We start from the raw sequence: 133,202 nt of genomic DNA, 5'->3' as shown, positions 1-133,202 counted from the left end.
CGCACATGCATTAAACCCCCTTTTCACAGAGCATGGTTCATATATATTACGTACATGCATTAAACCCCCTTTTCACAGAGCATGGCTCATATATATTACGTACATGCATTAAACCCCCTTTTCACAGAGCATGGCTCATATATATAACGCACATGCATTAAACCCCCTTTTCACAGAGAATGGCTCATATATATTACGCACATGCATTAAACCCCCTTTTCACAGAGCATGGCTCATATATATTACGCACATGCATTAAACCCCCTTTTCACAGAGCATGGCTCATATATATTACGCACATGCATTAAACCCCCTTTTCACAAAGCATGGCTCATATATATAACATACATGCATTAAACCCCCTTTTCACAAAGCATGGCTCATATATATTACGTACATGCATTAAACCCCCTTTTCACAGAGCATGGCTCATTTATATTACGTACATGCATTAAACTCCCTTTTCACAGAGCATGGCTCATACATATTACATACATGCATTAAACCCCCTTTTTACAGAGCATGGCTCATATGTATTACGTACATGCATTAAACCCCCTTTCCACAGAACATTGCTCATATATATTACGCACATGCATTAAACCCCCTTTTCACAGAGCATGGCTCATATATATTACGCACATGCATTTAACCCCCTTTTCACAGAGCATGACTCATATATATTACGCACATGCATTAAACCCCTTTTCACAGAACATGACTCATATATATCACGCACATGCATTAAACCCCTTTTCACAGAGCATGGCTCATATATATTACGCACATGCACTAAACCCCCTTTTCACAGAGCATGACTCATATATATTACGCACATGCATTAAACCCCTTTTCACAGAGCATGGCTCATATATGTTACGCACATGCATTAAACCCCCTTTTCACAGAGCATGGCTCATATATATTACGCACATGCATTAAACCCCCTTTTCACAGAGCATGGTTCATATATATTACGCACATGAATTAAACCCCCTTTTCACAGAGCAAGGCTCATATATATTACGTACATGCATTTAACCCCTTTTCACAGAGCATGGCTCATATATATTACGCACATGCATTAAATCCCCTTTTCACAGAGCACGGCTCATATATATTACGCACATGCATTAAACCCCCTTTTCACAGAACATGACTCATATATATTACGCACATGCATTAAACCCCCTTTTCACAGAGCATGGCTCATATATGTTACGCACATGCATTAAACCCCCTTTTCACAGAGCATGGCTCATATATATTACGCACATGCATTAAACCCCCTTTTCACAGAGCATGGTTCATATATATTACGCACATGAATTAAACCCCCTTTTCACAGAGCAAGGCTCATATATATTACGTACATGCATTTAACCCCTTTTCACAGAGCATGGCTCATATATATTACACACATGCATTAAACCCCCTTTTCACAGAGCATGGCTCATATATATTACGCACATGCATTAAACCCCCTTTTCACAGAGCATGGCTCATATATATTACGCACATGCATTAAACCCCCTTTTCACAGAGCATGGCTCATATATATTACGCACATGCATTAAACCCCCTTTTCACAGAGCATGGCTCATTTATATTACGCACATGCATTAAACCCCCTTTTCACAGAGCATGGCTCATATATATTTCGCACATGCATTAAACCCCCTTTTCACAGAGCATGGCTCATATATATTACGCACATGCATTAAACCCCCTTTTCACAGAGCATGGCTCATATATATTACGCACATGCATTAAACCCCCTTTTCACAGAGCTCGGCTCATATATATTACGTACATGCATTAAACCCCCTTTTCACAGAGCATGGCTCATATATATTACATACATGCATTAAACCCCCTTTTCACTGAGCATGGCTCATATATATAACGTACATGCATTAAACCCCCTTTTCACAGAGCATTGATCATATATATTACGTACATGCATTAAACTCCCTTTTCACAGAGCATGGCTCATTTATATTACATACATGCATTAAACCCCCTTTTCACAGAGCATGGCTCATATATATTACGTACATGCATTAAAAACCCTTTTCACAGAACATTGCTCATATATATTACGTACATGCATTAAACCCCCTTTTCACAGAGCATGGCTCATATATATTACGTACATGCATATAACTCCCTTTTCACAGAGCATGGTTCATATATATTACATACATGCATTAAACCCCCTTTCCACAGAGCATGACTCATATATATTACGCACATGCATTAAACCCCCTTTTCACAGAGCATGGCTCATATGTATTACGTACATGCATTAAACCCCCTTTCCACAGAACATTGCTCATATATATTACGCACATGCATTAAACCCCCTTTTCACAGAGCATGGCTCATATATATTACATACATGCATTAAACCCCCTTTTCACAAAGCATGGCTCATATATATTACATACATGCATTAAACTCCCTTTTCACAGAGCATGGCTCATATATATTACGTACATGCATTAAACCCCCTTTTCACAGAACATTGCTCATATATATTACATACATGCATTAAACCCCCTTTTCACAGAGCATGGCTCATGTATATATATATATATATGCTTCGCCGCTGTCCAATTAATGTTACGTATTGTCTTGTAAAATAATCCAATATAATTATATGACGTTGTTGAGAAAAACGTGATTTTAAATTGTCAATTAAATAAGGGCCAATAACACGCTTTTTAAGGTGCGGATCCAATAAAATCAGCGATTTTACCACTAAATAAGTGATTTTAAGACAACACGTGCACACGTAATAGTTTTCTAAAGAAATTTGATTAAATGTATAAACTAGGACTGCGATATATGGGATGATTTTAAATGATTATACGTTAAATTAATTGGATAGCGACGAAGCATTAAACATTCTTCTTATTCAATTTCACCGGAAGCTATGATTAAGATCTCTTCAGAATTTGTGTTCATTCAGTCATCAGTGATAATTTGAGCTGTTAGAACTTTGTTTTGTGAATTGTTTGCGATGTTTGTGTATACACAATTGATTACAGTATGATGTAGAACAGAACATTCGTCAATATCATGTATTATTTATATACTAACTTCATGTTATCGTTAATTTGAATCGAATTGTTGCGTATCGTGCAAGATCTAACGTACACATGTTATGCGCGGACAATTTACGTCATAGACTCAGAGTTACTGTTGTTAATATGCGCTGTGGTACTGGCGAGATAAAAAATACCATACAATAATATTTATCAATTTATGTACCAAAATAATAATTTTTAAAGAGAATATGAATTAAAAAAGTCTCGGTTCATTTTATTGAAAGTTGAAAAGTACCAAGCGAACATGTCTCAGAAACGGCTCGTTTTTATCGTATTCAATAAATGCCAAAGATACTAAATCGACGGTCTACAAAACGGCTCGTTATAAGTGTATTCAATGCAAGTAAAATACACTAAAATGTTGATGTCTACAAAACGGCTCGTTTATCTGGAAGAATTACAAGTCAAAGATATGTGTCTTGTTCTGAGAAAACTGGGCTTAATTCATGTGCGTAAAGTGTTGTCCAAGATTAGCCTGTGCAATCCGCACAGGCTAATCAGGGACGACACTTTTCGCTCAAACTAGATTTTCGGTAAAAAGGGACTTCCTTTAAACGAAAAATACCATTAAAGCGGAAAGTGTCGTCCCTGATTAGCCTGTGCGGACTGCACAGGCTAATCTGGGACGACACTTTACGCACATGAATTAAGCCCAGTTTTCTCAGAACAAGACACATATAAAGTAATGAGGTCCGCAAATCTCGGTTTAATGCTGAGTATAATGCATTTTTAATGTTAATCGAAAACAAAGAAGTGTGAATACCATTACATTTAGAAATGTCAACGTGCCATCGCATTAATTTCTAAACAAGTCGTAGTGTTATACATGTCATATTCACATGTAACGAGGACTACTTTATTCTATTCCGTACAACTGACGCGTTCAAACCATTGTTATGCAAATATATTTAAATGTTTAATCAGGAGCCGCATGCTTAGGTTTATTTTTGCAAATATAGCAAAACCGACCACACTCCTTCGAGCTATTTGGTGAATTTAGCAATGATCAAACACCCCACCTGGAATTCCTAAAAATTGTTGGCGCGAAAATTTACGGTCGATTCAGTGGAAACAAACAGTTTTCTTTTGCACCTAAGTTAATCAGGTAAACTTAGTAAACTCGCAGAATCCATTATTTTTATTCCCAAACCGATGTTTCTTATATGTGAAGACGTAGTATACTTAACCAGTAATTATGTTAACGAGTACATGTGTATATGGTTTACACTAAAATCCCGGCTGCAAATGATTGTAGTCCAATGACTTTTGCTATGCACCATCTGTAAACAATTATAGAATATATAGAGCCCTGGCTATGTTAACTTATACACACGCATGTACTGTGCTTAGTTTAAACACGCGTATTTTCGCAAGTGACCATTCACAGTTTCTGAAATGTGTTATTATGCTTACTTCATAAATTAGTCACTGTTTACAAAAACACCCGATTCTGAAGTATATAAGACATTAACATCTCAGTAAGTGAGATATAGAAAATTGTAGTTCCATTTAAGCTCGCAGCAAGCAATATATTAGAGTTCTTAAAATAGACTTTGTAATTTATTTCATGGTTTCGTGTTAAACATCTGTATACTGGTATTTTGATTAACATCCCTTAATAAATACACCCATAAATCATTGCATGGGATTCTTCATCCATTTATGCTTAGCGTCTAGAAAAAAGGCCTTTGCAAACAGCGTAGACCCAGATGAGACGCCGCATGATGCGGCGTCTCATCAGGGTCTGCGCTGTTTGCTTACAGAAATTCCTGTAAAAAATATTATAAATATAGAAATAAATAAACTAGACATCCCTAATTTTGGAAATAAATTGATCCAATTTAGAAGGATGGGATAGTCTACTAGGCATAATGGGTTAAACAGTGACAGTTAATGCATTTCAGTTTACTGTATCATCAACGTTTACTTAATCGATACACAATTCAAGGAGCTACGTCAGTAACATCGTGTTGCTAAGCAAGTTGAATAATTTTACATTTTATGTCTTTTTCTCCTGGAGCCTCAGAAAGGTGATATTTAGAATGATTATTCTGCTTTGAAAAACCACGACTGTTTTGTACATCTAAAGGAGATGTTCTATACGCGGATGAAACTTAAGCGCCTGTGTTAGCTCATGCTGGTATTTCCCGCCAGTATGAGCTATATACGGTGGTCCCTATTTGCATACATAACGCGCGCCTCATTTGATTTTTCTCGGTTTTCTTCGTGCACATGTTTAAAAAATTAAAACTGTGCCATTACTGAAATCAAGCTTAAAGGGTCTTTTTCACAGATTTGGGCATGTTTCGAAGTTTGTCATTAAATGCTTTATATTGATAAATGTAAACATTGGATCTAAAAAGCTCCAGTAAAAAAATCAAGAATAAAATCAAAAACAGAAAAAAAGGTAACCCTCAGCAGTGATCAAACCACTGCCCCCTGTGGTACTGGAGTAAAATTTCTCCCACTCATAACACTCGGCCATGATCCTTCCTGATACAATGACGGATGTATTTTATACTTTATATAAGCAATCCTCGTAGTTTCACAAAATATAACCACAACAACAGAAATCTCCAAATTATCAATTCGTTTCGCGTTGCAACGCTTTATAATTTTCAGGTTTTTAAATCGTCAGGAGACGCATATAATGGCTATTTTAGAGCATGGTAAATGTTCAGTATTACTGTTTCCTCACAAATATCATAACTAAAACGAAAATTTGTGTATCTTAAACAACGTTTTTCAATTTTGTCAATTTACCCAAACGTGAAATAGCCCCTTTAACATTCTTTGATCTAACTAACTTGGTTCTGTTCTTGTTTTCTAGTGCTTAGGGCGTTCGCTATCAGTTCCTGCTGGCAGTTAATTTAAATAGACCTAATAAATAACCGTCAGCCTTTGTTGAACGTCAGGAGTAAACGTGTTATCACTACAGGAAGCCGTCGATAAATGTTCAATAGATATTATTTGCATTTCATGTTTACCGTTTTAAGCAGGCCTCGTAAATTAGTCTACACATTTTAACAATGTAATGTTTCTTGTTATACTTATAGTTTTGGAGCAAAGTTTAGCATACTTAATCTCCGGGGGTTCGTGTTTCACTTCAAAGTATTGTTCAAAATATTAGTTAAACGCGAAATTTGTTTCATCATTATGTAGTTGAGCCAACATTTTATTTTTATTTTATATGTTAAAAGTGTATGAAAAGTGAATACTAATGTGCAATTGCAACCCGATACATATTATGCATTTCTTTAGCTTTTTTCAAACTATTTACGGCTACGGATTAATATGTAAAAAACATATTTTATGCGGACTCGTTTAAAGTAGAAAGGAACGGTTTTATAAAACATAAATAGTTCTGTGATAACAAATCTTCGAAAAAAAAAATAGAGCAATTTATGGACAAAATAATTCGTGCACAAAATTATCGCGTATCCGTTTACTGAGAACAGTAAATGCCCAGTTGGGTATTAGTGATGCTATGTTTAAGCACTGCTTAGTTTGGATTACCGATGCAATAGATCATTGGCATAAAGTACAAGCAAGCCTTATAAGTTATAATTGAGCTGCGTCTTGCGAAAGTGGGTCACATCCGCGCAGTCTGGTACCCTGTCCGTTATTCTGTTCTATTCTTTGAAAACAAGTGCATCGAACTATCCGAAGCGGCTGGTGCAATTTCAAGAGTTTGCTTTCCTTATTAGTTTGCCCCAAAGATAAAAAGCTAATATGAGCGTTAGTGCGTATTAAGGCATTGGTTATGTCACTGTCCTCGACATGACACTGATGTGTTTGCATCATTTTCGTTCTTGAAATAACTTAAAGAAAACCGCTTGCGAACACCGTTTGGCGGATCTAACGTTTGCATTATATTCGATTCTACAGCTCGATTTCCTAAAATAAAATGCTGGAACCGGTTTTTATTTGGTCTAGACAAATGTAATTTAGGATATAGTTTTAACTCATAAAAACATCAATATTATCTTGAAATATAGGACGCATGAAAGATTAAAAGAACATAAGAAGATGATGTAAAATAAGTCGATGCTTAGAGATTAAACTTCTAAAAAATATTAAGATAATTTTGAATTACAACGTTTGATACGATGTGCTAGTTTATCTATATTGACGCTCTCAGTATTCATGTTCATTTCCATAAGTAAATACAGAACATATGTTAATTTTGGTTCGAAAGTTACATTATATTTGATGCAAATATTGTGACAACACCTGAGCATATAGTTCACAAAAAATATTTCACAAAACAAAGTTTGAATTAAAAAACAATGAAGTAATTATTTGGGGAAGATGATCAGGAAATTTTCTAATTGATTTCTTTTACAGTATCAATCAGTATATATTGTTTTAATTATGGAATATATAAATAAAAAAGGAGACATCAGATATGAGTAGCTGTAATTTCGTCGATTATTAGGAAAAGGGAATCCAACATTTATCAAAGCCACATTTTAAAGGTCATAAGATAACCATTGTATGGTCAGGGATTGCGTGTATTGAAAGTAACAAAAATATTCGAGAATCAAATAAAACAAATAAATATCGCAAAGTTCAACGTGCGATAATAGGAGTCTATTAAGTTTAAATAAGGGGTTACAATTTAGTAGTATATTTTATTTGTTTGTTTTATAATCCATTACACAATCCAAGACTAGCAATGGTTACAAATGGGTGCAAACATTATTATGAAATGGAATTTATTAATTAATAAAAGTCATTCCTTATTGGCACATCCGTTTCAATGTTACAACTGCCACAATAGTATCTCATTTGTAACGCCCCGAAGATCAGGGAGCGTTCATTATATTATCAGGAGTTTAATTTATGGATATAATGAAGATGTCATAAATACTTTACAACACAGATAAACGTAAAAAAGAAAAGAAATCAACGCGCTGTAGTCGCTGAAGGCCTGGGGCTAGGTTTAGTGTGACGTAAAATGCATTTTCGATGTTTTGTCCGAATTTCTCCCTTTGTCGGAATTTATACGGATGGACCCTAGCGCCTAGCGGTTGAGTGCAGCAGCTCAGAGAGTGTAAGACAAGACAATAGTTGTGTATATACTACAGTGCACATAGACGGTGGAGGACAACACGATACTGGTTGTGGGAACGATAACATTTTGTTCAACTCTACAGACCTGGTAGAGGTTCGTCTACATAGGCGGTGAAGATATACAACAACAACAACATGGCCGCAAAATAACTGTTATTGTTGGCGTCAAATAAATCACTTTCAATCGCCTAAAATAGCTTTCTATTACATAATTAACAGATCAGGAAAACACTCATACTTCCTTTGTAATGTGTATACAAAAGAAAATCCACTTAAGCCCAAGTCTCACTTTTGCCGGTAGAGCTCCGGTCCATCCCGGTTTGCTAACGCCGGTCGACCGGCGAGGACCGGGATGATTCGTAGAAATTTTTTAACACAGTCACACTATTTCCCGGTGCCGCCCCGGTTGAAGCCGGTCAACAGCCCGGCAGAGTCCCGGTCAACCCGGACTGGCTACGGTTTATCCCGTTGAAGCCCCGGCAGAGCCCCGGTTGTCGCCGGTAGTGCCCCGATGAAAGCCGGCAGCGTCCCGGCATAGCCCCTGTTGTCGCCGGTAGTGCCCCGGTTGAGCCCCGGTGAAAGCCGGCAGAGCCCCGGTATACCGTAACACCACCGGCACTCACCGTGTCTATACCGGAATCAGACCCCGGCAGAGCTATGGCAACGACCCGGCTTTACCCCGGTAGTCACCGGTAATGCCCCTGCGGATAGTCACCGGTAATGCCCCGGCGGAGCCCCGGTGAATGCCGGTGGCGTTCCGGCAGAGCGCCTGTTTTCTTATATACCGTAGCTATACAGGGACTCTAACGGCATTCACCGGGGCGTTGCCGTAGCTCTGCCGGGGTCTGTAAAGGCCCCGGTGGAGCTACGGTGCCGTCCCGATTGTTCCCGTCGCCGTCCCGGTTGTTCCCGGTGCCGCGCCGGTCGTTGCCGGTCCTTCCCGGTGACTCCCGGTTCATCCCGGAGGTATTAAACATTTAAATACTTTCCCGGAGCCCCGGTTTTCCCCGGTTCATCCCGGTCGTCCCCGATGGAGCCCCGGTTCATCCCGGTAGAGCCCCGGTTCATCCCGGTAGATCCCGGATCACGCAAAGGGGCTCTGCCGGCATCATAGTGAGATTGGGCCTTTACCGTGATAAAGAACGGTGTACAGATTGTGAACGTTGTCTCACGTAGAACTTTTCGCGCTCGATTTTCGCGCTCGATCTGCGCAGTCAAATATCATATCCGGTAACTTCGTATATTTCCGAGAATTATCATGAATATTTGTTTGTTTTTTTATTTCCTTTTTTCTTGAAAGTCTCGTTAACGCAAAATAAAATAACAATATCTTAAAATATGTTTATAAATACCAAATGTAATGTCTTCAAAAAATGTATCGGACAAAAATTCTTCTTACTGTCTCCGTAGACACTCGTATCTTTTCGGACTAGACCGTCAAGTGAGGAACTTATTCTCGCATGAATATGCAATCAATAATAAAAACGTAGCCAATGCTTAGCAATTTTGCGTCAATGATATTTTTTTAAAACGTTTTATGACACTGTCATGTTATATAGTGATGTTCTGTATTTACAAGGCGGGTTATTGAGATCTGCGAAGAACTTCTTTGATTGCACATGAATTACCGCCAAGTGGTAAAGCGGACTTATGTGAATTCATTCATTCGTGGGTTTTGGCAGCCAGCCAATTCTGACTGTCTCAGAAATTTGTATCATTGCTATGGCCTTAGGACTACGCCCCAGGCCAAAAACGAGGTTCAATTGGCATTTCATGTACGTTGAAATAGTTCAAACTTTTCTGTTTTCCATTTAAAATCTATAACACAATATCAGAACTTTTAAAACATAACTTACAGAACAGTATAACATTTCCTAGCGAAAAACAATACAAAAGTATTGTCTAAAAACCAGAAACACGAAGTACTGAATCATTAACAAACACTGTTTAACTTGTTTAACGTAGGCCTTTATTGACATTCCTGCTAGTCAGATCGACGACTTGTAACTGTTAGAACTACTTAAGATTAAGACTACGATTCTCGAGAGTATATTATCTCCTGAATAAGTAATCAAGTCTCAGTCCGATATGGGTCTATGAAAATGTTTGTCACTTTAATAGAGTTTTGAGAAAGTGCATTTATTATACAAAGACGAAGCTAAAAAATGCACAAAGTCGTGTGGCCAGGTTCCTTTAAAATATTCAGTATTCAGGTGATTTATTAAAATGACATTTGTACGTGATTCACTAACGTTTACCATACATTATAAAAAAAACTTAAGGTGCACAATGAAAAGCCTAAATTCGTTATGTGACGGTGTGTGTGTTTGTTCAGAGATCCAAATAATAGTGTGAGTAGTTATTGTTCGTCTTCATATGGAAACAAATATCAACAACATGTCACGGAAATAAAGTTAAAGAACAAAAACGGAGTTTAATATCGTAATAATGTGGCTGGATAGTATTTTAAGCATAATTTTGAGGACGTCTTGTTGCCTTATGTTTGCTATTGTATGTTTTTGTACGTTTTTCTTATCGTTGTAGTACATAACCCTTTAAACGACAACATTTTATTCCAAATACTCACTAGCCATAGCCAATTATCTAAATGTGTACATTTGTGCGCGATTTTTATCCCATAGATGAAGATATAAAATAAAAAAAATAACAATATTAAGCATATGCGTAGTTGTTGTTGTTCTTTGTATATAATATCCAGAATGCATGTTTTTAATTTTGTGCAGCCTATTACGAGTGAAAAAAAACTCTTTTATTTCCAAATGATTGTATATAATATGATTAAATGAAGTTTCCATCGAATGATATACGTAATCAAAGGATACTTCATTTTTGTTTATTTTTAATATTATAAGATTTGTTAAACTTCGCCTGCTGTTCGCTGCATGATTAATATAGATGTATCTTATTAAGAGTTCAACAAACTAGTTTTGTTATATCGTTATGTTTAGTTGTATGGCAAAAAAAGTTTGTATAAAAGTATGTTCATTGTGAATCTTAGTATGTATTAAGTATGTGTGACGCTTGGGACGACGATTTCAAAAACCTCAGGGACCTACGAAAACTGAAACATCAGCAGTACGTACTCAAAACGAGCAAAATGGCGCTTCCAAGAGACAGTCAAAAAATGAAACATCAACAGTACATACACACGAACAAAATCGGAGTATACAGCGCGCTTTCCTAATAAAACAGAAGATGATAACATTCAAGGTGGTGGAAGCAATGAACTAGAAGAAATATGCACAAATGAGATCGTTGAAATGAAATATGCAGTGGGTGATCATGTTGCTTCTGTATATGAATATAACTGGTTTATTGGTGAAATAGTTGATGAAGATGATGACGAGTATGAAGTGAAATTTATGGAATAAAAAAACCCTGTTATTTCAATGGTCTAGGCATGAAGACATTGTTTGGAGGAAACCTGGTAAAATACTAACGAGAATAGATGCATCGCAAGCTACTGGAAAATCAAAGAGAATGTATAAACTTGGTGAAAATGATCGAGAGCGTGTTTTGAACCTGTATGCGGTATATGTTCGAAAGTAGAACTGTTACCAAACCTTCGTTATCGGCCAGACTGTTCATGTTTAAGTTCTAAAAGGGTTTGATACTATGGTGTTGTATAGTGACTATTTCACATATGCTAAAGTAATGATTATCAGTAAACGTACATAACAACTATCAATTACTAAATTGTTTTCTCATGTGATGGTTGAAAGATGTTTTGTAATTTAGACGAAACCTTCGTTATCACCATTTTGTATCCATATTATGTGTTTGTATTATTTTCAAGCGCATAATAATGATTTTATTTTGTGTTACGTGATCACACTCGAGAGAAAATATTATCAGAAACTTTTTGGTTCATTATATAAATATGTTTATTTGACTGTTAGTGTCTGTTTTTATTAATTACTGACATTTCACAGATAAATTTGAAACATAATTTCTTCAACTATAGACTATTACACCACTCTATATAGGTTTTATGTTAAAATGATCTGTATCTGGTCAATCTTGTTTTGAAAATTAAAACGTTAGTCAGATTTGAGACATTCTCCTACTTTTGATTTTACTCTTGATAACACAAAACCTTCGCAATTTATATTCATTGATCCACGATGTATTACCAAAATAATATGTAGCGGTGGCGGAAAAAAATGTTCATTTTATTCTCAAATCGTATTCATAAGGTGCATGTCGTTTGGCTTACGATTACGTCTTCCACCCTTTTCAGGTAAAGAATTATTAGAAGCCTTATTTCTGCTTCCATTAATCTTTTAAAAATTATATATAATTGCGCATATATATGTGTAATTATTGCCAGTTATCCGATCAAATGGGTCATACTTTTACCGATTTCAACATAGCCATGCATTATCTTAACGATTTTTCGAAAATGAATTTACAATTTTAGCATCATTGCATGTTTAACTTGTACATTTTACATACTAGGGTTGTAATAATGGAGGTTTCTTACGTAGACATTGGTTTTTACCTACCAGTGTTCTTGTGACCATCAAATCAAAACTACGAAAATGTTGCATTCAAAATTTTCTGACATGGTTACTGGATTATACATCTTCAATTTTTATGTATGACATGAATTAAAATAAATATGATGTATTTTGTGTATCTCTTTTCGGGTATATAATTGAGAAAATTGGTCCAGTTGAACTGACATTGTATTTAGAAGTGTTAAACATACATAAGTAATGTTAACGCGTATCGCGGTATGCCGTCAACGTGGTTACCATAGTTATTATGTTGCATGAAGAAGAATATGCTGGAATGTCTTTTGTATGATCTATTAAATCGATTATCTACCCTATCTCGTTTATCTGTTTTTATTCCCCGTGTGTGGGGCGGATTGAGAATCTGAATAAATTACCCACATATTTTATGATGATCTTTATCTTTACTTAACAATCCTTCTCAGATTACTTCCAAAATGCATTTTTGATCTAAATTCTCGTATATTATTGTAACTTGTTCGATTTGAACACAGTTGTATTTATATGTCTCGTATGTTTGCCATGTTACATTTTAGTTTGACTTTTGGTTTAGTGTCCTTAGTTCTGCTTACGTAACCCGACGATATTTGTTGAATTTCTTATCATTAATGGCCTTTGTCCAATTTTTGGAAATGTTGGGCATTGATAACAAGACCAAATTAATTAAACTTTCTATTTTTCTTAAATACGCATTAAATAAAAGAAACACATTGTTAAATGTAAGTTCATCCTCTTAAATAATGAAACTTAAAAATTCTGAACTAGCACAATTTATTTGATTAAAATATTCAAATGTTATATTTTTATAAAGACCAGGTATACCGTATGTACTTTGCTACACACCGTATGTGCTGAAATAATATATTATATGAAGTAATGTTCTTTATTGTATACCGTATGTACTAAAACTATGTATTACATGAGTAACGTGACATGAATCTAAATCATGATTTGTTTTTTGTTATACTGACGATGTACATTGTGCAAGTCAAAATAAAACATATGTTCTGTTCTGTTCTGTTCTGTTAAACAATAGCATCAACTGTTATCATATACATATTTTGTGAGTTGTTTTATCCTATGGCAGGCGAACATGATTGATTTCCATGTGAACAAATGTGATACAAATGATATTGCAATGGGAATCTAATATGGAGTTGTATGATTCCCATAAATTTGAAACGTTAACTTTTATTATATTGTTACGTTTTTTTCTGTTATTCAGTTCAAGTTTGTTGCTGAAATATCATTGATGTAAAAAAATGATAATTGAAACAGTGAAAAATAACAGGGAACATCGTTGGAAATGCTCCCGGTATTACTTTAAACAGTTGTCGACTTTAAACGTCATGTCGTTATTCTGCCCTCAAAATTCTTCATCTCCACAAAAGTGAAAACCATTTAAAAAATAAATGTGTCGTTTTCTTTATATTTTCAATTTTAACCCACTCGTTGTCATAAAAATTTTTTTTAGCTTATTCTCTCGTGAAAATATTAATTTCTCCTATCAGTGATCACTCTTAAATAAAAACCAATACTCTACCGAAACCAACCAATATCCTTTATATTTTAGTTTAATGTAGCATAAAATGCTAAATTTTCTGCGTAATGATTATATAACCAGATCAAATATGTAACCAAGTCACTGCATGCTCAGTTTAAAGATGCACTATTTTGAATGCGTGCAAAATAAATTATTCAAAATTTGGGGTTTGGAATAAATCATAAGATTCTTACGCTGAGTGTATGTAGTTTACTGAGCATAACTTTGTGCAATCGTCACCTTTATTGTGCGCCCGTGTCATCTGGTCCCCAACTATATGCACAAAGCCTAATATGGAACGGTCCAAGTATGATGTAAACATGATGTCGTCTATTTTTCTTTTAAGAAAATAAATGTCGTGCGTGGCATTCTGAAAAAAAGGTTTTCATTAAAAGTGTAATCTGGGCTACTATATTGTTTTTCACGGTTTTTGATTTGTGTAGTATATAGTTTTCCTCTGAAATAAGAGAATGCTAAAAATTGCTTAATATGTGGTAATCCAAATATTTTCTTATATCTGGAATTAATTATTTCTATAGTCAGTATAGTACTAATGAAACTGGGAGGAAAACTTATGGTTATACTCCGCAACTCTGTTGTGGCAAGTGACTAATTGCCCACAATACTGGACAATACATACTACACCACATAAAAAAGATTAGATACAGTCGCTTCAAGCATTGCCAAGTTAGAAATAACAAGACATTCAACTTATAATAAACATAAATGTCACATTGCAATTCAAATAAAAAAAAGCAATAAAGAATATCTGTATGCCCCCGGATCGAATGATCGAGGGTATATTGTTTTTGTCATGTCTGTCATTGAATGTGTGTTTCTGTTTGTCTGTGGGTCTGTCCCAAAACTTTAACCTTGGTCATAACTTTTGCAATATTAAAGATAGCAATTTGATATTTGGCATGCATGTACGTCTCATGGAGCTGCACATTTTGAGTGGTGACAGGTCAATATCAAGGTCATACTCTAAGGTCAAAAGTCAAATATATGGCTTCAAGGCGGTGCATTAGGGGGCATTGTGTTTCACGAACACAGCTCTTGTTTCAATTAGATTTCAATTTAATTACAAAATTGTTTAATATTCACCTAGCAACAGATTTCAAACTATCTGCGGCTCGATGACATGAAGAACAATTAATGAATTATCAGAGTAATCGATTTTGATTTAGAAGCTGTAAAGTCCAAGCATCATACATTCATTGAAATGCATTTCAGTATATGGCGTAACACAAAATCCCGATGTCATGGCTATGATGTATACGACCAATATTAACGTCCATAGTAAAAGTATATTCTGGTGGAAGAAAAAAAAAGTTGAATAAGTTCCTGAACATGATTTCGTATTATAGTATTAATAAGCTCGAACTGTAAATTTAAATCACTAAATCAACAAGCTTTTTTGATATTATATTTCAATTTGTTCAATATATATATATATATATATATATATATATATATATATATATATATATATATATATATATATATATATATATATATATATATATATATATATATATATATATATATATATATTTATTTATGTATCGCGGCTCTTATTTCTTAAACTTTCCATAGCACACTGAACATGATGTTCGCATGCTATCAAACTATCTTTATAAACTGTTCATGGCCAATTTTGTAATAGGCTGCCTTGTTTGCGCAGTGGTTGGTGCATTCTCACTTAGACAACGGAGATTTGTTGTTTATCACCATAACGGACAATTTGAGTTTTCACCGCGTACTCCGGCTTCCCCTCACAGAACAACACCAAATTCAATTGGTATATCTTTCAGTTAAAACTTAATAGCTGGAAATTGAAGCAATAATTTAGCATTCGTCCCAACTTGTGTGAGTGTAGTAAGAACACAAGCCAGAAGTGCACACTCCTGGTCCGAACATAATGCACTTCAGACGTGGGAGGATCACATACACTTCAAAATACGCACATTTTCTGTTCGCATGTGACATGTTTTCACTTTAACGCAGCATTGAGAACTACTTTTGCATAAACATATTGTAAAATGACCACATTGTTTGACCCGAACTTTAATTACGTTAAATTTTATTTAGTGAAAAGACGAACGACGTCATAGTAATGCGCAAACGTAAAAGGCATGCCGTTCTACGGAGGTGACACCGAAACTGCAACTTAAGATTCATACGCCAGCGTTAAGAAGTACATTGTGACCTTTACAGTTTAAAAGTATGATCAGTATCCATGTTTTGTTGTAATCATAAGAGTATTCTTTTATTATTAAATCGTTTTTAACTGTCTAAAAAATAAGGCTTAATTGGAGTATTGTTTAATGTTAATGCACCGATACAATTCACAAAACACAAAACCCATTTAATTTATTCAATTTGAAAATTAAAATATTTAATTGGATCAAACTTCATCTTATATTAACTGAGTGAATGTTATTGGAAAGTGTCTTATTTTATTAAACAAATCATAACTACAAGTCACTTAATATCGTTTTAGATAGAAAATGAAATATCTTATATATTGCAATAAATGAAACTATGCAAGCATTTTTATTACATTTTATCGCTTATCTTGTTATTTATTGAAATAATATATCATGTTCCTTTGTTTTTCTTCATAAATTGTTGTCACTTTCTCAGAGTTATGTACTAAATGTCATATTAGAAGAATAAAAAGTTATTGAATAATATAAATTTATTTGTAAAATGCGTTGTATTCTCCATTTAATTTGCATCATGGTATACATTAGAATAAACAATGTAAATCCTGCGCGGTCCTTTTTTATAAAGTACCAAGTTAAATATCCATGAAGAATACAGAGTTAACATATCTATTTATTTTATCCTCATCCCATTAACCCTTAACTGGAAGCGGTGTAAATTTAAATCTCATATTAACACTCATATATTCACCGGATTGTTTACGTCATTATTTTTTAACAAGAGATTTGCACTCTTGAAATATTATTATGTATGCTCCTAGAAAATTCATGAGTTTACATTATTGTGTAGGCCTAACACTGTTCTTCTTTGTTAAAACCGGCGCTTCTTTGGTTTTTTATTGAAATTTTGCCGAAATAAATTTTTATGCAACTCAATACAGATCGATTAAAATAAAATTTCAAACGTGACATATCTCTAGTTCGTTTGTTGAATAGCAAATACATATTGGTTAAAAACTACAATTTGTAGCGAGAATTTAGCATTATGTTTTTCATCTAACTTATTTTTTTATTTACTAGTGTTTACTCGTATAATGTATAATATGCATGCAAAGTATAATGTGCAAAGGATTGAAAGGTAACCGTTGATAACAGTATTTCTTCATTCATGTAAGGTAGGTCGAGTTTTGTCAAAATGCTTCAATATAATTTTGTGGAAAATCTGCTCTCTACACTATTATTTTCAACTGTGGTTCAATAATTTACAAATACGACGATTAAAGCTTTAATCATGTTTATATGTAAAGTGCAGTATGAATTGTCCTGTATTAGGCATTGTCCAAGCGTGTGCCTTAAATAGCGGCTACATTCCAAGAACATCTGCAATAGCAACCTAAAGCGGTACCGTAATATGTATTTAAGTTTATGATCATAACAATGCGAGACATTCGTGATTGTTAGTTTTATTAATTTCTTACCAAACTGATATGCACGCACACAACAATACAGCAATCAACACAATGTAGCATTAAGTTTTGAATATGATAAAATATACCAAATCGTAACAATTGTGAATTTTGTCTACGGTTTCAGTTATGATTTGTCAATGTGTGACCGCAAAAAGGCGTGTCTTACCTCATTTAGAGATTTTATAATATTTCTTATTCTTCAAAAGTTATAGTCATAAAATAAAAGATAGAGCATTACTTTGTGAAATTATAACATGAGGTTCGTTTAACACAATATGAAGCAAAGTTACTATTCTTAATGCTACATATTCAATAAACTTGTACATGAATAGGATTACAATTATTACATAGTATAACAATAAATACATAAAGTAGTATAATATGTACCTGTATATATATACCATTTTTTGAAAAATAAAAATTTTACCACATGTTCCCATCATCATGCGTCCATTAACAAAACAACAATTATATTCGTTTAATCGTTCTCATTGTTGTCTGTTTTTAAAAATAAAGACAATGCAATATAGGTGAGATACTTAGGATACAAGGACTGGTATTCCCAAAGCTCTCAAGAGAACTCTTACAATAATATGTACACACAAGAGCAAATCGCAAAATAGTTTTCATTTTTATATAAAAGTAATTATATTAGAAATATTTAGTTGTTTAAAACATGTTATGCTATGCAAATTGCAAGGAATTATGGAAATTTTATTCAATTAAGGAATGCCTGAAATTTTATCTTCAAGTCTCGTGAATACGTGCTCAGATAAGTGTCGAATACAAATATCTGCATAATAGCTATACCATTCGACGCAGTGAATGATTTCTAAGCATTTCTTTTTATCCGATTTCAACCCTAACCTACATATGTACTAGTTTTATTATCTTTATTTCAAATATCATACTTATATTTCAAATACTGTGTTTTATTGTACAGAGTTTATAGACATTTTACTTTATTTAAACATCTCTTTAATATTGCATAGTCATATATGCGGTACATAGGAACGGGTGCATTGATAATTTACATTATCGCACACTAAAATGTTTTGATCTCTCAAGAAAAGCTGTTAACAGGCATCCACATCATCATACATTGCCATTGCCCAACAAACAGAATTTTTACAACTAACAAACCATTAGTTTGCCGAGTTAACCTTGACTCAGAAGCAAAATTGATTATACTCTTTACCAGCAACATGCGTTCTCAGCTTTTTCATGATGCTTAATAGCTTGTTCATATGCACAAATTACCACTATTTTAACATTTTATTTCGGCAACCAATATATTCCCATTCAGATGTCCAACAATCAGCCTGCCAGTACTCGCACTGTAGTATACAGACTCTGGTCTATCCAGACCATCCTCCTTGGAAGCCAGCGTCACCACTCCCCCATCATCATCCACCTGGACTACGTTGTTTGATTCATGGCCACATATCAGCAGCAGTCCTGTCTCTGACACGTGTATACCTGTAGGCCCACGAAGTGCGGGATCGTCCAAAGATGACAGGACAGTCCCATCCATAGACAGGGTTAGGAGCTTATCGTACGTATAATTGGTTACATACAGCCGTGATCCATCGGGACTTACTGCGCACTTGTACACTGCAAATAAATATAAAATAGTATGTTTTATTACCATCATATTCCGAAGAGTGCACAATTATAACCATGGCAAAAAAATAATTAATATTAATTAACAACACACTAATTTGCAAACGATATAAATATATATGCGTTTATGAATGCTGCATAGATCACAGAAACTGACTTAGAAATAAAACACTGCCTACACTTGATCAAAATGAATTAATATGAACATATGCATCCATTTGAACGATACTTTAACTATGACATGTCAGGCTGTTGTTTTATTTTAGAAAACTACTCGGATGTCGTTTTACAACCTTAAATGATGTTTGGTAATCGTCGTTATTTAATTGTATAAACGAGTATCCAAAGATCCTTCACATAGATGATCGCTTTCTGCACGCACATAAATTTCCCTGTTTACCCAACCAACATAAACAATAGACACAATATTTACAAATATTATTATTTATCCGAACCGTTTTAATTGCTGATTGCATATGGTTTATATTAAATAAATTACACGGACGGTACAATTTAAATAATTCAATTCAGACCGTTGTGCTTTAAGACTTAAAGTGTTATACGAAAGTCAATATGCAATATGAAACCCTCGTTTCGCAAAAACGATTGCACGTACCAAGGTTGAGATAAATGTATATGAATACATTAAAGTAGTGTTTTAATCAAGACATAATCTTCACGTGTCGGTGTTAATGTTATTATGTGCACCGCGTTCCTGAATTCAGTCTCATAATGCCGTGATGACAGTCTGTTCATATCGGGTTGAGATTCAGTCAATTAATACCGTGGTGAGATTCAGTCTGTTCATACCATGATAATATAGGTTGTTAACTACCGTGATGAGATTCAGTCAAGTTTATGTCTTTGTAATATTTATTCTCAACGACATAAACGTTTATTTTTGGCCTTTGTATTAATTTAAATATTATTTATTTATATACAGTAGGTAGATTCAGTTTTTACATTCCGTGTTGTGATTATATTGGTACCTACCGTATTGAGTTTCAGTCAGTGTATGATGTGGTATGAATTGGTCTCTGATGAGATGAAGTGGGTCTATACATTGCAGAAATCCATTCATTAAACATCAGGAGAGATTCAGCCTGGTATGACTTAAGATGTGCTTACTGTGTTGATAGTGAGACAGTATATACCGGAGTAAGATTCATTTTGTACACGTCACGGTAAAATAAAGTGTGTACATACTTTGGTGAGATTAAGGATGTAAATACCATCGTTAGATTCCGACAGTTTATAACATGATGAGATTCTTTTTGTACAAACCATGATGACATTCAGACAGTGTATAACATGGTAAGATTTAGACAGTGCAAACAGTTGTGAGAGTCCGACAGTACATACCATAATGAGATAGAGACAGTACATACCGTGGTGAGATTCAGACAGTACATACCTTGGTGAGATTCAGAAAGTACATACCGTGGTGGGATTCAGTCAGTACATACCGTGGTGAGATTCAGAAGTTCATACCATGGTGAGATTTACACAGCACATACCGTGGTGAGATTCAGACAGTACATAACGTGGTGAGATTCAGTCAGTACATACCATGGTGAGATTCAGACAGTACATACCATGGTGAGATTCAGACAGTACATACTATGGTGGGATTCAGTCAGTACAGACCGTGGTGAGATTCAGTAAGTACATACCATGGTGAGATTCAGTCAGTACATACCATGGTGAGATTCAGAAAGTACATACCGTGGTGGGATTCAGTCAGTACATACCGTGGTGAGATTCAGAAGTTCATACCATGGTGAGATTTACACAGCACATACCGTGGCGAGATTCAGACAGTACATAACATAGTGAGATTCAGACAGTACATAACGTGGTGATATTCAGTCAGTACATACCATGGTGAGATTCAGACAGTACATACTATGGTAAGATTCAGTCAGTACATACCGTGGTGAGATTAAGACAGGACATACCGGGTGTGATTCAGACAGTACATACCATGGTGAGATTCAGAAAGTGCATAACGTGGTGAGATTCGGTCAGTACATACCGTGGTGAGATTCAGACAGTTCATACCATGGTGAGATTTAATCAGTACACACCATGGTGAGATTCAGACTGTACATACTGTGGTGAGATTCAGACTGTACATACTGTGGTGAGATTCAGTCAGTACATACCGTGGTGTGATTCAGACAGTACATACAGTGGTGAGATTCCGACAGTACATACCGTGGTGGTATTCAGTCAGTACATACTGTGGTGACATTCAGACTGTATATAACGTGGTGACATTCAGACTGTACATACCGTGGTGAAATTCAGACTGTACATACCATGGTGACATTTAGACTGTACATACCGTGGTGACATTCAGACTGTACATACCGAGGTTACATTCAGAATGCACATACCGTGGTGACATTCAGACTGTACATACCGTGATGAAATTCATACTGTACAGACCACGGTGGCGTTCATACTGTACATACCATGGTGGAATTCAGACTGTTCATACCGTGGTGACATTCAGACTGTAGAGTCAGTACATACCGTGTTGACATTCAGACTGTACATACCGTGGTGACATTCAGACTGTACATACCGTGGTGACATTCAGACTGTACATACCGTGGTGACATTCAGACTGTACATACCGTGGTGACATTCAGACTGTAGAGTCAGTACATACCGTGTTGACATTCAGACTGTACATACCGTGGTTACATTCAGACTGTACATACCTTGGTTACATTCAGACCGTACATACCGTGGTTACATTCAGACTGTGCATACCTTGGTTACATTCAGACTGTACATACCTTGGTTACATTCAGACTGTGCATACCTTGGTTACATTCAGACTGTACATACCGTGGTTACATTCAGACTGTACATACCTTGGTTACATTCAGACCGTACATACCGTGGTGACATTTAGACTGTACATACCATGGTGACATTCAGACTGTACATACCATGGTGACATTCAGACTGTACATACCATGGTGTCATCCAGACTGTACATACCATGGTGACATTCAGACTGTACATACCGTGGTGACATTCAGACTGTACATACCATGGTGTCATCCAGACTGTACATACCATGGTGACATTCAGACTGTACATACCATGGTGACATTCAGACTGTACATACCGTGGTGACATTCTGAGTGTACATACCGTGGTGACATTCAGACTGTACATACCATGGTGACATTCAGACTGTACATACCGTGGTGACATTCAGACTGTACATACCGTGGTGACATTCAGACTGTACATACCATGGTGACATTCAGACTGTACATACCGTGGTGACATACACACTATACATACGGTGGTTACATTCAGACTGTACAAACCGTGGTGACATTCAGACTGTACATACCGTGGTGACATTCAGTCGGTCCTCACCGTGGTGACATTCAGACCGTACATACCATGGTGACATTCAGAATGCACATACCATGGTGACATTCAGACTGTACATACCGTGGTGAAATTCATACTGTACAAACCACGGTGACTTTCATACTGTACATACCATGGTGACATTCAGACTGTACATACCGTGGTGACATTCAGACTGTAGAGTCAGTACATACCGTGTTGACATTCAGACTGTACATACCTTGGTGACATTCAGACTGTTCATACCGTGTTGACATTCAGACTGTACATACGGTGTTGACTTTCAGACTATACATACCGTGGTGACATTCAGACTGTACATACCGTGTTGACATTCAGACTGTACATACCGTGATGATATTCAGACTGTTCATACCGTGGTGACATTCAGACTGTACATACCATGGTGACATTCAGACTGTACTAACCGTGGTGACATTCAGACTGTACATACCGTGGTGACATTCAGTCGGTCCTCACCGTGGTGACATTCAGACCGTACATACCATGGTGACATTCAGAATGCACATACCATGGTGACATTCAGACTGTACATACCGTGGTGAAATTCATACTGTACAAACCACGGTGACTTTCATACTGTACATACCATGGTGACATTCAGACTGTACATACCGTGGTGACATTCAGACTGTAGAGTCAGTACATACCGTGTTGACATTCAGACTGTACATACCTTGGTGACATTCAGACTGTTCATACCGTGTTGACATTCAGACTGTACATACGGTGTTGACTTTCAGACTATACATACCGTGGTGACATTCAGACTGTACATACCGTGTTGACATTCAGACTGTACATACCGTGATGATATTCAGACTGTGCATACCGTGGTGACATTCAGACTGTACATACCATGGTGACATTCAGTCTGTACATACCATGGTGACATTCAGTCAGTACATACCGCGGTGACATTCAGACTGTACATACATTGGTAACATTCAGACCGGTCATACCGTGTTGACATTCAGACTGTACATACCGTGGTTACATTTCGACCGTACACGCCGGGGTGACTTTCAGACTGTACATACCGTGGTGACATTCAGTCGGTTCATACCGTGGTGCCATTCAGACTGTACATAACGTGGTGACATTAGGTCTGTACAAACCATGGTGAGATTCGGTCTGAGCAAATCATGGTGAGATTTAGAGAGTACATGACCATGGTGTAACTCAGACATATTTTACCGCGTTTAGAAACAATGCGTTTACACTATGGTTCTTGCAGAATTAGGCTGACATCATGAAATAAAAAATATTGCCTGAAATATTTTGTAGATTTCCAAAGTTTATTGTTGCCGCAAAATCAAATCTGAAGACACTTAGTAAATTTTAATTTATTTGACGTGAACTTTTTGTGAACATCAAAATTTATCAAAGATAATGTATAGCCTGCATGATTACTTGATTAAACGCAACAAGTGCATACAGTAACATAAAATCCAATCATTAGGGATAAAGTGTCCACTGTTGCGATGGTGTTAAGACACAACTAAAACAATATTTTTATGTTTTATGGCTATTTAAGCCACTGTGATCTTGACCTTAGATATGCTGACCTCCAAAGTGATAGGCGTTTACCTTACCTACTTGGCAAACAGCCGTCAAATTTGGATAATTGTAGATCTAAGCGGTCTCGGGATATCGTTCGGAAATCAAATGGACTATGGACCAATTGTCCTCCTAACCAACTAACGTGCAGTTGCATAGCAATGTACCCCGCTTTTTATCATAACAACATCAAGAAAATAAACAAATTTAGTTGATAATCACCCTTGTTTTATGTATATCATATTAAATACGTTCGATATTATCGTGCTGAAATTTATGTATTATTCTGATTTTTGATTCTTTACATCAATGCGACACATTTTTGTTATTTTTTTGTAATGAAAGTTAATTTAAGTGATTAAAGTATGATACGAACTGTATCCCTCTAAACATTCATTTTGGATTGATAATTAGGGATAAACAATTGCTTCATGTAGATGTGTATTAGTCTATAGAAGGTTTATATATTTATAAATATACGCTACCTTTATAAAGTATTGGTTTTAATAACTATATTTCAGGTTTTTATTATAAATGTCGAACATACCAGAGTAACCATCTGAAGTGTCTTCATAGATCTTCTTCACAAGCTGACCGTCCATTGTGTACTTATATAAGGCAGTGAATGAAGAAATAAACAGATGCTCTTTATAACGAGAAATACCATAACATTTATGTGGGAACTTAAGTACTCTTTGTTTAACTATCTGCCTGTTGTTGACCTTGAGGAACTGGACAGTGTTGGTGTTAGGCCAGTTTGAAACTGTAACAGCGACCTCAGTAGGACTGATACTATAAATGTCCCAAGGCGAAGTAGGCATGTCAAGGTGAGCGACAACTTTGTACTTAGCATCAATCAACTTCACCCTCATGTGCATTTGGTCAGCGATTAGAATGTCTCCACCAGGTAGCTCACATATGCCTCTGATGTCACATTGATATAAGTCAGATGCTATTAGAATATTGTAAAGTGATTTAGTCGTAAACTCGAGTGTCCTGTGTTTGCTCTTTTCCGGCTGAATTTCAGCGCATTCAATATTTCCAAGAGATGAGAAACCTGATAGTGTTCCATAAATACTCGGGTTGCTATTGAACGTTACGACAGAGCGCCTGTGAACAATCAATGTCTTTAACAGATTCTCAGCTTGTGAAACCATTTCCAATGCTTTCTGGTACGCTATAAATGACAGATCCTTTGGATCCTTTTTAATTTTATTAATTGCATCGCTTATTTTCTTGAAACCGTCCATAGCCTTTAAACACTTCTCCTCATTTGATTGTAAAGAATGTTTCAATTTTTGCAGCATGTTATCTAACGAATGCACTGTTTTTCTCTCCAATTCATCTAGTATGTCGTTTATTTTCTGACGAAGCCCTTTTATTTCTTCAGAAGCTTTCTCATACGAATCCTGAAGTTGCTTTAGAAATTCCTGTGTATCATCAATTGCAGTTTCAAGCTTTTGCTGGGCATCGTTGATACTTGCAGAAATTTGATGAAAGTCCCCCGCATCATAAACAGCTTGTGTTTTTTCTGTTATCAGCACCAGCTTGACACAGGGCCTGTAATACAATACGTATTCGTTAAAGGATGAATTTGCGGCTATACTATAAGTTGCAAAAACGTCGGTCACTGGTAGAACAGCGTGTTACTGATTGGGTATATTTAATATAATTGTTCACAGACTGTCTACCTTTTTAAAACTTTGATTTAATGTATTGAGTAAATGCTACCAATAGAGTTAATATTCGAAACAAATAATATAAGCATTATAAAATATTTGAATTGACATTGTTGCCTTCACTGGGTATTGAACTAAGAAATTGTAATAGCAGTGTCTTGTGCGCGTATACTTCCGTCACACCGGACTTGCGTTCTAACTGCGTAATAATGGCGCCTAATGACTCGGTAGGATCGCCAAAGACGCTGTGGGGTCCTCGTGAAAACTAGAAGACGGCGTTCAAACGCAAAGAACCATAAGGTGGTGAAAATACGGCGACTGTTTGGACATGCTTTACGGCGTTCTTGTTAGATCGCCATGAGGACAGCATAAACACAGCAGTAACGCGATAGAAACGTGAACTTGCATGGGACGTATAACAGTCATACTAGAGTCGCCATGGAAACGCAGAAGTTGTTCGTAGACACATTGATACTCTTCTGCGTTCGTATTTTGTATGTTTTACTCGTATTATAATTATTATTATTATTATTATAACACTGTAGTGCAAACTTAAAGACAGAAGAGTTTCACAGGCTTCGAAATTTCCATGAGCCTTATTTCCTAAAAGCATATTCTTATCGTTTTTGGATACTGTATGAGTTTTTCGAAAAATGTCAAGCCAAATAGATTTGCTAATTTTGCGACGTTAAGAATGTTATGCGAACGCGGCTGATAATCGGTATTCTTGCTACCACCGTCGGGCGGTTTGCAAAAGCTTATATGTTTTATCGTAATAAGGTCTCCCTTCCGTTGAGACAGGTTCATTAACATTATACTTTTTTTCCAAAATATCGATGAAAAACGTTACAAACGCTTTATTAATTTACTGATTTCCATGAAAGATTATATTTAAATGAGCCGATATTTGAATATTTTAATTAGTCCTGGTTGTTATTACGCTTGTTTTAATATACGTTTAACATTATTTTGTTCAATTTATACCATTTTTGTGAAAATTATTATTTTGCTAGACTACGAATACACCCCTTAAATACCTTAAATACGTAATTAACCTGTGTGTTACTTCATTGAACGAAATGGGCAAAAGATACGTGTTTATACAGTGCAACCGACTGTATAGATTTGAACACAAGTAAACATAGATCTCCCATATTAATCTGGCGCTGACCATTATGCATGAAGTATATTAAAGTACCGCAACAGCATCACATGGAAGCTATTATAACCGATTCAAGCGTAAATCACTCAGCAGACTGTTATGAACTCATTACACTCGTGCAAGACGTGCACGAACATTGCAAGCGTATAATTTATGCTAATAAAGTTTAAGAGTTCCGAGTCAATATTGTTGAGCTATGCCAAGGTTTGGAATGATATTATTATTATTTTACAATACAAATTGAGAGTGATGCAAAAAGTTTTCTGCAAAAAAATATGAACTAAGAATGTGCATGTTCTGAAATGTTCTGTTCCATAATTTGTAAATGTCTCTCAAGCTCCAGCTAGGTCTAAATGGAAGGGCGCTCCGCCATGTTTTCCCTTTCCGAGGCCCCGCCCTGTCCGGTTTTTAGACATATTATACTTTATAAATCTCTTATTACATTTTAATTAACGTATTCATTATTGCAGACAAATTATTTGCATGGTTTTAAATAATAATGGAAATAATATATTCTACAATTATTAATAACATACAAATTAATATGCAACAGGGTGCATTCCAGATACGACCGCTCGCTCGAAAGTGCCGTTTTGTAAAATACTGCAAGTCGAAAGTGCTCTTTTGAGAAAATAGCCCCCACCCCCACCCCCTGCCGTTTTCATATACTAGCTACATAATGTGTATGCCTCCTTCAAAGATGCATGGTATATTGCTTTGCACCTGTGCATCGGTCGGTCGCTAGGTCGGTTGGTCGCTAGGTCGGTATCTCGGTACGAAGACCTTTTGTTTTCGCGCTGTTTATAGATGTCGCATTTACAAAAATGTACCTATAACCATGTACATCGGTTAAATAGTTTCTTGAAATAGAAGAAAGATGACTATCGATTTGTAGTCAATAGGTCAAAGATCAAGGTCAGGTCAAGGGGCTCGTCACAGTAAATGGAAAAACGACGACAGCTTTTCATTTTAGGGTTACTCGGTCAAAGGTTAGGATCACATTGTCATGTACCAGGAAATTGGTTTTGGCACTATTTTGTCAGAACGCTTAAACCTACGACTTCGCAAATAAGTAAAATGGCTGAAAAAAGACGTATTTTGATTTTAGGTAACCAAGTCAAAGTCAATGTATTTTCATTATATAAAGAGAGCGTTTGAACTAAGGTCATCTTAATAGGTTTGCTATTTTAATTTTGAGGTAAATAGGTTAAAGAACAAGGTCGCAAAAGAATGTTGCAGCAAATTCGTTTCCGCTTACTGTCGTTGGAAAGCTTTGACTTACGATCATTAAAACTGGTGTATAAGTAAGTTTTGACGAAGGCTGGCCCCTTATGATTTACAAATCAAGAGGTTTTATGTCGAAGTCTCATAGACGACTTGGCAGACAGTCGGGGTAGGGTCATACATGGTTTACAAATATCTCTTGCTTATTTAATCGAGTTATAAATTCGGTTAGTTGCGACCAAAATTAGTTGAAATGGTCAGGATAGATTAACAATGATAGTTAACAATTAGAGATATCTACTTAGCATAGATACCGTTATAGAGTAGTGCAAACTTGACGAAGGGAGATACAAATATTTGGGCTTTTACTTACAGGAAAGTGAAATTTGTTTTATTTTCTTTTGTAAAAAATATCCATTGTTCAATTATATATTTTATTCTGTTATCACTAGTTTTGATTTTTTTACGAATCTAAATTGTTGCTGTTTGGTATTTGGCGTCGTAACCCACCACAATTGCATTGTAAAGTAACCAGAACGGTGACACAATAATATGATGTGCTCTTTGTTTAATAAAAATAGAAGTATAGATAATCTTAATCACATTGAAAAAATAAAATCTTCAAATACGGTTGTTTCTTTTAAATCTTTCTTTAGCATAAAAATACCAAACCTCTTTTGGTATGTATTTTATATTTACGACAAATGATTTCATTATATTTCGACATTATAACTGCATAACGTGTTAACGTGTTAATTACAAATTTTGATAATCTGATTACTGCTATTATCAACTTACCGATATGTGTGTATGCAATTAGAAATGTAATTAAACAGTTAATGTAAATCGATTTCAAAGTATCTTAATTGAACACGAGCTTCCAATTTCGACATCATTAACAAAGTGGAACATACACATACAATACGTGCGACAATGCTACTCGATATTTAAATAAATAAGTTTTTTCTTTATCTTCGATATTCATGATAAAGTACTAATCATGGTTAAGTGGTTTTATTTTACAGGAACGAGCTGGTCTTACAAAATGTTTGAACCATTTAAGTGCATGTTATAAAGAAATGATATAGCCTACCTGTGTTCATGGAAGAGACACATGGCGCAACATAATTTGCCGTGATCTTCACAAAACATCTCTATCAGACGATCAGAATGATGTTGACAAAATTGCAAATCATCAAATGATTTTGTTGTAGCAGGCCATTTATCAATCTCTCCTTTCTCATAAGCGATGTGCAATGAATAAAACATTTTGTGGAGCCCTTCACAGTCTTCACAAAGGCCTTTTGAACACTTCTGACAGTAAAACATGGCTTCCTTGTTGACATTTTTCTCTTCACACACATTGCAGCAAAAGTCATATAATAAATCTGATCCTTTCTCCGCCATTGTCACACAATCAACAAATGTAAAACGAAACTAGAAATGTAAATATTGTGTTTAATATTTCAAGAATATATGAATCCGTTCATTTACAGATTCTAAGAGTTGTAAGAAATTCACGAGTGTATTTTATTTTATATCACACGTTCCAATTGCCTAATCTCTAAAAACAGTATTTGAAACAACTTGACTCGATTTATGCTCAATATATTGAACAATCGATATTAGTTACTGAATGTCATTATTTAGAACGGTATAACCTTGGCACATCTCGATCATTTTGACGCTTTACGACAAAGGTCGATGTTATCGCCATGCCGTTGCGTTAAATATCATAGAGGTTTAATATCCAAATTATTGTGAATATTAAGTTGAATGCACGCAAAGTCCTGGCAGTTGTTACCCAATACGGGTTAAGGGTAACTACAGCATTCGCAATCAATGAACAATCCTTTCAGATCGGAAAGGGATTCTAGTTTCAACAGTTTATTTTTTAATTTTATTAAACTATTTTCTATTTTCCGCATAATTTAATTTTTTTTTAATTAAAACAGTCATAATGTAACATTATTCCAAAGAACATAATTAAAATCATTTATCACATCAATAGTATTTGAAAAGACGGGATGTGAAATGGCTGCATAGATTTGATGCCAGCTTAGCTCGAAACTAATCAAATCTCAGCGCAGAGGGTGGAATGTATGTGTTTGCTTCCAGTATGTAAAACAAACACATTTGCGTTCAAAAATCAGCCCAATGAAAAAGCAGGGATTGCCACTTTAAAGGTATTAACTATCCGACTGTTCACTACCTTAACCATCCTTTATCACAAACCAATACACCAAATAGCATACATCTTCTGCAACGTTCGTTTTTCCACACAAAAACAACATTATTTTATGTGCAATTATAAAAATTAAAATATTAGGCAAGACCACCAGAGGATATAAAATATATGCATAAACATAATAAATATATCAAATATTTATATAAAACTGTTTCTATACATATATAACACTTACACAAATCATTTGAATGATATATGGGATCATATTACAAATTGATACGTCTTACAGCGTGTGTTGTAATTAGCGAATCTTTATCTAATATGTAAATGCTCTTAAAATGCAACTCTTGCATGCATTTACAAACCGTAAAATATTCTAGGGTTACCGGTACTTTCTTTTCATTCTTCTTGTCGATAACTCAGACGGACACGCCAGCTCTTGGAAAAAAGTTAGCCATGCACTGCAGGTCCCCCATAAAAAATAGTACACAGTATAACCCTCTTGCGCCAAAGTCGCATATATGTTACTATTGTGCACACCGCAAAAGACGCATATTTGCGACATGTAAGAACGATGTTACCTGTTGCAATTACAACAATATAAATTTGACTGAACCCCGGCTTGTCCGTATTATTTTGAATGAGTCTTTTTTTATTTACGCGTTCGTATGCCTTAGGTTAAAGTAGTCTTTCATTTATTGTCGCCCATCAGTTTAAATGGTCCGTCACGAAAAACGACGAAACACGAGGACATGAACAATGAAAACATTTCCTTTCTTCTTTGCCATAAACAGCATCACGTTAGAAATCTCATACGATGATGATACAGTGGGTAAGTATAAAAACATCGAATATCACGTGTCCGACTTTTGTTATATTCTGTTTTGTGTTTTTTTCCATTGCTGTGTTGTTTGAAAAAGTTGAATTGTTTGCAAGTCGACTTTTCCAATTCTATAAACAAAATATAGAATAGCTATGTTGTTATCAAGATAAGAGTTTTTTTTACAAATAAAAGCTTCACTTTCTTGATATAAAATGTTACAATATATATTTCTCACAATATGATTTAATATTAATAATTTTAGCAATATTAAGTTGTTTTAAAATTTGAATGCGACAATATCTCAAAATTGATCATTTATTTTATGTGATTTAAGGGATTGAGGGAAGTTCATGTATTTAAGGAATTGCTTAAATTTTACCTTAAGAGATTTGAGAATACGGACCCAGCTTAGAGTCGATTACAGATTTGTTTATTTGATCGCAGTGTCGAGTTTTCATAAGCACACTTAAAAAGACTTGTCCGATGTCAACCGAAACCCAGTCTTAGTATGCTCTATATTTAACCTGGCATACGTTTTGTCAAATACTTTGTTTTGTTTTATAGATCTTAAAGACATCCATTTATTGATCTATCGTAATATTATGTCAAAACGTGTACATGTATTTGTAACCATGTTTGACTGCATATTCTAAATATTACATAGTTAAATTTAAGGTACAGTGCAATTGATGCATCGGTATGTTACATTTTCATATGCTTACATATACCGACCAGCGGTTGTTCTTCTTAAAAATAGCTTAAAACCTGCCCTTCTTACCATGACATGTCCACTAAAAGATTTTTTTTAATGATGAAATTTCCCCAAATTTGAAGCTATCTTGAAACTTTCGTTGCTTTTCTGAGTTTTGTTGATATCTTAACTCCCCTACCCCCAACGAAAAGTAGGTTCTTTTCCAAAATCAAGAAAACAAACAAAGGAATGCATGTTAAAAATGTCTTTATAGTTGTTATGTCTTAGAGCAAACGCGATTGAAACAGAAATAAGAAAAAATATTCTTGGACAGTTGAATGATAGTCTTTACCATCGACATGTGTTTCAATCATGTACATGTTACTTAACCGCTGGTGAATATGTATATATTGCCACTATTTAACATTTGGTATAGGCAACACATATATTATTTTTCTGATTTCCAACAATCAGCCTGCTTGTCCGTGCACTGTAGTAAACAGACTCTGGATAATTCAAACTATCCTCTTTGGAAGCCAGCGTTACTACTCTTTTTCCCGTTTCATCCACCTGGACTACGTTGTGTGATCTATACCCAACGACCAACAGCTGCCCTGTCTCTGACACGTGTACACCTGTAGGACCTCGAAGTGCAGGATTTCGTAGGGACGACAGGACAGTTTCATCCATAGACAGGGTAAGAAGCTTGTCGTCATTTACTTCGCACTGGAAATATATTTGACATGCTTAGCATTATGTTCCTAACGGTGCCAGTTAAGTACCATTTTATGTCGAAATATTAAAAAATAATTATTGCAATTTATTTAAGTAAACCATATTTTGCAGTTGATGGAAAAAAATCAGTTTTAACGTGCTTCATAGATTAAAGAAACTGAATTTGAATCTCACTGATTATAAATAAGGTATTTAATAAATTTACATCACTTTGAAAGATAATTTAATTATGCCATATATGGCCATTTTTGAAATATGCATAACTAACATGAATTTTACGTTGACGTTGTTTTTACAAACGTGTTAGTTGTTCTTATTATCGTCGATATTTTATAGACTAAACACGTGTTTAAAGATACAAATTTAGACGACCGCATTCTGCACTCACAACATTATCTCAATATATCAAAACAGCAGACAGTAAATACAACAATAATAAAAAAATATTAATAATTACCTGACCGTGTTAATTGCTGTTTTTCTCTCAAAATAACATTATTTACACGACTGAACTAAAAATACAATTTATGTGATAGGTTTCACGCCGTTGGGTTTAACGACTTTCAGCGTTATTAAAAACAATACAAATTATATGCATAGTTCATAATGCCTGCATTTAAGCGAGAACTTAAACTGATATCGACATATACGAACATAAAAACAGCATAAAGAAAGATATTTTATCAATGCGTTTTATGTAGTTCCCACTATAAAATCGGAAAAAACATTGTTTCTAATTATGAGCGCTCGCAGGGACACATAGTATTGTATCGCGAAACTTTAAGAAGAACAAAATCTAGGCACAATTTGACACCGCCTTCCTATTTCAGCTGTAACGGTACCCCGTGTGCTTCACAGCGTAAAGAACTGCAATGTATAGCGTAAAAGATTACAAATGCAAATGTTGGTAGAATCGCTGGGAAGCTTATAAGTATGTGAAGCTTTTATCCACTAGAATAATTTGGTGTCCGTTACAGTTTGGGTCAAATATATTTTTTATGAAAATTTATGTTTACTTTGTGGTATAGAGGTGTGATTAAATCAAATTATAACGTGGTGAGAATTAACGTGTTTATAATGTGACCTTTGTAAAAAACATGCATGCCTTGACGTCCGAAAAGTTGTAATACTTAAAATAAGAAGGCTTCATGCCAACTTCTGAAAGAAAATATCATAATGAAACAAAACAATTATCAACAGCAAATTGAATGTACATGTATTTGAATATATCTGACCTGATAATATATTGTATTACCTTTAAACAACAATAAGCAATGCTGCTTTTGTAGCAGCGTATTATACATTTACCCATGACAAGAAAAATCTTACCATCAATACATCAATATTGCGTGTATCCCAGAATGCAAAATCCAAGCTGAGAAATTTAAAGCTTCGAAAATAAATCTGGGAAGAACGTTGTTTTTTCAACATCAACAGCTGCGAAAAAGGATTAATAGCCTTGATGATTATTTGCTTGAACGGATTCAGGGCATGCACTATCGTTCAGTCCGATAATTAAGAAATACATTGTCCACTGTTGCAATGGTGTTTATTAACAATGGAAAGTATTCTTAATGGATTTGTTAATGGCTATTTATTAAGCTTACTGTGACCCTGACCGTTGACCTGTTTACCTCACAAGGATAGGGTTTTCCTTAACTACTGGGTCATTTTTCGATGATGGTAGGTCTAAGGATCCTTAGGAGATCGTGCGAAAATAAAATGTTCTACGGCCTAACCGTCATCACGACCGACGGACAGTCGCAAAGCAATGTACGCCGCTTCTTCGAAGGGTTCATACCAACATCAAGAATGGAGATATAGTTTATCGTCACTCTAGTTTTTATCTATAACACTTTAAATAAATTCGCTACTATTTCGCAGAAATTGACGCATGAATCGTAAGAATACATCTGTGTTATATTTGTGTAAATAATAATTACTTTATTGCTTGAACTAACTATACACGATACAAGAATTGTATCACATTAAACATGCTCTTTGGGTTGGCAATTTGGAATATTTATATATAAACCTCGTTCTGGGGAAATCTGGCCTAAATACATGTGCGCAATGTGTCCCAGATTAGCTCTTGACGACAATTAACGCCTAAACTGGATTTACGTTTAGAAGAGACTTCCTTAAAACGATAAAAACACGTAAAGTGTAGTCCCTGATTAGCCTGTGCTGTTGTGCACTGTACAGGCAAGTCTGTTACGACACTTAACGGACATGCATTAAGCCCAGTTTCGCCAGAACGAGGCTCATATAAATGTTTATAATTCTATAGAACCCGAATCGTTTGTACATGTATAGAGTTGGTATTAAACAACTTACAGTGTATGTATTGATAAGATGATAAACGTACACTAAGTACATTAAGTGTTGAACGGGTGTCTATTATAATGTCCGACATACGTGTACGGTCACTTAAGTCATCGTCATAGATCTTCTTTACCATCTGACCGCCCATTGTGTACTTATATAAGGCAGTGCATGATGAAATAAACAGATGTTCTTTAAAACGAGAAATACCATTACAGTAATGTGTGAACATAAGTACTCTGTGTTTCACTATCCACCTGTTTTTGCCAACGAAGAGCTGGACGTTGTAGGTCTTCACGTGTTCGATTAAATATTTCACAAATATTTGACTCCTTTCATGTACTGGAAATAAGCGTTTGATTAACCTCACGAGTTCAAACTAATATTTCACTTTTCAAGTGCATATTTATTTCTCAAAGCAATATTAAAAACAGCTAGTCTCAAAAAAGGCTGTAAATATTGATAAAGAGATATAAAGCTAATAAAAGTCATGCTTTAGAACGGTTTCATCATACGGCATATCTCAAACATTTCACCGCTTTCCGAAAAAGACCGATGTTATCACCTTGTTGATGTGTTGTTTACGGGACAATCGAACTGAGTTGTTATTATCCACATTATTGTAAACAAAAACTTGAATGTAAGCAAAGTCCTCACAGTGGTTACCTGCCCATACCGGCCAATGGTAACGACCGCATATACAAGTGAACATCTATTCAGATCTGGAAGAACTTATGGTTTTCTTCTTGTATTTATTATCCATACCACCTTTAATACGTTCAATACTATCGTGCAGCAATTAACGCATGCACTATCTTAAAATCAATACAGTTATGTTACGTTTGTGCAATGAAAGCTTACTTCAGTGATTGAACTTCAATCCGTGCGAACATACTTTTGAGATTGATAATTAAGTCAAACAAACGCTACATGTAGATGTGTATTATTCTACGAAGCGTCATCCGTGTATGAATAACTGAACTAACATTTACAAGGCTGACACATTCCATTGTTTGTATTAATATGGCTACCTATATGATGATGAAGATAAACTACATTTATAAAGTATTAGACAGTATGATAATGTTACAGGTTTATAATATAAATGTCGAACATAACAGTGTGGATACTTGAAGTACATCCATAGTTCATAATCACCAGCTACCCATTCATTGTGTACTGATATATCGCAGTTCTTGTTGAAATAAAAAGATTTTCTTTAGTTCTTAAACACAATTCTCGTTGCTTTGGCCATAAATGCTTTTTAAAAAGTGGGTTGTCTTTATTTTGCATTATTCAATGAAGTTATAAATCGGTGTGAGGTCGTTATGAAACGCCGTTAAATATCCCAGCAAAAGAAATGCAATGTGTCACACTTTTGTCCTTAAGAATTATGGCATGTTTGATTGAACCGCCTCATATGTCGACACTATAATTTAAAAATGATGTTTGAAATTAAATACTATTGACTAATGATTGATTATATATGGGATTTTGAAAACGTTATAAAATGGGACAGAAATTAATTTGTCGTTGTCACTTACCATCGGTTTTATTTAAATTTTTGGGGAACAAAATCACGGTCGGGAATTACAGATTTGGGTCTGACTCGTAACTAGAGATATTACTATTTGTTAAGCCTTATACAAATCTTCGAAAAACTGGAATATTGTTTCAATGTTAAAGCATTTGCTTTACTTGATATTATAACCCATAAAGATCATTGTGTAAAAAGGGTATTGGTCTTCTCACTATCGTCGACATAAAACAGATGTGTTCGCGTGGTTTGCTCAGCGAATGTTTCTTTAAAAAATACTTTCGAACGGTGCCTGGAGAAACTCAAGTTTGAAATAAATATGATTATACAGCTGAATTTATTTAATGCAAAGCCAGCGCCGGTCTTTGAACATGTCGTTCGTCGATTTTAATTTACGAAAAAGTTTTTTGCTCAAAATTTTAATATTCATTTTGCTCTTGAAATAAGAGACATACGAAAAATGAGCGCTTATACTTATTGAAAAAACTGTATCGTAAGTTTAATTTGTCGGACGGTGGGCTCATGTATCTTTATTACTTCGAAAATCTCATGCTTCATGTTGATTTCCATAAATGTAAGAACAACTTAAGAATAGGACAAAGATTCTCCAGAGTTTCCTGTCTCCTGAATGAGTTTCTTATTCTCAGTTTAAGATATTGATCTATGATAATCTTTATAACATTAATTGAGTTTTTATTTCCTTTTAGGAAGAGCATTCATACTTAAACAAAGACTATGCTTAAGAATGCATTGGTTACCCAAAAAGAGTATTATTTAATCTAAGCTTGTGGGGTTAAACATATGGCATAATGCAATGGCAAAAAACAATTACTGTTTACACTTATTGGCTATAAAAGAATCCCTTTCAAATTTAAATTGCATACTTGTTTTAGTTTAGTTAAGACCTATAAATGAAGCTCAAATGCTCTTATTCTATGCTGACACTCCAGAGTATGTTTCGTGGTTAGAACCATCATTAGAGTCTTTGATGCGATCATAATGGTGTACGTCCGCGGGACCTCGAGACATCAAGCACCATATCCACCCCGCCACCGCGACATATGTGTTATCATTTTATCGATTCAAGTACGAAATTATTATTTTGATCCAGAAAAAACATAATGGAAAGTGGAATGATGGTTAGAGGCGGCCTAATCGCAAAGTACGGTAAAAATGCCACACATTGACCCTGTAGACCACCTCTTTTTTGTCGCTATCACTAGTGACAAATGTGAAAAGTAGGTTATACAATAGTTTTTTTAATTGTCTTACACTTTTTGTGTCTTGTGTGTAGCTTAGACATGGGAACATCATTAATTTCCGTCTTGGTCGATATTATACACAACTGATGTTGATATAAGATTATGTTATCGAGTTATATCATTCTTACTAATTACAACCTAACATGTTTAATAGTGTTACGATTCTAATGCTTTTTATTCTGTCATTGAATGTATAGAATTAGTTCAGTTAACTCAATAACAAATAAACCATTATGCATAGTTGATATTTTATCGTGCAAAAATGCCTAAAGTAGCATGTACACGACGACTCTCATTGGTTATGCAAGTAACAGCTTTTTCAGTTAGTGATGAAATATTTTTGAAAAAAAGGCATACGCGTTTTGAATTATTCATTCGATTGTAACGAGTACATTTAGAAGGCTTAGCACAATTACGTTGACTTTACTCTCGATATGCGACAGAGTCCTCCAAGGCTTAGCACAATTTCGTTGACTTTACTCTCGATATGCGACAGAGTCCTCTAGAAGGCTTAGCACAATTTCGTTGACTTTACTCTCGATATGCGACAGAGTCCTCCAATCACGCACACTGACTTTGAAGACGGATTTGACACCGTTTAAATATTACAAATCATGTAATGTATTGGTTTTCACGATTTTTTATTTGTTTAGTAAATAAGACTCCTCCGAAATAAGAAAATGCTAAAACATTCCTTAATATGTGTAATCTAAATTGATATTATTATTTTTTAATCTGGAATTGCATGCTTCTATAGTAAGTATAGAACTAATGAAACTCGGAAGAAACGTTATGGTTCATGTTCATACTACGTTACTCTTTTTAAGTCAAATGACTAATTTCCCATACAAAACTGGACAATTCATACAACACCACATAACAAAGATGTGATACAGTCTTCAAGCATTGCCAAGTTAGAAATAATAAGACATTCAGCTTAGAATAAACATTAACGTCACATTGTAATTCAAATGAAAAAGCAATCGAGAATATTTGTATGCCTCCGGATCGAATGATCGGGGGTATATTGTTTTTGGCCTGTCTATCATTGTATGTGTGTGTCTTTGTGTCTGTGCCAAAACTTTAACCTTGGTCATAACTTTTGCAATATTGAAGATAGCAACTTGATATTTGGAATGCATGTGCGTCTCATGGAGCTGCATATTTTAAGTGATGAAAGGTCAAGGTCATCCTTCAAAGTCAAAGGTCAAATATATGGCTTCAAAGCGGTGTAATGCGGGGCATTGTGTTTCACGAATACAGCTCTTGTTTCAATGAGATTTCAATTTATTTACAAAATGGTTTAATATTCACCTAGCAACAGATTTCAAACTATCTGCGGCTCGAAAAAATGATGAACAATTAATAAATTATCAGAGTAATCCATTTTGATTTGCAAGCTATAAGATTCAAACATCATAAATTCATTGAAATGCATTTCAGTATATGGCGTATTACAAAATCCCTATGTCATGGCTACGATGTATACGAACAATATTAACATCTCTAGTAAAAGTATATTCTGGTAGAAGAAAAAAAGTTGAATAGATTCCTGAACATGATTTCGTATTATAGTATTAATAAGCTCGAACTGTAAATTTAAATCACTAAATCAATAAGCTTTATATGATATTATATTTCACTTTGTTCAAATTCTAAATGCATTATGTTCCGATTATATATATATATATATTATATATATATATATATATATATATATATATATATATATATATATATATATATATATATATATATATATATATTATATATATATGTATATATGTATATATATATATATATATATATATATATATATATATATATATATATATATATATATATATATATATATATATATATATATATATATATATATATATATATATATATATATATATTAATATATATATATATATATATATATGTATCGCGGCTCTTATTTCTTAACTTTTCCATAGCACACTGAACATGATGTTCGCATGGTATCAAACTATCTTATAATCTGTCCATGGACCATGTTGTTAATAGGCTGCCTTGTTTGCGTATTGGTTGGTGCATTCTCACTTAGACAACGGAGATTTGTTGTTTACCACCATAACGGACAATTTGAGTTTACACCGCGTACTCCGGCTTCTCCTCACACAACAACACCAAATTCAACTGGTATATCTTTCAGTTAAAACTTAATAGCTGGAAATTGAAGCAATAATTTAGCATTCGTCCCAACTTGTGTGAGTGTAGTAAGAACACAAGCCAGAAGTGCATACTCCTGGTCCGAACATAATGCACTTCAGACGTGGGAGGATCACATACACTTCAAAATACGCACATTTTCTGTTCGCATGTGACATGTTTTCACTTTAACGCAGCATTGCGAACTACTTTTGCATAAACATATTGTAAAATTACCACATTGTTTGACCCGAACTTTAATTACGTTAAATTTTATTTAGTGAAAAGACAAACAACGTCATAGTAATGCGCAAACGTAAAAGGCATGCCGTTCTACGGATGTGACACTGAAACTGAAACTTAAGATTCATACGCCAGCGTTAAGAAGTACATTGTGGCCTTTACAGTTTAAAAGTATGGTCAGTATCCATGTTTTGTTGTAATCATAAGAATATTTTTTTATTATTAAATCGTTTTTTAACTGTCTAAAAAATAAGGCTTAATTGGAGTATTGTTTAATGCTCATGCACCGATACAATTAACAAAACACAAAACCCATTTAATTTATTCAATTTGAAAATTAAAATATGTAATTGGATCAAACTTCATCTAATATCAACTGAGTGAATGTTTTTTGAAAGTGTCTTATTTTATTAAACAAATCATAACTACAAGTCACTTTATATCGTTTTAGATAGAAAATGAAATATCTTAAATATTGCAATAAATGAAACTATGCAAGCATTTTAATTACATTTTATCGCTTATCTTGTTTTTTTAATGGAAATAATATATCATGTTCCTTTGTTTTTCTTCATAAATTGTTGTCACTTTCTCAGAGTTATGTACTCAAAGCAATATTAGAAGAATAAAAGGTTATTGAATAATATAAATTTATTTGTAAAATGCGTTGTATTCTCCATTTAATTTGCATCATGGTATTCATTAGAATAAACAATGTAAATCCTGCGCGGTCCTTTTTATAAAGTACCAAGTTAAATATCCATGAAGGATACAGAGTTAATATATCTATTTATTTTATCATCATCATCATCCCATGGAAGCGGTGTAAATTTGAATCTCATATTTACACTCATATGTGACTTGTTCTGACAAAACTGGGCATAATGCATGTGCGTAAAGTGCCGTCCCAGATTAGCCTGTGCAGTCCGCACAGGCTAATCAGGGATGAAACTTTCCGCTTAAACTTGATTTTCGGTAAGGAGGGACTTCCTTGAAACTAAAAATACAATTAAAGCGGAAAGTGTCGTCCCTGATTAGCCAGTGCGGACTGCACAGGCTAATCTGGGACGACACTTTACGCACATGAATTAAGCCCAGTTTTCTCAGAACAAGACACATATATTACCCGAGTGTTTACGTCATTATTTTTTAACAAGAGATTTGCACTCTTGAAATATTATTATGTATGCTCCTAGTAAATACATGAGTTAACATTATTGTGTCGGCCTAACACTGTTCTTCTTTGTTAAAACCGGCGCTTCTTTGGTATTTGATTGAAATTTTGCCGAAATAAATTTTTATGCAACTCAATACAGATCGATTAAAATAAAATTTCAAACGTGACATATCTCTAATTCGTTTGTTGAATAGCAAATACATATTTGTTAAAAACTGTATATTTGTAGCGAGAATTTAGCATTATGTTTTTCATCAAACTTATTTTTTTATTTACTATAAACATTCGTATAATTTATAATATGCATACACAGTATAATGTGCAAAGGATTAAAAGATAACCGTTGATAACAGTATTTCTTCATTCATGTAAGGTAGGTCGAGTTTTGTCAAATGCTTCAAAATAATTTTGTGGAAAATCTGCTCTCACCACTATTATTTTCAACTGTGGTTCAATAATTTACATGTACGACGATTAAAGCTTTAATCATGTTTATATGCAAAGTGCAGTATGAATTGTCCTGTATAAGGCATTGTCCAAGCGTGTGCCTTAAAGGGATCTTTTCACGCTTTGGTAAATTGACAAAATTGAAAAAAGTTGTTTCAGATTCGCAAATTTTCGTTCTAGTTATGATATTTGTGAGGAAACAGTAATACTGAACATTTACCATGGTCTAATATAGCCATTATATGCATCTTTTGACGATTTTAAAACCTAAAAATTATAAAGCGTTGCAACGCGAAACGATTGAATAATTTGGGGAGTTCTGTTTTTGTCGTTAAATTTTGTGAAACTACGAAGATTGCTTATATAAGGTATAAAATACGTCTAGTATGAGTACTTGGCGGAATAGCTCAGTAGGCTAGAGCGTTTTTACTTCAGGACTCTGGCAGGACTCCAGGGGTCACTGGTTCGAAACCTGATCCGGGCAATGTTCTTTTCCTTTTTTAAATTTTATTCTTGATTTTTTACTGGAGCTTTTACGATCCAATGTTTACATTTATCGATATAAAGCATTTAATGAATAAGTTAAAAAAATGCCAAAATCTGTGAAAAGGCCCCTTTAAATAGCGGCTACATTCCAAGAACAGCTGCAATAGCAACCTAAAGCGGTACCGTGAAATGTATTTAAGTTTATGATCATAACAATGCGCGACATTCGTGATTGTTAGTTTAATTAATTTCTTACCAAACTAATATGCACGCACACAACAATACAGCAATCAACACAATGTAGCATTAGGTTTTGAATATGATAAAATATACCAAATCGTAACAATTGTGAATTTTTTCTACGGTTTCATTTATGATTTGTCAATGTGTGACCGCCAAAAGGCGTGTCTTACCTCATTTAGAGATTTTATAATATTTCTTATTCTTCTAAAGTAATTAGTCCATAAAATAAAAGTAAGAGCATTACTTTGTGAAATTATAACATGCTGTTTGTTAAACACAATATGAAGCAAAGTAACGTGTCAATATCATAAATCAATGTTAAGTCTTTATTATAAAGACTTTAAATTACATGAATTTATGTTTCTTTATAGGTCGGATGAAGGTATGCATATTATTCTCTGTAAATTCATTAATTCATGTGATTCTGTCCAACGTAACACAGATAGCACAGCCGCACGCTTACGGGTTGAATTTGTGTCATGCATCTGTTACTATTCTGAATGCTACATATTCAATAAACTTGTGCATGAATAGGATTACAATTATTACACAGTATAACAATAAATACATAAAGTGGTATAATATGTACCTGTATATAAATAAATAAATAAATATATATATATATATATATATATATATATATATATATATATATATATATATATATATATATATATATATATATATACCATTTTTTGAAAAATAACAATTTTACCACATGTTCCCATCATCATGCTTCCATTAACAAAACAGCAATTGAATTCGTTTAATCGTTCTCATTGTTGTCTGTTTTTAAAAATAAAGACAATGCAATATAGGTGAGATATTTAGGATACAAGGACTGGTATTCCCATAGCTCTCAAGAGAACACTTACAATAATATGTACACACAAGAGGAAATCGAAAAATAGTTTTTTTTTATATAAAAGTAATTATATTAGAAACATTAAGTTGTTAAAAACATGGTATGCTATAAAAATTGCTAGGAATTGAGGAAATTTTATTCAATTAAGGAATGCCTGAAATTTTATCATCAAGTCTCGTGAATACGTGCCCAGATAAGTGTCGAATACAAATATCTGCATAATAGCTATACCATTCGACGCAGTGAATGTTTTCTAAGCATCTCTTTTTATCCGATTTCAACCCTAACCTACATATGTACTAGTTTTATTATCTTTATTTCAAATATCATACTTATATTTCAAATACTGTGTTTGATTGTACAGAGTTTATATACATTTTACTTTATTTAAACATCTCTTTAATATTGCATAGTCAAATATGCGGTACATAGGAACGGATGCATTGATAATTTACATTCTCGCACACTAAAATTTGTTGATCTCTCAAGAAAAGGCATCCACATCATCATACATTGCGATTGCCTCACAAACAGAATTTTAATAACTAACAAACCGTTAGTTTGCCGAGTTAACCTTGACTCGGAAGCAAAATTAATTAATTAAACTCTTTACCAGCAACATGCGTTCTCAGCTTTTTCATGATGCTTAATTGCTTGTTAATATGCACACATTACCACTATTTTAACATTTTATTTCGGCAACCAATATATTCCCATCATGATATCCAACAATCAGCCTGCCAGTACTCGCACTGTAGTATACAGACCCTGGTCTATCCAGACAATCCTCCTTGGAAGCCAGCGTCACCACTCCCCCATCATCATCCATCTGGACTACGTTGTCTGATTTATAGCCACATATCAGCATCAGCCCTGTCTCTGACACGTGTATACCTGCAGGCCCACGAAGTGCGGGATCGTCCAAAGATGACAGGACAGTCCCATCCATAGACAGGGTTAGGAGCTTATCGTACTTATAATTGGTTACATACAGCCGTGATCCATCGGGACTTACTGCGAACTTGTACACTGCAAATAAATATAAAATAGTATGTTTTATTACCATAATATTCCGAAGAGTGCACAATTATAACCATGGCAAAGAAATAATTAATATTAATAAACAACACACTAATTTGCAAACGATATAAATATATATGCGTTTATAAATGCTGCATAGATCACAGAAACTGACTTTGAAATAAAACACTTCCTACACTTGATCAAAATTAATTAATATAAATATATCCATCCATTTGAACGATACTTTAACTATGACATGTGAGGCTGTTGTTTTATTTTAGAAAACTACTCGGATGTTGTTTTACAACCTTAAATGATGTTTGGTAATCGTCGATATTTAATTGTATAAACGAGTATCCAAAGATCCTTCACAGAGATGATTGCTTTCTGCACGCACATAATTTTCCCTGTTTACCCAACCAACAGAAACAATTGACACAATATTCACAATTATTAATATTATTCCGAACCGTTTTAATTGCTGATTGCATATGGTTTATATTAAATAAAATACACGGACGGTACAATTTAAATAATTCAATTCAGACCGTTGTGCTTTAAGACTTAAAGTGTTATACGAAAGTCAATATGCAATGTCCATATGAATTGCATTTAAACGAAAAACTTTCATTGATATACACAATCACGTTAAGAACGACATTAATGAACGATTCGTGTGCATGGTGGCCCGGAAAAATATTGTGGACATGTTTTAAAATTGGCTTTGTTATTGAGAGCTCGTACTTAACATGCTATTTTAAGAGAAACCCTCGTTTCGCAAAAACGATTGCACGTACCAAGGTTGAGATAAATGTATATGAAAACATTAAAGTAGTGTTTTAATCAAGACATAATCTTAACGTATCGGTGTTAATGTTATTATGTGCACCGCGTTCCTGGATTCAGTCTCATAATACCGTGATGACAGTCTGTTCATATCGGGTTGAGATTCAGTCAATTAATACCGTGGTGAGATGCAGTCTGTTCATACCATGATAATATAAGTTGTTCAATACCGTGATGAGATTCAGTCAAGTTTATGTCTTTGTGATATTTATTCTCAACGACATAAACGTTTATTTTTGGCCTTTGTATTAATTTAAATATTATTTATTTATAAACAGTAGGTAGATTCAGTTTTTACATTCCGTGTTGTGATTATATTGGTACCTACCGTATTGAGTTTCAGTCAGTGTATGATGTGGTATGAATTGGTCTCTGATGAGATGAAGTGGGTCTATACATTGCAGAAATCCATTCATTAAACATCAGGAGAGATTCAGCCTGGTATGACTTAAGATGTGCTTACTGTGTTGATAGTGAGACAGTAAATACCGGAGTAAGATTCATTTTGTACACGTCACGGTAAAATAAAGTGTGTACATACTTTGTGAGATTAAGGATGTAAATACCATCGTTAGAATCCGACAATTTATAACATGATGAGATTCGTTTTGTACAAACCATGATGACATTCAGACAGTGTATAACATGGTAAGATTTAGACAGTACAAACAGTTGTGAGAGTCCGACAGTACATACCGTAATGAGATAGAGACATTACCTACCGTGGTGAGATTCAGACAGTACATACCTTGGTGAGATTCAGAAAGTACATACCGTGGTGAGATTTAGACAGGACATACCGTGGTGTGATTCAGAAGTGAATACCATGGTGAGATTTACACAGCACATACCGTGGTGAGATTAAGACAGTACATAACGTGGTGAGATTAAGTCAGTACATACCATGGTGAGATTCAGACAGTACATACCATGGTAAGATTCAGTCGGTACATACCGTGGTGAGATTTATTCTGTACATACCGTGGTGACATTCAGACTGTACATACCATGGTGACATTCAGACTGTACATACCGTGGTGACATTCAGACTGTACATACCGTGGTGACATTCAGACTGTATATACCGTGGTGACAATCAGACTGTACATACCATGGTGACATTCGGACTGTACATACCATTGTGACATTCAGACTGTACATACCGTGGTGACATTCAGACTGTATATACCGTGGTGACAATCAGACTGTTCATTTAGTGGTGACATTAAGACTGTACATACCGTGGTGACATACAGACTGTACATGCCGTGGTGACATTCAGACAGTACATACCATGGTGACATTTATACTGAACATACCGTAGTTATATTCGGACTGTACATACCGTTGTGACATTCAGACTGTACATACCGTTGTGACATTCAGACTGTACATACCGTTGTGACATTCAGACTGTACATACCGTGGTGACATTCAGACTGTAATATCCATGGTGACATTCAGACTGTACATACCGTGGTGACATTCAGACTGTACATACCGTGGTGACATTCAGACTGTACATACCTTGGTGACATTCAGACTGTACATACCGTGGTGACATTCAGACTGTACATACCGTGGTGACATTCAGACTGTACATACCGTGTTGACATTCAGACTGTACATACCGTGGTGACATTCAGACTGTACATACCGTTGTGACATTCAGACTGTACATACCGTGGTGACATTCAGACTGTACATACCGTTGTGACATTCAGACTGTACATACCATGGTGACATTCAGACTGTACATACCGTGGTGACATTTAGACTGTACATAATGTGGTGACATTCAGACTGTACATACCGTGGTGACATTCAGACTGTAAATACCGTGGTGACATTCAGACTGTATATACCATGGTGACATTCAGACTCTACAAACCGTGGTAACATTCAAACTGTTCATACCGTGGTGACATTCAAACTGTACAAACCGTGGTAACATTCAAACTGTACATACCGTGGTGACATTCAGACTGTACACACCGTGATGATTTCAGACTGTTCATACGGTGGTGACATTCAGACTGTACATACCATGGCGACATTCAGACTGTTCATACCATGGTGACATTCAGACTGTACATACCATTGTGACATTTAGACTGTACATACCATGGTGACATTTAGACTGTACATAATGTGGTGACATTCAGACTGTACATACCGTGGTGACATTCAGACTATAAATACCGTGGTGACATTCAGACTGTATATACCATGGTGACATTCAGACTCTACAAACCGTGGTAACATTCAAACTGTACATACCGTGGTGACATTCAGACTGTACATACCTTGGCGACATTTAGACTGTACATACCATGGTGACATTCAGACTGTACATACCGTGATGATATTCAGACTGTACATACCATGGTGACATTCAGACTGTACATACCGTGGTGACATTCAGACTGTACATACCATGGTGACATTCAAACTATACATACCGTGGTGATATTCAGACTGTACATACCATGGTGACATTCAGACTGTACATACCATGGTGACATTCAGACTGTACATACCATTGTGACATTCAGTTAGTACATACAGTGGTGACATTCAGACTGTACATACCGTGGTGACATTCAGACTGTACATACCATGGTGACATTCAGACTGTACATACCGTGGTGACATTCAGACTGTACATACCATGGTGACATTCAGACTGTACATACCGTGGTGACATTCAGACTGTACATACCGTGGTGACATTCAGACTGTACATACTGTGGTGACATTCAGACTGTACATACCGTGGTGACATTCAGACTGTACATACCGTGGTGACATTCAGACAGTGCATAACGTGGTCACATTCAGTCTGTACATACCATGGTGACATTCAGACTGTACATACCGTGATGATATTCAGACTGTACATACCGTGGCGACATTAAGACTGTACATACCGTGATGATATTCAGACTGTACATACCGTGGTGACATTCAGACTGTACATACCGTGGTGACATTCAGACAGTGCATAACGTGGTGACATTCAGTCTGTACATACCATGGTGACATTCAGTCAGTACATACCGTGGTGACATTCAGACTGTACATACCTTGGTTACATTCAGACCGTACATACCGTGGTGAAATTCAGACTGTACATACCGTTGTTACATTTCGACCGTATATACCGTGGTGACTTTCATACTGTACATACCGTGGTGACATTCAGTCGGTTCATACCGTGGTGACATTCAGACTGTACATACCGTGGTGACATTAGGTCTGTACATACCATGGTGAGATTCATTCAGCACAAATCATGGAGAGAGTTCTTACGATTTTTAGTGTCAGACAGTACATATCATGGTGTAATTCTGTCATATTATAACGTGTTTCGAAACAATAAGTATACACTGTGATTGTTGCAAAACATGTATGCCCCCTGACGTGCAGCAAGGTTGTTGTACGGAATAAATAGACTTTATGCCAACTTCTTTAAGAATATATTATAATAAATAAAATCAATAAACAAAGGCAAAATAGACATGATTGTTTTGTGAATTTTACTGACATCATAGAATAAAAAATCTTGCCATCAATATTGTGTTGATTTATTGTTTATTGTTTCCGCATAATCTTAGCTAAAGGCACTAAGTATGTTTAATTTATCTGACTATAACTTTTTGTGAACATCAACATTTATCAAAGATAATTTATAGCCTGCATGATTATTTGATTGAACGCATTCAGAGCATGCAGTATCATAAAGTCCAATCATCAGGGATAAAAAGTCCACTGTTGCGATGGTGTAAAGTCACAACTGAACGTATATTTTAGAGATGTTTTATGGCTATTTAAGCAACTTTGACCTTGCCCTTCCTTCTGTTGACCTCCAAATCGATAGGCGTTTACCTTACCTACTTGGCAAACAGCCGTCAAATTTGGATAATTGTAGATCTTAGCGGTCTCGGGATATCGTGCGGAAATTAAATGGACTACGAACCAATTGTTCTCAAAACCAACCAACGTGCAGGTGCAAAGCATAATAAATCATAACAAATCAAGAAAATAAACTAATTTTGTTGATAATCACCCTCGTTGTATTTATATCATTTTAAATACGTTCAATATCATCGTGCTGAAATTCATGCATTATTCTGATATTTTATTCTTTATATCAATGCGACACATTTTTGTATATATTTTTTTGTAATAAAAAGTAACTTAAGTGATTAAAGTATGATACGATCTGTATCCCTCTGAACATTCATTTTGGATTGATAATTTGGGATAAACAAATGCTCAATGTAGATGTGTATTAGTCTATAGAAGGTTTTTATATTAAAAAATATACGCTACCTTTATAAAGTATTGGTTTTAATAACTATATTTCAGGTTTTTATTATATATTATCGAACATACCAGAGTAATCATCTGAAGGTTCTTTATAGATCTTCTTCACAAGCTGACAGTCCATTGTGTACTTATATAAGGCAGTGCTTGATGAAATAAACAGATGCTCTTTATAACGAGAAATACCATAACAGTGATGTGGGAACGTAAATACTCTTTGTTTAACTATCTTCCTGTTGTTGACCTTGAGGAACTGGACAGTGTTGGTGTTATGCCGGTCTGAAACTGCAACAGCGACCTCAGTAGGACTGACACTACACATGTCCCAAGGCGAAGTAGGCATGTCAAGGTGAGCGACAACTTTGTACATAGCATCAATCAACTTCACCCTCTCGTTGCTTTGGTCAGCGATTAGAATGTCTCCACCAGGTAGCTCACATATGCCTCTGATGTCACATTGAAATCTGTCAGATGCTATTCGAATATTGTAAAGTGATTTAGTCGTAAACTCGAGTATCATGTGTTTGCTCTTTTCCGGCTGAATTTCAGCGCATTCAATATTTCCAAGAGATGAGAAACCTGATAGTGTACCATAAATACTCGGGTTGCTATTGAACGTCACGACAGAGCCCCTGTGAACAATCAATGTCTTTAACAGATTCTCAGCTTGTGAAACCATTTCCAATGCTTTCTGGTACGCTATAAATGACAGATCCTTTGGATCCTTTTTAATTCTTTTAATTGCATCGCTTATTTTCTTGAAACCGTCCGTAGCCTTAAAACACTTCTCCTCATTTGATTGTAAAGAATGTTTCAATTTTTGCAGCATGTTATCTAACGAATGCACTGTTTTTCTCTCCAATTCATCTAGTATGTCGTTTATTTTCTGACGAAGCCCTTTTATTTCTTCAGAAGCTTTCTCATACGAATCCTGAAGTTGCTTCAGAAATTCCTGTGTATCATCAATTGCAGTTTCAAGCTTTTGCTGGGCATCGTTGATACTTGCAGAAATTTGATGAAAGTCCGCCGCATCATAAACAGCTTGTGTTTTTTCTGTTATCATCACCAGCTTGACACAGGGCCTGTAATACAATACGTATTCGTTAAAGGATGAATTCGCGGCTATACTATAAGTTGCAAAAACGTCGGTCACTGGTAGAACAGCGTGTTACTGATTGGGTATATTAAATATAGTTGTTCACAGACTGTCTACCTTTTTAAAACTTTGATTTAATGTATTGAGTAAATGCTACCAATAGAGTTAATATTTGAAACAAATAATATAAGCATTACAAAAAATTTCAAATTGACATTGTTGCCTTCACTGGGTATTGAACTCTGAAATTGTAATAGCAGAGTCTTGTGCGCGTATACTTCCGTCACACCGGACTTGCGTTCTAACTGCGTAATAATGGCGCCTAATGACTCGGTAGGATCGCCAAAGACGCTGTGGGGTCCTCGTGAAAACTAGAAGACGGCGTTCAAACGCAAAGAACCATAAGGTGGTGAAAATACGGCGACTGTTTGGACATGCTTTACGGTGTGCTTGCTAGATCGCCATGAGGACAGCATAAACACTGCAGTAACGCGATAGAAACGTGAACTTGCATGGGACGTATAACAGTCATACTAGAGTCGCCATGGAAACGCAGAAGTTGTTCGTAGACACATTGATACTCTTCTGCGTTCGTATTGGGTGTGTTTTACTCGTATTATAATAATTATTATTATTATTATAACACTTTAGTGAAAACTTAAAGACAGAAAAGTTTCACAGGCTTCGAAATTTCCATGAGCCTTATTTCCTAAAAGCATATTCTTATCGTTTTTGGATACTGTATGAGTTTTTCGAAAAATTTCAAGCCAAATAGATTTGCTATTTTTGCGACGTTAAGAATGTTATGCGGACGCGGCTGATAATCGGTGTTCTTGCTACCACCGTCGGGCGGTTTGCAAAAGCTTATATGTTTTATCGTAATAAGGACTCCTTTCCGTTGAGACAGGTTCATTAACATTATACTTTTTTTCCAAAATATCGATGAAAAACGATACAAACGCTTTATTAATTCACTGATTTCCATGAAAGATTTTATTTAAATGAGCCGATATTTGAATATTTTACTAAGTCCTGGTTGTTATTTCGCTTGTTTTAATATACGTTTAACATTATTTTGTTCAATATATACCATTTTTTGTGAAAATTATTATTTTGCTAGACTACGAATACACACCTTAAATACCTTAAATACGTAATTAACCTGTGTGTTACTTCATTGAACGAAATGTGCAAAAGATACGTGTGAAGTTTTTCATTAAATGCTTTATATTGATAAATGTAAACATTGGATCTTAAAGGTCAAGTAAAAAATCAAGAATAAAATTAAAAAATGGAAAAAAAAAGTAACCGGTACCAGGGCTCGAACCAGTGACCGCCGGAGTCCTGAAGTTAGTCTGAAGTAAAAACGCATTAGCTCTCGAGGCTATTCCGCCGGATATACAGTGTATACGTTATATAAGCAATCTTCGTAGTTTCGTAAATTTAAACAACAACAGAACTCTCCAAATAATTCAATCGTTTCGCGTTGCAACGCTTTATAAATTTTAGGTTTTCAAATCGTAAAAAGATATATATAATGGCTATATTGGACTATGGCTAATGTTTAGTAATACTGTTTCCTCACAAATATGATAACTAAAACGAAAATTTGCCAATCTCAAACAACTTTTTTCAATTTTGTCAATTTACCAATTTACCGCAACAGCATCACATGGAAGCTATTATAACCGATTCAAGCGTAAATCACTCAGCAGACTGTTATAAACTCATAACACTCGTGCAAGACGTGCACTAACATTGCAAGCGTATAATTTATGCTAGTGAAGTTTAAGAGTGCCGGGTCAATATTGTTGATCTATGCCACGGTTCGGAATGATGTCATTATTATTTTACAATACAAATTGAAAGTGATGTAAAACGTTTTCTGCAAAATACTATATACTAAGAATGTGCATGTTCTGAAATGTTCTGTTCCATAATTTGTAAATGTGTGTCAATGCTCCAGCTAGGTCTAAATGGAGGGGCGCTCCGCCATGCCCTCCTTCACTTTCCGAGGCCCCGCCCTGCCCGGTTTTTAGACATATTATACTTTATAAATCTCTTATTACATTTTAATTAACGTATTCCTTATTGTATACATATTATTTGCATGGTTTAAAATAATAATGGAAATAATATATTCTACAATTATTAATAACATACAAATTAATATGCAACAGGGTGCATTCCAGATACGACCGCTCGCTCGAAAGTGCCGTTTTGTAAAATACTGCAAGTCGAAAGTGCTCTTTTGAGAAAATAGCCTCCACCCCCACCCCCTGCCGTTTTCATATACTAGCAACATCATGTGTATGCCTCCTTCAAAAATGCATGGTATATTGCTTTGCACCTTTGCATCGGTCGGTCGCTAGGTCGGTTGGTCGCTAGGTCGGTTTCTCGGTACGAAGACTTTTTGTTTTCGCGCTGTTTATAGATGTCGCATTTACAAAAATGTACCTATAACCATGTACATCGGTTAAATGGTTTCTTGAAATAGAAGAAAGATGACTATCGATTTGTAGTCAATAGGTCAAAGATCAAGGTCAGGTCAAGGGGCTCGTCACAGTAAATGGGAAAACGACGACAGCTTTTGATTTTAGGGTTACTCGGTCAAAGGTTAGGACCACATTGTCATGTACCAGGAAATTGGTTTTGGCACTATTTTGTCAGAACGCTTAAACCTACGACTATGCAAATTAGTTAAATGGCTGAAAAAAGACGCATTTTGATTATAGGTAACCGAGTCAAAGTCAATGTTTTTTCATTATATCAAGAGAGCGCTTTGACCTAAGCTCATCTTAATAGGTTTGCTATTTTGATTTTGAGGTCAATAGGTAAAAGATCAAGGTCGCAAGGGAATGTTACAGCAAATTCGTTTCCGCTTACTGTCGTTTGAAAGCTTTGACTTACGATCATTAAAACTGGTGTATTAGAAAGTTTTGACGAAGGCTGGCCCCTTATGATTTACAAATCAAGAAGTTTTATGTCGAAGTCTCATAGACGCCTTGGCAGACAGTCGGGGTAGGGTCATACATGGTTTACAAATATCTCTTGCTTATTAAATCGAGTTATAAATTCGGGTAGTTGCGACCAAAATTAGTTGAAATGGTCAGGATAGATTAACAAGGATAGTTAACAATTGGAGATATCTACTTAGCATAGATACCGTTATAGAGTAGTGAAAACTTGACGAAGGGAGGTACACATATTTGGGCTTTTACATACAGGTAAGTGAAATTTGTCTTATTTTCTTTTGTAAGAAATATCCATTGTTCAATTATATATTTGATTCTGTTATCATCAGTTTTGATTTTTTTTTACGAATCTAGATTGTTGCTGTTTGGTATTTGGCGTAATAACCCACCAAAATTGCATTGTAAAGTAACCAGAACGGTGACACGATAATATGATGTGCTCTTTGTTTAATAAAAATAGAAGTATAGATAATCTTAATCATATTGAAAAAATAAAATCTTCAAATACGGTTGTTTCTTTTAAATCTTTCTTTAGCATACAAATACCAAAACTCTATTGGTATGTATTTTATATTTACGACAGATGATTTCATTATATTTCGACATTATAACTGCATAACGTGTTAACGTGTTAATTACAAATTTTGATAATCTGATGACTGCTATTATCAACTTACCGTTATGTGTGTATGCAATTAGAACTGTAATTAAACAGTTAATGTAAATCGATTTCAAAGTATCTTAATTGAACATGAGTTTCCAATTTCGACATCATTAACAAAGTGGAACATACACATACGATACGTGCGACAATGCAAGTCTATATTTAAATAAATAAGTTTTTTCTTTATCTTCGATATTGATAATAAAGTACTATATCATTGTTAAGTGGTTTTATTTTACAGGAACGAGTTGGTCTTACAAAATGTTTTAACCATTTAAGTGCATGTTATAAAGAAATGATATAGCCTACCTGTGTTCATGGAAGAGACACATGGCGCAACATAATTTGCCGTGATCTTCACAAAACATCTCTATCAGACGATCAGAATGATGTTGACAAAATTGCAAATCATCAAATGATTTTGTTGTAGCAGGCCATTTATTAATCTCTCCTTTCTCATAAGCGATGTGCAATGAAAAAAACATTTTGTGGAGCCCTTCACAGTCTTCACAAAGGCCTTTTGAACACTTCTGACAGTAAAACATGGCTTCCTTGTTGACATTTTTCTCTTCACACACATTGCAGCAAAAGTCATATAATAAATCTGATCCTTTCTCCGCCATTGTCACACAATCAACAAATGTAAAACGAAACTAGAAATGTAAATATTGTGTTTAATATTTCAAGAATATACGACTCCGTTCATTTACAGATTCTAAGAGTTGTAAGAAATTCACGAGTGTAAAAAAATATATCACACGTTCCAATTGCCTAATCTCTAATAACAGTATTTGAAACAACTTGACTCGATTTATGCTCACTATATTGAACAATCGATATCAGGTTACTTAATGTCATTATTTAGAAAGGTATTACCTCGGCACATCTCGATCATTTTGACGCTTTACGACAAAGGTCGATGTTATCGCCATGTCGTTGCGTTAAATATCATAGAGGTTTAATATCCAAATTATTGTGAATATTAAGTTGAATGCACGCAAAGTCCTGGCAGCGGTTACCCAATACGGTTTAAGAGTAACTACAGCATTCGCAATCAATGAACAATCCTTTCGGAAAGGGATTCTAGTTTCAACAGTTTATTTTTTAATTTTATTAAACTATTTTCTATTTTCCACATAATGTAACTTTTTTCATTAAAACAGTCATAATGTAACATAACTCCAAAGAACATAATTTAAATCATTTATCACATCAATAGTATTTGAAAAGACGGGATGTGAAATGGCTGCATAGATTTGATGCCAGCTTAGCTCGAAACTAATCAAATCTCAGCGCAGAGGGTGGAATGTATGTGTTTGCTTCCAGTATGTAAAACAAACACATTTGCGTTCAAAAATCAGCCCAATGAAAAAGCAGGGGTTGCCACTTTAAAGGTATTAACTATCCGACTGTTCACTACCTTAACCATCCTTTATCACAAACCAATACACCAAATAGCATACATCTTCTGCAACGCTCGTTTTTCCACACAAAAACAACATTATTTAATGTGCAATTATAAAAATTAAAATATTAGGCAAGACCACCAGAGGATATAAAATATATGCATAAACATAATAAATATATCGAATATTTGTCACCAAATATATAAAACTGTTTCTATACATATATACCACTTACACAAATCATTTGAATGACATATGGGATCATATTACAAATTGATACGTCTTACAGCGTGTGTTGTAATTAGCGAATCTTTATCTTATATATAAATGCTCTTAAAATGCAACTCTTGCATGCATTTTCAAACCGTAAAATATTCTAGGGTTACCGGTACTTTCTTTTCATTCTTCTTGTCGATCACTCAGACGGACACGCCAGCTCTTGGCAAAAAGTTTGCCATGCACTGCAGGTCCCCCATAAAAAATAGTACACAGTATAACCCTCTTGTGCCAAAGTCGCATATATGTTACTATTGTACACCGAAAAAGACGCATATTTGCGACATGTAAGAACGGTGTTACCTGTTGCAATTACAACAATATAAATTTGACTCAACACTGGCTTGCCCGTATTATTTTGAATGAGTCTTTTTTATACGCGTTCGTATGCCTTAGGTTAAAGCAGTCTTTCATTTATTGTCGCCCATCAGTTTAAATGGTCCGTCACGAAAAACGACGAAACACGAGGACATAAACAATGAAAACATTGTAGTGCCAGTGACATCCGGTACCACGCCCCCCTGCAGAGTGGTACCCAGCTTGCGTCGTTCATGTGACGGGACCATGCTGCATGATGTGGAGGCAATCGGATGGACGCAGATGCCTGATGGGATGACCATGCTCTCTTGCTGCCCGGTCCGCGAACGTGTGCAGACGTGTTCCCTGAGGTAAGTATTGCCAGGAGGATAGATGCCCTGAGGTAAGTATTTCCAGGAGGATAAGTGTAAGCCTGTGACGTAAGTATTAACCTGTGATTTAGTGTCTTGCCCTGGAGGTTTAGCCTGTGCGTGGGGAAGGTATTCCCAGGAGGATCGGTGGTGTGCAGCCGACGACGACAGCAGACGAGTATTTCCCTCGAAGTGTGTACTGCCGAGCACGACGTCTGCCATCCTGACAAGGTTTACAGTCGATGCTCATGTGAGTGTATAAGACAAGTGTCGTTGTTAGTAGTTGCTGAAATTTTAGGCAAAACCCACCGAAGAGCTAACCTAAATAAACACCACAATGGTGTCTAGAAGTTGGGATAAGTGAAAATTGTGTTTTACGGTTAGGCTCATTCTTTGCAAAAGTCGGCATCCTGTGTTTAAATTGGACCACGAATCGTATTTAGTTTGTATATTTTTCCAATCCGTAAAGTGGTCTATGCTAGACATGTGTAACGCGCCAGCCGTCTATTTTTAGACGTGTTGCAAGGTGACCACGTGGTCTTACTGCTGGAAAACCACCCTTGTCTGCATTCGAGGTCTCGTGATTATTGGTGCGGAGTAGTTTAAGTGCACTAGCTGACCTGAATGTTTACAATGTTTGCGTCGCTGTTCAAAATGTAAACAGAGTACGAGAAATCGGGGTTTATGAGCAAGTCCGTCTGTGGCGTAGCTAGAGCAGCGCTGGTTGGGTAGTGTTTTGTTTTGGATTGGTGTAATGGATATGGTGAAATCCTTGTTTTATTGCAAATAATATTTAATTGTTGCATTGAATTTGAAATAAATTAATAGACTTATTTTTATGGCGCGTGCTGTGTTTCTTCATTTTTTTGTGTACTGTGCTGCATTAGAAATGAGTAGCCGAAATATGTCTCCGGGTCTTGTACGGGTAAATTTCAACCCCCCACAAACGTTGATGTTGATCTCCGGAATAGGACCCAAATTGGCGCGGATCAGTGTCCAACTTAGACAAGGGTCAGGTAACTTAGACATTGACACCTTTGAGGTACTAATTGGGCGGCCCCTAAGTGAGAGGGAGTTAGACCAGTTGGATTTTGCTGAAAATCCAATGCTTGCAGCGGTGACCCAAGCCAGTTGAACGGAAGAAGAACACCCAAGTAGGTCCAGGGCCCCAGAGCCAATGTTTGTAAGCACGCCATACCTAAACAAGGACCAGGTGAAGGCAGAGCTAGCCTCTCAGATATCAGATTTAGAGGCGGACATCACACGATGGGAGGAGTTCCCGGGAATATGGAGCGATTTCCTTCCCCTGTTTGCAAAGCCATTGTTCCCCAAGCGTCTGTTGTTTCAGCCAGATCCTGTGGCGGTGACAGGCATGCCGATACCGTCTGATGTTGCATCAAGCGTCCCCGCCCCGCCCTAGTCGTTAGGTTTGCCCCAGATGAGGGCTGGAAGGGCAATCATGCGACCTAGGCAAAGTAGCCTTTATCGCTCGGTTACTTCAGAGGCCTCCTCCATGGCCCCTTCAGCGCATAGCCCCTGGCGCGCGGCAGATTACAACGTGCCAGCACAATTTAGAGAGACGTCCGCAGAATATTTGGGACACTTTCGGGTCCCTAGAAGCCCTCCTGCTCCTATAATGCGTCCTTTTCCAACCCATTTCACCATGCCTAACAACCAACATGTTGTAAGTGGCTTCTCAATGCCAAACAACTCGTTGTGAGTAATGTTCCCGTGTAAAGCACCCTACCGGTGGTAGGTAATCTCACAGTAGCCAGCAATTTACCTAAAGTAGGTAATGACCTTGCACCCAACGATCCACCCGTTGCAGGTAACCTTGCCCTACCCAACTGTGTCCCCGTTGAGACAAGCCCTCCAGTCCCAATAAACCCCCCGACCCAGCGGGATCGGGATGTTTTGACCAAGCTGCAAAATAGCCTGCTATTTGATGGGTGCAGCGATTGGTTGTTGTTTAAGAGGAAGTTTGGGCGTTACCTTAGAATGCAAGATTGGTTTGACGAAGAATGCTGTGATTGTCTTGGTTGGTGTTTAACTGGTAAGCGGTGGACTTTTATGCATTACTGACCGAAGGAAGGGAGACGTTACCTTTCGCCGAGCTTATGCAGCGGCTTCAGGAGCGCTTTGGTGCCAGGGAGCTCCAAGCCGCCGCGCAGGGTCGTTTACAGGATGTCCAACAAGAAGTAGGAGAGTCCCTGGACGATTGGTCCGATCGGATGCTTACGCTGGCAACAACGGCATTTCGTGATCTGCCCTATGCGTACGCCACTGAACAGGCAGTGACGAAGTTTTGTCACGGTTTGCTTGACAAGGAGACCGGCCAGCATGTAAGCCTGCAGTTACCCACATCGATGGGAGATGCGATGAACATGATGAAGATATATAGCCATGTTCAGTTAGCTTGCGCCGCGGCTCCGATGGATAGCCAAAACGGTGAGCGAGAAGAGTCGAGGTGTGTTCACGAGGTGAGAAGAGCACCTTTTCCAGGTACGGTAAGTGGATCGGCGGTCGACAAATTGACCCAGGTGGTCGATCGAATACTAGGTTCTGTGGAGCGATTGTCGAACTCTTGTGGGAGCCAGGACGATGATTCTCGCGTCAGACAACCGGTTCAGGTGTTCCGTTCCGATGGAGGCGAGAGATTGTATGGCGAGTATGCGGCCGAAGGTTCCAATGAAGACAGCACCCAGAACCTGGGGTTCAACAAGCAACGCCATGTTAGGTGTCCCGAGGTTACGGGTGGCGGCGGTCCAAGTGGGCATCGTAACCAACATGCCGACGAAAGGGGATCCGGCCCAAATTCTTACCATGGGAGCGCTGAGAACCGGCAAAACAACAAGTACCGTAGTGGATACCCAAATTCAAAAGTCCGCCCCGAGGGATCGAAGCGAGGCAGGTATGGTTCAAATTGGGGCGAGTATCCCTTAATGGCGAGGCGGGGCATATCGTGTTTGTTTGGTGATTTGGAGCTTTTCCGGTGTGGTTGTAGTGTGGGCGCCGGGTCCGTGGCCAACAATGAGTCGATTCCGCTGTCAGTTACCGAGGCGGCTGGGCAGCAGAGTAGACCGGAAGTAGGTCGCGTCAACCAGTTAGGTTCAGCTGCGCAGTTCAGTTTGAAGGTTTAAGTAAGTGACGTAACGGTTGATGCAGTGATTGATTCGGCAGCGGAGGTCAGCCTCATCTCAGATCGGGTCTATAAGGCCATGAAGCAGCCACCTCCCAAGCAGCGTGATGTCAAGCAGTTGATGACAGGAAGGGATGCCCCCATGCAGGGTTTTGTCGTAGGCCCAGTTAACTTAAAGATTGGTAACTACTGGTATCAGCAGCATTTGTATGTAGCCCCTACAGATGTCGTATGCTACTTGGTTTCGACATTTTGATGAATCCGGGCAGGGCAATCATCAATATGGCAGAGGCCACTATTATTTTTGATGGGCAGATTTTAAGCCTCGAGGGGGGAAGCATACAGCATACCGACCACGTGCATAACGCAGTTCCGTTCGCGTTGCCGACAGCTTCAGAAGTCGTCCGGGATCCACGGATGGTCACCGATGAGAGCACTGAGCGGGACCATGGGGGTTCTATTTATGTCGGTATGTTTCGCGTGCAGCGGGTGGCGGTTTAGTCTGGAGTTAGGGCCACCCCGACCGCCGGACATGCAGATCTGGCTGGCGTCACCGCGGAAGACAGCCGGGAGAAAGCGTCCAGTTGTGGTGTCACCGCGGCAGACCGTCGGAAAAGGGATTCCGGTTATGGCGTAACATCGGAAGACCGCTGGAACAGTGCGTGCGGTTACCGAGTCTCCACTAGTAACATGGCGCTACCAACAGTTTGCGAAGTTGTCCGTCACATTGGGGTTTGCACCGACATGAGCACTGTAAGGGGCAACGGTGAGACTGGCGGCGTCGGTGACGGTGAAGCTACAGCGGAGGGAGAGAACAGTTGCAAGCCGTATCCTGACCAGCAGGGATTGTCCGGTTTTCAGAGCACGTTAGAAGAGTCGTCTAGCTACGGGAACTCTGTCGGCACAGTCCTAACAGGGTTGCCAAAGAGACCTGTCGGCATAGTCCCACATGAGTTGTCCAGTTTTCGTAGCACGTTAGAAGAGTCGTCTAGCTACGGGAACTCTGTCGGCACAGTCCTAACAGAGTTGCTCAAGCAGCCTGTCGGCATAGTCCCACAGGAGTTGTCCAGTTTTCGGAGCACGTTAGAAGAGTCGTCTAGCTACGGGAACTCTGTCGGCACAGTCCTAACAGAGTTGCCCAAGAGACCTGCCGGCATAGTCCCACAGGTGTTGTCCAGTTTTCAGAGCACGTTAGAAGAGTCGTCTAGCTACCGGAACTCTGTCGGCACAGTCCTAACAGAGTTCCCCAAGAGACCTGCCGGCATAGTCCCACAGGTGTTGTCCAGTTTTCAGAGCACGTTAGAAGAGTCGTCTAGCTACGGGAACTCTGTCGACACAGTCCTAACAGAGTTGCCCAAGAGACCTGTCGGCATAGTCCCACAGGAGTTGTCCAGTTTTCGGAGCACGTTAGAAGAGTCGTCTAGCTACGGGAACTCTGTCGGCACAGTCCTAACAGAGTTGCCCAAGAGACCTGTCGGCATAATCCCACAGGAGTTGTCCAGTCGCCGGTTTCCCTCTGGTAACACCCAGAGGAACCAGTTTAGTCATGATGACTCCTCGGTAAACCGCCAGAGCGGTGCGTGCGGTTACGGAGTCGCCGCGTGTGTACGCCGGAAGATCTCGGAGGATGGATCTCGGGGACCTTTCAGGCGTGGCTCTGAAGGGTGGCGACCCTCAAGTTCGCGCTGTTGGGAGCGGTCCCAGCGGTAGAAATTAGGTAAGTGTCTAAGCGAGCGTGGGGGCCTGAAGTAATCATCTAGTTAAAGGGTGGGGGTGGGTACCTTTAATAGTTCTCTGTTTTTCTTGTTTTATTTTAGTTGTGTTTCGCTCCATTTAGTGTCAGTGAGGTGAAAACTTGTTTTGTGTCAAACAATTCTGTTGATAGAATCGGTGTGTTTGATTAATCAGGCACGTGTCTACTTATTAGATTAGTCCCTTATTGACCTCGCCCACCAGTCCATTGTTTGGTTATTATTTAGTAACTTTGAAAATACATTATTAGACTGGTTACTCTTGGTCTCCGTGACAACGCAGGGTTGATTTCACTGTCATGACATCCGGCAATTGATACTTTTTTCATTTTTCTGTTCATGTTTCCCTGAGTGGGAGTGGAGATGTTTGGGTTGCTATTGCCACCCTTAAATATATTTAAAAAAACATGATAATTGTTGTAGTGTTGTTGTTAAATAGTAGAAATGCGAGCATTGACATTCTCAAGGTTATTTCGTACTTGTACTGACGGTGTTTTCACGCGAGAGTAATACGCCTGATGTCGTAATGGGTACATGTCGCCTCGCTGAATACTGGGGGGGGGGGGGGGGGGGTAGTTGGCGGCAGGGCGAGGCATTTAGAATACTCTTATCAGATCCAGCTGTGAGCTCTTTCAGCCTACTTTTATTTATATTTCTCTGAATAACCACTCATGGACATGTCATCATTGTATACTATGCCATTAGAAGATGTAAATTGTTGCATGTCAGGAACTGTGGGGAACTATTGCATGTCAGGAACCGTGGGAAACTGTTGCATGTCACCCAACGTGGTGGTAGTTATTATTGAGATAAGTTTTTTTGTGAAATTTTAGTGTAACTGTTCACAGCTGAAGGCTGTCCATGACTAAAGCTTTGTGGATTTACTGGCTGGGCGAACCCATTTATCTCTCGGCATGAGACTGTGAACGGCAATATAAAGAAATACTTAAATGTTAGCATTTTATTTACATTTTATTTCAGACCAGGGATCACTGACATGTTATGGAGGGTATTACACTTTTATTGGGGTATGCATGCATATTAAATTATTCTTGGTGGTCGTACGAAAACCGGCCAATGGGTTAAATTAGTTGTGGTCTATCTAGGGTTGAGGCCCCCATTCCGTGCACGTTGTGGCGTGCATGTAGTTTTGAAACAATTAGGTTGTCCCGACTTTGGGGAGTCCAGGCACGGTCATAGATCCGCTAGGTCGCTGCGTCTAGGCGTACATCGCATGGCGAAGGCGCCCTCCTTGCTTACGAAAGGGGCATTGGGTTCGAGAGATAGTCAATATACTTCCTTGGGGTGCATGGGACGGCTTGGGCGCAGTGGCTTTAGAGTACGTTGCATGGCGAAGGCGCCCTCCGTGCTTACGAAAGGAGCATTGGGGTCCGAGAGATAGTCAATATACTTCCTCGGGTGCAACGGGACGTCTGTGGCGGACTGACTATGACATTCGGTGGGACGATTTCTTTGTGAGTAGGGGGTCGTCCCAAAAAGAGAAAAGTGAGGGGAGTGTAGTGCCAGTGACATCCGGTGCCACGCCCCCCCCCTGCAGAGTGGTACCCGGCTTGCGTCGTTCATGTGACGGGACCATGCTGCATGATGTGGAGCCAATCGGATGGACGCAGATGCCTGATGGGATGACCATGCTCTCTTGCTGCCCGGTCCGCGAACGTGTGCAGACGTGTTCCCTGAGGTAAGTATTGCCAGGAGGATAGATGCCCTGAGGTAAGTATTTCCAGGAGGATATATAAGTGTAAGCATGTGACGTAAGTATTAGCCTGTGACTTAGTGTCTTGCCCTGGAGGTCTAGCCTGTGCGTGGGGTAGGTATTCCGAGGAGGATCGGTGGTGCGCAGCCGACGACGACAGCAGACGAGTATTTCCCTCGAAGTGTGTACTGCCGAGGACGACGTCTGCCATCCTGACAAGGTTTACAGTCGATGCTCATGTGAGTGTATTAGTCAAGTGTCGTTGTTAGTAGTTGCTGAAATTGCAGGCAAAACCCACTGAAGAGCTAACCTTAATAAACACCACAACATTTCCTTTCTTCTTTGCCATAAACAGCATCACGTTAGAAATCTCATACGATGATGATACAGTGGGTAAGTATAAAAACATCGAATATCACGTGTCCGACTTTTGTTATATTCTGTTTTGTGTTGTTTCCATTGCTGTGTTATTTGGAAAAGTTGAATTGTTTGCAAGTCGACTTTTCCAATTCTATAAACAAAATATAGAATAGCTATGTTGTTATCAAGATAAGAGTTTTTTTACAAATAAAAGCTTCACTTCTTTGATATAAAATGTTACAATACATATTTCTCACAATATGATTTAATAATTTTAGCAATATTTAGTTTTAAAAAAAATTTAATGCGACAATATCTCAAAATTGATCATTAATTTTATGTGATTTAAGGGATCGCGAGAAGTTCATGTATTTAAGAAATTGCTTAAATTTTACCTTAAGAGATTTGTGAATACGGACCCAGCTTAGAGTCGAATACAGATTTGTTTATTTGATCGCAGTGTCGAGTTTTCATAAGCACACTTAAAAAGACTTGTCCGATGTCAACCGAAACCCAGTCTTAGTATGCTCTATGTTTACCCTTGCATACGTTTTGTCAAATAATTTGGTTTGTTTTATAGATCATAAAGACATCCAATTATTGAACTATTTAATATTATGTCAGAACGTGTACATGTATTTGTTAGCATCTTTGACCGAATAGTCTAAATATTACATAGTTAAATTTAAGGTACAGTGCAATTGATGCATTGGTATGTTACATTCTCATATGCTAACACATACCGACCAGCGGTTGTTCTTCTTAAAAAGAGCTTAAAACCTGCCCTTCTTACCATTACATGCTCCCTAAAAGTTTTTTTTAAATGATGAAATTTCCCCCAAGTTTTAAGCTATCTTGAAACTTTCATTGCTTTTCTGAGTTTTGTCGATATCTTATCGATATCTTATCTCCCCCACCCCCCAAAAATGTAGGTCCTTTTCCAGAATCAAGAAAACAAACAAAGGAATGCATGTAAAAATGTATTTATAGTTGTTATGTCTTAGAGCAAACGCGATTGAAACAGAAATAAGAAAAAATATTCTTGGACAGTTGAATGATAGTCTTTACCATCGACATGTGATCTAATCATGTACATGTTACTTAACCGCTGGTGAATATGTATATATTGCCACTATTTAACATTTGGTATAGGCAACACATATATTATTTTTCTGATTTCCAACAATAGCCTGCCAGTCCGTGCACTGTAGTAAACATACCCTGGATAATTCAAACCATCCTCTTTGGAAGCCAGCGTTACTACTCTTTTTTCCCGTTTCATCCACCTGGACTACGTTGTGTGATCTATACCCAACGACCAACAGCTGCCCTGTCTCTGGCTGTGTACACCTGTAGGACTTCGAAGTGCAGGATTTCGTAGGGACGACAGGACAGTTTCATCCATAGACATGGTAAGAAGCTTGTCGTCATCTACTTTGCATTGGAAATATATCTGACATGCTTAGCATTATGTTCTTAACGGTGCCAATTAAATACCATTTCATGTCGAAATATTAAAAAATAATTATTTCAATTTATTTAAGTATACCATATTTTGCAGTTGATGAAAAAAAATCAGTTTCAACGTGCTTCAAAGATTAAAGAAACTGAATTTAAATCTCACTGTTTAAAAATAAAGTATTTAATAAATTTACATCACTTTGAAAAAAAATTTTAATTATGCCATATATGACAATTGTTGAAATATGCATAACTAACATGATTTTTTCGTTGACGTTGTTTTTACAAACGTGTAAGTTGTTCTTATTATCGTCGATATTTTATAGACTAAACACGTCTCTCTCAAAATAACATCATTTACACGACTGAACTAAAAAAACAATTTATATGATATGTTTCTCGCCGTTGTGTTATAACACGACTTTCAGCGTTATTAAAAAAATACAAATTATATGCATAGTTCATAATACCTGCATTTAAGCGAGAACTTAAACTGATATGGACATATACGAACATAAAAACAGCATAAAGAAAGATATTTTATCAATGCGTTTTATGTAGTTCCCACTATAAAATCGGAAAAACATTGTTTCTAATCATGAGTGCTCGCAGGGACACATAGTATTGTATCGCGAAACTTTAAGAATAAAAAATCAGGCACAATTTGACACCGGCTTTCTATTTCAGCTGTAACGGTACCCTTTGTGCTTCACAGCGTAAAGAACTGCAATGTACAGCGTAAAGGTTTACACATGCAAATGTTCGTATAATCGCTGGGAAGCTTATAAGTATCTGAAGCTTTTATCCACTAGAATAATTTGGTGTCCGTTACAGTTTGGATCAAATATATTTTTGATGAAAATTTATATTTACTTTGTGGTATCGAGGTGTGATTAAATCAAATTATAACGTGGTGAGAATTAACGTGTTTATAATGTGACCTTTGTAAAAGCATGCATGCCTTGACGTCCGAAAAGTTGTAATACTTAAAATAAGAAGGCTTCATGCCAACTTCTGAAAGAAAATATCATAATGAAACAAAACAATTATCAAGAGCAAATTGAATGTTCATGTATTTTAATATATCTGACCTGATGATATATTGTATCACCTTTAAACAAAAATAAGAAATGCTGCTTTTGTAGCAGCGTATTATGCATTTACCCAAGACAAGAAAATTCTTACCATCAATATTTCGTGTATCCCAGAATGCAAAATCCAAGCTGAGAAATTTAAAGCTTCGAAAATAAATTGACGAGAACGTTGTTTTTTAAACATCAACAGCTGCGAAAAAGGATTAATAGCCTTGATGATTATTTGCTTGAACGGATTCAGGGCATGCACTATCGTTCAGTCCGATAACTAAGAAATACATTGTCCACTGTTGCAATGGTGTTTATTAACAATGGAAAGTATTCTTAATGGATTTGTTAATGGCTATTTATTAAGCTTACTGTGACCCTGACCGTTGACCTGTTAACCTCACAAGGATTGGGTTTTCCTTAACTACTTGGCCATTCGATGATGGTAGGTCTAAGGATCCTTAGGTGATCGTGCGAAAATAAAATGTTCTACGGCCTAATCGTCATCACGACCGACGGACAGTCGCAAAGCAATGTACGCCGCTTCTTCGAAGGGGGTCATACATACATCAAGAATGGAGATATAGTTTATCGTCACTCTAGTTTTTATCTATAACACTTTAAATAAATTCAAGACTATTGCGCAGAAATTGACGCATGAATCGTAAGAATACATCTGTGTTATATTTGTGTAAATAATAATTACTTTATTGCTTGAACTTACTATACACTATACAAGAATTGTATCACATTAAACATGCTCTTTGCGTTGGCAATGTGGAATATTTATATATAAACCTCGTTCTGGGGAAATCTGGCCTACATGCATGTGCGTAATGTATCCCAGATTAGCTTTTGACGACAATTAACGCCTAAACTGGATTTACGTTTAGAAGAGACTTCCTTAAAAAACGATGAAAACACGTGAAGTGTAGTCCCTGATTAGCCTGTACTGTAGTGCACTGTACAGGCTAGTCTGTTACGACACTTAACGGACATGCATTAAGCCCTGTTTCGCAAGAACGAGGCTCATATAAATGTTTATAAGTCTATAGATTCCGAATCGTTTGAACATGTATAGAGGTGGTATTAAACAACTTACAGTGTATGTATTGATAAGATGATAAACGTACACTAAGTACATTAAGTGTGAAACGGGTGTCTGTTATAATGTCCGACATACCTGTACGGTCACTTGAGTCATCTTCATAGATCTTCTTTACCAGCTGACCGCCCATTGTGTGCTTATATCAGGCAGTGCATGATGAAATAAACAGATGTTCTTTAAAACGAGAAATACCATTACAGTAATGTGTGAACATAAGTACTCTGTCTCTCACTATCCACCTGTTTTTGCCAACGAAGAGCTGGACGTTGTAGGTCTTTCACCTGTTCGATTAAATATTTCACAAATATTTGACTCCTTTCATGTACAAGAAATAAACGTTTGCTTAACCTCACGAGTTCAAACTAATATTTCACTTTTCAAGTGCATATTTATTTCTCAAAGCAATATTAAAAACAGCTAGTCTCCAAAAAGGCTGTAAATATTGATCAAGAGATATAAAGCTACTAAAAGTCATGCTTTAAAACGGTTTAATCATACGGCATATCTCAAACATTTCACCGCTTTCCGAAAAAGACCGATGTTATCACCTTGTTGCTGTGTTGTTTATGGGACAATCGAACTGAGTTGTTATTATCCACATTATTGTAAACAAAAACTTGTATGTAAGCAAAGTCCTCACGGTGGTTACCTGCCACTACCGGCCAATGGTAACGACTGCATATACAAGTGAACATCTATTCAGATCTGGAAGAACTAATGGTTTTCTTCTTGTATTTATTACCCATACCACCTTTAATATGTTCAATACTATCGTGCAGCAATTAACGCATGCACTATCTTAAAATCAATACAGTTATGTTACGTTTGTGCAATGAAAGCTTACCTCAGTGATTGAACTTCAATCCGTGCGAACGTACATTTTAGATTGATAATTAAGTCGAACAAACGCTACATGTAGATGTGTATTATTCTACGGAGCGTCATTCGTGTATGAATAATTGAACTAACATTTACAAGGCTGACACATTCCATTGTTTGTATTAATATGACTACCTATATGATGATGAAAATAAAATACATTTATAAAGTATTGGACAGTATGATAATGTTACAGGTTTATAATATAAATGTCGAACATAACAGTGTGGATACTTGAAGTACATCCAAAGTTCATAATCACCAGCTACCCATCCATTATGTACTGATATATCGCAGTTCTTGTTGAAATAAAAAGATTTTCTTTAGTTCTTAAACACAATTCTCGTTACTTTGGCCATAATTGCTTTTTAAAAAGTGGTTTGTCTTTATTTTGCATTATTCAATGAAGTTATAAATCGGTGTGAGGTCGTTATGAAACGCCGTTAAATATCCCAGCAAAAGAAATGCAATGTGTCACACTTTTGTCCTTAAGAATTATGGCAGGTTTGATTGAACCGCCTCATATGTCGACACTTTAATTGAAAAATGATGTTTGAAATAAAATCCTATTGCCTAATGATTGATTATATATGGGATTTTGAAAACGTTACAAAATGGAACAGAAATTAATTTTTCGTTGTCACTTACCATCGGTTTTATTTAAATTTTTGGGGAACAAAATCATGGTTGAAAATTAAAGATTTGGGTCTGACTCATAACTAGAGATATAACTATTTGTTAAGCCTTATACAAATCTTCGAAAAACTGGAATATTGTTTCAATGTTAAAGCATTTGCTTTACTTGATATTTTAACCCATAAAGAGAATGAGTTGATGTAAGCCTCATTGTGTAAAAAGGTATTGGTCTTCTCACTATCGTCGACATAAAACAGATGTGTTCGCGTGGTTTGCGTAGCGAATGTTTCTTTAAAAAATACTTTCGAACGGTGCCTGGAGAAACTCAAGTTTGAAATAAATATGATTATACAGCTGAATTTATTTAATGCAAAGCCAGCTCCGGTCTTTGTACATGTCGTTCGTCGATTTTAATTTACGAAATAGTTTTTAGCTCACAATTTTAATATTCATTTTGTTCTTGAAATAAGAGACATACGAAAAATGAGCGCTTATACTAATTGAAAAACTGTATCGTAAGTTTAATTTGTCGGACGGTGGGTTCATGTATCGTTATTATTTCGAAAATCTCATGCTTCATGCTGATTTCCATAAATGTAAGAACAACTTAAGAATAGGACAAAGATTCTCCAGAGTTTCTTGTCTCCTGAATGAGTTTCTTAGTCTCAGTTTAAGATATTGATCTATGATAATCTTTATAACATTAATTGAGTTTTTATTTCCTTTTAGGAAGAGCATTCATACTTAAACAAAGGCTATGCTTAAGAATGCATTGGTTACCCAAAAAGAGTATTATTTAATCTAAGCTAGTGGGCATAATGCAATGGCAAAAAACAATTACTGTTTACACTTATTGGCTATAAAAGAATCCCTTTCAAATTTAAATTGCATACTTGTTTTAGTTTAGTTAAGACCTATAAATAAAGCTCAAATGCGCTTATTTTATGCTGACACTCCAGAGCATGTTTCGTGGTTAGAACCAGTACTTAGAGTCTTTGATGCGATCATAATGGTGTTCGACCGCGGGACCTCGAGACATCAAGCACCATATCCACCCGCCACCGCGACATATTTGTTATCATTTTATCGAATCAAGTACGAAATTAATAGTTTGATCCAGAAAAAACATAATGGAAAGTGGAATGATGGTTAGAGGCGGCCTAATCGCAAAGTACGGTAAAAATGCCACACATTGACCCTGTATACCACCTCTTTTTTGTCGCTATCACTAGTGACAAACGTGAAAAGTAGGTTATACAATAGTTTTTTTAATTGTCTCACACTTTTTGTGTCTTGTGTGTAGATTAGACATGGGAACATCATTTATTTCCATCTTTGTCGATATAATACACAACTGATGTTGAAATAGGATTATGTTATCGAGTTATATCATTCTTACTAATTACAACCTAACATGTTTTATAGTGTTACGATTCTAATGTTTTTTATTCTCTCATCGAATTTATAGAATTAGTTCAGTTAACTTAATAACAAATAAATGCATAGTTGATATTTTATCGTGCAAAAATGCCTAAGGTAGCATGTACACGACGACTCTCATTGGTTATGCAACTTACAGCTTTTTCAGTTAGTGATGATATATTTTTGAAAAAAAAAATGCATACGCGTTTTGAATTATTCATTAGATTGTAACGAGTACATTTAGAAGGCTTAGCACAATTTCGTTGACTTTACTCTCGATATGCGACAGAGTCCTCTAGAAGGCTAAGCACAATTTCGTTGACTTTACTCTCGATATGCGAAAGAGTCCTCTAGAAGGCTTAGCACAATTTCGTTGACTTTACTCACGATATGCGACAGAGTCCTCCAATCACGCACACTGACTTCGAGGACGGATTTGACACCGTATAAATATTACTAATCATATAATGTATTGGTTTTCACGATTATTTATCTGTTTAATAAATAAGACTCCTCCGAAATAAGAAAATGCTAAAACATTCCTTAATATGTGTAATCTAAATTGATATTTTCTTATATCTGGAATTGCATGTTTCTATAGTATATATAGAACTAATGAAACTCGGAAGAAACGTTATGGTTCATATTCATACAACGTTACTCTTTTAAGTCAAGTGACTAATTTCCCAAAACTGGACAATACATACAACACCACATAAAAAAGATGTGATGCAGTCTTCAAGCATTGACAAGTTAGAAATAATAAGACATTCAACTTAGAATAAACATTAACGTCATATTGTAATTCAAATAAAAAAAATAATAGAGAATATTTGTATGCCCCCGGATCGAATGATCGGGGGTATATTGTTTTTGGCCTGTCTATCATTGTATGTGTGTGTCTTTGTGTCTGTCCCAAAACTTTAACCTTGGTCATAACTTTTGCAATATTGAAGTTTGCAACTTGATATTTGGAATGCATGTGCGTCTTATGGAGCTGCATATTGAGTGGTGAAAGGTCAAGGTCATCCTTCAAGGTCAAAGGTCAAATATATGGCTTCAAAGCGGTGTAATGCGGGGGCATTGTGTTTCACGAATACAGCTCTTGTTTCAATTATATTTCAATTTATTTACAAAATGGTTTAATATTCACCTAGCAACAGATTTCAAACTATCTGCGGCTCGAAGAAATGAAGAACAATTAATAAATTATCAGAGTAATCCATTTTGATTTGCAAGCTATAAGATTCAAACATCATACATTCATTGAAATGCATTTCAGTATATGGCGTATTACAAAATCCCTATGTCATGGCTACGATGTATACGAACAATATTAACATATTTAGTAAAAGGATATTCTCGTGGAAGAAAAAAAAGTTGAATAGATTCCTGAACATGATTTCGTATTATAGTATTAATAAGCTCGAACTGTGAATTTAAATCTCTAAATCAATCAGCTTTTTTGATATTATAGTTCACTTTGTTCTAATTTTAAATGCATTATGTTCCGATAATTACATATATATTCATGTATCGCGGCTCTTATTTCTTAATCGTTCCATAACACACTGAACATGATGTTCGCATAGAATCAAACTATCTTTATAATCTGTTCATGACCATTTTTGTAATAGGCTGCCTTGTTTGCGCAGTGGGTGGTGCATTCTCACTTAGACAACGGAGATTTGTTGTTTACCACCATAACGGACAATTTGAGTTTACACCTCGTACTCCGGCTTCCCCTCACAGAACAACGCCAAATTCAATTGGTATATCTTTCAGTTAAAACTTAATAGCTGGAAATTGAATCAATAATTTAGCATTCGTCCCAACTTGTGTGAGTGTAGTAAGTAAATTAGCCAGAAGTTCACACTCCTGGTCCGAACACAATGCACTACAGACGTGGGAGGATCACATACACTTCAAAATACGTACATTTTTTGTTCGCATGTGACATGTTTTTGACTTTAACGCAGCATTGAGAACTACTTTTGCATAAACATATTGTAAAATGACCACATTGTTTGACCCGAACTTTAATTACGTTAAATTTGATTTAGTGAAAAGACAAACGACGTCACAGTAATGCGCAAACGTAAAAGGCATGCCGTTTTACGGAGGTGACACCGAAACTGCAACTTAAGATTCATACGCCAGCGTTAAGAAGTACGTTGCGGCCTTTACAGTTTAAAAGTATGGTCAGTATCCATGTTTTGTTGTAATCATAAAAGTATTTTCTTTTATTATTAAATCGTTTTTTAACTGTCTAAAAAATAAGGCTTAATTGGAGTATTGTTTAATGTTCATGCACCGATACAATTCACAAAGCACAAAACCCATTTAATTTATTCAATTTGAAAATTAAAATAATTAATTGGATCAAACTTCATCTTATATCAACTGAGTGAATGTTATTGGAAAGTGTCTACAAGTCACTTTGTATCGTTTTAGATAGAAAATGAAATATCTTACATATTGCAATAAATTAAACTATGCAAGCATTTTTATTACATTTTATCGCTTATCTTATTATTTATTGAAATTAATTAAATTATTTAATTTGCATCATGGTATACATGAGAATAAGCAATGTAAATCCTGCGCGGTCCTTTTTATAAAGTACCAAGTTAAATATCCACGAAGGATGCAGAGTTAACATATCTATTTATTTTATCATCATACCATGAACCCTTAACTGGAAGCGATGTAAATTTAAATCTCATATTTACACTCATATAGTCACCCGATTGTTTACGTCATTATTTTTAACAAGAGATTTGCACTCTTGAAATATTATTATGTATGCTCCTAGTAAATGCATGAGTTTACATTATTGTGAAGGCCTATCACTGTTTTTCTTTGTTAAAACCGGCGCTTCTTTGTTTTTTTATTGAAATTTTGCCGAAATAATTTTTATGCAACTCAATACAGATCGATTAAAATAAAATTTCAAACGTGACATATCTCTAGTTTGTTTGTTGAATAGCAAATACATATTTGTTAAAAACTGTATATTTTTAGCGAGAATTTAGCATTATGTTTTTTATCTAACTTATGTTTTTATTTACTATAAATACTCGTATAATGTATAATATGCATACACAGTATAATGTGCAAAGGATTGAAAGGTAACCGTTGATAACAGTATTTCTTCATTCATGTAAGGTAGGTCGAGTTTTGTCAAAATGCTTCAATATCATTTTGTGGAAAATCTGCTCTCACCACTATTATTTTCAAATGTGGTTCAATAATTTACATATGCTACGATTAAAGCTTGAATCATGTTCATGTGTAAAGTGCAGTATGAATTGTCCTGTATAAGGCATTGTCCAAGCGTGTGCCTTAAATAGAGGCTACATTCCAAAAACATCTGCAATAGCAACCTTAAGCGGTACCGTGAAATGTATTTAAGTTTATGATCATAACAATGCGAGACATTCGTGATTGTTAGTTTTATTAATTTCTTACCAAACTAATATGCACGCACACAACAATACAGCAATCAACACTATGTAGCATTAAGTTTTGAATATGATAAAATATACCAAATCGTAACAATTGTTAATTTTTTCTATGGTTTCATATATGATTTGTCAATGTGTGACCGCCAAATGGCGTGTCTTACCTCATTTGGAGATTTTATAATATTTCTTATTCTTCTAAAGTTATTAGTCCATAAAATAAAAGAAAGAGCATTACTTTGTGAAATTATAACATGCGGTACGTTTAACAGAACATGAAGCAAAGTAACGTGTCAATATAATAAATCAATGTTAAGTCTTTATAATAAAGACTATAAATTCAATTAATTTATGTTTCTTTATAGATCGGATGCAGGTATGCATAATATTCTCTGTAAATTCATTAATTCGTGTGATTCTGTCCAACGTAACACAGATAGCACAGCCGCACGCTTACGGGTCGAATTTGTGTCATGCATCTGTTACTATTCTGAATGCTACATATTCAATAAACTTGTACATGAACAAGATTACAATTATTACATAGTATAACAATAAATACATAAAGTAGTATAATATGTACATGTATAAATATATACCATTTTTTGAAAAATAAATTTTTTACCACATGTTCCCATCATCATGCTTCCATTAACAAAACAACAATTGAATTCGTTTAATCGTTCTCATTGTTGTCTGTTTTTAAAAATAAAGACAATGCAATATATGTGAGATACTTAGGATACAAGGACTGGTATTCCCAAAGCTCTCAAGAGAACTCTTACAATAATATGTACACACAAGAGCAAATAGCAAAATAGTTTTCTTTTTTATATAAAAGTAATTATATTAGAAACATGTAGTTGTTTAAAACATGTTATGCTATAAAAATTGCTAGGAATTGAGGAAATTTTATTCAATTAAGGAATGCCTGAAATTTTATCTTCAAGTCTCGTGAATACGTGTCCAGATAAGTGTCGAATACAATTATCTGCATAATAGCTATACCATTCGACGCAGTGAATGTTTTCTAAGCATTTCTTTTCATCCGATTTCAACCTTAAACTACATATGTACTAGTTGTATTATCTTTATTTCAAATATCATACTTATATTTCAAATTCTGTGTTTTATTGTACAGAGTTTATAGACATTTTACTTTATTTAAACATCTCTTTAATATTGCATGGTCAAATATGCGGTACATAGGAACGGGTGCATTGATAATTTACATTCTCGCACACTAAAATGTTTTAATCTCTCAAGAAAAGCTGTTAACAGGCATCCACATCATCATACATTGCCATTTTCAGAATTTTAACAACTAACAAACCGTAAGTTTGCCGAGTTAACCTTGACTCAGAAGCAAAATTAATTATACTCTTTACCAGCAACATGCGTTCTCAGCTTTTTCATGATGCTTAATAGCTTGTTAATGTGCACAAATTACCACTATTTTAACATTTTATTTCGGCAACCAATATATTCCCATTCTGATTTCCAACAATTAGCCTGCCAGTACTCGCACTGTAGTATACAGACTCTGGTCTATCCAGACCATCCTCATTGGAAGCCAGCGTCACCACTCCCCCATCATCATCCACCTGGACTACGTTGTTTGATGTTTTGCCACATATCAGCAGCAGTCCTGTCTCTGACACGTGTATACCTCTACGCCCACGAAGTGCGGGATCGTCCAAAGATGACAGGACAGTCCCATCCATAGACAGGGTTAGGAGCTTATTGTACGCCCAATTGGTTACATACAGCCGTGATCCATCGGGACTTACTGCGCACTTGTGCACTGCAAATAGATATAAAATAGAATGTTTTATTACCATCATATTCCGAAGAGTGCACAATTATAACCATGGCAAAAAATAATTAATATTAATAAACAACACACTAATTTGCAAACGATATAAATATATATGCGTTTATAAGTGCTGCATAGATCACAGAAACTGACTTTGAAATAAAACACTGCCTACACTTGATCAAAATGAATTAATATAGACATATGCAACCATTTGAACGATACTTTAGCTATGACATGTGAGGTTGTTGTTTTATTTTAGAAAATTACTCGTACTCGGATGTTGTTTTACAACCTTAAATGATGTTTGGTAATCGTCGATATTTAATTGTATAAACGAGTATCCAAAGATCCTTCACAGAGATGATCGATTTCTGCACGCACATAATTTTCCCTGTTTACCCAACCAACAGAAACAATAGACACACTATTCACAAATATTAATATTTATCCGAACCGTTTTAATTGCTGATTGCATATGGTTTATATTAAATAAATTACACGGACGGTACATTTTAAATAATTCAATTCAGACCGTTGTGCTTTAAGACTTAAAGTGTTATACGAAAGTCAATATGCAATATCCAAATGAATAGCATTTAAATGAAAAACTTTCATTGATATATACAATCACGCTAAGAACGACATTAATGAACGATTCGTGTGCAAGGTGGCCCGCAAAAATATCGGGGACATGTTTTAAAATTGGCTTTGTTAATTGAGAGCTCATACTTAGCATGCTATTTTAAAAGAAACCCTCGTTTCGCAAAAACGATTGCACGTACCAAGGTTGAGATAAATGTATATGAATACATTAAAGAAGTGTTTTAATCAAGACATAATTTTAACGTATCGGTGTTAATGTTATTATGTGCACCGCGTTCCTGGATTCAGTCCCATAATGCCGTGATGACAGTCTGTTCATATCGAGTTGAGATTCAGTCAATTATTACCGTGGTGAGATTCAGTCTGTTCATACCATGATAATATAAGTTGTTAAATATTTGTGATATTTATTCTCAACGACATAGACGTTTATTTTTGGCCATTGTATTAATTTAAATATTATTTATTTATATACAGTAGGTAGATTCAGTTTTTACATTTCGTTTTGGGATTATATTGGTACCTACCGTATTGCGTTCAGTCAGTGTATGATGTGGTATAATTGGTCTCTGATGAGATTAGGTCGGTCTATACATAGCAAAAAAACCATTCATTAAACATCATGAGAGATTCAGCCTGGTATGACTTAAGATGTGCTTACTGTGTTGATAGTAGACAGTATATACCCGGGTAAGATTCATTGTGTACACGTCACGGTAAAATAAAGTGTGTACATACTTTGGTGAGATTAAGGATGTAAATACCATCGTTAGATTCCGACAGTTTATAACATGATGAGATTCGTTTTGTACAAACCATGATGACATTCAGACAGTGTATAACATGGTAAGATTTAGATAGTACAAACAATTGTGAGAGTCCGACAGTACATACCGTAATGAGATAGAGACAGTACATACCGTGGTGAGATTTAGACAGTACATACCTAGGTGAGATTCAGAAAGTACATACCGTGGTGGGGTACATACCGTGGTGAGATTCAGAAGTACATACCATGGTGAGATTTACACAGCACATACCGTGGTGTGATTCAGACAGTACATAACGTGGTGAGATTCAGTCAGTACATACCATGGTGAGATTCAGACATTACATATCATGGAAAGATTCAGTCAGTACATACCGTGGTGAGATTTAGACAGGACATACCGTGTTGTGATTCAGACAGTACATACCATGGTGAGATTCAGAAAGTACATAACGTGGTGAGATTCGGTCAGCACATACCGTTGTGAGATTCAGACAGTATATACCATAGTGAGATTAACTCAGTACATACCATGGTGAGATTCAGACAGTATATAACGTGGTGAGATTCAGACAGTACAAACCATGGTGAGATTCCGACTGTACATACTGTGGTGAGATTCAGACTGTACATACTGTGGTGAGATTCAGTCAGTACATACCGTGGTGTGATTCAGACAGTTCATACCGTGGTGAGATTCCGACAGTACATACCGTGGTGGCATTCAGTCAGTACATACTGTGGTGAGATTCAGACTGTACATACCGTGGTGACATTCAGACTGTACATACCGTGGTGACATTCAGACTGTACATACCATGGTGACATTCAGACTGTACATACCGTGGTAACATTCAGACTGTACATACCGTGGTGACATTCAGACTGTACATACCATGGTGAGATTCAGACTGTACATACCGTGGTGACCTTCAGACTGTACATACCGTGGTGACATTCAGACTGTACATACCATGGTGACATTCAGACTGTACATACCGTGGTAACATTCAGACTGTACATACCATGGTGACATTCAGACTGTACATACCATGGTGAGATTCAGACTGTACATACCGTGGTGACATTCAGACATACCGTGGTGTGATTCAGACAGTTCATACCGTGGTGAGATTCCGACAGTAAATACCGTGATGGCATTCAGTCAGTACATACCATGGTGAAATTCAGACTGTACATACCGTGGTGACATTCAGACTGTAATATCCATGGTGACATTCAGACTCTATATACCATGGTGACATTCAGACTGCACATACCGTGGTGACATTCGGACTGTGCATAACGTGGTGACATTAAGACTGTACATACCATGGTGACATTCAGACTGTACACACCGTGGTGACATTCAGACTGTACATACCATGGTGACATTCAGACTGTACACACCGTGGTGATTTCAGACTGTTCATACCGTGGTGACATTCAGACTATACATACCATGGCGACATTCAGACTGAACATACCATGGTGACATTCAGACTGAACATACCGTGGTGACATTCAGACTATATATACCATGGTGACATTCAGGCTGTACATACCGTGGTGACATTCAGACTGTACATACCGTGGTGACATTCAGACTGTACATACCGTGGTGACATTCAGACTGTATATACCGTGGTGACAATCAGACTGTACATACCGTGGTGACATTCAGACTGTACATACAATAGTGACATTCAGAATGTACACACCGTGGTGACATTCAGACTGTACATACCATGGTGACATTCAGACTGTACATACCATGGCGACATTCAGACTGTGCATACCATGGTGACATTCAGACTGAACATACCGTGGTGACATTCAGACTATATATACCATGGTGACATTCAGACTGTACATACCGTGGTGACATTCAGACTCTACATACCGTGGTGGCATTCAGACTGTAAATACCGTGACGACATTCAGACTGTACATACCGTGGTGACATTCAGACTGTACATACCATGGTGACATTTAGACTGTACATACCGTGGTAACATTCAGACTGTACATACCGTGATGATATTGAAATTGTACATACCGTGGTGACATTCAGACTGTTCATACCATGGCGACATTCAGACTGTACATACCATGGTGACATTCAGACTGAACTTACCGTGGTGACATTCAGACTATATATACCATGGTGACATTCAGGCTGTACATACCGTGGTGACATTCAGACTGTACATACCGTGGTGACATTCAGACTGTTTATACCGTGGTGACATTCAGACTGTATATACCGTGGTGACAATCAGACTGTACATACCGTGGTGACATTCAGACTGTACATACAATAGTGACATTCAGACTGTACACACCGTGGTGACATTCAGACTGTACATACCATGGTGACATTCAGACTGTACATACCATGGCGACATTCAGACTGAACATACCGTGGTGACATTCAGACTATATATACCATGGTGACATTCAGACTGTACATACCGTGGTGACATTCAGACTCTACATACCGTGGTGGCATTCAGACTGTACATACCGTGAAGACATTCAGACTGTACATACCGTGGTGACATTCAGACTGTACATACCATGGTGACATTTAGACTGTACATACCGTGGTAACATTCAGACTGTACATACCGTGATGATATTCAAATTGTACATACCGTGGTGACATTCAGACTGTATATACCATGGTAACATTCAGACTGTACATACCTTGGTGACATTCAGACTGTACATACCATGGTGACATTCAGACTGTACACACCGTGGTGACATTCAGACTGTATATACCTAGGTGACATTCAGACCGTACATTCCGTGGTGACATTCAGACTGTACATACCGTGGTAACATTCAGACTGTACATACCGTGGTAACATTCAGACTGTACATACCGTGGTAACATTCAGACTGTACATACCATGGTGACATTCAGACTGTACATACCGTGGTGACATTCAGACTGTACATACCTTGGTGACATTCAGACTGTACATACCTAGTTGACATTCAGACTGTACATACCTTGGTGACATTCAGACTGTACATACCTAGTTGACATTCAGACTGTACATACCGTGGTGACATTCAGACTGTACATACCGTGGTGACATTCAGACTGTACATACCGTGGTGACATTCAGACTGTACATACCTTGGTGACATTCAGACTGTACATACCTAGTTGACATTCAGACTGTACATACCGTGGTGACATTCACACTGTACATACCGTGGTGACATTCAGACTGTACATACCGTAGTGACATTCAGACTGTACGTACCGTGGTGACATTCAGACTGTACTCACCGTGGTGACATTCAGACTGTACATACCTAGGTGACATTCAGACTGTACATACCATGGTGACATTCAGACTGTACATACCTAGGTGACATACAGACTGTACATACCGTGGTGACATTCAGACTGTACATACCATGGTGACATTCAGACTGTAAATACCGTGGTGACATTCAGACTGTACATACCTTGGTTACATTCAGACCGTACATACCGTGGTGACATTCAGACTGTACATACCGTGGTTACATTTCGACCGTACATACCGTGGTGACTTTTAGACTGTACATACCGTGGTGAAATTTAGTCGGTTCATACCGTGGTGACATTCAGACTGTACATACCGTGGTGACATTAGGTCTGTACATACCATGGTGAGATTTGGTCAGAGCAAATCATGGTGAGATTTAGAGAGTACATGACCATGGTGTAACTCAGTCATATTATACCGCGTTTAGAAACAATCCGCTTACACCATGGTTCTTGCAAAACATGTATGCCACCAAACGTTTAGCAAAGCTGTTTTACTGAATAAATAGGCTTTATGTCAACTTCTTTAAGAATATATTATAATAAATAAAATCAATTTAAAAAAGGCAAAATAGACAGGAATTGTTTCAGAATTAGGCTGACATCATGTAATAAACAAATATTGCCTTAAATATTTTGTAGATTTCCAAAGTTTATTGTTGCCGCAAAATCAAATCTGAAGACACTTAGTAAATTTTAATTTATTTGACTTGAACTTTTTGTGAACATCAAAATTTATCAAAGATAATGTATATCCTGCATGATTACTTGATTAAACGCAACAAGTGCATACAGTAACATAAAATCCAATCATTAGGGATAAAGTGTCCACTGCTGCGATGGTGTTAAGACACAACTAAAACAATATTTTTATGTTTTATGGCTATTTAAGCCACTGTGATCTTGCCCTTAGATCTGCTGACCTCCAAAGTGATCGGCGTTTACCTTACCTACTTGGCAAACAGCCGTCAAATTTGGATAATTGTAGATCAAAGCGGTCTCGGGATATCGTTCGGAAATCAAATGGACTATGGACCAATTGTCCTCCTAACCAACTAACGTGCAGTTGCATAGCAATGTACCCCGCTTTTTATCAAAACAACATCAAGAAAATAAACTAATTTAGTTGATAATCACCCTTGTTTTATGTATATCATATTAAATACGTTCGATATTATCGTGCTGAAATTCATGTATTATTCTGATTTTTGATTCTTTACATCAATGCGACACATTTTTGTTATTTTTTTGTAATGAAAGTTAACATAAGTGATTAAAGTATGATACGAACTGAATCCCTCTAAACATTCATTTTGGATTGATAATTAGGGATAAACAATTGTTACATGTAGATGTGTATTAGTCTAAAGAAGGTTTATATATTTATAAATATACGCTACCTTTATAAAGTATTGGTTTTAATAACTATATTTCCGGTTTTGATTATAAATATCGAACATACCAGAGTAATTATATGAAGTGTCTTCATAGATCTTCTTCACCAGCTGACCGTCCATTGTGTACTTATATAAGGTATTGTGTGATGCAATAAACAGATGTTCTTTATAACGAGAAATACCATTACAGTGATGTGGGAACTTAAGTACTCTTTCTTTAACTATCTGCCTGTTGTTGACCTTGAGGAACTGGACAGTTTCGGTGTTACAGCCGTCTGAAACTGTTACAGCGACCTCAGTAGGACTGATACTACACATGTCCAAAGGCGAAGTAGGCATGTCAAGGTGAGCGACAACTTTGTACATAGCATCAATCAACTTCACCCTCTTGTTCTCTTTGTCAGCGATTAGAATGTCTCCACCAGGTAGCTCACATATGCCTCTGATGTCACCTTCATATTTGTCAGATGCTATTCCAATATTGTAAAGTGATTTAGTCGTAAACTCGAGTGTCCTGTGTTTGCTCTTTTCCGGCTGAATTTCAGCGCATTCAATATTTCCAAGAGATGAGAAACCTGATAGTGTTCCATAAATACTCGGGTTGCTATTGAACGTTACGACAGAGCCCCTGTGAACAATCAATGTCTTTAACAGATTCTCAGCTTGTGAAACCATTTCCAATGCTTTCTGGTACGCTATAAATGACAGATCCTTTGGATCCTTTTTAATTTTATTAATTGCATCGCTTATTTTCTTGAAACCGTCCGTAGCCTTTAAACACTTCTCCTCATTTGATTGTAAAGAATGTTTCAATTTTTGCAGCATGTAATCTAACGAATGCACTGTTTTTCTCTCCAATTCATCTAGTATGTCGTTTATTTTCTGACGAAGCCCTTTTATTTCTTCAGAAGCTTTCTCATACGAATCCTGAAGTTGCTTCAGAAATTCCTGTGTATCATCAATTGCAGTTTCAAGCTTTTGCTGGGCATCGTTGATACTTGCAGAAATTTGATGAAAGTCCCCCGAATCATAAACAGCTTGTATTTTTTCTGTTATCAGCACCAGCTTGACACAGGGCCTGTAATACAATACGTATTTGTTAAAAGATGAATTTGCGGCTATACTTTAAGTTGCAAAAACGTCGGTCACTGGTTGAACAGCGTGTTACTGATTGGGTATATTAAATATAATTGTTCACAGACTGTCTACCTTTTTAAAACGTTGATGTAGTGTATTGAGTAAATGCTACCAATAGAGTTAATATCTGAAACAAATAATATAAGCATTAAACAATATTTGAATTGACATTGTTGCCTTCACTGGGTATTGAACTCAGAAATTGTAAAAGCAGAGTCTTGTGTGCGTATACTTCCGTCACACCGGACTGCGTGATAATGGCTCCTAATGACTCGGTAGGATCGCCAAAGACGCTGTGGGGTCCTCGTGAAAACTAGAACCTTAAGGTGGTGAAAATACGGCGACTGTTTGGACATGCTTTACGGCGTTCTTGCGAGATCGCCGTGAGGACAGCATAAACACAGCAGTAACGCGATAGAAACGTGAACTTGCATGGGACTTATAACAGTCATACTAGAGTCGCCATGGAAACGCAGAAGTTGTTCGTAGACACTTTGATACTCTTCTGCGTTCGTATTTTGTATGTTTTACTCGTATTATAATAATAATAATTATTATTATTATAAAACTGTATTGCAAACTTTAAGACAGAAGAGTTTCACAGGCTTCGAAATTTCCATGAGCGTTATTTCCTAAAAGCATATTCTTATCGTTTTTTGATAGTGTATGAGTTTTTCGAAAAATGTCAAGCCAAATAGATTGCTAATTTTGCGACGTTAAGAATGTTATGCGGACGCGGCTGATAATCGGTGTTCTTGCTACCACCGTCGGGCGGTTTGCAAAAGCTGATATGTTTTATCGTAATAAGGACTCCCTTCCGTTGAGACAGGTTTATTAACATTATACTTGTTTCCAAAATATCGATGAAAAACGTTACAAACGATTAATTAATTTTCTGATTTCCATGAAAGATTTTATTTAAATGAGCCGATATTTGAATATTTTACTAAGTATTGGTTGTTATTTCGCTTGTTTTAATATACGTTTAACATTATTTTGTTCAATATATACCATTTTTTTTGTCAAAATTATTATTTTGCTAGACTACGAATACACCCCTTAAATACCTAAAATACGTAATTAACCTATGTGTTACTTCATTGAACGAAATTTGCAAAAGATAAGTGTTTATGTAGTGCAACCGACTGTATAGATTTGAACACAAGTAAACATAGATCTCCCATATTAATCTGGCGCTGACCATTATGCATGCAGTATATTAAAGTACCGCAACAGCATCACATGGAAACTATTATAACCGATTCAAGCGTAAGTAAATCACTCAGCAGACTGTTATAAACTCATAACACTCGTGCAAGACGTGCACTAACATTGCAAGCGTATAATTTATGCTCATGAAGTTTAAGAGTGCCGGGTCAATATTGTTTAGCTATGCCACGGTTTGGAATGATGTTATTATTATTTTACTATACAAATTGAGAGTGTTGTAATACGTTTTCTGCAAAATACTATGAACTAAGAATGTGCATGTTCTGAAATGTTCTGTTCCATAATTTGTAAATGTCTGTCAATGCTCCAGCTAGGTCTAAATGGAAGGACGCTCCGCCATGCCCTTCCCTTTCCGAGGCCCCGCCCTGCCCGGTTTTTAGACATATTATACTTAATAAATCTCTTATTACATTTTAATTAACGTATTCCTAATTGTAGACATATTATTTGCATGGTTTTTAATAACAAAGGAAATAATATATTCTACAATTATTAATAACATACAAATTAATATGCAAAAGGGTGCATTTCAGATACGACCGCTCGCTCGAAAGTGCCGTTTTGTAAAATACTGCAAGTCGAAAGTGCCTTTTTGAGAAAATAGCCCCCACCCCCACCCCCTGCCGTTTTCATATACTAGTTAAATAATGTGTATGCCTCCTTCAAAGATGCATGGTATATTGCTTTGCACCTGTGCATCGGTCGGTCGCTAGGTCGGTTGGTCGCTAGGTCGGTATCTCGGTACGAAGACCTTTTGTTTTCGCGCTGTTTATAGATGTCGCATTTACAAAAATGTACCTATCAACATGTACATCGGTTAAATGGTTTCTTGAAATAGAGGAAAGATGACTATCGATTTGTAGTCAATAGGTCAAAGATCAAGGTCAGGACAAGGGGCTTGTCACAGTAAATGGAAAAACGACAGCTTTTGATTTTAGGGTTACTCGATCAAAGGTTAGGACCAAATTGTCATGTACCAGGAAATTGGTTTCGGCACTATTTTGTCAGAACGCTTAAACCTACGACTATGCAAAATAATAAAATGGCTGAAAAAGACGCATTTTGATTTTAGGTAGCCATGTCAAAGTCAATGTATTTTCATTATATCAAGAGACCGCTTTGAACTATGATCATCTTAACAGGTTTGCTATTTTGATTTTGAGGTCAATAGGTAAAAGAACAAGGTCGCAAGGGATTGATACAGCAAATTCGTTTCCGCTTACTGTCGTTTAAAAGCTTTGACTTACGATCATTAAAACTGGTGTATTAGTAAGTTTTGACGAAGGTTGGTCCCTTATGATTTACAAATCAAGAGGTTTTATGTCGAAGTCTCATAGACGACTTGGCAGACAGTCGGGCTAGGGTCATACGTGGTTTACAAATATCTCTTGCTTATTAAATCGAGTTATAAATTCGGGTAGTTGCGACCAAAATTAGTTGAAATGGTCAGGATAGATTAACAATGATAGTTAACAATTAGAGATATCTACTTAGCATAGATACCGTTATAGAGTAGTGCAAACTTGACGAAGGGAGATACAAATAGTTGGGCTTTTACTTACAGGTAAGTGAAATTTGTCTTATTTACTCTTGTAAAAAATATCCATTGTTCAATTATATATTTGATTCTGTTATCATCAGTTTTGATTTTTTTACGAATCTAGATTGTTGCTGTTTGGTATTTGGCGTAATAACCCACCAAAATTGCATTGTAAAGTAACCAGAATGTTGACACAATAATATGATGTGCTCTTTGTTTAATAAAAATAGAAGTATAGATAATCTTAATCACATTGAAAAAATAAAATCTTCAAATACGGTTGTTTCTTTTAAATCTTTCTTTAGCATACAAATACCAAAACTCTATTGGTATGTACATGTATTTTATATTTACGACAGATGATTTCATTATATTTCGACATTATAACTGCATAACGTGTTAACGTGTTAATTACAAATTTTGATAATCTGATGGCTGCTATTATCAACTTACCGATATGTGTTAATGCAATTAGAAATGTAATTTAACAGTTAATGTAAATCGATTTCGAAGTATCTTAATTGAACACGAGTTTCCAATTTCGACATCATTAACAAAGTGGAACATACACATACGATACGTTCGACAATGCTACTCGATATTTAAATAAATAAGTTTTTTTCTATATCTTCGATATTGATGATAAAGTACTAATAATGGTTAAGTGGTTTTATTTTACAGGAACGAGTTGGTCTTACAAAATGTTTTAACCATTTAAGTGCATGTTATAAATGTTGTAGTCTAGCCGGTGTTAATAATATAACGTAAGGCGTATGTGGCTACATGTTAAACAGGGCTCGAAATTAACACTCGCACACTCGCAAAATGCGAGTGAAAAATACCGATTGCGAGTTAAGTTTTAAGCCACTAGATTTTTTTTGCGAGCGAAGAAATAGTGAAAAAAAGAGTTATATTGCTAAATGCGCTCGACGTTGTGAATGCTAAACCGCAGGTCAATTAATAGAACGTCCGAATTCCCATATGCGGAAGCTCGCACCTTGTATGTAAACTGGTATACTTATAGTACATATTTGCGGATGGTATTGGTACAAAGATAATGAAACAGTCGATTATCCACACATGTTAACTATAAAAGACAAAAAACCTGAACAGTCATGTCGTCGAAGCGAAAAATAACTAGTTTCTTTTTGCCCACAGATTGACATAACAATAGGAAATATAAAGCAAAGTTAACCGTTGAGTTGAGAGAAAAAAAACGGAAATTGAATTCTTCCACGAAAACAGTGAAAAAGTGGGAAAAAGAACTTCATATATAACACCAAAACTTGTGGTTGATGTCACATTTTATTTAGTTTTAATAGTACTAAACTATTGTCCAAACTTGCTTTTATTTTCGTTTCTAGCAAAATTTGCGAGAATGTTTTTGATTTTGGGAGCTGATATTTAAGCTGCTCGCAATGTTTTGCTAGTAGAAAGAAAAGTTAAATTCGAGCCCTGAACTGTTTATTCATTCATACCCAAGATACAAGTGTACAACAAACTATTAAGCATAGTCATATAAACACAAGATTAACAGTAGAGACAACTCTTATGGGATCTAGTATTTAGTGTAACACAGTAATGTCCCTTTAACATATTTCTTGACAATATGTAACAATAAAGAAATGATATAGCCTACCTGTGTTCATGGAAGAGACACATGGCGCAACATAATTTGCCGTGATCTTCACAAAACATCTCTATCAGACGATCAGAATGATGTTGACAAAATTGCAAATCATCAAATGATTTTGTTCTAGCAGGCCATTTATCAATCTCTCCTTTCTCATAAGCGATGTGCAATGAATAAAACATTTTGTGGAGCCCTTCACAGTCTTCACAAAGGCCTTTTGAACACTTCTGACAGTAAAACATGGCTTCCTTGTTGACATTTTTCTCTTCACACACATTGCAGCAAAAGTCATATAATAAATCTGATCCTTTCTCCGCCATTATCACATAATCAACAAATGTAAAACGAAACTAGAAATGTAAATATTGTGTTTAATACTTCAAGAATATATGACTCCGTTCATTTACAGATTCTAAGAGTTGTAAGAAATTCACGAGTGTAAACAAATATATCACACGTTCCAATCGCCTAATCTCTAAAAACAGTATTTGAAACAACTTGACTCGATGAATGCTCAATTTATTGAACAATCGATATCAGGTTACTGAATGTCATTATTTAGAACGGTATAACCTCGGCACATCTCGATCATTTTGACGCTTTATGACAAAGGTCGATGTTATCGCCATGCCGTTGCGATAAATATCATAGAGGTTTAATATCCAAATTATTGTGAATATTAAGTTGAATGCACGCAAAGTCCTGGCAGTGGTTACCCAATACGGTTTAAGGGTAACTACGGCATTCACAATCAATGAACAATCCTTTCAGATCGGAAAGGGATTCTAGTTTCAACAGTTTAGTTTTTAATTTTATTAAACTATTTTTTATTTTCCACATAATTTAACTTTTCTTTAATTAAAACAGTCATAATGTAACATAACTCCAAAGAACATAATTGAAATCATTTATCACATCAATAGTATTTGAAAAGACGGAATGTGAAATGGCTGCGTAGATTTGATGCCAGCTAAGCTCGAAACTAATCAAATCTCAGACAGAGGGTGGCATGTGTGTGTTTGCTTCCAGTATGTTAAACAAACACAATTGCGTTCAAAAATCAGCCCAATGAAAAAGCAGGGGTTGCCACTTTAAAGGTATTAGCTATCCGACTGTTCACTACCTTAACCATCCTTTATCACAAACCAATACACCAAATAGCATACATCTTCTGCAACGTTCGTTTTTCCACACAAATACAACATAATTTTATGTGCAATTATAAAAATTAAAATATTAGGCAAGACGACCAGAGGATATAAAATATATGCATAAACATAATAAATATATCAAATATTTGTCACCAAATATATAAAACTGTTTCTATACATATATAACACTTACACAAATCATTTGAATGATATATGGGATCATATTACAAATTGATACGTCTTACAGCGTGGGTTGTAATTAGCGAATCTTTATCTAATATGTAAATGCTCTTAAAATGCAACTATTGCATGCATTTACAAACCGTTAAATATTCTAGGGTTACCGGTACTTTCTTTTAATTCTTATTGTCGATCACTCAGACGGACACGTCAGCTCTTGGCAAAAAGTTAGCCATGCATTGCAGGTCCCCCATAAAAAGTAGTACACAGTATAACCCTCTTGCGCCAAAGTCGCATATATGTTACTATTGTGCACACCGCAAAAGACGCATATTTGCCACATGTAAGAAAGGTGTTACCTGTTGTAATTACAACAATATAAATTTCACTGAACACCGGCTTGCCCGTATTATTTTGAATGAGTCTTTTTTATTTACGCGTGCGTATGCCTTAGGTTTAAGCAGTCTTTCATTTATTGTCGCCCATCAGTTTAAATGGTCAGTCACGAAAAACGACGAAACACGAGGACATGAACAATGAAAACATTTCCTTTCTTCTTTGCCATAAACAGCATCACGTTAGAAATCTCATACGATCATGATACAGTGGGTAAGTATAAAAACATCGAATATCACGTGTCCGACTTTTGTTATATTCTGTTTTGTGTTTTTCCATGGCTGTGTTGTTTGGAAAAGTTGAATTGTTTGCAAGTAGACTTTTCCAATTCTATAAACAAAATATAGAATAGCTATGTTGTTATAAAGATAAGAGGTTTTTTTACAAATAAAAGCTTCACTTTCTTGATATAAAATGTTACAATATATATTTCTCACAATATGATTAAATATTAATAATTTTAGCAATATTTAGTTGTTTTTAAATTTTAATGCGACAATGTCTCAAAATTGATCATTAATTTCATGTGATTTAAGGGATTGAGGGAAGTTCATGTATTTAAGGAATTGCTTAAATTTTACCTTAAGAGATTTGTGAATACGGACCCAGCTTAGAGTCTTATACAGATTTGTTTATTTGATCGCAGTGTCGAGTTTTCATAAGCACACTTAAAAAGACTTGTCCGATGTCAACCGAAACCCAGTCTTAATATGCTCTATATTTACCCTTGCATACGTTTTGTCAAATACTTTGTTTTGTTTTATAGATCTTAAAGACATCAAATTATTGAACTATCGTAATATTATGTCAAAACGTGTACATGTATTTGTTACCATCTTTGACCGAATATTCTAAATATTACATAGTTAAATTTAAGGTACAGTGCAATTGATGCATTGGTATGTTACATTCTCATATGCTTACATATACCGACCAGCGGTTGTTGTTCTTTAAAAGAGCTTAAAACCTGCCCTTCTTACCATTACATGCCCCCTAAAAGAGTTTTTTTAAATGATAAAATTTCCCCCAAATTTTAAGCTATCTTGAAACTTTCGTTGCCTTTCTGAGTTTTGTTGATATCTAATCTCCCCCACCCCCAAAGAAAGGTAGGTCCTTTACCAAAATCAAAAAAACAAACAAAGGAATGCATGTTAAAAATGTCTTTATAGTTGTTATGTCTTAGAGCAAACGCGATTGAAACAGAAATAAGAAAAAATATTCTTGGACAGTTGAATGATAGTCTTTACCTTCGACATGTGTCCTAATCATGTACATGTTACTTAACCGCTGGTGAATATGTATATATTGTCAACCTTCGACATGTGTCCTAATCATGTACATGTTACTTAACCGCTGGTGAATATGTATATATTGTCACTATTTAACATTTGGTATAGGCAACGAATATATTATTTTTCTGATTTCCAACAATCAGCCTGCCAGTCCGTGCACTGTTGTAAACAGACCCTGGATAATTCAAACCATCCTCTTTGGAAGCCAGCGTTACTCCTTTTTTTCCGTTTCATCCACCTGGACTACGTTGTGTGATCTATACCCAACGACCAACAGCTGCCCTGTCTCTGACACGTGTACACCTGTAGGACCTCGTTGTGCAGGATTTCGTAGGGACGAAAGGACAGTTTCATCCATAGACATGGTAAGAAGCTTGTCGTCATTTACTTTGCATTGGAAATATATCTGACATGCTTAGCATTATGTCCCTAACGGTGCCAGTTAAATACGATTTCATGTCGAAATATTAAAAAATAATTATTTCAATTTATTTAAGTATACCATATTTTGCAGTTAATGAAAAAAAATCAGTTTCAACGTGCTTCAAAGATCAAAGAAACTGAATTTGAATCTCACTGATTATAAATAAGGTATTTAATAAATTTACATCACTTTGAAAAATAATGTAATTATGCCATATATGGCAATTGTTGAAATATGCATAACTAACATGAATTGTTCGTTGACGTTTTAACAAACGTGTAAGTTGTTCTTATTATCGTCGATATTTTATAGACTTAACACGTCTCTCTCAAAATAACATCATTTACACGACTGAACTAAAAATACAATGTATGTGATAGGTTTCACGCCGTTGTGTTTAACGACTTTCAGCGTTATTAAAAAAAAATACAAACTATATGCATAGTTCATAATACCTGCATTTAAGCGAGAACTTAAACTGATATCGACATATATGAACATAAAAACAGCATAAAGAAAGATATTTTATCAATGCGTTTTATGTTGTTCCCACTATAAAATTGTTTCTAATCATGAGCGCTCGCAGGGACACATAGTATTGTATCGCGAAACTTTAAGAAGAAAAAAATCTAGGCACAATTTGACACCGGCTTCCTATTTCAGCTGTAACGGTACCCCGTGTGCTTCACAGCGTAAAGAACTGCAATGTATAGCGTAAAGGTTTACACATGCAAATGTTGGTAGAATCGCTGGGAAGCTTATAAGTATCTGAAGCTTTTATCCACAAGAATTTGGTGTCCGTTACAGTTTGGGTCAAATATATTTTTGATGAAAATTTATATTTTCTTTGTGGTATCGAGGTCTGATTAAATCAAATTATAACGTGGTGAGAATTAACGTGTTTATAATGTGACCTTTGTAAAAACATGCATGCCTTGACGTCCGAAAAGTTGTAATACTTAAAATAAGAAGCATATTTTTGATTGTTAGATAAACGGCAGTGTTATCTGCAAATAAGCGAACTTGAGAAGTAATAGATTTAGGTAAGTCATTTATATAAAGAAGAAAAAGTAACGGACCAAGCACAGACCCTTGTGGTACCCCAGATGTCACTGGTACCTCGGATGATAATTTTCCATCTAGAGCAAAACGTTGAGTACGACCTATAAGGAAAGATTTGATCCATGAGAGAGTATCTTTACCCGCACCATGTTCCTGTAATTTGAAAAGCAGTTTGAGATGGTTCACTTTGTCGAACGCTTTACTGAAATCAAGCAATATTATATCAGTTTGTTGTCCAGATGACATATTTCGTGCCAGGTCATCAATGAGTTGTAGAAGTTGTGTTTCGCAGGAACGCTTTTCTCTGAAGCCCTGCTGTAAGTCATAAAGTATGTTATATTTATTGAAGTGAGCTGAAAGATTTGAGGAAACTATATGTTCTAAGGATTTACATAAAATACAGATACGAGAGATAGGTATGTAATTTGCTGGGTCTTCTTTGTTTCCTTTCTTGTACAGTGGTATTACATTTGCAGATGTTCATACTTTTGGTAGAATTCCGGAGTCCAAAGATTTCTGAACAAGAAGTGTTATTATGGGAGAAATTTGTTTACTTAATTCTTTAAGAACAAGAGGTTTGATGTTATCCGGACCTGCTGCCTTGTCTGGTTTAAGATTGGATATCAACTTCTGCACCCCATTGACACTGACTGTGATCTTTGGCATTGTTGGAAATTGTCTGAAAGATGAAGATGAAATTCCATTAAGATTTCTGAAAAAAGAGAGACATGATTGAGATAGGGTAAGGGGGGACATAGGTGTGAAAACGGATGGAACTGTTGCCTTTTCTTGATTCACAGATGTTGATTTTCCTGAAACATTGTCAAAAAGAGTAGATATACCTTGAGCGTCTTGTTTGGAGTTTTTTAAGAGAGTATACAGTTTCTTAGAATTAAAGTTGGATCTGTTTTCTTGGGCGTCAGGGTCTTCAATGCCTAAAATGGACTCGATATATTTATTATAAGCAGTTTTAGTATTTCGTTTGATAAGGTTTTTAATATTGAGAAACATTTTCCTGGTCTTATGTGTTCCATTGTTTTTAAGTCTGAAATAAAGGTTATCTCTTTTTCTCATTAGTCGTTTTATCGGTTGTGTAATCCATGGAAGTGATCTTCTTGTACCTATAGTTTTTGAGGGAATAAATTGTTTAATACCAGTTGATATCTCATCGGAAAAAATTGACCAAAGTTCTTCTGCCGAGGTACTTTCACCATTTTCAAGAACCCTGTCACTCACTCCTAGCATGTATGTTTTAAAAGAATCCCAGTCTGTCTTTCTATACAGCGGTACAACCCGGGGTTTCTGTTTTGCTCTTTTAACTTTTAGATCTGAAATGAAAGATACAATATCATGGTCTGAAATACCTGGAAGAGTTTTTACAGAGTTAACAAGAGTATGATTAGAGGTCAGGAAAAGGTCCAAGATGTTGTTTCCTCTTGTGTTTTCAGTCACCATTTGAGTAAGGTTGAAATCTGCAAGCAAGTAAATAAAGTCATCAGAAAGTTTTACATTACTTCATCCAGGTTTTATTGTGGGTCTGTGTTCTGTATTCCAGGAGGGCTTGGGTGTATTTAAAATCTCCGAGTATCCAAAAATTTCCTTTCAGGTTGGTGGTTAGCTCTAGAGATTTCCTAAATTCTTCCGAACTTTGCACGTCAGCTTCTTTTGGTCGATAGTATGCTGCAATATATAAAGGTTTACATGAGGTTAAATGAATTTTAATCCAGAGTAGTTCACAGTTAGTTTTTAGCTGTTTCTGTTCAGTTGCCAAAATTGTGTCTTTTACTAAAATAAAAACTCCTCCACCTTTGCTGCTTCGGTCTTCTCTGAAGGGGGTGTAACCTAAAAACTTTGGGAAAATTTCACAGTATTTATGATCTTCAGTAAGCCAGGATTCTGTACCTACAACAATATCTGGTTTATGATGATCTAATAAGGCATAGAATTCAGATTTTTTTATTTGCAATGGACTGAAAGTTTACACATATAACTTTTAATTTTGGATACTGTTTAAATGGTGTTTTCTGTGTCCCAGGCTTGGTGGCCGTCTGCGTTGTATTCCATCTGGTCTGTGTAACATCATTGAGTGGTTGAAAACTGTTATGGGAAGCTTACTGTAACCCTGACCGTTGACCTGTTTACCTCACAAGGATAGGGTTTTCCTTAACTACTTGGCCATTTTTCGTTGATGGTAGGTCTAAGGATCCTTAGGAGATCGTGCGAAAATAAAATGTTTTACGGCCTAACCGTCATCACGACCGACGGACAGTCGCAAAGCAATGTACGCCGCTTCTTCGAAGGGTTCATACCAACATCAAGAATGGAGATAGTATACAGTTTATGGTCACTCTAGTTTTATATATATAACACTTTAAATAAATTCGCTACTATTGCGCAGAAATTGACGCATGAATCGTAAGAATACATCTGTGTTATATTTGTGTAAATAATAATTACTTTATTGCTTGAACTAACTATACACGATACAAGAATTGTATCACATTAAACATGCTCTTTGGGTTGGCAATTTGGAATATTTATATATAAACCTCGTTCTGGGAAATCTGGCCTAAATGCATGTGCGTAATGTGTCCCAGATTAGCTTTTGACGACAATTAACGCCTAAACTGGATTTACGTTTAGTAGAGACTTCCTTAAAACGATGAAAACACGTAAAGTGTAGTTCCTGATTAGCCTGTACTGTAGTGCACTGTACAGGCTAGTCTGTTACGACATTTAACGGACATGAATTAAGCCCACGTTTCTCAGAACGAGGCTCATATAGATGTTTATAAGTCCATAGAACCCGAATCGTTTGTACATGTATAGAGGTGGTATTAAACAACTTACAGTGTATGTATTGATACGATGATAAACGTACACTAAGTACATTAAGTGTTGAACGGGTGTCTGTTATAATGTCCGACATACCTGTACGGTCACTTGAGTCATCTTCATAGATCTTCTTTACCAACTGACCGCCCATTGTGTACTTATATAAAGCAGTGCATGATGAAATAAACAGATGTTCTTTAAAACGAGAAATACCATTACAGTAATGTGTGAACATAAGTACTCTGTCTTTCACTATCCACCTGTTTTTGCCAACGAAAAGATGGACGTTGTAGGTCTTTCACGTGTTCGATTAAATATTTTCCAAATATTTGACTCATTACATGTACTGGAAATAAGCGTTTGATTAACCTCGCGAGTTCAAACTAATATTTCTCTTTTCAAGTGCATATTTATTTCTCAAAGCAATATTAAAACAGCTAGTCTCCAAAAAGGCTGTAAATATTGATCAAGAGATATAAAGCTACTAAAAGTCATGCTTTAGAACGGTTTAATCATACGGCATATCTCAAACATTTCACCGCTTTCCAAAAACTACCGATGCTATCACCTTGTTGCTGTGTTGTTTATGAGACAATCGAACTGAGTTGTTATTATCCACATTATTGTAAACAAAAACGTAAGCAAAGTCCCCACAGTGGTTACCTGCCCCTACCGGCCAATGGTAACGACTGCATATACAAGTGAACATCTATTCAGATCTGGAAGAACTTATGGTTTTCTTCTTGTATTTATTATCCATACCACCTTTAATACGTTCAATACTATCGTGCAGCAATTAACGCATGCACTTTCTTAAAATCAATACAGTTATGTTTTGTTTGTGCAATGAAAGCTTACCTCAGTGATTGAACTTCAACCCGTGCGAACATACTTTTGAGATTGATAATTAAGTCATACAAACGCTACTTGTAGATGTGTATTTTTGTACGGAGCGTCATTCGAGTATGAATAATTGAACTAGCATTTACAAGGCTGACACATTCCATTGTTTGTATTAATATGACTACCTATATGATGATGAAGATAAAATACATTTATAAAGTATCGGACAGTATGATAATGTTACAGGTTTATAATATAAATGTCGAACATAACAATGTGGATACTTGAAGTACATCCATAGTTCATAATCACCAGCTACCCATCCATTATGTACTGATATATCGCAGTTCTTGTTGAAATAAAAATATTGTCTTTAGTTCTTAAACACAATTCTCGTTACTTTTGCCATAAATGCTTTTTAAAAAGTGGTTTGTCTTTATTTTGCATTATTCAATGAAGTTATAAATCGGTGTGAGGTCGTTATGAAACGCCGTTAAATATCCCAGCAAAAGAAATGCAATGTGTCACACTTTTGTCCTTAAGAATTATGGCGTGTTTGATTGAACCGCCTCATAAGTCGACACTATAATTTAAAAATGATGTTTGAAATAAAATACTATTGACTAATGATTGATTATATATTATATTTTGAAACCGTTACAAAATGGGACAGAAATTAATTTTTCGTTGTCACTTACCATCGGTTTTATTTAAATTTTTGGGGAACAAAATCATGGTCGGGAATTAAAGATTTGGGTCTGACTCGTAACTATTTGTTAAGCCTTATACAAATCTTCGAAAAACTGGAATATTGTTTCAATGTTAAAGCATTTGCTTTACTTTATATTTTAACCCATTAAGATAATGAGTTGATGTAAGCCTCATTGTGTTAAAAGGTATTGGTCTTCTCACTATCGTCGGCATAAAACAGATGTGTTCGCGTGGATTGCGTAGCGAATGTTTCTTTAAAAAATTCTTTCGAACGGTGCCTGGAGAAACTCAAGTTTGAAATAAATATGATTATACAGCTGAATTTTTTTAATGCAAAGCCAGCGCCGGTCTTTGTACATGTCGTTCGTCGATTTTAATTTACGAAATAGTTTTTAGCTCACAATTTTAATATTTTTTTTGTTCTTGATATAAGAGACATACGAAAAATGAGCGCTTATACTAATTGAAAAAACTGTATCGTAAGTTTAATTTGTCGGACGGTGGGCTCATGTATCTTTATTACTTCGAAAATCTCATGCTTCATGTTGATTTCCATAAATGTAAGAACAACTTAAGAATAGGACAAAGATTCTATTCTCCTGAATGAGTTTCTTAGTCTCAGTTTAAGATATTGATTCATGATAATCTTTATAACATTAATTGAGTTTGTATTTCCTTTTAGGAAGAGCATTCATACTTAAACAAAGACTATGCTTAAGAATGCATTGGTTTCCCAAAAAGAGTATTATTTAATCTAAGCTTGTGGGGTTAAACATATGGCATAATGCAATGGCAAAAAACAATTACTGTTTACACTTATTGGCTATAAAAGAATCCCTTTCAAATTTAAATTGCATACTTGTTTTAGTTTAGTGAAGACCTATAAATAAAGCTCAAATGCGCTTATTTTATGCTGACACTCCAGAGCATGTTTCGTGGTTAGAACCAGTACTTAGAGTCTTTGATGCGATCATAATGGTGTTCGACCGCGGGACCTCGAGCCATGAAGCACCATATCCACCCCGCCACCGCGACATATTTGTTATCGTTTTATCGATTCAAGTACGAAATTAATAGTTTGATCCAGAAAAAAAACATATTGGAAAGTGGAATGATGGTTAGAGGTTGCCTAATCGCAAAGTACGGTAAAAATGCCACACAATGACCCTGTAGACCACCTCTTTTTTGTCGCTATCACTAGTGACAAACGTGAAAAGTAGGTTATACAATAGTTTTTTTTAATTGTCTCACACTTTTTGTGTCTTGTGTGTAGCTTAGACATGGGACATTTTAATTTCCATCTTTGTCGATATAATACACAACTGATGTTGATAAAGGATTATGTTATCGAGTTATATCATTCTTACTAATTACAACCTTACATGTTTTATAGTGTTAGGATTCTAATGTTTTTTATTCTGTCATTGAATTTATAGAATTAGTTCAGTTAACTTAATAACAAATAAACCATTATGCATAGTTGATATTTTATCGTGCAAAAATGCCTAAGGTAGCATGTACACGACGACTCTCATTGGCTATGCAAGTTACAGCTTTTTCAGTTAGTGATGAAATATTTTTGAAAAAAAGGCATACACGTTTTGAATTATTCATTCGATTGTAACGAGTACATTTAGAAGGCTTAGCACAATTTCGTTGATTTTACTCTCGATATGCGACAGAGTCCTCTAGAAGGCTTAGCACAATTTCGTTGACTTTACTCTCGATATGCGACAGAGTCCTCTAGAAGGCTTAGCACAATTTCGTTGACTTTACTCTCGACATGCGACAGAGTTCTCCAAGGCTTAGCACAATTTCGTTGACTTTACTCTCGATATGCGACAGAGTCCTCTTGAAGGCTTAGCACAATTTAGTTGACTTCACTCTCGACATGCGACAGCGTCCTCCAAACACGCACACTAACTTCGAAGACGGATTTGACACCGTTTAAATATTACAAATCATGTAATGTATTGGTTTTCACGATATTTTATTTGTTAAGTAAATAAGACTCCTCAGAAATAAGAATATGCTAAAACATTCCTTAATATGTGTTATCTAAATTGATATTTTCTTATATCTGGAATTGCATGTTTCTATAGTAAGTATAGTACTAATGAAACTCGGAAGAAACGTTATGGTTCATGTTCATACTACATTACTCTTTTTAAGTCAAGTGACTCATTTCCCATACAAAACTGGACATTACATACAACACCACATAAAAATGATGTGATACAGTCTTCAAGCATTGCAAAATTAGAAATAATAAGACATTCAACTTAGAATAAACCTTAACGTCACATTGTAATTGAAATGAAAAAAGCAATAGAGAATATTTGTATGCCCCCGGATCGAATGATCGGGGGTATATTGTTTTTGGCCTGTCTATCATTGTATGTGTGTGTCTTTGTGTCTGTCCCAAAACTTTAACCTTGGTCATAACTTTTGCAATATTGAAGATAGCAACTTGATATTTGGAATGCATGTGCGTTTCATGGAGCTGCATATTTTGAGTGGTGAAAGGTCAAGGTCATCCTTCAAGGTCAAAGGTCAAATATATGGCTTCAAAGCGGTGCATTAGGGGGCATTGTGTTTCACGAATACAGCTCTTGTTTCGATTAGATTCAATTTACTTACAAAATGGTTTAATATTCACCTAGCAACAGATTTCAAACTATCTGCGGCTCGAAGAAATGAAGAACAATTAATAAATTATCAGAGTAATCCATTTTGATTTGCAAGCTATAAGATCCAAGCATCATATATTCATAGAAATGCATTTCAGTATATGACGTATTACAAAATCCTGATGTCATGGCTAGGATGTATACGAACAATATTAACATCTCTAGTAAAAGTATATTTTGGTGGAAGAAAAAAAAAGTTGAATAGATTCCTGAACATGATTTCGTATTATAGTATTAATTAGCTCAAACTGCAAATTTAAATCACTACATCAATAAGCTTTTTTGATATTATATTACACTTTGTTCAAATTCTAAATGCATTATGTTCCGATAATTACATATATATTTATTTATTCATGTATCGTGGCTCTTTCTTAATCGTTCCATAGCACGCTGAATATGATGTCCTCATAGAATCAAACGATCTTTATAATCTGTTCATGACCATTTTTGTTATAGGCTGCCTTGTTTGCGCAGTGGTTGGTGCATTCTCACTTAGACAACGGAGATTTGTTGTTTACCACCATAACGGACAATTTGAGTTTACACAGCGTACTCCGGCTTCCCCTCACACAACAACACCAAATTCAATTGGTTTCAGTTAAAAATTAATAGCTGGAAATTGAAGCAATAATTTAGCATTCGTCCCAACTTGTGTGAGTGTAGTAAGAACACAAGCCAGAAGTGCACACTCCTGGTCCGAACATAATGCACTTCAGACGTGGGAGGATCACATACACTTCAAAATACGCACCATTTTCTGTTCGCATGTCACATGTTTTCACTTTAACGCAGCATTGAGAACTACTTTTGCATAAACATATTGTAAAATGACCACATTGTTTGACCCGAACTTTAATTACGTTAAATTTTATTTAGTGAAAAGACAAACGACGTCATAGTAATGCGCAAACGTAAAAGGCATGCCGTTCTACGGAGGTGACACCGGAACTGAAAATTAAGATTCATACGCCAGCGTTAAGAAGTACATTGTGGCCTTTACATTTCAAAAGTATGGTCAGTATCCATGTTTTGTTTTAATCATAGGAGTATTTGTTATTATTAAATCGTTTTTTTTAACTGTCTAAAAAATAAGGCTTAATTGGAATATTGTTTAATGTTCATGCACCGATACAATTCACAAAACACAAAACCCATTTAATTTATTCAATTTGAAACTTAAAATATTTAATTGGATCAAACTTCATCTTATATCATTTTATATCAACTGAGTGAATGCTATTGGAAAGTGTCTTATTTTATTTAACAAATCATAACTACAAATCACTTTGTATCGTTTTAGATAGAAAATGAAATATCTTAAATATTGCAATAAATGAAACTATGCAAGCTTTTTTATTACATTTTATCGCTTATCTTGTTATTTATTGAAATAATATATCATGTTCCTTTGTTTTTCTTCATAAATTATTGTCACTTTCTCAGAGTTATGTACTCAATGTCATATAAGAAGAATAAAAGGTTATTGAATAATATAAATTGATTTGTAAAATGCCTTGTATTCTCCATCTAATTTGCATCATGGTATACATTAGAATAAACAATTTAAATACTGCGCGGTCCTTTTATTAAGTACCAAGTTAAATATCCATGAAGGATACAGAGCTAACATATCTATTAATTTTATCATCATCCCATGAACCTTTAACTGGAAGCGGTGTAAATTTAAATCTCATATTTACACTCATATGTGTCTTGTTCTGACAAAACTGGGCATAATGCGTGTGCGTAAAGTGCCGTCCCAGATTAGCCTGTGCAGTCCGCACAGGCTAATCAGGGACGACACTTTCCGCTTTAACTTGATTTTCGGTAAGTAGGGACTTCCTTCAAACTAAAAATACCATTAAAGAGGAAAGTGTCGTCCCAGATTAGCCTGTGCGGACTGCACAGGCTAATCTGGGACGACACTTTACGCACATGCATTATGCCCAGTTTTCTCAGAACAAGACACATATATTCACCCGAATGTTTACGTCATTATTTTTTAACAAGAGATTTGCACTCTTGAAATATTATTATGTATGCTCCTAGTAAATGCATGAGTTAACATCATTGTGTAGGCCTAACACTGTTCTTCTTTGTTAAAACCGGCGTTTCTTTGGTATTTGATTGAAATTTTGCCGAAATAAATTTTTATGCAACTCAATACAGATCGATTAAAATAAAATTTCAAACGTGACATATCTCTAATTCGTTTGTTGAAGAGCAAATACATATTTGTTAAAAACTGTATATTTTTAGCGAGAATTTAGCATTATGTTTTTCATCTAACTTATTTTTTTATTTACTATAAACACTCGTAATATGCATAAACAGTATAATGTGCAAAGGATTGAAAGGTAGCCGTTGATAACAGTATTTCTTCATTCATGTAAGGTAGGTCGAGTTTTGTCTAATGCTTTAATATAATTTTGTGGAAAATCTGCTCTCACCACTATTGTTTTCAACTGTGGTTCAATAATTTACATATACGACGATTAAAGCTTTAATTATGTTTATATGTAAAGTGCAGTATCAATTGTCCTGTATTAGGCATTGTCCAAGCGTGTGCCTTAAATAGCGGCTACATTCCAAGAACAGCTGCAATAGCAACCTAAAGCGGTACCGTGAAATGTATTTAAGTTTATGATCATAACAATGCGAGACATTCGTGATTGTTAGTTTTATTAATTTCTTACCAAACTAATATGCACGCACACAACAATACAGCAATCAACACAATGTAGCATTAAGTTTATAATATGATAAAATAAACCAAATCGTAACAATTGTGAATTTTTTTCTACGGTTTCATTTATGATTTGTCAATGTGTGACCGCCAAAGGGCGTGTCTTACCTCATTTAGAGATTTTATAATATTTCTTATTCTTCTAAAGTTATTAGTCCATAAAATAAAAGTAAGAGCATTACTTTGTGAAATTATAACATGCGGTTCGTTTAAATCAATATGAAGCAAAGTAACGTGTCAATATCATAAATCAATGTTAAGTCTTTATTATAAAGACTATAAATTAAATTAATTTATGTTTCTTTATAGGTTGGATGCAGGTATGCATAATATTCTCTGTAAATTCATTAATTCATGTGATTCTGTCCAACGTAACACGGATAGCACAGCCGCACGATTACGGGTTGAATTTGTGTCATGCATCTGTTACTATTCTGAATGCTACATATTCAATAAACGTGTACATGAATAGGATTACAATTATTACATAGTATAACAATACATACATAAAGTAGTATAATATGTACCTGTATATATATATATATATATATACCATTTTTTGAAAAATAAAATTTTTACCACATGTTCCCATCATCATGCTTCCATTAACAAAACAACAATTGAATTCGTTTAATCGTTATCATTGTTGTCTGTTTTTAAAAATAAAGACAATAAGATACTTAGGATACAAGGACTGGTATTCCCAAAGCTCTCAAGAGAACTCTTACAATAATATGTACACACAAGAGCAAATCGCAAAATAGTTTTCTTTTTTATATAAAAGTAATTATATTAGAAACATTTAGTTGTTTAAAACATGTTATGCTATAAAAATTGCTAGGAATTGAGGAAATTTTATTCAATTAAGGAAAGCCTGACATGTTATCTTCAAGTCTCGTGAATACGTGCCCAGATAAGTGTCGAATACAAATATCTGCATAATAGCTATACCATTCGACGCATGGAATGTTTTCTAAGCATTTCTTTTTATCCGATTTCAACCCTAACCTACATATGTACTAGTTTTATTATCTTTATTTCAAATATCATACGAATATTTCAAATACTGTGTTTTTTTGTACACAGTTTATAGACATTTTACTTTATTTAAACATCTCTTTAATATTGCATAGTCAAATATGCGGTATATAGGAACGGGTGCATTGATAATTAACATTCTCGCACACTAAAATGTTTTGATCTCTCAAGAAAAGCTGTTAACAGGCATCCACATCATCATACATTGCGATTGCTCCACAAACAGAATTTTAACAACTAACAAACCGTTAGTTTGACGAGTTAACCTTGACTCAAAAGCAAAATTTATTATACTCTTAACCAGCAACATGCATTCTCAGCTTTTTCATGATGCTTAATAGCTTGTTAATATGCACAAATTACCACTATTTTAACATTTGATTTCGGCAACCAATATATTCCCAATCTGAGTTCCAACAATCAGCCTGCCAGTACTCGCACTGTAGTATACAGACTCTGGTCTATCCAGACAATCCTCCTTGGAAGCCAGCTTCACCACTCCCCCATCATCATCCATCTGGACTACGTTGTTTGATTCATGGCCACATATCAGCAGCAGTCCTGTCTCTGACACGTGTATACCTGTAGGCCCACGAAGTGCGGGATCGTCCAAAGATGACAGGACAGTCCCATCCATAGACAGGATTAGGAGCTTATTGTACCTACAACTGGTTACATACAGCCGTGATCCATCGGGACTTACTGCGCACTTGTACACTGCAAATAAATATAAAATAGTATGTTATATTACAATCATATTCCGAAGAGTGCACAATTATAACCATGGCAAAAAAAAATAATATTAATTAACAACACACTAATCTGCATACGATATAAATATATATGCGTTTATAAATGCTGCATAGATCACAGAAACTGACTTTGAAATAAAACACTGCCTACACTTGATCAAAATGAATTTATATAAACATATGCATCCATTTGAACGATACTTTAACTATGGCGTGTGAGGCTGTTGTTTTATTTTAGAAAACTACTCGGATGTTGTTTACAACCTTAAATGATGTTTGGTAATCGTCGATATTTAATTGTATAAACGAGTATCCAAAGATCCTTCACAAAGATGATCGCTTTCTGCACGCACATAATTTTCCCTGTTTACCCAACCAACAGAAACAATAGACACAATATTCACAAATATTAATATTTATCCGTACCGTTTTAATTGCTGATTGCATATGGTTTATATTAAATAAATTACACGGACTGTACAATTTAAATAATTCAATTCAGACCGTTGTGCTTTAAGACTTTAAGTGTTATACGAAAGTCAATATGCAATGTCCATATGAATAGCATTTAAACGAAAAACTTTCTTGATATATATACAATCACGTTAAGAACGACATTTATGAACGATTCGTGTGCAAAGTGGCCCGGAAAAATATTGGGCACATGTTTTAAAATTGGCTTTGTTAATTGAGAGCTCATACTTAACATGCTATTTTAAGAGAAACCCTCGTTTCGCAAAAACGATTGCACGTACCAAGGTTGAGATAAATGTATATGAATACATTAAAGTAGTGTTTTAATCAAGACATAATCTTAACGTATCGGTGTTAATGTTATTATGTGCACCGCGTTTCTGGATTCAGTCTCATAAAGCCGCGATGACAGTCTGTTCAAATCGGGTTGAGATTCAGTCAATTAATACCGTGGTGAGATTCAGTCTGTTCATACCATGATAATATAAGTTGTTAAATACCGTGATGAGATTCAGTCAAGTTTATGTCTTTGTGATATTTATTCTCAACGACATAAACGTTTATTTTTGGCCTTTGTATTAATTTAAATATTATTTATTTATATACAGAAGGTAGATTCAGTTTTTACATTCCGTGTTGAGATTATATTGGTACCTACCGTATTGAGTTTCAGTCAGTGTATGATGTGGTATGAATTAGTCTCTGATGAGATTTAGTCGGTCTATATATTGCAGAAATTAATTCATTAAACATCAGGTGAGATTCAGCCTGGTATGACTTAAGATGTGCTTACTGTGTTGATAGTGAGACAGTATATACCGGAGTAAGATTCATTTTGTACACGTCACGGTAAAATAAAGTGTGTACATACTTTGGTGAGATTAAGGATGTAAATACCATCGTTAGATTCCGACAGTTTATAACATGATGAGATTCTTTTTGTTCAAACCATGATGACATTAAGACAGTGTATAACATGGTAAGATTTAGACAGTACAAACAGTTGTGAGAGTCCAACAGTACATACCGTAATGAGATAGAGACAGTACATACCGTGGTGAGATTCAGACAGTACATACCTTAGTGAGATTCAGAAAGTACATACCGTGGTGGGATTCAGTCAGTACATACCGTGGTGAGATTCAGAAGTACATACCATGGTGAGATTTACAAAGCACATACCGTGGTGAGATTCAGACAGTACATAACGTGGTGAGATTCAGTCAGTAATACCATGTTGAGATTCAGACAGTACATACCATGGTAAGATTCAGTCAGTACATACCGTGGTGAGATTTAGACAGGACATACCGTGGTGTGATTCAGACAGTACATACCATGGTGAGATTCAGAAAGTATATAACGTGGTGAGATTCGGTCAGTACCTACCGTTGTGAGATTCAGACAGTACATACTATGGTGAGATTTAATCAGTACATATCATGGTGAGATTCAGACAGTATATAACGTAGTGAGATTGAGACAGTACAAACCATGGTGAGATTCAGACTGTACATACTGTGGTGAGATTCAGACTGTAATACTGTGGTGAAATTCAGTCAGTACATACCGTGATGTGATTCAGACAGTACATACCGTGGTGAGATTCCGACAGTACATACCGTGGTGGCATTCAGGTTGTACATACTGTGGTGACATTCAGACTGTACATACCGTGGTGACATTCAGGCTGTACATACCGTGGTGACATTCAGACTGTACATACCGTGGTGACATTCAGACTGTACATACCATGGTAAAATTCAGACTGTACATACCGTGGTGACATTCAGACTGTACAAACCGTGGTAACTTTCATACTGTACAAACCATGGTGACATTCAGACTGTACATACCGAGGTGAAATTCAGACTGTACAGTCAGTACATACCGTGTTGACATTCAGACTGTACATACCGTGGTGACATTCAGACTGCACATACCGTGGTGACATTCAGACTGTACATATCGTGTTGACATTCAGACTATACATACCGTGGTGACATTCAGACTGTTCATACCATGGTGACATTCAGACTGTACATACCGTGGTGACATTCAGTCGGTACATACCGTGGTGACATTCAGACTGTACATACCATGGTGACATTTAGACTGTACATACCGTGGTGACATTCAGGCTGTTCATACAGTGGTGACATTCAGAATGTATATACCATGGTGACAATCAGACTGTACATACCGTGGTGACATTAACACTGTACACACCGTGGTGACATTTCAAACTGTACATACCGTGGTGACATTCAGACTGTACATACCATGGTGGCATTCAGACTGTACATACCGTAGTGACATTCAGACTGTACATACCGTTGTGACATTCAGACTGTACATATTATGGTGACATTCAGACTGTACATACCGTGGTGACAATAAGACTGTACATACCGTTGTGACATTCAGACTGTACATACCGTTGTGACATTCAGACAGTATATACCATGGTGACATTCAGACTGTACATACCGTGGTGACATTTAGACTGTACATACCGTGGTGACATTCAGTCGATGCATACCGTGGTGACATTCAGACTGTACATACCATGGAGACATTCAGACTGTACATACCATGGTGACATTCAGACTGTACATACCATGGTGACATTCAGACTGTACATACCGTGGTGACATTCAGACTGTACATACCATAGTGACAATCACACTGTTCATACCATGGTGACATTCAGACTTTACATACCATGGAGACATTCAGACTGTACATACCGTGTTGACATTCAGACTGTTTATACCGTGGTGACAATCAGACTGTACATACCGTGATGACGTTAAGACTGTACATACTGTGATGACATTCAGACTGTACATACAGTGGTGACATTCAGACTGTACATACCATAGTGACATTCAGACTGTACACACCGTTGTGCCATTCAGACTGTACATACCGTGGTGACATTCAGACTGCATATACCGTGGTGACATTTAGACTGTATAACGTGGTGACATTCAGACTGAACATACCATGGTGACATTCAGACTGTACATACCATGGTGACATTCAGACTGTTTATACCGTGGTGACAATCAGACTGTACATACCGTGATGACGTTAAGACTGTACATACCGTGGTGACATTCAGACTGTACATACAGTGGTGACATTCAGACTGTACATACCATAGTGACATTCAGACTGTACACACCGTTGTGCCATTCAGACTGTACATACCGTGGTGACATTCAGACTGCATATACCGTGGTGACATTTAGACTGTATAACGTGGTGACATTCAGACTGAACATACCATGGTGACATTCAGACTGTACATACCATGGTGACATTCAGAATGTCCATACCGTGGTGACATTCAAACTGCATATACCGTGGTGACATTTAGACTGTGTATAACGTGGTGACATTTAGACTGTACATACCATGGTAACATTCAGACTGTACATACCGTGGTGACATTCAGAATGTCCATACCGTGGTGACATTCAGACTGTGCATACCGTGGTGACATTCAGACTGCATATACCGTGGTGACATTTAGACTGTGTATAACGTGGTGACATTCAGACTGTACATACCATGGTGACATTCAGACTGTACATACCATGGTGACATTCAGACTGTACACACCGTGGTGATTTCATACTGTTCATACCGTGGTGACATACAGACTTTAGATACCATGGTGACATTCAGACTGTCCATACCGTGGTGACATTCAGACTGTACATACCATGATGACATTAAGACTGTACATACCGTGGTTACATTCAGACTGAACATAACGTGGTGACATTCAGACTGTACATACCGTGGTGACATTCAGACTGTACATACCATGGTGACATTCAGACAATACTCACCGTGGTGACATTTAGACTTTACATACCATGGTGACATTCGGACTGTACATATCATGGCGACATTCAGCCAGTACATACCGTGATGACATTCAGACTGTACATACCGTGGTTACATTCAGTCTGTACATACGATGGTGACATTCAGTCAATACATACCGTGTTGACATTCCGACTGTACATACCGTTGTGACATTCAGACAGTGTACTCACCGTGGTGACATTTAGACTTTACATTCTTTGGTGACATCCGGACTGTACATACGATGGTGACATTCAGCCAGTACAACCGTGATGACATTCAGACTGTACATACCGTGGTTACATTCAGTCTGTACATACGATGGTGACATTCAGTCAATACAAACCGTGTTGACATTCAGACTGTACATACCGTGGTGACTTTCAGACTGTACATACTGTGGTGACATTCAGACTGTACATACCGTGGTGACTTTCAGACTGTACATACCGTGGTGACATTCAGACTGTATATACCGTGGTGACATTCAGACTGTACATACCATGGTGACATTCAGACTGTACATACCGTGGTGACATTCAGACTGTACATATCGTGTTGACATTCAGACTATACATACCGTGGTGACATTCAGACTGTTCATACCATGGTGACATTCAGACTGTACATACCGTGGTGACATTCAGTCGGTACATACCGTGGTGACATTCAGACTGTACATACCATGGTGACATTTAGACTGTACATACCGTGGTGACATTCAGGCTGTTCATACAGTGGTGACATTCAGAATGTATATACCATGGTGACAATCAGACTGTACATACCGTGGTGACATTAACACTGTACACACCGTGGTGACATTTCAAACTGTACATACCGTGGTGACATTCAGACTGTACATACCATAGTGGCATTCAGACTGTACATACCGTAGTGACATTCAGACTGTACATACCATAGTGACATTCAGACTGTACACACCGTTGTGCCATTCAGACTGTACATACCATGGTGACATTCAGACTGTACAAAACGTGGTGACATTCAGACTGTACATACCGTGGTGACATTCAGACTGTACATACCATGGTGACATTCAGACTGTACATACCATGGTGACATTCAGACTGTTTATACCGTGGTGACAATCAGACTGTACATACCGTGATGACGTTAAGACTGTACATACCGTGGTGACATTCAGACTGTACATACAGTGGTGACATTCAGACTGTACATACCATAGTGACATTCAGACTGTACATACCGTGGTGACATTCAGACTGCATATACCGTGGTGACATTTAGACTGTGTATAACGTGGTGACATTTAGACTGTACATACCATGGTAACATTCAGACTGTACATACCGTGGTGACATTCAGAATGTCCATACCGTGGTGACATTCAGACTGTGCATACCGTGGTGACATTCAGACTGCATATACCGTGGTGACATTTAGACTGTGTATAACGTGGTGACATTCAGACTGTACATACCATGGTGACATTCAGACTGTACATACCATGGTGACATTCAGACTGTACACACCGTGGTGATTTCATACTGTTCATACCGTGGTGACATACAGACTTTAGATACCATGGTGACATTCAGACTGTCCATACCGTGGTGACATTCAGACTGTACATACCATGATGACATTAAGACTGTACATACCGTGGTTACATTCAGACTGAACATAACGTGGTGACATTCAGACTGTACATACCGTGGTGACATTCAGACTGTACATACCATGGTGACATTCAGACAATACTCACCGTGGTGACATTTAGACTTTACATACCATGGTGACATTCGGACTGTACATATCATGGCGACATTCAGCCAGTACATACCGTGATGACATTCAGACTGTACATACCGTGGTTACATTCAGTCTGTACATACGATGGTGACATTCAGTCAATACATACCGTGTTGACATTCCGACTGTACATACCGTTGTGACATTCAGACAGTGTACTCACCGTGGTGACATTTAGACTTTACATTCTTTGGTGACATCCGGACTGTACATACGATGGTGACATTCAGCCAGTACAACCGTGATGACATTCAGACTGTACATACCGTGGTTACATTCAGTCTGTACATACGATGGTGACATTCAGTCAATACAAACCGTGTTGACATTCAGACTGTACATACCGTGGTGACTTTCAGACTGTACATACTGTGGTGACATTCAGACTGTACATACCGTGGTGACTTTCAGACTGTACATACCGTGGTGACATTCAGACTGTATATACCGTGGTGACATTCAGACTGTACATACCATGGTGACATTCAGACTGTACATACCGTGGTGACATTCAGACTGTACATATCGTGTTGACATTCAGACTATACATACCGTGGTGACATTCAGACTGTTCATACCATGGTGACATTCAGACTGTACATACCGTGGTGACATTCAGTCGGTACATACCGTGGTGACATTCAGACTGTACATACCATGGTGACATTTAGACTGTACATACCGTGGTGACATTCAGGCTGTTCATACAGTGGTGACATTCAGAATGTATATACCATGGTGACAATCAGACTGTACATACCGTGGTGACATTAACACTGTACACACCGTGGTGACATTTCAAACTGTACATACCGTGGTGACATTCAGACTGTACATACCATAGTGGCATTCAGACTGTACATACCGTAGTGACATTCAGACTGTACATACCATAGTGACATTCAGACTGTACACACCGTTGTGCCATTCAGACTGTACATACCGTGGTGACATTCAGACTGCATATACCGTGGTGACATTTAGACTGTATAACGTGGTGACATTCAGACTGAACATACCATGGTGACATTCAGACTGTACATACCATGGTGACATTCAGACTGTTTATACCGTGGTGACAATCAGACTGTACATACCGTGATGACGTTAAGACTGTACATACCGTGGTGACATTCAGACTGTACATACAGTGGTGACATTCAGACTGTACATACCATAGTGACATTCAGACTGTACACACCGTTGTGCCATTCAGACTGTACATACCGTGGTGACATTCAGACTGCATATACCGTGGTGACATTTAGACTGTATAACGTGGTGACATTCAGACTGAACATACCATGGTGACATTCAGACTGTACATACCATGGTGACATTCAGAATGTCCATACCGTGGTGACATTCAAACTGCATATACCGTGGTGAAATTTAGACTGTGTATAACGTGTTGACATTCAGACTGTACATACCATGGTAACATTCAGACTGTACATACCGTGGTGACATTCAGAATGTCCATACCGTGGTGACATTCAGACTGTGCATACCGTGGTGACATTCAGACTGCATATACCGTGGTGACATTTAGACTGTGTATAACGTGGTGACATTCAGACTGTACATACCATGGTGACATTCAGACTGTATATACCATGGTGACATTCAGACTGTACACACCGTGGTGATTTCATACTGTTCATACCGTGGTGACATACAGACTGTAGATACCATGGTGACATTCAGACTGTCCATACCGTGGTGACATTCAGACTGTACATACCATGATGACATTAAGACTGTACATACCGTGGTTACATTCAGACTGAACATAACGTGGTGACATTCAGACTGTACATACCGTGGTGACATTCAGACTGTACATACCATGGTGACATTCAGACAATACTCACCGTGGTGACATTTAGACTTTACATACCATGGTGACATTCGGACTGTACATATCATGGCGACATTCAGCCAGTACATACCGTGATGACATTCAGACTGTACATACCGTGGTTACATTCAGTCTGTACATACGATGGTGACATTCAGTCAATACATACCGTGTTGACATTCCGACTGTACATACCGTTGTGACATTCAGACAGTGTACTCACCGTGGTGACATTTAGACTTTACATTCCTTGGTGACATCCGGACTGTACATACGATGGTGACATTCAGCCAGTACAACCGTGATGACATTCAGACTGTACATACCGTGGTTACATTCAGTCTGTACATACGATGGTGACATTCAGTCAATACAAACCGTGTTGATATTCAGACTGTACATACCGTGGTGACTTTCAGACTGTACATACTGTGGTGACATTCAGACTGTACATACCGTGGTGACTTTCAGACTGTACATACCGTGGTGACATTCAGACTGTACATACCGTGGTGACATTCAGACTGTACATACCATGGTGACATTCAGACTGTACATACCATGGTGACATTCAGGCTGTAAATACCGTGGTGACATTCAGAATGTATATACAGTGGTGACAATCAGACTGAACATACCGTGGTGACTTTAAGACTGTACATACTGTGGTGACATTCAGACTGTACATACCGTGGTGACATTCAGACTGTAAATACCGTGGTGACATTCAGACTGTACATACCGTAGTAACAGTCAGACTGTACATACCGTTGTGACATTCAGACTGTACATATTATGGTGAAATTCAGACTGCACATACCGTGGTGACATTCAGAATGTGCATAACGTGGTGACATTCAGACTGTAGTTAACATGGTGACATTCAGACTGTACATACCGTGGTGATATTCAGACTGTACACACCGTGGTGATTTCAGACTGTTCATACCGTGGTGACATTCAGACTGTAGATACCATGGTGTCATCCAGACTGTCCATACCGTGGTGACATTCAGACTGTACATACCATGGTGACATTCAGACTGTACAAAACGTGGTGACATTCAGACTGTACATACCGTGGTGACATTCAGACTGTACATACCGTGGTGACATTCAGACTGTACATACCGTGGTGACATTCAGTCTGTACATACGATGGTGACATTCAGTCAGTACATACCGTGTTGAAATTCAGTTTGTACATACCTTGTTTACATTCAGACCGTACATACCGTGGTGACATACAGACTGTACATACCGTGGTTACGATTCGACCGTATATACCGTGGTGACTTTCAGACTGTACATACCGTGGTTACAATTCGACCGTATATACCGTGGTGACTTTCAGACCGTACATACCGTGGTGACATACAGACTGTACATACCGTGGTTACAATTCGACCGTACCTACCGTGGTGCCTTTCAGACTGTACATACCGTGGTGACATTCAGTCGGTTCATACCGTGGTGACATTCAGACTGTACATACCGTGGTGACATTAGGTCTGTACATACCATGGTGAGGTTCGGTCAGAGCAAATCATGGTGAGATTTAGAGAGTACATGACCATAGTGTAACTCAGTCATATTATACCGCGTTAAGAAACAATCCGTTCACACTATGGTTCTTGCAAAACATGTATGCCCCCAAACGTGTAGCAAAGCTGTTTTTCTGAATAAATAGGCTTTATGTCAACTTCTTTAAGAATATATCATAATAAATAAAATCAATTTAAAAAAGGCAAAATAGACAGGAATTGTTTCATAATTAGGCTGACATCATGAAATAAAAAAATATTGCCTTAAATATTTTGTAGATTTCCAAAGTTTATTGTTGCCGCAAAATCAAATCTGAAGAAACTTAGTAAATTTTAATTTATTTGACTAGAACTTTTTGTGAACATCAAAAATTTATCAAATGTATAGCCTGCATGATTACTTGATTAAACGCAACACGTGCATACAGTAACATAAAATCCAATCATATGGGATAAAGTGTCCACTGTTGCGATGGTGTTAAGACACAACTAAAACAATCTTTTTATGTTGTATGGCTATTTAAGCCACTGTGATCTTGACCTTAGATCTTCTGGCCTCCAAAGTGATAGGCGTTTACCTTACCTACTTGGCAAACAGCCGTCAAATTTGGATAATTGTAGATCTAAGCGGTCTCGGGATATCGTTCGGAAATCAAATGGACTATGGACCAATTGTCCTTCTAACCAACTAACGTGCAGTTGCATAGTAATGTACCCCGCTTTTTTGTAATAACAACATCAAGAAAATAAACTAATTTAGTTGATAATCATCCTTGTTTTATGTATATCATATTGAATACGTTCGATATTATCGTGCTGAAATTCATGTATTATTTTGATTTTTGATTCTGTATATCAATGCGACACAATTTTGTTATTTTTTTAAATGAAAGTTAACTTAAGTGATTAAAGTATGATACCAACTGTATCCCTCTGAACATATATTTTGAATTGATAATCAGGGATAAACAATTGCTACATGTAGATGTGTATTAGTCTATAGAAGGTTTATATATTTATAAATATACGCTACCTTTATAAAGTATTGGTTTTATTAACTATTTTTCAGGTTTTTATTATAAATATCGAACATACCAGAGTAAATATGTGAAGTGTCTTCATAGATCTTCTTCACCAGCTGACCGTCCATTGTGTACTTATATAAGGCATTGTTTGATGAAATAAACAGATGTTCTTTATAACGAGAAATACCAAAACAGTGATGTGGAAACTTAAGTACTCTTTCTTTAACTATCTGCCTGTTGTTGACCTTGAGGAGCTGGACAGTTTTGGTGTAACCACTGTCTGAAACTGTAACAGCGACCTCAGAATGACTGATACTACACATGTCCCAAGGCCAAGTAGGCATGTCAAGGTGAGCGACAACTTTGTACATAGCATCAATCAACTTCACCCTCTTGTTCATTTGGTCAGCGATTAGAATGTCTCCACCAGGTAGCTCACATATGCCACTGATTTCACATTGATATGTGTCAGATGCTATTTGAATATTGTAAAGTGATTTAGTCGTAAACTCGAGTGTTCTGTGTTTGCTCTTTTCCGGCTGAATTTCAGCGCATTCAATATTTCCAAGAGATAAGAAACCTGATAGTGTTCCATAAATACTCGGGTTGCTATTGAACGTTACGACAGAGTACCTGTGAACAATCAATGTTTTTAACAGATTCTCAGCTTGTGAAACCATTTCCAATGCTTTCTGGTACGCTATAAATGACAGATCCTTTGGATTCTTTTTAATTTTATTAATTGCATCGCTTATTTTCTTGAAACCGTCCTTAGCCTTTAAACACTTCTCCTCATTTGATTGTATAGAATGTTTCAATTTTTGCAGCATGTTATCTAACGAATGCACTGTTTTTCTCTCCAATTCATCTAGTATGTCGTTTACTTTCTGACGAAGCCCTTTTATTTCTTCAGAAGCTTTCTCATACGAATCCTGAAGTTGCTTCAGAAATTCCTGTGTATCATCAATTGCAGTTTCAAGCTTTTGCTGGGCATCATTGATACTTGCAAAAATTTGATGAAAGTCCCCCGCATCATAAACAGCTTGTGTTTTTTCTGTTATCAGCACCAGCTTGACACAGGGCCTGTAATACAATACGTATTCGTTAAAGGGGCCTTTTCACAGATTTTGGCATTTTTTTACGTATTCATTAAATGCTTTATAACGATAAATGTAAACATTGGATCGTAAAAGCTCCAGTAAAAAATCAAGAATAAAATTTAAAAAAGGAAAAGAACATTGCCCGGACCAGGTTTCGAACCAGTGACCCCTGGAGTCCTGCCAGAGTCCTGAAGTAAAAACGCTTTAGCCTACTGAGCTATTCCGCCGAGTACATATTCGTAAAGTATTTTATACCTTATATAAGCAATCTTCGTAGTTTCACAAAATTTAACGACAAAAACAGAACTCTCCAAATTATTCAATCGTTTCGCGTTGCAACGCTTTATAATTTTTAGGTTTTAAAATCGTCAAAAGATGCATATAATGGCTATATTAGACCATGGTAAATGTTCAGTATTACTGTTTCCTCACAAATATCATAACTAAAACGAAACTTTGCGAATCTGAAACAACTTTTTTCAATTTTGTCAATTTACCAAAGCGTGAAAAGATCCCTTTAAAGGATGAATTTGCGGCTATACTTTAAGTTGCAAAACGTCGGTCACTGGTTGAACAGCGTGTTACTGATTGGGTATATTAAATATAATTGTTCATAGACTGTCTACCTTTTTAAAACGTTGATGTTATGTATTGAGTAAATGCTACCAATAGAGTTAATATCTGAAACAAATAATATAAGCATTACAAAATATTTGAATTGACATTGTTGCCTTCACTGGGTATTGAACTCAGAAATTGTAATAGCAGAGCCTTGTGCGCGTATACTTCCGTCACACCGGACTAGCGTTCTAACTGCGTAATAATGGCGCCTACTGACTCGGTAGGATCGCCAAAGACGCTGTGGGGACCTCGTGAAAAAGACGGCGTTCAAACGCAAAGAACCACAAGGTGGTGAAAATACGGCGACTGTTTGGAGATGCTTTACGGCGTTCTTGCTAGATCGCCGTGAGGACAGTATACACACAGCAGTAACGCGATAGAAACGTGAACTTGCATGGGACATATAACAGTCATACTAGAGTCGCCATGGAAACGTAGAAGTTGTTCGTAGACACATCGATACTCTTCTGCGTTCGTATTTTGTATGTTTTACTCGTATTATAAATATAATTATTATTATTATAACACTGCAGTGCAAACTTTAAGACAGAAGAGTTTCACAGGCTTCGAAATTTCCATGAGCCTTATTTCCTAAAAGCATATTCTTATCGTTTTTGGATACTGTATGAGTTTTTCGAAAAATGTCAGGCCAAATAGATTTGCTAATTTTGCGACGTTAAGAATGTTATGCGGACGCGGCTGATAATCGGTGTTCTTGCTACCACCGTCGGGCGGTTTGCAAAAGCTTATATGTTTTATCGTAATAAGGACTCCCTTCCGTTGAGACAGGTTCATTAACATTATACTTTTTTTCCAAAATATCGTTGAAAAACGTTACAAACGCTTTATTAATTTACTGATTTCCATGAAAGATTATATTTACATGAGCCGATATTTGAATATTTTACTCCTGGTTGTTATTTCGCTTGTTTTAATATACGTTTAACACTATTTTGTTCAATATATAGCATTTTTGTGAAAATTATTATTTTGCTAGACTACGAATACAACCCTTAAATACCTTAAATACGTAATTAACCTGTGTGTTACTTCATTGAACGAAATGTGCAAAAGATACGTGTTTATACAGTGCAACCGACTGTATAGATTTGAACACAAGTAAACATAGATCTCCCATATTAATCTGGCGCTGACCATTATGCATGGAGTATATTAAAGTACCGCAACAGCATCACATGGAAACTATTATAACGATTCAAGCGTAAATCACTCAGCAGACTGTTATGAATTCATTACACTCGTGCAAGACGTGTACGAACATTGCAAGCGTATAATTTATGCTAGTGAAGTTTAAGAGTGCCGGGTCAATATTGTTGAGCTATGCCACGGTTTGGAATGATATTATTATTATTTTACAATACAAATTGAGAGTGATGTAAAACGTTTTCTGCAAAATACTATGTACTAAGAATGTGCATGTTCTGAAATTTTCTGTTCCATAATTTGTTAATGCCTGTCAATGTTCCCTTTCCGAGGCCCCGCCCTGCCCGGTTTTTAGACATATTAAACTGTATAAATCACTTATTACATTTTAATTAACGTATTCCTAATTGTAGACATATTATTTGCATAGTTTTAAATAATAATGGAAATAATATATTCTACAAGTATTAATAACATACAAATTAATATGCAACAGGGTGCATTCCAGATACGACCGCTCGCTCGAAAGTGCCGTTTTGTAAAAAACTGCAAGTCCAAAGTGCTCTTTTGAAAAAATAGCCCCCACCCCCACCCCCTGCCGTTTTCATATACTAGCTACATAATGTGTATGCCTCCTTCAAAGATGCATGGTATATTGCTTTGGACCTGTGCATCGGTCGGTCGCTAGGTCGGTTGGTCGCTAGGTCGGTATCTTGGTACGAAGACCTTTTGTTTTCGCGCTGTTTATAGATGTCGCATTTACAAAAATGTACCTATAACCATGTACATCGGTTAAATGGTTTCTTGAAATAGAAGAAAGATGGCTATCGATTTGTAGTCAATAGGTCAAAGATGAAGGTCAGGTCAAGGGGCTCGTCACAGTAAATGGAAAAACGACGACAGCTTTTGATTTTAGGGTTACTCGGTCAAAGGTGAGGACCACATTCTCAGGTACCAGGAAATTGGTTTTGGCACTATTTTGTAAGAACGCTTAAACCTACGACTATGCAAATTAGTAAAATGGCTGAAAAAAAGACGCATTTTGATTTTAGGTAACCAAGTCAAAGTCAACGTATTTTCATTATATCAAGAGAGCGCTTTGAACTATGATCATCTTAATAGGTTTGCTATTTTGATTTTGAGGTCAATAGGTAAAAGAACAATGTCGCAAGGGATTGTTACAGCAAATTCGTTTCCGCTTACTGTAGTTTGAATGCTTTGACTTACGATCATTAAAACTGGTGTATTAGTAAGTTTTGACGAAGGCTGGCCCCTTACGATTTACAAATCAAGAGGTTTTATGTCGAAGTCTCATAGACGACTTGGCAGACAGTCGGGGTAGGGTCATACATGGTTTACAAATATATCTTGCTCATTAAATCGAGTTATAAATTCGGGTAGTTGCGACCAAAAGTAGTTGAAATGGTCAGGATAGATTAACAATGATAGTTAACAATTAGATATATCTACTTAGAATAGATACCGTTATAGAGTAGTGCAAACTTGACGAAGGGAGATACAAATATTTGGGCTTTTACATACAGGTAAGTGAAATTTGTCTTATTTTCTTTTGTAAAAAATATCCATTGTTCAATTATATATTTGGTTCTGTTATCATCAGTTTTGATTTTTTTACGAATCTAGATTGTTGCTGTTTGGTATTTGGCGTACTAACCCACCAAAATTGCATTGTAAAGTAACCAGAACGGTGACACAATAATATGATGTGCTCTTTGTTTAATAAAAATAAAAGTATTGATAATCTTAATCACATTGAAAAAATAAAATCTTCAAAAACGGTTGTTTCTTTTTAATCTTTCTTTAGCATACAAATACCAAAACTCTATTGGTATGTATTTTATATTTACGACAGATGATTTCATTATATTTCGACATTATAACTGCATAACGTGTTAACGTGTTAATTACAAATTTTGATAATCTAATGACTGCTATTATCAACTTACCGATATGTGTGTATGCAATTAAAAATGTAATTAAACAGTAAATGTAAATCGATTTCAAAGTATCTTAATTGAAAACGAGTTTCCTATTTCGACATCATTAACAAAGTGGAACATACACATACGATACGTGCGACAATGCTACTCGATATTTAAACAAATAAGTTTTTTCTATATCTTCGATATTGATGATAAAGTACTAATTATGGTTAAGTGGTTTTATTTTACAGGAACGAGTTGGTCTTACAAAATGTTTTAACCATTTAAGTGCATGTTATAAAGAAATGATATAGCCTACCTGTGTTCATGGAAGAGACACATGGCGCAACATAATTTGCCGTGATCTTCACAAAACATCTCTATCAGACGATCAGAATGATGTTGACAAAATTGCAAATCATCAAATGATTTTGTTGTTGCAGGCCATTTATCAATCTCTCCTTTCTCATAAGCGATGTGCAATGAATAAAACATTTTGTGGAGCCCTTCACAGTCTTCACAAAGGCCTTTTGAACACTTCTGACAGTAAAACATGGCTTCGTTGTTGACATTTTTCTCTTCACACACATTGCAGCAAAAGTCATATAATAAATCTGATCCTTTCTCCGCCATTGTCACACAATCAACAAATGTAAAACGAAACTAGAAATGTAAATATTGTGTTTAATATTTCAAGAATATATGACTCCGTTCATTTACAGATTCTAAGAGTTGTAAGAAATTCACGAGTGTAAAAAAATATATCACACGTTCCAATTGCCTAACCTCTAAAAACAGTATTTGAAACAACTTGACTCGATTTATGCTCAATATATTGAACAATCGATATCAGGTTACTGAATGTCATTATTTAGAACGGTATAACCTCGGCACATCTCGATCATTTTGACGCTTTACGACAAAGGTCGCTATTATCGCCATGCCGTTGCGTTAAATATCATAGAGGTTTAATATCCAAATTATTGTGAATATTAAGTTGAATGCAGGCAAAGTCCTGGCAGTGGTTACCCATTACGGTTTAAGGGTAACTCCAGCATTCACAATCAATGAACAATCCTTTCAGATCGGAAAGGGATTCTAGTTTCAACAGTTTATTTTTTAATTTTATTAAACTATTTTCTATTTTCCACATAATCTAATTTTTTTATATTAAAACAAGAATAATGTAACATAACTCCAAAGAACATAAATTAAATCATTTATCACATCAATAGTTTTTGAAAAGACGATAGGTGAAATGGCTGCATAGATTTGATGCCAGCTTAGCTCGAAACTAATCAAATCTCGGCGCAGAGGGTGGAATGTCATGGAATCCGACTCATCATCTAAGACTAAGAGTGATATGTTTTATGATCTCAGGAAAATGCGATACAAAAATAGAAAACGACCAATCATAAGTTACATTAACATTAATAGTATCAGATACAAATTCAGTGAACTTCAACAGATTCTACATGATATATTACGTGACATGCTAATCATTTCAGAGACCAAGATAGACAACTCCTTCAATGACAATCTCTTCGTAACAGAAGGATATAAACTTGAGAGAAGAGACCGGAATGCCAAGGGATGAGGAATAATGACTTTTGTGCGCGCAGACCTACCTTTAAAAGAAGGAAAGACTTAGAGAATGTCCAACTTGAAGGTATATGTTATGAACTCTATCTAAAAAATCGAAAATGGGCTATTCTCAGCTTATATAGACAGCCAGCCATGAAAGACAATGTGTTTGAAAACTAAGTGACACACTGCCTAGATAGTATTTATATGAATTTCGAAAACGTTATCTGTATTGGTGATCTTAACTATGATATGCTGAAAAAGGATAAATGTTACCCCATAAGGGGCCTTTTCACAGATTTTGGCATATTTTGAAGTTTGTCATTAAATGCTTTATATTGATAAATGTAAACATTGGATCTTAAAAGCTCCAGTAAAAAAATCAAGAATAAAATTAAAAAAGGAAAAAATGTAGCTGGTACCAGGGCTCGAAACAGTGACCCCCGGAGTCCTGGAATTAGACTGAAGTAAAAACGCATTAGCCCTCTCGGCTATTCCGCCGGGTATACACAGTTTAAGTATTTCATACATTATATAATCTTCGTAATTTCGTAAATTTAAACAACAACAGAACTCTCCAAATTATTCAATCGTTTCGCGTTGCAACGCGTTATAATTTTTAGGTTTTCAAATCGTCAAAAGATACATATAATGGCTATATTGGACTATGGTTAATGTTCAGTAATACTGTTTCCTCACAAATATCATAACTAAAACGAAAATTTGCGTATCTGAAACAACTTTTTTCAATTGTGTCAATTTACCAAACTGTGAAAAGATCCCTTTAACCCATAAATAGTATATGTGACAGTTTAAGTATGGTAAATTTAGTGAAGAGCCCTACTTGTTTTACTAAAAATCATGTGTCATCTTTAATAGATGTAATTCTTACAAATTCAAAAAATTATTTGTGTAATACACTCAATTTCAATTGCGGTTTAAGTGATTGCCATAATATGATTAGTATTATTAGCATCAAGGGACATTGTAATCCTACAAAAACTAAAACCATGAACTTTTGCTAGGACATAAACTTTGACCCATCGTCTTTTAGCAACGACCTGGAACAGGCGCCTTTCCATGTGCCCCATGTTTTCGACGATATTGATGATATATACTGGGCCCATGAGAGTCTCCTGAAACAGGTTGTTAACGATCATGCTCCTGTAAAAGTAAAAAACCCAAGCGTCAGTCCCCGCCCTACATGAACTCACAATACAGGAAACTAATATACAAGACAAGACAAGCTAGAAACACTTACAACAGACATAAAACTAATGAAAACTGGTTAAACTACAAACAACTTAGAAATATGAAAACACAGGTTAAAAGAGACTCCATCACAACAAACTTTCAGGAAAGGTGCGGGGGTGGCCCTAAGTCAAAGGACTTCTGGCCAAACATCAAACTTTTTCTCTCACAAAAACCTACAAACAAGACAGACAACCCAGTTATTTTAAAGTCGGCTGATGGGAAACTTAAATCAGATCAACATGATGTAGCTAACACACTCAATACTTTCTATATCAATATAGCAAAGAACATAGGTATAGAAGATAACACACATGACACAGATCTCCATCCAAGCATTGAGAAGATAACCAAGCACCACACAGAAACAGAAGGTCAACATTTTGTATTTAAACCAGTCACAGAACTTACCATATCAAAATCTATAAAAAGGCTACACACAAAGAAGGCCACTGAAGTCGATCAAATCCCACCCAAAGTTATTATTGCAGGCAAACCCTCTCTTTCTCTGCCCATTAGCAACTTGTGCAATACCATGATGAACAAATGTCAATTCCCTGAAAACCTAAAACTAGCCCAGGTAACACCAATTTATAAAAAAGATGACCCCTTCAGTGAAAAAACTACAGGCCAGTAAGTATTCTCCCTACAATGTCTAAATTATATGAAAGGGTTATTCACGACCAGCTTTCAGGTCACTTCGAACATGTCTTTCACCCCTTTCTGGCTGCATTCAGAAAGTCCTATGGCTGCCAGACTACTTTGCTCAGGTTAGTGGAAGATTGGAAGCAGGCCTTAGATGAAAATATGTACATAGGTGCCATTCTTATGGACTTATCTAAGGCGTTCGACTGTATTCCGCATGACCTTATACTCCTTAAGCTTAAGGCGCATGGTCTGGCCGACAATGCCTGTAAACTTATGAGCAACTACCTCTAGGTGACTGCATCAGTCAATGGGATTACATCATTAAAGGGGTACCCCAAGGCTCCATACTCGGGCCTCTTGTCTTTAACATCTTTATAAATGATATTTTCTATTTCATTGATAAGCCCAAATTATATAATTATGCAGATGATAACACCTTATCTCTCTGGAATATAAATATGAATGCTGTCAAATCTACCCTTGAAAATGAAAGTAGCATCCTCATAGACTGGTTTAAATCCAATCAAATGCAAGCCAACCCTGAGAAGTTTCAGGCCATCTCAGTAGGGGTTAAATCTTATAAAGAAATTAAGTCCCCACTAGGCTCACTATATTTAAAGGGGCCTTTTCACAGATTTTGGCATTTTTTTAATTTATTCATTAAATGCTTTATATTGATAAATGTAAACATTGGATCATAAAAGCTCCAGTAAAAAATCAAGAAAAAAATTAAAAAAGGAAAAGAACATTGCCCGGAGCAGGTTTCGAACCAGTGACCCCTGGAGTCCTGCCAAAGTCCTGAAGTAAAAACGCTTTAGCCTACTGAGCTATTCCGCCGAGTACACATTCTTGACGTATTTTATACCTTATATAAGCAATCTTCGTAGTTTCACAAAATTTAACGACAAAAACAGAACTCTCCAAATTATTCAATCGTTTCGCGTTGCAACGCTTTATAATTTTTAGGTTTTAAAATCGTCAAAATATGCATATAATGGCTATATTAGAGCATGGTTAATGTTCAGTATTACTGTTTCCTCACAAATATCATAACTAAAACGAAAACTTACGAATCTGAAACAACTTTTTTCAATTTTGTCAATTTACCAAAGCGTGAAAAGATCCCTTTAAGTCTTTTATAAAGTCAAACTTTAATTTCTGTCCTATTGTGTGGCATTTCTGCAGCAAGTCCAACACAAATAAGCTTGAACAACTCCAGTACAGAGCCTTGCGCATTGTTTACAATGACTACACATCATCATATGATATTCTCCTACAAAAGGTTAAACTCCAAAGTCTCCACTTAAACAGGTTACAAAACATTGCCAATGAGACTTTCAAATGCTTGCACAAAATATCCCCACCATATATCCAAGACCTAGCAAAATTCAAATCTTCTGTTTACAATTGCAGGTATGATCATATGATAGAGGTGCCTACAGTAAGGACAACAGGGTAGGGACAAAATTACTTATGTTTTGAGGCTGCCACCAGATTTTAGGCCCAAAATGTAAATGTTCTTTGTGTCGCCTGTAGCGCATGCCCTGCTTTATTTTGCTTTATTTTGCATTCCCAGTTGTATGTATTTACTATGCTTTGCTTTTGTTTATTTGCTCGGGTTTCATACCTGATTTGCTTTGTATTTTTTCTTATTATTTTGCTTGCTTTTTTGCTTCGGTTTATAACACATATTATTAAGTACCCAGCGTTTTCCCCCACCAGTATGGCTCGATTGGTCATTGTCGGCTCGGGTACTATTTACATGTACCCCGGGTACTCTTAAGTATACTTACATGTGCCCCGGGTACGGTAAATATACTGAAACGTACCCGGGAAATTTAAAGCTTAATCGGTCGTTGTCGGCTTATTTTTTTAAATTAAATATATTCACATTTATGTCAATTTTCTGTAAAATGGCCTCTATATTATCGAAACTCATACTCACAAAGCATGTTGAGGCAGTTTTTTTTAAAATAGAAGTTTGTTTAAGATAATCGGTAGCGCGTTTTACGACATAGGATTTTAGGCGGGAATACAACTCGGGTACAGTCTATTATCGACCGGGTACGATTAAGTATATTTACCGTACCCGGGGTACGTGTAAGTATACTTAAGAGTACCCGGGGTACACGTAAGTAGTACCCGAGCCGACAAAGACCAATGGAGCACCAGTATGCATGATGTTTTCATGTGTTTGTGTCTACTTGCATCCTTGTAGGATATGGCCCCATTCTGGCAGTACCTGCACGAGGTACAATTGTATGACGCCCTGAGGTAGCCATGAATGGTCTACTAAACATCCCTACCTTTTCATTTCGAGTATGCATGTTCTTCTTTATGTTCTTCTTTATTGTTCTTCATTTTATTTTATAGAGTTGCGACACCTTAAGGGGTTTCGCGGGATGGAATGAGTGGGAACTAAACAAATTTGGATTCAAAAATTTTGGGTAAGAAAATGTGGGAACACAAATTTTGGGTACTAAACAAATGTGGGTACGAAAATTTTGGTTACGAAAAAAAATGTGGGTACGAAAATTGTGGGTACAATGGGTCAATGTTAAGGTTTTAGCATGGCGGACGCCGGACGGCGAAAAGACACGACACGACGCGATGAGCTGGCTATGACAATACCTCAGGTATTCTCCGAAAACAGCCGAGCGTATATGCATAAGTCAGTGAGTAATACTCAACAAGACTATTGTCAAGCAAATTTGTCCCCTACCGGCTCCACCATTGTCAGAATTTATTTAATGTTTTTATTTATTGCCATAGAAACCAGAATTTTTGACGTAGGAACAAAATGAAATCACGTGCATAATGTCCTTATTGCCATCTATCCATGTTTCAAGTTTCATGAAAAAATATTAAGAACTTTTAAAGTTATCGCAGGATTCAGAAAAGTGTGACTGACTGACGGACCCACAGAGCGCAAACCATAAGTCCCCTCCGGTGAAACCGGTAGTGGACTAATAAAAGCTAGGCACGGCGTATAAAATCAGAACCACTGGGTCGAATCTGCTGAAACTTGGCCACATTATAGATTATAGTCCAAACAAGCTACAGAATTAGCGTTTTTGGACCTGACGGCGTAAAACATTAACCAATAATGGACAGCACAAAATGGGTCATTTTGTACAAAAAATGTAAACTTCAAGTGGCATTTAATGACCTTTAGACATCAGAAAATTGCAAATTTTTAATATTCTGCACACTTCGACTTGTTTTTTTTTACAAATTTAGAAGCATTTATGCTTGGGATGTATATAAACCCTGTTATTCAGTGTCAAATTTGGCCAAAAATCACAATACAATCCCAAAAATGGCTAAGCAGCAATGCCCCTTTAACATTATTCCTTATATTTAATTGTATTGTTTAAAAAGATAACTGTGTATATTTAATCATAATGGCTCTGTATATCACACATGATAGGGCACTGCTGGGGCTTGAACCCAGAACTCATCTCACATTGTAAGATGCGTTTTTCAATTAAACTACAATGACTGTATCTTGTGAAGTGGAGCCAACATACACCCACATACCGGTAAGTGAAAAAATCATTCTGTCCACATATTTGTACTGGGCGTTAGTGAAAGTGAAAGTCTTTTTCCAGGTTTTCCCTGATTTCCAGGTTGGCTGGGAACCATGTTTAACTATGATAAAATGTTCTTTAGATGCCATGTGTATTAATATATAGGTCTATTTTTCTGAGATATTAATGAAAATGCCTTTGGGTATGTGGCGAATATTTAAAAAATCTGCAACTTGATATATGGTGCTAACACGGTAAAATTGTATGAGCCCAAATTATAATAGATGAATGCCTATTATGCTTCTCTGCTTATACTATGACGACATGTTCATACAATGCCATTTTTATTAATATACATGTATATGCCAAATTTAATGAAAAAGACTTGAAAATGTGTCGCAAGATACCAAGTAAGAAAAAAATCAGCATTTTTATGTAGGGTCTTCACACGGTAAAATTATTTGTGCCCAAAATAATAATAGATGAATGCATATTAGGCCTCAATGTTGCTTATACTATGACGACTGGTTCATACGATGCCATTTTTATAAATGTCTATGCCAAATTTAATGAAATAGACATGAAAATGTGTATCGCCAGGTACCAAGTAAGAAAAAAATCAGCATTTTTATCTAGGTTCTTCACACGGTTAAATTATTTGTGCACAAATAATAATAGATGAATGCATATTAGGCTTCAATGTTGCTTATACTATGACTACTGGTTCATACGATGCCATTTTTATAAATATCTATGCCAAATTTAATGAAATAGAGTTGAAAATGTGTGTCGCCAGGTACCAAATAAGAAAAAAATCAGCATTTTTATGTAGGGTCTTCACACAGTAAAATTATTTGTGCCCAAATAATAATAGATGAATGCATATTAGGCTTCAATGTTGCTTATACTATGACTACTGGTTCATACGATGTCAATTTTATAAATATCTATGCCAAATTTAATGAAATAGACTTGAAAATGTGTGTCGCCAGGTACCAAGTAAGAAAAAAATCAGCATTTTTATGTAGGGTCTTCACACAGTAAAATTATTTGTGCCCAAATAAGAATAGATGAATGCATATTAGGCTTCAATGTTGCTTATACTATGACTAATGGTTCATATGATACCATTTTTATAAATATCTATGCCAAATTTAATGAAATAGACTTGAAAATGTGATTCGCCAGGTACCAAGTAAGAAAAAAATCCGCATTTTTATGTAGGGTCTTCACACGGTAAAATTATTTGTTCCCAAATAATAATAGATGAATGCATATTAGGCTTCAATGTTGCTTATACTATGACGATATGTTCATACAATGCCATTTTTATTAACATCTATGCCAAATTTAATGAAATAGAATTGAAAATGTGTGTCGCCAGGTACCAAGTAAGAAAAAAATCAGCATTTTTATGTGGGGTCTTCACACGGTAAAATTATTTGTGCCCAAATAATAATAGATGAATGCATATTAGGCTTCAATGTTGCTTATACTATGACTACTGGTTCATACGATGCCATTTTTATAAATATCTATGCCAAATTTAATGAAATAGACTTGAAAATGTGTGTCGCCAGGTAACAAATAAGAAAAAAATCAGCATTTTTATGTAGGGTCTTCACACGGTAAAATTATTTGTGCCCAAATAATAATAGATGAATGCATATTAGGCTTCAATGTTGCTTATACTATGACTACTGGTTCATACGATGCCATTTTTATAAATATCTATGCCAAATTTAATGAAATAGACTTGAAAATGTGTGTCGCCAGGTAACAAATAAGAAAAAAATCAGCATTTTTATGTAGGATCTTCACACGGTAAAATTGTTTGTGCCCAAATAATAATAGATGAATGCATATTAGGCTTCAATGTTGCTTATACTATGACTACTGGTTCATACGATGCCATTTATTAAAATATCTATGCCAAATTTAATGAAAAAGACTTGAAAATGTGTGTCGCCAGGTACCAAGTAAGAAAGAAATCAGCATTTTTATGTAGGGTCTTCACACAGTAAAATTATTTGTGCCCAATTAATAATAGATGAATGCATATTAGGCTTCAATGTTGCTTATACTATGACTACTGGTTCATATGATGCCATTTTTATAAATATCTATGCCAAATTTAATGAAATAGACTTGAAAATGTGTGTCGCCAGGTACCAAGTAAGAAAAAAATCAGCATTTTTATGTAGGGTCTTCACACAGTAAAATTATTTGTCCCCAAATAATAATAGATAAATGCATATTAGGTTTCAATGCAGGGTTGGCATATTGACTGGTCAATTGAGTATTGACCGGGCCGGCAGTCAATACCCGGTTAAAACCGGTCAATACTGGTCATTACTGGTCTTTACTGGTCGATTAAAAATTGTAGCATTTAAACATTACAAAGGAGCCATTTTATATTAAATCAATAATTATTCTGTAATTGATAAACTTTTTTCTGAGTTATTTATTTTTAAAAAAATCTTTAAAAAGCTGTAAAAAGTTACTTCTTAATTATTTATGGAAACAGCCTCAAATACATAAGGACTAAGGCAATATCTTTATCTCAGTGTATCACATCTGTTACTAATTAGCCGGATTTTACATAAATTCCAGGTTGATAAACACAACAAGGTAAAGGTACCTTGTAGTCGGTGAGATATAATAATAATACAGTTAGTAAGGCTCATACCCTGGGTACGGTAAATATACTAAAACGTACGCGGGAATTTTTTAACACTAAATCGGTTGTTGTCGGCTATTTTGTCAAAATTAATTATGTTTACATTTATGTCAATTTTCTGTTAAATGGCCTTTATATTATCAAAACTCATTGTTAAAATCAATAATGTGATTTAATTTTAAATCTTAAATTGTTTAAAGTCGCGTCATTGTATGACGTCGTCAAATATAATATTTTCCGCGACATCGCACGTTCACTTTTTACCGTCATAGATTTTTTAAAAGAAACATTATTTGGTTTGCAAGGTCCGTTAAATGGGGAACACCATATTCTGTCTTTATATTATGTTTTAACAATTAATTAATGCTGTGTAATAAAATTGTATAAGATATTTCGATATTTATTGAAAATGTTTCAAATTGTTATGTCAATTTTCTGCTAAATGGCATTTATATTATCAAAACTCATTGTTAAAATCAATAATGTGATTTAATTTTAAATCTTAAATTGTTTAAAGTCGCGTCATTGTATGACGTCGTCAAGTATAATATTTTCCGCAACATCGCACGTTCACTTTTTACCGTCATAGATTTTTTAAAAGAAACATTATTTGGTTTGCAAGGTCCGTTAAATGGGGAACACCATATTCTGTCTTTATATTATGTTTTAACAATTAATTAATGCTGTGTAATAAATATTGTATAAGATATTTCGATATTTATTGAAAATGTTTCAAATTGTTATTTATGAAACCTTTTATTCTAATGAGTGTATGCTATTATATTATACTTTGAATAGCATATCTGTTGTACTATAATCTTATTACTCATTTTTTATTGTTAATTTCATTCATTGTAGAGAATGGTCAATGTTACATCTAGTTGCCAATGCTTGTCGTCAACGTTAGTAGTCAATGCTTGTAATCATTGTCGTCAATGTTAGTCGTCAATCCTTATCGTCATTATACATGAAGGAAATAAAAGCAGAAACAGAGACGTATTCTTGATTACTTGCTTATTCCTACGGCGTCCTCTCAACACTCGTACTAAAAAGCATGTTAATGCTGATTTTTTAAAAGAGAAGTTTGTTTAAGGTAAACAATATTGTTTTACGTTAATCGGTAGCATGTTTAACGCAGTGTTCTCCAGAAACATCTGAGAAGCCAGTTATATTTTCAAAGTAGCCGGCGATTAAGCAATAAAACATGTGCATTTGCACCATTTCAATTGATATTTTGGGGAAAAGTAGCCTGCATCTAGATTGAATGTAACCGGTGAAATCGCCGGCTGCCGGTGCTTCCAGAGACCACTGTTAACGACATCGGATTTTTGGCGGATATACAAATCAGATACAATCTAATATTTGCGGGTATGTTTAAGTTTATTTACTGTACCCGGGGTACATGTAAGTAAAATTAAGAGTACCCGGGGTACATGTACCGGTAAGTAGTACCCAAGCCGAGTATGATCAATCGAGCCTTAGTAAGTGAGTGATGGTGTATGGGATAACACGCACTGAGGGTGTATATTTTTCACGAACAAGTCAATTGAAGGTGTTAGAGATGCATTGATCCATAAGATTAAAAAGGGTAATTAACCACGAGCTTATTAAAATTAAAATGATGACATTACATTGTACCAGCTGTTTATTGTTGTATACTGTAAGCTTGCAATATTTTAAATAATGTAAACAACTTACCTTGTATTAAGTTGGCACATTGTTGTCAGGTGTAGAAACTTTTTATACTTATTTCTGTTAAGTTGCACTGGCTGAACCAAAAGAATTATGTAGTCGTTTCTAAATAATCACGAAACAACCTACTAATGCTTATATGCTTGCCAGTTACTGAGTTTGTGCATTTCCATTCATTATCGGCCTTGGCAAACAGCGTAGAATCAGATGAGACACCGTGTGATGTCTGCTATTTCGTTACGCTGAAGATTTCCATATCCGCGGGTGTTTTTATGTCAAATGTTATGGTTTTTCAATAGATCGTATACTTATCTACAAAACAGCTAATTAGCGTTCACTTTACATCATTTCTGATGATCTTATTTTGTAAATAATTTCTGAGCGTTAATTCCTACGTTGCTATGTCGTCAGCCATTTTGAAGGTTGGTTTGTTTACTTTCGGTTTCCACTACAAACGAAATTAATTGATTTGCTGCTTGCGTTTATTTATTGATTAAATAATAAATTATTAAACCCTAATAATGTAATTGTCTGAATATCATTTATATTCAAGATATTATCGGATAAATAGAATACCATTCTAATACCAGGGTGTACTTACATTTATCTCGGAAAGCCTAGCCGTGTAAACCTTTCTTTAACTCGTCGCACTCAATACGTTGAATAACACATAGATTTATGTCATGTTCATTAAAAAACCACAATGTGCACAAAAGACATGCATGTGTACTACCGATTGATATTCAAACACAATTATTACGCCTTTTTTATCGATTAAACGCCTAACTGAATTAATAACGCGTAACGTCAGTTTCTCTGTTTCGTAGCAAGATGGAAGCTAGCCTAAGCGCTTTTCATGACGTCACGCGCGCGTGCCCTTTCCCATAAAAAATATTTAAACGCAAAATACTCGAAAACCTGATTTTTCCCAGGTATAACGCCTACGCCAACAGGTAGATCGCATTCTTGTCCATATACATGTCAAATTTCAGCAAACGTGTTCGGCCAGTTTTCAAGAGACCCAAATCGCGGCTATATGCCTCAACTTAATGAAACTTAGCCCCCTTTATCATTCGTTCGAATGAACGTCATCAATGATGACGTCCAATACATCACTCATTCCATATTTTTACTAGAGTTGCGACACCTTAAGGGTTTCGCGGGATGGAATGAGTGGGAACTAAAAAAATGTGGGTTCGAAAATTTTGGGAAAGAAAATGTGGGAACGAAAAGGCACGACACGACACGATGAGCTGGCTATGACAATACCTCAGGTATTCTCCGAAAACAGCCGAGCGCATATGCATAAGTCAGTGAGTAATACTCAACAAGACTATTGTCAAGCAAATTTGTCCCCTACCGTTTTATTGCCATAGAAACCAGAATTTTTGACGTAGGAACAAAATGAAATCACGTGCATAATGTCCTTATTGCCATCTATCCATGTTTCAAGTTTCATGAAAAAATATTAAGAACTTTAAAAGTTATCGCAGGATTCAGAAAAGTGTGACAGACTGACTGACTGACGGACACAGAGCACAAACCATAAATCCCCTCCGGTGAAACCGGATGTGGACTAATAAAAGCTACGCACGGCGTATTAAATCAGAACCACTGGGTCGAATCTGCTGAAACTTGGCCACATTATAGATTATAGTCCAAATTAACAAGCTACAGAATGAGCGTTTTTGGACCAGACAGCGTAAAACATCAACCAATAATGGACAGCACAAAATGGGTAATTTTGTACAAAAAATGTAAATTTTGAGTGGCATTTAATGACCTTTAGACATCAGAAAGTTGCAAATTTTTAATATTCTGCACACTTCGACTTGTTTTTTTTTTTAAAATTTAGAAGCATCTATGCTTGGGATGTATAAACCCTGTTATTCAGTGTCAAATTTGGCCAAAAATCACAATACAATCCCAAAAATGGCTAAGCAGCAATGCCCCTTTAACATTATTCCTTATATTTAATTGTATTGTTTAAAAAGATAACTGTGTTACTGTATATTTAATCATAATGGCTCTGTATATCACACATGATAGGGCACTGCTGGGGCTTAAACCCAGAACTCATCTCACATTGAAAGATGCGTTTTTCAATTAAACTACAATGACTGTATCTTGTGAAGTGGAGCCAACATACACCCACATACTGGTAAATGAAAAAATCATTCTGTCCATATATTTGTACTGGGCGTTAGTGAAAGTGAAAGTCTTTTTCCAGGTTTTCCCTGATTTCCAGGTTGGCTGGGAACCATGTTTAACTATGATAAAATGTTCTTTAGATGCCATGTGTATTAATATATAGGTCTATTTTTCTGAGATATTAATGAAAATGCCTTTGGGTATGTGGCGAATATTTTAAAAATCTGCAACTTGATATATGGTGCTAACACGGTAAAATTGTATGAGCCCAAATTATAATAGATGAATGCGTATTATGCTTCTCTGCTTATACTATGACGACATGTTCATACAATGCCATTTTTATTAATATACATGTATATGCCAAATTTATTGAAAAAGACTTGAAAATGTGTGTCGCAAGATACCAAGTAAGAAAAAAATCAGCATTTTTATGTAGGGTCTTCACACGGTAAAATTATTTGTGCCCAAAATAATAAAAGATAAATGCATATTAGGCTTCAATGTTGCTTATACTATGACTACTGGTTCATACGATGCCATTTTTATAAATATCTATGCCAAATTTAATGAAATAGACTTGAAAATGTGTGTCGCCA

The 133,202-nt window shown here is 36.1% G+C and overlaps 1 protein-coding gene across 13 annotated transcripts; it reads right to left on the bottom strand.

Annotated features, from left to right (window-relative positions):
* Nucleotides 1-18,173: 18,173 nt before the first annotated feature.
* Nucleotides 18,174-120,001, bottom strand: LOC127872852 (E3 ubiquitin-protein ligase TRIM71-like). 13 transcript variants are annotated; one of them, XM_052416281.1, is made up of 6 exons: nt 119,854-120,001; nt 87,540-88,006; nt 82,234-83,071; nt 50,043-50,217; nt 44,670-44,804; nt 18,179-19,386 (listed from the first exon to the last, which is right to left on the bottom strand). In XM_052416281.1, the coding sequence occupies exons 2-6, from the start codon at nt 87,851-87,853 to the stop codon at nt 19,175-19,177; spliced, it is 1,674 nt and encodes a 557-aa protein (XP_052272241.1). In that variant the 5' UTR covers nt 87,854-88,006; nt 119,854-120,001; the 3' UTR covers nt 18,179-19,174. The 13 variants fall into 13 exon arrangements, 10 of the variants coding, with proteins under 10 accessions (XP_052272246.1, XP_052272245.1, XP_052272243.1 ...); XM_052416282.1 differs by having other exon boundaries at nt 50,043-50,271; nt 82,288-83,071; XM_052416280.1 differs by lacking the exons at nt 44,670-44,804; nt 50,043-50,217 and adding exons at nt 25,061-25,235; nt 50,218-50,271 and having other exon boundaries at nt 18,180-19,521; nt 82,288-83,071.
* Nucleotides 120,002-133,202: the final 13,201 nt, after the last annotated feature.

Source organism: Dreissena polymorpha, chromosome 3 (assembly GCF_020536995.1).
Source record: "Dreissena polymorpha isolate Duluth1 chromosome 3, UMN_Dpol_1.0, whole genome shotgun sequence".
Lineage (NCBI taxonomy): Eukaryota > Metazoa > Mollusca > Bivalvia > Myida > Dreissenidae > Dreissena > Dreissena polymorpha.
Note: the sequence above shows the minus strand (reverse complement) of the source record. Positions and strands in the feature narration are given on the sequence as shown.

Excerpts from the sequence above, each read along its gene's own strand:
- LOC127872852 (XM_052416281.1), bottom strand. The coding sequence starts at position 87,853 with ATGGCGGAGAAAGGATCAGATTTATTATATGACTTTTGCTGCAATGTG. Across the intron at positions 50,218-82,233 it reads AAACTGTCCAGTTCCTCAAG|GTCAACAACAGGAAGATAGT; the intron begins GTCAACAACAGG and ends CAGTTCCTCAAG. Across the intron at positions 44,805-50,042 it reads ACCTTCAGATGATTACTCTG|TGTACAAGTTCGCAGTAAGT; the intron begins GTATGTTCGATA and ends ATTTATTTGCAG.